Source organism: Podarcis vaucheri (assembly GCF_965113315.1).
Source record: "Podarcis vaucheri genome assembly, chromosome: 6".
NCBI classification, from domain to species: domain Eukaryota; kingdom Metazoa; phylum Chordata; class Lepidosauria; order Squamata; family Lacertidae; genus Podarcis; species Podarcis vaucheri.
Genome location: NC_138764.1, coordinates 12,729,578 through 12,869,095, shown reverse-complemented (window position 1 = coordinate 12,869,095; position 139,518 = coordinate 12,729,578).

The following is a 139,518-nucleotide window of genomic DNA, read 5'->3' as shown; positions in this document are numbered from 1 at the left end:
ATATTTTCTGCCGGTTAAGTTTTTGAGGGCTGATTTCTTGTCCTGTGATAAAAAGCCTTCTGTTTCGAGTGCCAAACCTTTCAGGGGAGCATTTTCAAGCTTTTGGCACCATTTTTGAGTGAATTGCCAAAAGTCAGATTTTTGCTGAAATTGTGACCCCGGGGGTTAGGGATTTTTTCAAAAAAATATTTTCTGCCGGTTAAGTTTTTGAGGGCTGATTTCTTGTCCTGTGATAACAAGCCTTCTGTTTCGAGTGCCAAACCTTTCAGGGGAGCATTTTCAAGCTTTTGGCACTATTTTTGAGTGAATTGCCAAAAGCCAGATTTTTGCTGAAATTGTGACCCCGGGGCTTAGGAATTTTTTCAAAAAAGTCTTTTCCGCCTTTTAGGTTTTTGAGGGCTGATTTCTTGTCCTGTGATAACAAGCCTTCTGTTTCGAGTGCCAAACCTTTCAGGGGAGCATTTTTAAGCTTTTGGCACCATTTTTGAGTGAATTGCCAAAAGCCAGATTTTTGCTGAAATTGTGACCCCGGGGCTTAGGAATTTTTTGAAAAAAAAGTCTTTTCTGCCGGTTAAGTTTTTGAGGGCTGATTTCTTGTTCTGTGATAAAAAGCCTTCTGTTTTGAGTGAAAAACCTTTCAGGGGAGCATTTTCAAGCTTTTGGCACCATTTTTGAGTGAATTGCCAAAAGTCAGATTTTTGCTGAAATTGTGACCCCGGGGCTTAGGAATTTTTTCAAAAAAGTCTTTTCCGCCGGTTAGGTTTTTGAGGGCTGATTTCTTGTCCTGTGATAACAAGCCTTCTGTTTCGATTGCCAAACCTTTCAGGGGAGCATTTTCAAGCTTTTGGCACTATTTTTGAGTGAATTGCCACAAGCCAGATTTTTGCTGAAATTGTGACCCCGGGGCTTAGGAATTTTTTCAAAAAAGTCTTTTCCGCCAGTTAGGTTTTGGAGGGCTGATTTCTTGTCCTGTGATAACAAGCCTTCTGTTTCGAGTGCCAAACATTTCAGGAGAACATTTTCAAGCTTTTGGCAACATTTTTGAGTGAATTGCCAAAAGTCAGATTTTTGCTGAAATTGTGACCCCGGGGGTTAGGGATTTTTTCAAAAAAATATTTTCTGCCGGTTAAGTTTTTGAGGGCTGATTTCTTGTCCTGTGATAACAAGCCTTCTGTTTCGAGTGCCAAACCTTTCAGGGGAGCATTTTCAAGCTTTTGGCACTATTTTTGAGTGAATTGCCAAAAGCCAGATTTTTGCTGAAATTGTGACCCCGGGGCTTAGGAATTTTTTCAAAAAAGTCTTTTCCGCCAGTTAGGTTTTTGAGGGCTGATTTCTTGTCCTGTGATAACAAGCCTTCTGTTTCGAGTGCCAAACATTTCAGGAGAACATTTTCAAGCTTTTGGAATCATTTTTGAGTGAATTGCCAAAAGTCAGATTTTTGCTGAAATTGTGACCCCGGGGGTTAGGGATTTTTTCAAAACAATATTTTCTGCCGGTTAAGTTTTTGAGGGCTGATTTCTTGTCCTGTGATAACAAGCCTTCTGTTTCGAGTGCCAAACCTTTCTGGGGAGCATTTTCAAGCTTTTGGCACCATTTTTGAGTGAATTGCCAAAAGCCAGATTTTTGCTGAAATTGTGACCCCGGGGCTTAGGAATTTTTTCAAAAAAGTCTTTTCCGCCGGTTAGGTTTTTGAGGGCTGATTTCTTGTCCTGTGATAACAAGCCTTCTGTTTCGAGTGCCAAACCTTTCAGGAGAGCATTTTCAAGCTTTTGGCACCATTTTTGAGTGAATTGCCAAAAGCCAGATTTTTGCTGAAATTGTGACCCCGGGGCTTAGGAATTTTTTCAAAAAAGTCTTTTCCGCCAGTTAGGTTTTTGAGGGCTGATTTCTTGTCCTGTGATAACAAGCCTTCTGTTTCGAGTGCCAAACCTTTCAGGAGAGCATTTTCAAGCTTTTGGCACCATTTTTGAGTGAATTGCCAAAAGTCAGATTTTTGCTGAAATTGTGACCCCGGGGGTTAGGGATTTTTTCAAAAAAATATTTTCTGCCGGTTAAGTTTTTGAGGGCTGATTTCTTGTCCTGTGATAAAAAGCCTTCTGTTTCGAGTGCCAAACCTTTCAGGGGAGCATTTTCAAGCTTTTGGCACCATTTTTGAGTGAATTGCCAAAAGTCAGATTTTTGCTGAAATTGTGACCCCGGGGGTTAGGGATTTTTCAAAAAAATATTTTCTGCCGGTTAAGTTTTTGAGGGCTGATTTCTTGTCTGTGATAACAAGCCTTCTGTTTCGAGTGCCAAACCTTTCAGGGGAGCATTTTCAAGCTTTTGGCACTATTTTTGAGTGAATTGCCAAAAGCCAGATTTTTGCTGAAATTGTGACCCCGGGGCTTAGGAATTTTTTCAAAAAAGTCTTTTCCGCCTTATAGGTTTTTGAGGGCTGATTTCTTGTCCTGTGATAACAAGCCTTCTGTTTCGAGTGCCAAACCTTTCAGGGGAGCATTTTCAAGCTTTTGGCACCATTTTTGAGTGAATTGCCAAATGCCAGATTTTTGCTGAAATTGTGACCCCGGGGCTTAGGAATTTTTTCAAAAAAGTGTTTTCCGCCGGTTAGATTTTTGAGGGCTGATTTCTTGTCCTGTGATAAAAAGCCTTCTGTTTCGAGTGCCAAACCTTTCAGGGGAGCATTTTCAAGCTTTTGGCACCATTTTTGAGTGAATTGCCAAAAGCCAGATTTTTGCTGAAATTGTGACCCCGGGGCTTAGGAATTTTTTGAAAAAAAGTCTTTTCTGCCGGTTAAGTTTTTGAGGGCTGATTTCTTGTTGTCTGTGATAAAAAGCCTTCTGTTTTGAGTGAAAAACCTTTCAGGGGAGCATTTTCAAGCTTTCGGCACCATTTTTGAGTGAATTGCCAAAAGTCAGATTTTTGCTGAAATTGTGACCCCGGGGCTTAGGAATTTTTTCAAAAAAGTCTTTTCCGCCGGTTAGGTTTTTGAGGGCTGATTTCTTGTCCTGTGATAACAATCCTTCTGTTTCGAGTGCCAAACATTTCAGGAGAACATTTTCAAGCTTTTGGAACCATTTTTGAGTGAATTGCCAAAAGTTAGATTTTTGCTGAAATTGTGACCCCGGGGCTTAGGGATTTTTTCAAAAAAATATTTTCTGCCGGTTAAGTTTTTGAGGGCTGATTTCTTATCCTGTGACAAAAAGCCTTCTGTTTGAGTGAAAAACCTTTCAGGGGAGCATTTTCAAGCTTTTGGCACCATTTATGAGTGAATTGCCAAAAGTCAGATTTTTGCTGAAATTGTGACCCCGGGGGTTAGGGATTTTTTCAAAAAAATATTTTCTGCCGGTTAAGTTTTTGAGGGCTGATTTCTTGTCCTGTGATAACAAGCCTTCTGTTTCGAGTGCCAAACCTTTCAGGAGAGCATTTTCAAGCTTTTGGCACCATTTTTGAGTGAATTGCCAAAAGCCAGATTTTTGCTGAAATTGTGACCCCGGGGCTTAGGAATTTTTTCAAAAAGTCTTTTCCGCCAGTTAGGTTTTTGAGGGCTGATTTCTTGTCCTGTGATAACAAGCCTTCTGTTTCGAGTGCCAAACCTTTCAGGAGAGCATTTTCAAGCTTTTGGCACCATTTTTGAGTGAATTGCCAAAAGTCAGATTTTTGCTGAAATTGTGACCCCGGGGGTTAGGGATTTTTTCAAAAAAATATTTTCTGCCGGTTAAGTTTTTGAGGGCTGATTTCTTGTCCTGTGATAAAAAGCCTTCTGTTTCGAGTGCCAAACCTTTCAGGGGAGCATTTTCAAGCTTTTGGCACCATTTTTGAGTGAATTGCCAAAAGTCAGATTTTTGCTGAAATTGTGACCCCGGGGGTTAGGGATTTTTTCAAAAAAATATTTTCTGCCGGTTAAGTTTTTGAGGGCTGATTTCTTGTCCTGTGATAACAAGCCTTCTGTTTCGAGTGCCAAACCTTTCAGGGGAGCATTTTCAAGCTTTTGGCACTATTTTTGAGTGAATTGCCAAAAGCCAGATTTTTGCTGAAATTGTGACCCCGGGGCTTAGGAATTTTTTCAAAAAAGTCTTTTCCGCCTTTTAGGTTTTTGAGGGCTGATTTCTTGTCCTGTGATAACAAGCCTTCTGTTTCGAGTGCCAAACCTTTCAGGGGAGCATTTTCAAGCTTTTGGCACCATTTTTGAGTGAATTGCCAAATGCCAGATTTTTGCTGAAATTGTGACCCCGGGGCTTAGGAATTTTTCAAAAAAGTGTTTTCCGCCGGTTAGATTTTTGAGGGCTGATTTCTTGTCCTGTGATAAAAAGCCTTCTGTTTCGAGTGCCAAACCTTTCAGGGGAGCATTTTCAAGCTTTTGGCACCATTTTTGAGTGAATTGCCAAAAGCCAGATTTTTGCTGAAATTGTGACCCCGGGGCTTAGGAATTTTTTGAAAAAAAAGTCTTTTCTGCCGGTTAAGTTTTTGAGGGCTGATTTCTTGTCCTGTGATAAAAAGCCTTCTGTTTTGAGTGAAAAACCTTTCAGGGGAGCATTTTCAAGCTTTCGGCACCATTTTTGAGTGAATTGCCAAAAGTCAGATTTTTGCTGAAATTGTGACCCCGGGGGTTAGGGATTTTTTGAAAAAAAAGTCTTTTCCGCCGGTTAGGTTTTTGAGGGCTGATTTCTTGTCCTTTGATAACAAGCCTTCTGTTTCGAGTGCCAAACATTTCAGGAGAGCATTTTCAAGCTTTTGGCACTATTTTTGAGTGAATTGCCACAAGCCAGATTTTTGCTGAAATTGTGACCCCGGGGGTTAGGAATTTTTTCAAAAAAGTCTTTTCCGCCAGTTAGGTTTTTGAGGGCTGATTTCTTGTCCTGTGATAACAAGCCTTCTGTTTCGAGTGCCAAACATTTCAGGAGAACATTTTCAAGCTTTTGGCACTATTTTTGAGTGAATTGCCAAAAGTCAGATTTTTGCTGAAATTGTGACCCCGGGGGTTAGGGATTTTTTCTAAAAAATATTTTCTGCCGGTTAAGTTTTTGAGGGCTGATTTCTTGTCCTGTGATAACAAGCCTTCTGTTTCGAGTGCCAAACCTTTCAGGGGAGCATTTTCAAGCTTTTGGCACTATTTTTGAGTGAATTGCCAAAAGCCAGATTTTTGCTGAAATTGTGACCCCGGGGCTTAGGAATTTTTTCAAAAAAAGTCTTTTCCGCCAGTTAGGTTTTTGAGGGCTGATTTCTTGTCCTGTGATAACAAGCCTTCTGTTTCGAGTGCCAAACATTTCAGGAGAACATTTTCAAGCTTTTGGAATCATTTCTGAGTGAATTGCCAAAAGTCAGATTTTTGCTGAAATTGTGACCCCGGGGGTTAGGGATTTTTTCAAAAAAATATTTTCTGCCGGTTAGGTTTTTGAGGGCTGATTTCTTGTCCTGTGATAAAAAGCCTTCTGTTTTGAGTGCCAAACCTTTCAGGGGAGCATTTTCAAGCTTTTGGCACCATTTTTGAGTGAATTGCCAAAAGCCAGATTTTTGCTGAAATTGTGACCCCGGGGGTTAGGAATTTTTTCAAAAAAGTCTTTTCCGCCGGTTAGGTTTTTGAGGGCTGATTTCTTGTCCTGTGATAACAAGCCTTCTGTTTCGAGTGCCAAACATTTCAGGAGAGCATTTTCAAGCTTTTGGCACCATTTTTGAGTGAATTGCCAAAAGCCAGATTTTTGCTGAAATTGTGACCCCGGGGCTTAGGAATTTTTTGAAAAAAAAGTCTTTTCTGCCGGTTAAGTTTTTGAGGGCTGATGTCTTGTCCTGTGATAAAAACCCTTCTGTTTCGAGTGCCAAACCTTTCAGGGGAGCATTTTCAAGCTTTTGGCACCATTTTTGAGTGAATTGCCAAAAGTCAGATTTTTGCTGAAATTGTGACCCCGGGGGTTAGGGATTTTTTGAAAAAAAGTCTTTTCCGCCGGTTAGGTTTTTGAGGGCTGATTTCTTGTCCTGTGATAAAAGGCCTTCTGTTTCGAGTGCCAAACCTTTCAGGAGAGCATTTTCAAGCTTTTGGCACCATTTTTGAGTGAATTGCCAAAAGCCAGATTTTTGCTGAAATTGTGACCCCGGGGCTTAGGAATTTTTTCAAAAAAGTCTTTTCCGCCGGTTAGGTTTTTGAGGGCTGATTTCTTGTCCTGTGATAACAATCCTTCTGTTTCGAGTGCCAAACATTTCAGGAGAACATTTTCAAGCTTTTGGAACCATTTTTGAGTGAATTGCCAAAAGTTAGATTTTTGCTGAAATTGTGACCCCGGGGCTTAGGGATTTTTTCAAAAAAATATTTTCTGCCGGTTAAGTTTTTGAGGGCTGATTTCTTGTCCTGTGATAAAAAGCCTTCTGTTTTGAGTGAAAAACCTTTCAGGGGAGCATTTTCAAGCTTTTGGCACCATTTTTGAGTGAATTGCCAAAAGTCAGATTTTTGCTGAAATTGTGACCCCGGGGGTTAGGGATTTTTTGAAAAAAAAGTCTTTTCCGCCGGTTAGGTTTTTGAGGGCTGATTTCTTGTCCTTTGATAACAAGCCTTCTGTTTCGAGTGCCAAACATTTCAGGAGAGCATTTTCAAGCTTTTGGCACTATTTTTGAGTGAATTGCCACAAGCCAGATTTTTGCTGAAATTGTGACCCCGGGGCTTAGGAATTTTTTCAAAAAAGTCTTTTCCGCCGGTTAGGTTTTTGAGGGCTGATTTCTTGTCCTGTGATAACAATCCTTCTGTTTCGAGTGCCAAACATTTCAGGAGAACATTTTCAAGCTTTTGGCACCATTTTTGAGTGAATTGCCAAAAGTTAGATTTTTGCTGAAATTGTGACCCCGGGGCTTAGGGATTTTTTCAAAAAAATATTTTCTGCCGGTTAAGTTTTTGAGGGCTGATTTCTTGTCCTGTGATAAAAAGCCTTCTGTTTTGAGTGAAAAACCTTTCAGGGGAGCATTTTCAAGCTTTTGGCACCATTTTTGAGTGAATTGCCAAAAGTCAGATTTTTGCTGAAATTGTGACCCCGGGGGTTAGGGATTTTTTGAAAAAAAAGTCTTTTCCGCCGGTTAGGTTTTTGAGGGCTGATTTCTTGTCCTTTGATAACAAGCCTTCTGTTTCGAGTGCCAAACATTTCAGGAGAGCATTTTCAAGCTTTTGGCACTATTTTTGAGTGAATTGCCACAAGCCAGATTTTTGCTGAAATTGTGACCCCGGGGCTTAGGAATTTTTTCAAAAAAGTCTTTTCCGCCAGTTAGGTTTTTGAGGGCTGATTTCTTGTCCTGTGATAACAAGCCTTCTGTTTCGAGTGCCAAACATTTCAGGAGAACATTTTCAAGCTTTTGGCAACATTTTTGAGTGAATTGCCAAAAGTCAGATTTTTGCTGAAATTGTGACCCCGGGGGTTAGGGATTTTTTCAAAAAAATATTTTCTGCCGGTTAAGTTTTTGAGGGCTGATTTCTTGTCCTGTGATAACAAGCCTTCTGTTTCGAGTGCCAAACCTTTCAGGGGAGCATTTTCAAGCTTTTGGCACTATTTTTGAGTGAATTGCCAAAAGCCAGATTTTTGCTGAAATTGTGACCCCGGGGCTTAGGAATTTTTTCAAAAAAGTCTTTTCCGCCAGTTAGGTTTTTGAGGGCTGATTTCTTGTCCTGTGATAACAAGCCTTCTGTTTCGAGTGCCAAACATTTCAGGAGAACATTTTCAAGCTTTTGGAATCATTTCTGAGTGAATTGCCAAAAGTCAGATTTTTGCTGAAATTGTGACCCCGGGGGTTAGGGATTTTTTCAAAAAAATATTTTCTGCCGGTTAAGTTTTTGAGGGCTGATTTCTTGTCCTGTGATAAAAAGCCTTCTGTTTCGAGTGCGAAACCTTTCAGGGGAGCATTTTCAAGCTTTTGGCACCATTTTTGAGTGAATTGCCAAAAGCCAGATTTTTGCTGAAATTGTGAACCAGGGGGTTAGGAATTTTTTCAAAAAAGTCTTTTCCGCCGGTTAGGTTTTTGAGGGCTGATTTCTTGTCCTGTGATAACAAGCCTTCTGTTTCGAGTGCCAAACATTTCAGGAGAGCATTTTCAAGCTTTTGGCACCATTTTTGAGTGAATTGCCAAAAGCCAGATTTTTGCTGAAATTGTGACCCCGGGGCTTAGGAATTTTTTGAAAAAAAAGTCTTTTCTGCCGGTTAAGTTTTTGAGGGCTGATGTCTTGTCCTGTGATAAAAAGCCTTCTGTTTCGAGTGCCAAACCTTTCAGGGGAGCATTCTCAAGCTTTTGGCACCATTTTTGAGTGAATTGCCAAAAGCCAGATTTTTGCTGAAATTGTGACCCCGGGGCTTAGGAATTTTTTCAAAAAAATATTTTCTGCCGGTTAAGTTTTTGAGGGCTGATTTCTTGTCCTGTGATAAAAAGCCTTCTGTTTCGAGTGCCAAACCTTTCAGGGGAGCATTTTCAAGCTTTTGGCACCATTTTTGAGTGAATTGCCAAAAGTCAGATTTTTGCTGAAATTGTGACCCCGGGGGTTAGGAATTTTTTCAAAAAAGTCTTTTCCGCCGGTTAGGTTTTTGAGGGCTGATTTCTTGTCCTGTGATAACAAGCCTTCTGTTTCAAGTGCCAAACCTTTCAGGGGAGCATTTTCAAGCTTTTGGCACCATTTTTGAGTGAATTGCCAAAAGCCAGATTTTTGCTGAAATTGTGACCCCGGGGCTTAGGGATTTTTTGAAAAAAAAGTCTTTTCTGCCGGTTAAGTTTTTGAGGGCTGATGTCTTGTCCTGTGATAAAAAGCCTTCTGTTTCGAGTGCCAAACCTTTCAGGGGAGCATTTTCAAGCTTTTGGCACCATTTTTGAGTGAATTGCCAAAAGTCAGATTTTTGCTGAAATTGTGACCCCGGGGGTTAGGGATTTTTTCAAAAAAATATTTTCTGCCGGTTAAGTTTTTGAGGGCTGATTTCTTGTCCTGTGATAAAAAGCCTTCTGTTTCAAGTGCCAAACCTTTCAGGGGAGCATTTTCAAGCTTTTGGCACCATGTTTGAGCGAATTGCCAAAAGTCAGATTTTTGCTGAAATTGTGACCCCGGGGCTTTGAAATTTTTTCAAAAAAGGCTTTTCCGCCGGTTAGGTTTTTGAGGGCTGATTTCTTGTCCTGTGATAACAAGCCTTCTGTTTCGAGTGCCAAACATTTCAGGAGAACATTTTCAAGCTTTTGGCACCATTTTTGAGTGAATTGCCGAAAGTCAGATTTTTGCTGAAATTGTGACCCCGGGGGTTAGGGATTTTTTCAAAAAAATATTTTCTGCCGGTTAAGTTTTTGAGGGCTGATTTCTTGTCCTGTGATAAAAAGCCTTCTGTTTCGAGTGCCAAACCTTTCAGGGGAGCATTTTCACGCTTTTGGCACCATTTTTGAGTGAATTGCCGAAAGCCAGATTTTTGCTGAAATTGTGACCCCGGGGGTTAGGGATTTTTTGAAAAAAATGTCTTTTCCGCCGGTTAGGTTTTTGAGGGCTGATTTCTTGTCCTGTGATAAAAGGCCTTCTGTTTCGAGTGCCAAACCTTTCAGGAGAGCATTTTCAAGCTTCTGGCACCATTTTTGAGTGAATTGCCAAAAGTCAGATTTTTGCTGAAATTGTGACCCCGGGGCTTAGGAATTTTTCCAAAAAAGTCTTTTCCGCCGGTTAGGTTTTTGAGGGCTGATTTCTTGTCCTGTGATAACAAGCCTTCTGTTTCGAGTGCCAAACATTTCAGGAGAACATTTTCAAGCTTTTGGCACCATTTTTGAGTGAATTGCCAAAAGTCAGATTTTTGCTGAAATTGTGACCCCGGGGGTTAGGGATTTTTTCAAAAAAAATATTTTCTGCCGGTTAAGTTTTTGAGGGCTGATTTCTTGTCCTGTGATAAAAAGCCTTCTGTTTCGAGTGCCAAACCTTTCAGGGGAGCATTTTCAGGCTTTTGGCACCATTTTTGAGTGAATTGCCGAAAGCCAGATTTTTGCTGAAATTGTGACCCCGGGGCTTAGGAATTTTTGAAAAAAAGTCTTTTCCGCCGGTTAGGTTTTTGAGGGCTGATTTCTTGTCCTGTGATAAAAAGCCTTCTGTTTCGAGTGCCAAACCTTTCAGGGGAGCATTTTCACGCTTTTGGCACCATTTTTGAGTGAATTGCCGAAAGCCAGATTTTTGCTGAAATTGTGACCCCGGGGCTTAGGAATTTTTTCAAAAAAGTCTTTTCCGCCGGTTAGGTTTTTGAGGGCTGATTTCTTGACCTGTGATAAAATGCCTTCTGTTTCGAGTGCCAAACCTTTCAGGGGAGCATTTTCAAGCTTTTGGCACCATTTTTGAGTGAATTGCCAAAAGCCAGATTTTTGCTGAAATTGTGACCCCGGGGCTTAGGAATTTTTTCAAAAAAGTCTTTTCCGCCAGTTAGGTTTTTGAGGGCTGATTTCTTGTCCTGTGATAACAAGCCTTCTGTTTCGAGTGCCAAACATTTCAGGAGAACATTTTCAAGCTTTTGGCACCATTTTTGAGTGAATTGCCAAAAGTCAGATTTTTGCTGAAATGGTGACCCTGGGGGTTAGGGATTTTTTCAAAAAAATATTTTCTGCCGGTTAAGTTTTTGAGGGCTGATTTCTTGTCCTGTGATAAAAAGCCTTCTGTTTCGAGTGCCAAACCTTTCAGGGGAGCATTTTCAAGCTTTTGGCACCATTTTTGAGTGAATTGCCAAAAGTCAGATTTTTGCTGAAATTGTGACCCCAGGGCTTAGGAATTTTTTCAAAAAAGTCTTTTCCGCCGGTTAGGTTTTTGAGGGCTGATTTCTTGTCCTGTGATAACAAGCCTTCTGTTTCGAGTGCCAAACATTTCAGGAGAACATTTTCAAGCTTTTGGCACCATTTTTGAGTGAATTGCCAAAAGTCAGATTTTTGCTGAAATTGTGACCCCGGGGGTTAGGGATTTTTTCAAAAAAATATTTTCTGCCGGTTAAGTTTTTGAGGGCTGATTTCTTGTCCTGTGATAAAAAGCCTTCTGTTTCAAGTGCCAAACCTTTCAGGGGAGCATTTTCAAGCTTTTGGCACCATTTTTGAGTGAATTGCCAAAAGTCAGATTTTTGCTGAAATTGTGACCCCGGGGCTTAGGAATTTTTCCCAAAAAGTCTTTTCCGCCGGTTAGGTTTTTGAGGGCTGATTTCTTGTCCTGTGATAACAAGCCTTCTGTTTCGAGTGCCAAACATTTCAGGAGAACATTTTCAAGCTTTTGGAACCATTTTTGAGTGAATTGCCAAAAGTTAGATTTTTGCTGAAATTGTGACCCCGGGGCTTAGGGATTTTTTCAAAAAAAAATTTCTGCCGGTTAAGTTTTTGAGGGCTGATTTCTTGTCCTGTGATAAAAAGCCTTCTGTTTCGAGTGCCAAACCTTTCAGGGGAGCATTTTCACGCTTTTGGCACCATTTTTGAGTGAATTGCCGAAAGCCAGATTTTTGCTGAAATTGTGACCCCGGGGCTTAGGAATTTTTGAAAAAAAGTCTTTTCCGCCGGTTAGGTTTTTGAGGGCCGATTTCTTGACCTGTGATAAAAGGCCTTCTGTTTCGAGTGCCAAACCTTTCAGGGGAGCATTTTCAAGCTTTTGGCACCATTTTTGAGTGAATTGCCAAAAGTCAGATTTTTGCTGAAATTGTGACCCCGGGGCTTAGGAATTTTTTCAAAAAAGGCTTTTGCGCCGGTTAGGTTTTTGAGGGCTGATTTCTTGACCTGTGATAAAAGGCCTTCTGTTTCGAGTGCCAAACCTTTCAGGGGAGCATTTTCAAGCTTTTGGCACCATTTTTGAGTGAATTGCCAAAAGCCAGATTTTTGCTGAAATTGTGACCCCGGGGCTTAGGAATTTTTTCAAAAAAGTCTTTTCCGCCAGTTAGGTTTTTGAGGGCTGATTTCTCGTCCTGTGATAACAAGCCTTCTGTTTCGAGTGCCAAACATTTCAGGAGAACATTTTCAAGCTTTTGGCACCATTTTTGAGTGAATTGCCAAAAGTCAGATTTTTGCTGAAATGGTGACCCTGGGGGTTAGGGATTTTTTCAAAAAAATATTTTCTGCCGGTTAAGTTTTTGAGGGCTGATTTCTTGTCCTGTGATAAAAAGCCTTCTGTTTCGAGTGCCAAACCTTTCAGGGGAGCATTTTCAAGCTTTTGGCACCATTTTTGAGTGAATTGCCAAAAGTCAGATTTTTGCTGAAATTGTGACCCCAGGGCTTAGGAATTTTTTCAAAAAAGTCTTTTCCGCCGGTTAGGTTTTTGAGGGCTGATTTCTTGTCCTGTGATAACAAGCCTTCTGTTTGAGTGCCAAACATTTCAGGAGAACATTTTCAAGCTTTTGGCACCATTTTTGAGTGAATTGCCAAAAGTCAGATTTTTGCTGAAATTGTGACCCCGGGGGTTAGGGATTTTTTCAAAAAAATATTTTCTGCCGGTTAAGTTTTTGAGGGCTGATTTCTTGTCCTGTGATAAAAAGCCTTCTGTTTCAAGTGCCAAACCTTTCAGGGGAGCATTTTCAAGCTTTTGGCACCATTTTTGAGTGAATTGCCAAAAGTCAGATTTTTGCTGAAATTGTGACCCCGGGGCTTAGGAATTTTTCCCAAAAAGTCTTTTCCGCCGGTTAGGTTTTTGAGGGCTGATTTCTTGTCCTGTGATAACAAGCCTCCTGTTTCGAGTGCCAAACATTTCAGGAGAACATTTTCAAGCTTTTGGAACCATTTTTGAGTGAATTGCCAAAAGTTAGATTTTTGCTGAAATTGTGACCCCGGGGCTTAGGGATTTTTTCAAAAAAAAATTTCTGCCGGTTAAGTTTTTGAGGGCTGATTTCTTGTCCTGTGATAAAAAGCCTTCTGTTTCGAGTGCCAAACCTTTCAGGGGAGCATTTTCACGCTTTTGGCACCATTTTTGAGTGAATTGCCGAAAGCCAGATTTTTGCTGAAATTGTGACCCCGGGGCTTAGGAATTTTTGAAAAAAAGTCTTTTCCGCCGGTTAGGTTTTTGAGGGCTGATTTCTTGACCTGTGATAAAAGGCCTTCTGTTTCGAGTGCCAAACCTTTCAGGGGAGCATTTTCAAGCTTTTGGCACCATTTTTGAGTGAATTGCCAAAAGTCAGATTTTTGCTGAAATTGTGACCCCGGGGCTTAGGAATTTTTTCAAAAAAGGCTTTTGCGCCGGTTAGGTTTTTGAGGGCTGATTTCTTGACCTGTGATAAAAGGCCTTCTGTTTCGAGTGCCAAACATTTCAGGAGAACATTTTCAAGCTTTTGGCACCATTTTTGAGTGAATTGCCAAAAGTCAGATTTTTGCTGAAATGGTGACCCTGGGGGTTAGGGATTTTTTCAAAAAAATATTTTCTGCCGGTTAAGTTTTTGAGGGCTGATTTCTTGTCCTGTGATAAAAAGCCTTCTGTTTCGAGTGCCAAACCTTTCAGGGGAGCATTTTCAAGCTTTTGGCACCATTTTTGAGTGAATTGCCAAAAGTCAGATTTTTGCTGAAATTGTGACCCCAGGGCTTAGGAATTTTTTCAAAAAAGTCTTTTCCGCCGGTTAGGTTTTTGAGGGCTGATTTCTTGTCCTGTGATAACAAGCCTTCTGTTTGAGTGCCAAACATTTCAGGAGAACATTTTCAAGCTTTTGGCACCATTTTTGAGTGAATTGCCAAAAGTCAGATTTTTGCTGAAATTGTGACCCCGGGGGTTAGGGATTTTTTCAAAAAAATATTTTCTGCCGGTTAAGTTTTTGAGGGCTGATTTCTTGTCCTGTGATAAAAAGCCTTCTGTTTCAAGTGCCAAACCTTTCAGGGGAGCATTTTCAAGCTTTTGGCACCATTTTTGAGTGAATTGCCAAAAGTCAGATTTTTGCTGAAATTGTGACCCCGGGGCTTAGGAATTTTTCCCAAAAAGTCTTTTCCGCCGGTTAGGTTTTTGAGGGCTGATTTCTTGTCCTGTGATAACAAGCCTCCTGTTTCGAGTGCCAAACATTTCAGGAGAACATTTTCAAGCTTTTGGAACCATTTTTGAGTGAATTGCCAAAAGTTAGATTTTTGCTGAAATTGTGACCCCGGGGCTTAGGGATTTTTTCAAAAAAAAATTTCTGCCGGTTAAGTTTTTGAGGGCTGATTTCTTGTCCTGTGATAAAAAGCCTTCTGTTTCGAGTGCCAAACCTTTCAGGGGAGCATTTTCACGCTTTTGGCACCATTTTTGAGTGAATTGCCGAAAGCCAGATTTTTGCTGAAATTGTGACCCCGGGGCTTAGGAATTTTTTCAAAAAAGTCTTTTCCGCCGGTTAGGTTTTTGAGGGCTGATTTCTTGACCTGTGATAAAAGGCCTTCTGTTTCGAGTGCCAAACCTTTCAGGGGAGCATTTTCAAGCTTTTGGCACCATTTTTGAGTGAATTGCCAAAAGTCAGATTTTTGCTGAAATTGTGACCCCGGGGCTTAGGAATTTTTTCAAAAAAGGCTTTTCCGCCGGTTAGGTTTTTGAGGGCTTATTTCTTGACCTGTGATAAAAGGCCTTCTGTTTCGAGTGCCAAACCTTTCAGGGGAGCATTTTCAAGCTTTTGGCACCATTTTTGAGTGAATTGCCAAAAGTCAGATTTTTGCTGAAATTGTGACCCCGGGGCTTAGGAATTTTTTCAAAAAAGTCTTTTCCGCCAGTTAGGTTTTTGAGGGCTGATTTCTCGTCCTGTGATAACAAGCCTTCTGTTTCGAGTGCCAAACATTTCAGGGGAGCATTTTCAAGCTTTTGGCACCATTTTTGAGTAAATTGCCAAAAGTCAGATTTTTGCTGAAATTGTGACCCCGGGGGTTAGGGATTTTTTCAAAAAAATATGTTCTGCCGGTTAAGTTTTTGAGGGCTGATTTCTTGTCCTATGATAAAATGCCTTCTGTTTCGACTGCCAAACCTTTCAGGGGAGCATTTTCAAGCTTTTGGCACCATTTTTGAGTGAATTGCCAAAAGTCAGATTTTTGCTGAAATTGTGTCCCCGGGGCTTAGGAATTTTTTCAAAAAAGTCTTTCCGCCGGTTAGGTTTTTGAGGGCTGATTTCTCGTCCTGTCATAAAAAGCCTTCTGTTTCGAGTGCCAAACCTTTCAGGGGAGCATTTTCAAGCCTTCTGTTTCGAGTGAAAAACCTTTCAGGGGAGCATTTTAAAGCTTTTGGCACCATTTTTGAGTGAATTGCCAAAAGTCAGATTTTTGCTGAAATTGTGACCCCGGGGCTTAGGAATTTTTCCAAAAAAGTCTTTTCCGCCGGTTAGGTTTTTGAGGGCTGATTTCTTGTCCTGTGATAACAAGCCTTCTGTTTCGAGTGCCAAACATTTCAGGAGAACATTTTCAAGCTTTTGGCACCATTTTTGAGTGAACTGCCAAAAGTCAGATTTTTGCTGAAATTGTGACCCCGGGGGTGAGGGATTTTTTCAAAAAAATATGTTCTGCCGGTTAAGTTTTTGAGGGCTGATTTCTTGTCCTATGATAAAATGCCTTCTGTATCGACTGCCAAACATTTCCGGAGAACATTTTCAAGCTTTTGGCACCATTTTTGAGTGAATTGCCAAAAGTCAAATTTTTGCTGAAATTGTGACCCCGGGGGTGAGGGATTTTTTCAAAAAAATATTTTCTGCCGGTTAAGTTTTTGAGGGCTGATTTCTTGTCCTGTGATAAAATGCCTTCTGTTTCGAGTGCCAAACCTTTCAGGGGAGCATTTTCAAGCTTTTGGCACCATTTTTGAGTGAATTGCCAAAAGTCAGATTTTTGCTGAAATTGTGACCCCGGGGGTTAGGGATTTTTTCAAAAAAATATGTTCCGCCGGTTAGGTTTTTGAGGGCTGATTTCTTGTCCTGTGATAACAAGCCTTCTGTTTCGATTGCCAAACCTTTCAGGGGAGCATTTTCAAGCTTTTGGCACCATTTTTGAGTGAATTGCCAAAAGCCAGATTTTTGCTGAAATTGTGACCCCGGGGCTTAGGAATTTTTTCAAAAAAGTCTTTTCCGCCAGTTAGGTTTTTGAGGGCTGATTTCCCGTCCTGTGATAACAAGCCTTCTGTTTCGAGTGCCAAACATTTCAGGGGAGCATTTTCAAGCTTTTGGCACCATTTTTGAGTGAATTGCCAAAAGTCAGATTTTTGCTGAAATTGTGACCCCGGGGGTTAGGGATTTTTTCAAAAAAATATGTTCTGCCGGTTAAGTTTTTGAGGGCTGATTTCTTGTCCTATGATAAAATGCCTTCTGTTTCGACTGCCAAACCTTTCAGGGGAGCATTTTCAAGCTTTTGGCACCATTTTTGAGTGAATTGCCAAAAGTCAGATTTTTGCTGAAATTGTGTCCCCGGGGCTTAGGAATTTTTTCAAAAAAGTCTTTCCGCCGGTTAGGTTTTTGAGGGCTGATTTCTCGTCCTGTCATAAAAAGCCTTCTGTTTCGAGTGCCAAACCTTTCAGGGGAGCATTTTCAAGCCTTCTGTTTAGAGTGAAAAACCTTTCAGGGGAGCATTTTAAAGCTTTTGGCACCATTTTTGAGTGAATTGCCAAAAGTCAGATTTTTGCTGAAATTGTGACCCCGGGGCTTAGGAATTTTTCCAAAAAAGTCTTTTCCGCCGGTTAGGTTTTTGAGGGCTGATTTCTTGTCCTGTGATAACAAGCCTTCTGTTTCGAGTGCCAAACATTTCAGGAGAACATTTTCAAGCTTTTGGAACCATTTTTGAGGGAATTGCCAAAAGTTAGATTTTTGCTGAAATTGTGACCCCGGGGCTTAGGGATTTTTTCAAAAAAATATTTTCTGCCGGTTAAGATTTTGAGGGCTGATTTCTTGTCCTGTGATAAAAAGCCTTCTGTTTCGAGTGCCAAACCTTTCAGGGGAGCATTTTCAAGCTTTTGGCACCATTTTTGAGTGAATTGCCGAAAGCCAGATTTTTGCTGAAATTGTGACCCCGAGGCTTAGGAATTTTTTCAAAAAAGGCTTTTCCGGCGGTTAGGTTTTTGAGGGCTGATTTCTTGTCCTGTGATAACAAGCCTTTTGTTTCGAGTGCCAAACATTTCAGGAGAACATTTTCAAGCTTTTGGCACCATTTTTGAGTGAATTGCCAAAAGTCAGATTTTTGCTGAAATTGTGACCCCGGGGGTGAGGGATTTTTTCAAAAAAATATTTTCTGCTGGTTAAGTTTTTGAGGGCTGATTTCTTGTCCTGTGATAAAATGCCTTCTGTTTCGAGTGCCAAACCTTTCAGGGGAGCATTTTCAAGCTTTTGGCACCATTTTTGAGTGAATTGCAAAAAGTCAGATTTTTGCTGAAATTGTGACCCCGGGGCTTAGGAATTTTTTGAAAAAAAGTCTTTTCTCCCGGTTAAGTTTTTGAGGGCTGATTTCTTGTCCTGTGATAAAAAGCCTTCTGTTTCGAGTGCCAAACATTTCAGGAGAACATTTTCAAGCTTTTGGCACCATTTTTGATTGAATTGCCAAAAGTCAGATTTTTGCTGAAATTGTGACCCCGGGGGTGAGGGATTTTTTTAAAAAAATATTTTCTGCCGGATAAGTTTTTGAGGGCTGATTTCTTGTCCTGTGATAAAATGCCTTCTGTTTCGAGTGCCAAACCTTTCAGGGGAGCATTTTCAAGCTTTTGGCACCATTTTTGAGTGAATTGCCAAAAGTCAGATTTTTGCTGAAATTGTGACCCCGGGGCTTAGGAATTTTTTCAAAAAAGTCTTTTCTCCCGGTTAAGTTTTTGAGGGCTGATTTCTTGTCCTGTGATAAAAAGCCTTCTGTTTCGAGTGCCAAACATTTCAGGAGAGCATTTTCAAGCTTTAGCCACCATTTTTGAGTGAATTGCCAAAAGTCAGATTTTTGCTGAAATTGTGACCCCGGGGGTGAGGGATTTTTTCAAAAAAATATTTTCTGCCGGTTAAGTTTTTGAGGGCTGATTTCTTGTCCTGTGATAACAAGCCTTCTGTTTCGAGTGCCAAACCTTTCAGGGGAGCATTTTCAAGCTTTTGGCACCATTTTTGAGTGAATTGCCAAAAGCCAGATTTTTGCCGAAATTGTGACCCCGGGGGTTAGGGATTTCTTCAAAAAAGTCTTTTCCGCCGGTTAGGTTTTTGAGGGCTGATTTCTCGTCCTGTGATAACAAGCCCTCTGTTTCGAGTGCCAAACATTTCAGGGGAGCATTTTCAAGCTTTTGGCACCATTTTTGAGTGAATTGCCAAAAGTCAGATTTTTGCTGAAATTGTGACCCCGGGGGTGAGGGATTTTTTCAAAAAAATATGTTCTGCCGGTTAAGTTTTTGAGGGCTGATTTCTTGTCCTGTGATAAAATGCCTTCTGTTTCGAGTGCCAAACCTTTCAGGGGAGCATTTTCAAGCTTTTGGCACCATTTTTGAGTGAATTGCAAAAAGTCAGATTTTTGCTGAAATTGTGACCCCGGGGCTTAGGAATTTTTTGAAAAAAAGTCTTTTCTCCCGGTTAAGTTTTTGAGGGCTGATTTCTTGTCCTGTGATAAAAAGCCTTCTGTTTCGAGTGCCAAACATTTCAGGAGAACATTTTCAAGCTTTTGGCACCATTTTTGATTGAATTGCCAAAAGTCAGATTTTTGCTGAAATTGTGACCCCGGGGGTGAGGGATTTTTTTAAAAAAATATTTTCTGCCGGATAAGTTTTTGAGGGCTGATTTCTTGTCCTGTGATAAAATGCCTTCTGTTTCGAGTGCCAAACCTTTCAGGGGAGCATTTTCAAGCTTTTGGCACCATTTTTGAGTGAATTGCCAAAAGTCAGATTTTTGCTGAAATTGTGACCCCGGGGCTTAGGAATTTTTTCAAAAAAGTCTTTTCTCCCGGTTAAGTTTTTGAGGGCTGATTTCTTGTCCTGTGATAAAAAGCCTTCTGTTTCGAGTGCCAAACATTTCAGGAGAGCATTTTCAAGCTTTAGCCACCATTTTTGAGTGAATTGCCAAAAGTCAGATTTTTGCTGAAATTGTGACCCCGGGGGTGAGGGATTTTTTCAAAAAAATATTTTCTGCCGGTTAAGTTTTTGAGGGCTGATTTCTTGTCCTGTGATAACAAGCCTTCTGTTTCGAGTGCCAAACCTTTCAGGGGAGCATTTTCAAGCTTTTGGCACCATTTTTGAGTGAATTGCCAAAAGCCAGATTTTTGCCGAAATTGTGACCCCGGGGGTTAGGGATTTCTTCAAAAAAGTCTTTTCCGCCGGTTAGGTTTTTGAGGGCTGATTTCTCGTCCTGTGATAACAAGCCCTCTGTTTCGAGTGCCAAACATTTCAGGGGAGCATTTTCAAGCTTTTGGCACCATTTTTGAGTGAATTGCCAAAAGTCAGATTTTTGCTGAAATTGTGACCCCGGGGGTGAGGGATTTTTTCAAAAAAATATGTTCTGCCGGTTAAGTTTTTGAGGGCTGATTTCTTGTCCTGTGATAACAAGCCTTCTGTTTCGAGTGCCAAACCTTTCAGGGGAGCATTTTCAAGCTTTTGGCACCATTTTTGAGTGAATTGCCAAAAGCCAGATTTTTGCCGAAATTGTGACCCCGGGGGTTAGGGATTTCTTCAAAAAAGTCTTTTCCGCCGGTTAGGTTTTTGAGGGCTGATTTCTCGTCCTGTGATAACAAGCCTTCTGTTTCGACTGCCAAACATTTCCGGAGAACATTTTCAAGCTTTTGGCACCATTTTTGAGTGAATTGCCAAAAGTCAGATTTTTGCTGAAATTGTGTCCCCGGGGCTTAGGAATTTTTTCAAAAAAGTCTTTCCGCCGGTTAGGATTTTGAGGGTTGATTTCTCGTCCTGTCATAAAAAGCCTTCTGTTTCGAGTGAAAAACCTTTCAGGGGAGCATTTTAAAGCTTTTGGCACCATTTTTGAGTGAATTGCCAAAAGTCAGATTTTTGCTGAAATTGTGACCCCGGGGCTTAGGAATTTTTCCAAAAAAGTCTTTTCCGCCGGTTAGGTTTTTGAGGGCTGATTTCTTGTCCTGTGATAAAAAGCCTTCTGTTTCGAGTGCCAAACCTTTCAGGGGAGCATTTTCAAGCTTTTGGCACCATTTTTGAGTGAATTGCCGAAAGCCAGATTTTTGCTGAAATTGTGACCCCGGGGCTTAGGAATTTTTTCAAAAAAGTCTTTTCTCCCGGTTAAGTTTTTGAGGGCTGATTTCTTGTCCTGTGATAACAAGCCTTCTGTTTCGAGTGCCAAACCTTTCAGGGGAGCATTTTCAAGCTTTTGGCACCATTTTTGAGTGAATTGCCAAAAGCCAGATTTTTGCCGAAATTGTGACCCTGGGGGTTAGGGATTTCTTCAAAAAAGTCTTTTCCGCCGGTTAGGTTTTTGAGGGCTGATTTCTCGTCCTGTGATAACAAGCCTTCTGTTTCGAGTGCCAAACATTTCAGGGGAGCATTTTCAAGCTTTTGGCACCATTTTTGAGTAAATTGCCAAAAGTCAGATTTTTGCTGAAATTGTGACCCCGGGGGTGAGGGATTTTTTCAAAAAAATATGTTCTGCCGGTTAAGTTTTTGAGGGCTGATTTCTTGTCCTGTGATAAAATGCCTTCTGTTTCGAGTGCCAAACCTTTCAGGGGAGCATTTTCAAGCTTTTGGCACCATTTTTGAGTGAATTGCAAAAAGTCAGATTTTTGCTGAAATTGTGACCCCGGGGCTTAGGAATTTTTTGAAAAAAAGTCTTTTCTCCCGGTTAAGTTTTTGAGGGCTGATTTCTTGTCCTGTGATAAAAAGCCTTCTGTTTCGAGTGCCAAACATTTCAGGAGAACATTTTCAAGCTTTTGGCACCATTTTTGATTGAATTGCCAAAAGTCAGATTTTTGCTGAAATTGTGACCCCGGGGGTGAGGGATTTTTTTAAAAAAATATTTTCTGCCGGATAAGTTTTTGAGGGCTGATTTCTTGTCCTGTGATAAAATGCCTTCTGTTTCGAGTGCCAAACCTTTCAGGGGAGCATTTTCAAGCTTTTGGCACCATTTTTGAGTGAATTGCCAAAAGTCAGATTTTTGCTGAAATTGTGACCCCGGGGCTTAGGAATTTTTTCAAAAAAGTCTTTTCTCCCGGTTAAGTTTTTGAGGGCTGATTTCTTGTCCTGTGATAAAAAGCCTTCTGTTTCGAGTGCCAAACATTTCAGGAGAGCATTTTCAAGCTTTAGCCACCATTTTTGAGTGAATTGCCAAAAGTCAGATTTTTGCTGAAATTGTGACCCCGGGGGTGAGGGATTTTTTCAAAAAAATATTTTCTGCCGGTTAAGTTTTTGAGGGCTGATTTCTTGTCCTGTGATAACAAGCCTTCTGTTTCGAGTGCCAAACCTTTCAGGGGAGCATTTTCAAGCTTTTGGCACCATTTTTGAGTGAATTGCCAAAAGCCAGATTTTTGCCGAAATTGTGACCCCGGGGGTTAGGGATTTCTTCAAAAAAGTCTTTTCCGCCGGTTAGGTTTTTGAGGGCTGATTTCTCGTCCTGTGATAACAAGCCCTCTGTTTCGAGTGCCAAACATTTCAGGGGAGCATTTTCAAGCTTTTGGCACCATTTTTGAGTGAATTGCCAAAAGTCAGATTTTTGCTGAAATTGTGACCCCGGGGGTGAGGGATTTTTTCAAAAAAATATGTTCTGCCGGTTAAGTTTTTGAGGGCTGATTTCTTGTCCTGTGATAACAAGCCTTCTGTTTCGAGTGCCAAACCTTTCAGGGGAGCATTTTCAAGCTTTTGGCACCATTTTTGAGTGAATTGCCAAAAGCCAGATTTTTGCCGAAATTGTGACCCCGGGGGTTAGGGATTTCTTCAAAAAAGTCTTTTCCGCCGGTTAGGTTTTTGAGGGCTGATTTCTCGTCCTGTGATAACAAGCCTTCTGTTTCGACTGCCAAACATTTCCGGAGAACATTTTCAAGCTTTTGGCACCATTTTTGAGTGAATTGCCAAAAGTCAGATTTTTGCTGAAATTGTGTCCCCGGGGCTTAGGAATTTTTTCAAAAAAGTCTTTCCGCCGGTTAGGATTTTGAGGGTTGATTTCTCGTCCTGTCATAAAAAGCCTTCTGTTTCGAGTGAAAAACCTTTCAGGGGAGCATTTTAAAGCTTTTGGCACCATTTTTGAGTGAATTGCCAAAAGTCAGATTTTTGCTGAAATTGTGACCCCGGGGCTTAGGAATTTTTCCAAAAAAGTCTTTTCCGCCGGTTAGGTTTTTGAGGGCTGATTTCTTGTCCTGTGATAAAAAGCCTTCTGTTTCGAGTGCCAAACCTTTCAGGGGAGCATTTTCAAGCTTTTGGCACCATTTTTGAGTGAATTGCCGAAAGCCAGATTTTTGCTGAAATTGTGACCCCGGGGCTTAGGAATTTTTTCAAAAAAGTCTTTTCTCCCGGTTAAGTTTTTGAGGGCTGATTTCTTGTCCTGTGATAACAAGCCTTCTGTTTCGAGTGCCAAACCTTTCAGGGGAGCATTTTCAAGCTTTTGGCACCATTTTTGAGTGAATTGCCAAAAGCCAGATTTTTGCCGAAATTGTGACCCTGGGGGTTAGGGATTTCTTCAAAAAAGTCTTTTCCGCCGGTTAGGTTTTTGAGGGCTGATTTCTCGTCCTGTGATAACAAGCCTTCTGTTTCGAGTGCCAAACATTTCAGGGGAGCATTTTCAAGCTTTTGGCACCATTTTTGAGTAAATTGCCAAAAGTCAGATTTTTGCTGAAATTGTGACCCCGGGGGTGAGGGATTTTTTCAAAAAAATATGTTCTGCCGGTTAAGTTTTTGAGGGCTGATTTCTTGTCCTATGATAAAATGCCTTCTGTTTCAACTGCCAAACATTTCCGGAGAACATTTTCAAGCTTTTGGCACCATTTTTGAGTGAATTGCCAAAAGTCAGATTTTTGCTGAAATTGTGTCCCCGGGGCTTAGGATTTTTTTCAAAAAAGTCTTTCCGCCGGTTAGGATTTTGAGGGTTGATTTCTCGTCCTGTCATAAAAAGCCTTCTGTTTCGAGTGCCAAACCTTTCAGGGGAGCATTTTCAAGCCTTCTGTTTCGAGTGAAAAACCTTTCAGGGGAGCATTTTAAAGCTTTTGGCACCATTTTTGAGTGAATTGCCAAAAGTCAGATTTTTGCTGAAATTGTGACCCCGGGGCTTAGGAATTTTTCCAAAAAAGTCTTTTCCGCCGGTTAGGTTTTTGAGGGCTGATTTCTTGTCCTGTGATAAAAAGCCTTCTGTTTCGAGTGCCAAACCTTTCAGGGGAGCATTTTCAAGCTTTTGGCACCATTTTTGAGTGAATTGCCGAAAGCCAGATTTTTGCTGAAATTGTGACCCCGGGGCTTAGGAATTTTTCCAAAAAAGTCTTTTCCGCCGGTTAGGTTTTTGAGGGCTGATTTCTTGTCCTGTGATAAAAAGCCTTCTGTTTCGAGTGCCAAACCTTTCAGGGGAGCATTTTCAAGCTTTTGGCACCATTTTTGAGTGAATTGCCGAAAGCCAGATTTTGCTGAAATTGTGACCCCGGGGCTTAGGAATTTTTTCAAAAAAGTCTTTTCTCCCGGTTAAGTTTTTGAGGGCTGATTTCTTGTCCTGTGATAAAAAGCCTTCTGTTTCGAGTGCCAAACATTTCAGGAGAACATTTTCAAGCTTTTGGCACCATTTTTGAGTGAATTGCCAAAAGTCAGATTTTTGCTGAAATTGTGACCCCGGGGGTGAGGGATTTTTTCAAAAAAATATTTTCTGCTGGTTAAGTTTTTGAGGGCTGATTTCTTGTCCTGTGATAAAATGCCTTCTGTTTCGAGTGCCAAACCTTTCAGGGGAGCATTTTCAAGCTTTTGGCACCATTTTTGAGTGAATTGCAAAAAGTCAGATTTTTGCTGAAATTGTGACCCCGGGGCTTAGGAATTTTTTGAAAAAAAGTCTTTTCTCCCGGTTAAGTTTTTGAGGGCTGATTTCTTGTCCTGTGATAAAAAGCCTTCTGTTTCGAGTGCCAAACATTTCAGGAGAACATTTTCAAGCTTTTGGCACCATTTTTGATTGAATTGCCAAAAGTCAGATTTTTGCTGAAATTGTGACCCCGGGGGTGAGGGATTTTTTTAAAAAAATATTTTCTGCCGGATAAGTTTTTGAGGGCTGATTTCTTGTCCTGTGATAAAATGCCTTCTGTTTCGAGTGCCAAACCTTTCAGGGGAGCATTTTCAAGCTTTTGGCACCATTTTTGAGTGAATTGCCAAAAGTCAGATTTTTGCTGAAATTGTGACCCCGGGGCTTAGGAATTTTTTCAAAAAAGTCTTTTCTCCCGGTTAAGTTTTTGAGGGCTGATTTCTTGTCCTGTGATAAAAAGCCTTCTGTTTCGAGTGCCAAACATTTCAGGAGAGCATTTTCAAGCTTTAGCCACCATTTTTGAGTGAATTGCCAAAAGTCAGATTTTTGCTGAAATTGTGACCCCGGGGGTGAGGGATTTTTTCAAAAAAATATTTTCTGCCGGTTAAGTTTTTGAGGGCTGATTTCTTGTCCTGTGATAACAAGCCTTCTGTTTCGAGTGCCAAACCTTTCAGGGGAGCATTTTCAAGCTTTTGGCACCATTTTTGAGTGAATTGCCAAAAGCCAGATTTTTGCCGAAATTGTGACCCCGGGGGTTAGGGATTTCTTCAAAAAAGTCTTTTCCGCCGGTTAGGTTTTTGAGGGCTGATTTCTCGTCCTGTGATAACAAGCCCTCTGTTTCGAGTGCCAAACATTTCAGGGGAGCATTTTCAAGCTTTTGGCACCATTTTTGAGTGAATTGCCAAAAGTCAGATTTTTGCTGAAATTGTGACCCCGGGGGTGAGGGATTTTTTCAAAAAAATATGTTCTGCCGGTTAAGTTTTTGAGGGCTGATTTCTTGTCCTGTGATAAAATGCCTTCTGTTTCGAGTGCCAAACCTTTCAGGGGAGCATTTTCAAGCTTTTGGCACCATTTTTGAGTGAATTGCAAAAAGTCAGATTTTTGCTGAAATTGTGACCCCGGGGCTTAGGAATTTTTTGAAAAAAAGTCTTTTCTCCCGGTTAAGTTTTTGAGGGCTGATTTCTTGTCCTGTGATAAAAAGCCTTCTGTTTCGAGTGCCAAACATTTCAGGAGAACATTTTCAAGCTTTTGGCACCATTTTTGATTGAATTGCCAAAAGTCAGATTTTTGCTGAAATTGTGACCCCGGGGGTGAGGGATTTTTTTAAAAAAATATTTTCTGCCGGATAAGTTTTTGAGGGCTGATTTCTTGTCCTGTGATAAAATGCCTTCTGTTTCGAGTGCCAAACCTTTCAGGGGAGCATTTTCAAGCTTTTGGCACCATTTTTGAGTGAATTGCCAAAAGTCAGATTTTTGCTGAAATTGTGACCCCGGGGCTTAGGAATTTTTTCAAAAAAGTCTTTTCTCCCGGTTAAGTTTTTGAGGGCTGATTTCTTGTCCTGTGATAAAAAGCCTTCTGTTTCGAGTGCCAAACATTTCAGGAGAGCATTTTCAAGCTTTAGCCACCATTTTTGAGTGAATTGCCAAAAGTCAGATTTTTGCTGAAATTGTGACCCCGGGGGTGAGGGATTTTTTCAAAAAAATATTTTCTGCCGGTTAAGTTTTTGAGGGCTGATTTCTTGTCCTGTGATAACAAGCCTTCTGTTTCGAGTGCCAAACCTTTCAGGGGAGCATTTTCAAGCTTTTGGCACCATTTTTGAGTGAATTGCCAAAAGCCAGATTTTTGCCGAAATTGTGACCCCGGGGGTTAGGGATTTCTTCAAAAAAGTCTTTTCCGCCGGTTAGGTTTTTGAGGGCTGATTTCTCGTCCTGTGATAACAAGCCCTCTGTTTCGAGTGCCAAACATTTCAGGGGAGCATTTTCAAGCTTTTGGCACCATTTTTGAGTGAATTGCCAAAAGTCAGATTTTTGCTGAAATTGTGACCCCGGGGGTGAGGGATTTTTTCAAAAAAATATGTTCTGCCGGTTAAGTTTTTGAGGGCTGATTTCTTGTCCTGTGATAACAAGCCTTCTGTTTCGAGTGCCAAACCTTTCAGGGGAGCATTTTCAAGCTTTTGGCACCATTTTTGAGTGAATTGCCAAAAGCCAGATTTTTGCCGAAATTGTGACCCCGGGGGTTAGGGATTTCTTCAAAAAAGTCTTTTCCGCCGGTTAGGTTTTTGAGGGCTGATTTCTCGTCCTGTGATAACAAGCCTTCTGTTTCGACTGCCAAACATTTCCGGAGAACATTTTCAAGCTTTTGGCACCATTTTTGAGTGAATTGCCAAAAGTCAGATTTTTGCTGAAATTGTGTCCCCGGGGCTTAGGAATTTTTTCAAAAAAGTCTTTCCGCCGGTTAGGATTTTGAGGGTTGATTTCTCGTCCTGTCATAAAAAGCCTTCTGTTTCGAGTGAAAAACCTTTCAGGGGAGCATTTTAAAGCTTTTGGCACCATTTTTGAGTGAATTGCCAAAAGTCAGATTTTTGCTGAAATTGTGACCCCGGGGCTTAGGAATTTTTCCAAAAAAGTCTTTTCCGCCGGTTAGGTTTTTGAGGGCTGATTTCTTGTCCTGTGATAAAAAGCCTTCTGTTTCGAGTGCCAAACCTTTCAGGGGAGCATTTTCAAGCTTTTGGCACCATTTTTGAGTGAATTGCCGAAAGCCAGATTTTTGCTGAAATTGTGACCCCGGGGCTTAGGAATTTTTTCAAAAAAGTCTTTTCTCCCGGTTAAGTTTTTGAGGGCTGATTTCTTGTCCTGTGATAACAAGCCTTCTGTTTCGAGTGCCAAACCTTTCAGGGGAGCATTTTCAAGCTTTTGGCACCATTTTTGAGTGAATTGCCAAAAGCCAGATTTTTGCCGAAATTGTGACCCTGGGGGTTAGGGATTTCTTCAAAAAAGTCTTTTCCGCCGGTTAGGTTTTTGAGGGCTGATTTCTCGTCCTGTGATAACAAGCCTTCTGTTTCGAGTGCCAAACATTTCAGGGGAGCATTTTCAAGCTTTTGGCACCATTTTTGAGTAAATTGCCAAAAGTCAGATTTTTGCTGAAATTGTGACCCCGGGGGTGAGGGATTTTTTCAAAAAAATATGTTCTGCCGGTTAAGTTTTTGAGGGCTGATTTCTTGTCCTATGATAAAATGCCTTCTGTTTCAACTGCCAAACATTTCCGGAGAACATTTTCAAGCTTTTGGCACCATTTTTGAGTGAATTGCCAAAAGTCAGATTTTTGCTGAAATTGTGTCCCCGGGGCTTAGGATTTTTTTCAAAAAAGTCTTTCCGCCGGTTAGGATTTTGAGGGTTGATTTCTCGTCCTGTCATAAAAAGCCTTCTGTTTCGAGTGCCAAACCTTTCAGGGGAGCATTTTCAAGCCTTCTGTTTCGAGTGAAAAACCTTTCAGGGGAGCATTTTAAAGCTTTTGGCACCATTTTTGAGTGAATTGCCAAAAGTCAGATTTTTGCTGAAATTGTGACCCCGGGGCTTAGGAATTTTTCCAAAAAAGTCTTTTCCGCCGGTTAGGTTTTTGAGGGCTGATTTCTTGTCCTGTGATAAAAAGCCTTCTGTTTCGAGTGCCAAACCTTTCAGGGGAGCATTTTCAAGCTTTTGGCACCATTTTTGAGTGAATTGCCGAAAGCCAGATTTTTGCTGAAATTGTGACCCCGGGGCTTAGGAATTTTTCCAAAAAAGTCTTTTCCGCCGGTTAGGTTTTTGAGGGCTGATTTCTTGTCCTGTGATAAAAAGCCTTCTGTTTCGAGTGCCAAACCTTTCAGGGGAGCATTTTCAAGCTTTTGGCACCATTTTTGAGTGAATTGCCGAAAGCCAGATTTTTGCTGAAATTGTGACCCCGGGGCTTAGGAATTTTTTCAAAAAAGTCTTTTCTCCCGGTTAAGTTTTTGAGGGCTGATTTCTTGTCCTGTGATAACAAGCCTTCTGTTTCGAGTGCCAAACCTTTCAGGGGAGCATTTTCAAGCTTTTGGCACCATTTTTGAGTGAATTGCCAAAAGCCAGATTGTTGCCGAAATTGTGACCCCGGGGGTTAGGGATTTCTTCAAAAAAGTCTTTTCCGCCGGTTAGGTTTTTGAGGGCTGATTTCTCGTCCTGTGATAACAAGCCTTCTGTTTCGAGTGCCAAACATTTCAGGGGAGCATTTTCAAGCTTTTGGCACCATTTTTGAGTAAATTGCCAAAAGTCAGATTTTTGCTGAAATTGTGACCCCGGGGGTGAGGGATTTTTTCAAAAAAATATGTTCTGCCGGTTAAGTTTTTGAGGGCTGATTTCTTGTCCTATGATAAAATGCCTTCTGTTTCGACTGCCAAACATTTCCGGAGAACATTTTCAAGCTTTTGGCACCATTTTTGAGTGAATTGCCAAAAGTCAGATTTTTGCTGAAATTGTGTCCCCGGGGCTTAGGAATTTTTTCAAAAAAGTCTTTCCGCCAGTTAGGATTTTGAGGGTTGATTTCTCGTCCTGTCATAAAAAGCCTTCTGTTTCGAGTGCCAAACCTTTCAGGGGAGCATTTTCAAGCCTTCTGTTTCGAGTGAAAAACCTTTCAGGGGAGCATTTTAAAGCTTTTGGCACCATTGTTGAGTGAATTGCCAAAAGTCAGATTTTTGCTGAAATTGTGACCCCGGGGCTTAGGAATTTTTCCAAAAAAGTCTTTTCCGCCGGTTAGGTTTTTGAGGGCTGATTTCTTGTCCTGTGATAAAAAGCCTTCTGTTTCGAGTGCCAAACCTTTCAGGGGAGCATTTTCAAGCTTTTGGCACCATTTTTGAGTGAATTGCCGAAAGCCAGATTTTTGCTGAAATTGTGACCCCGGGGCTTAGGAATTTTTTCAAAAAAGTCTTTTCTCCCGGTTAAGTTTTTGAGGGCTGATTTCTTGTCCTGTGATAAAAAGCCTTCTGTTTCGAGTGCCAAACATTTCAGCGGAGCATTTTCAAGCTTTTGGCACCATTTTTGAGTGAATTGCCAAAAGTCAGATTTTTGCTGAAATTGTGACCCCGGGGGTGAGGGATTTTTTCAAAAAAATATTTTCTGCCGGTCAAGTTTTTGAGGGCTGATTTCTTGTCCTGTGATAAAATGCCTTCTGTTTCGAAATCCAAACCTTTCAGGGGAGCATTTTCAAGCTTTTGGCACCATTTTTGAGTGAATTGCCAAAAGCCAGATTTTTGCTGAAATTGTGACCTCGGGGCTTTGAAATTTTTTCAAAAAAGGCTTTTCCGCCGGTTAGGTTTTTGAGGGCTGATTTCTTGTCCTGTGATAACAAGCCTTCTGTTTCGAGTGCCAAACATTTCAGGAGAACATTTTCAAGCTTTTGGCACCATTTTTGAGTGAATTGCCAAAAGTCAGATTTTTGCTGAAATTGTGACCCCGGGGGTTAGGGATTTTTTCAAAAAAATATGTTCTGCCGGTTAAGTTTTTGAGGGCTGATTTCTTGTCCTATGATAAAATGCCTTCTGTTTCGAGTGCCAAACCTTTCAGGGGAGCATTTTCAAGCTTTTGGCACCATTTTTGAGTGAATTGCCAAAAGTCAGATTTTTGCTGAAATTGTGTCCCCGGGGCTTAGGAATTTTTTCAAAAAAGTCTTTCCGCCGGTTAGGTTTTTGAGGGCTGATTTCTCGTCCTGTCATAAAAAGCCTTCTGTTTCGAGTGAAAAACCTTTCAGGGGAGCATTTTAAAGCTTTTGGCACCATTTTTGAGTGAATTGCCAAAAGTCAGATTTTTGCTGAAATTGTGACCCCGGGGCTTAGGAATTTTTCCAAAAAAGTCTTTTCCGCCGGTTAGGTTTTTGAGGGCTGATTTCTTGTCCTGTGATAACAAGCCTTCTGTTTCGAGTGCCAAACATTTCAGGAGAACATTTTCAAGCTTTTGGAACCATTTTTGAGGGAATTGCCAAAAGTTAGATTTTTGCTGAAATTGTGACCCCGGGGCTTAGGGATTTTTTCAAAAAAATATTTTCTGCCGGTTAAGATTTTGAGGGCTGATTTCTTGTCCTGTGATAAAAAGCCTTCTGTTTCGAGTGCCAAACCTTTCAGGGGAGCATTTTCAAGCTTTTGGCACCATATTTGAGTGAATTGCCGAAAGCCAGATTTTTGCTGAAATTGTGACCCCGGGGCTTAGGAATTTTTTCAAAAAAGGCTTTTCCGCCGGTTAGGTTTTTGAGGGCTGATTTCTTGTCCTGTGATAAAATGCCTTCTGTTTCGAGTGCCAAACCTTTCAGGGGAGCATTTTCAAGCTTTTGGCACCATTTTTGAGTGAATTGCAAAAAGTCAGATTTTTGCTGAAATTGTGACCCCGGGGCTTAGGAATTTTTTGAAAAAAAGTCTTTTCTCCCGGTTAAGTTTTTGAGGGCTGATTTCTTGTCCTGTGATAAAAAGCCTTCTGTTTCGAGTGCCAAACATTTCAGGAGAACATTTTCAAGCTTTTGGCACCATTTTTGATTGAATTGCCAAAAGTCAGATTTTTGCTGAAATTGTGACCCCGGGGGTGAGGGATTTTTTCAAAAAAATATTTTCTGCCGGATAAGTTTTTGAGGGCTGATTTCTTGTCCTGTGATAAAATGCCTTCTGTTTCGAGTGCCAAACCTTTCAGGGGAGCATTTTCAAGCTTTTGGCACCATTTTTGAGTGAATTGCCAAAAGTCAGATTTTTGCTGAAATTGTGACCCCGGGGCTTAGGAATTTTTTCAAAAAAGTCTTTTCTCCCGGTTAAGTTTTTGAGGGCTGATTTCTTGTCCTGTGATAAAAAGCCTTCTGTTTCGAGTGCCAAACATTTCAGGGGAGCATTTTCAAGCTTTTGGCACCATTTTTGAGTAAATTGCCAAAAGTCAGATTTTTGCTGAAATTGTGACCCCGGGGGTGAGGGATTTTTTCAAAAAAATATGTTCTGCCGGTTAAGTTTTTGAGGGCTGATTTCTTGTCCTATGATAAAATGCCTTCTGTTTCGACTGCCAAACATTTCCGGAGAACATTTTCAAGCTTTTGGCACCATTTTTGAGTGAATTGCCAAAAGTCAGATTTTTGCTGAAATTGTGTCCCCGGGGCTTAGGAATTTTTTCAAAAAAGTCTTTCCGCCAGTTAGGATTTTGAGGGTTGATTTCTCGTCCTGTCATAAAAAGCCTTCTGTTTCGAGTGCCAAACCTTTCAGGGGAGCATTTTCAAGCCTTCTGTTTCGAGTGAAAAACCTTTCAGGGGAGCATTTTAAAGCTTTTGGCACCATTGTTGAGTGAATTGCCAAAAGTCAGATTTTTGCTGAAATTGTGACCCCGGGGCTTAGGAATTTTTCCAAAAAAGTCTTTTCCGCCGGTTAGGTTTTTGAGGGCTGATTTCTTGTCCTGTGATAAAAAGCCTTCTGTTTCGAGTGCCAAACCTTTCAGGGGAGCATTTTCAAGCTTTTGGCACCATTTTTGAGTGAATTGCCGAAAGCCAGATTTTTGCTGAAATTGTGACCCCGGGGCTTAGGAATTTTTTCAAAAAAGTCTTTTCTCCCGGTTAAGTTTTTGAGGGCTGATTTCTTGTCCTGTGATAAAAAGCCTTCTGTTTCGAGTGCCAAACATTTCAGCGGAGCATTTTCAAGCTTTTGGCACCATTTTTGAGTGAATTGCCAAAAGTCAGATTTTTGCTGAAATTGTGACCCCGGGGGTGAGGGATTTTTTCAAAAAAATATTTTCTGCCGGTCAAGTTTTTGAGGGCTGATTTCTTGTCCTGTGATAAAAAGCCTTCTGTTTCGAGTGCCAAACCTTTCAGGGGAGCATTTTCAAGCTTTTGGCACCATTTTTGAGTGAATTGCCGAAAGCCAGATTTTTGCTGAAATTGTGACCCCGGGGCTTAGGAATTTTTTCAAAAAAGGCTTTTCCGCCGGTTAGGTTTTTGAGGGCTGATTTCTTGTCCTGTGATAACAAGCCTTCTGTTTCGAGTGCCAAACATTTCAGGAGAACATTTTCAAGCTTTTGGCACCATTTTTGAGTGAATTGCCAAAAGTCAGATTTTTGCTGAAATTGTGACCCCGGGGGTGAGGGATTTTTTCAAAAAAATATTTTCTGCTGGTTAAGTTTTTGAGGGCTGATTTCTTGTCCTGTGATAAAATGCCTTCTGTTTCGAGTGCCAAACCTTTCAGGGGAGCATTTTCAAGCTTTTGGCACCATTTTTGAGTGAATTGCAAAAAGTCAGATTTTTGCTGAAATTGTGACCCCGGGGCTTAGGAATTTTTTGAAAAAAAGTCTTTTCTCCCGGTTAAGTTTTTGAGGGCTGATTTCTTGTCCTGTGATAAAAAGCCTTCTGTTTCGAGTGCCAAACATTTCAGGAGAACATTTTCAAGCTTTTGGCACCATTTTTGATTGAATTGCCAAAAGTCAGATTTTTGCTGAAATTGTGACCCCGGGGGTGAGGGATTTTTTCAAAAAAATATTTTCTGCCGGATAAGTTTTTGAGGGCTGATTTCTTGTCCTGTGATAAAATGCCTTCTGTTTCGAGTGCCAAACCTTTCAGGGGAGCATTTTCAAGCTTTTGGCACCATTTTTGAGTGAATTGCCAAAAGTCAGATTTTTGCTGAAATTGTGACCCCGGGGCTTAGGAATTTTTTCAAAAAAGTCTTTTCTCCCGGTTAAGTTTTTGAGGGCTGATTTCTTGTCCTGTGATAAAAAGCCTTCTGTTTCGAGTGCCAAACATTTCAGGGGAGCATTTTCAAGCTTTTGGCACCATTTTTGAGTGAATTGCCAAAAGTCAGATTTTTGCTGAAATTGTGACCCCGGGGGTGAGGGATTTTTTCAAAAAAATATGTTCTGCCGGTTAAGTTTTTGAGGGCTGATTTCTTGTCCTGTGATAACAAGCCTTCTGTTTCGAGTGCCAAACCTTTCAGGGGAGCATTTTCAAGCTTTTGGCACCATTTTTGAGTGAATTGCCAAAAGCCAGATTTTTGCCGAAATTGTGACCCCGGGGGTTAGGGATTTCTTCAAAAAAGTCTTTTCCGCCGGTTAGGTTTTTGAGGGCTGATTTCTCGTCCTGTGATAACAAGCCTTCTGTTTCGACTGCCAAACATTTCCGGAGAACATTTTCAAGCTTTTGGCACCATTTTTGAGTGAATTGCCAAAAGTCAGATTTTTGCTGAAATTGTGTCCCCGGGGCTTAGGAATTTTTTCAAAAAAGTCTTTCCGCCGGTTAGGATTTTGAGGGTTGATTTCTCATCCTGTCATAAAAAGCCTTCTGTTTCGAGTGCCAAACCTTTCAGGGGAGCATTTTCAAGCCTTCTGTTTCGAGTGAAAAACCTTTCAGGGGAGCATTTTAAAGCTTTTGGCACCATTTTTGAGTGAATTGCCAAAAGTCAGATTTTTGCTGAAATTGTGACCCCGGGGCTTAGGAATTTTTCCAAAAAAGTCTTTTCCGCCGGTTAGGTTTTTGAGGGCTGATTTCTTGTCCTGTGATAAAAAGCCTTCTGTTTCGAGTGCCAAACCTTTCAGGGGAGCATTTTCAAGCTTTTGGCACCATTTTTGAGTGAATTGCCGAAAGCCAGATTTTTGCTGAAATTGTGACCCCGGGGCTTAGGAATTTTTTCAAAAAAGTCTTTTCTCCCGGTTAAGTTTTTGAGGGCTGATTTCTTGTCCTGTGATAACAAGCCTTCTGTTTCGAGTGCCAAACCTTTCAGGGGAGCATTTTCAAGCTTTTGGCACCATTTTTGAGTGAATTGCCAAAAGCCAGATTTTTGCCGAAATTGTGACCCCGGGGGTTAGGGATTTCTTCAAAAAAGTCTTTTCCGCCGGTTAGGTTTTTGAGGGCTGATTTCTCGTCCTGTGATAACAAGCCTTCTGTTTCGAGTGCCAAACATTTCAGGGGAGCATTTTCAAGCTTTTGGCACCATTTTTGAGTAAATTGCCAAAAGTCAGATTTTTGCTGAAATTGTGACCCCGGGGGTGAGGGATTTTTTCAAAAAAATATGTTCTGCCGGTTAAGTTTTTGAGGGCTGATTTCTTGTCCTATGATAAAATGCCTTCTGTTTCAACTGCCAAACATTTCCGGAGAACATTTTCAAGCTTTTGGCACCATTTTTGAGTGAATTGCCAAAAGTCAGATTTTTGCTGAAATTGTGTCCCCGGGGCTTAGGAATTTTTTCAAAAAAGTCTTTCCGCCGGTTAGGATTTTGAGGGTTGATTTCTCGTCCTGTCATAAAAAGCCTTCTGTTTCGAGTGCCAAACCTTTCAGGGGAGCATTTTCAAGCCTTCTGTTTCGAGTGAAAAACCTTTCAGGGGAGCATTTTAAAGCTTTTGGCACCATTTTTGAGTGAATTGCCAAAAGCCAGATTTTTGCTGAAATTGTGACCCCGGGGCTTAGGAATTTTTTCAAAAAAGGCTTTTCCGCCGGTTAGGTTTTTGAGGGCTGATTTCTTGTCCTGTGATAACAAGCCTTCTGTTTCGAGTGCCAAACATTTCAGGAGAACATTTTCAAGCTTTTGGCACCATTTTTGAGTGAATTGCCAAAAGTCAGATTTTTGCTGAAATTGTGACCCCGGGGGTGAGGGATTTTTTCAAAAAAATATTTTCTGCTGGTTAAGTTTTTGAGGGCTGATTTCTTGTCCTGTGATAAAATGCCTTCTGTTTCGAGTGCCAAACCTTTCAGGGGAGCATTTTCAAGCTTTTGGCACCATTTTTGAGTGAATTGCAAAAAGTCAGATTTTTGCTGAAATTGTGACCCCGGGGCTTAGGAATTTTTTGAAAAAAAGTCTTTTCTCCCGGTTAAGTTTTTGAGGGCTGATTTCTTGTCCTGTGATAAAAAGCCTTCTGTTTCGAGTGCCAAACATTTCAGGAGAACATTTTCAAGCTTTTGGCACCATTTTTGATTGAATTGCCAAAAGTCAGATTTTTGCTGAAATTGTGACCCCGGGGGTGAGGGATTTTTTCAAAAAAATATTTTCTGCCGGATAAGTTTTTGAGGGCTGATTTCTTGTCCTGTGATAAAATGCCTTCTGTTTCGAGTGCCAAACCTTTCAGGGGAGCATTTTCAAGCTTTTGGCACCATTTTTGAGTGAATTGCCAAAAGTCAGATTTTTGCTGAAATTGTGACCCCGGGGCTTAGGAATTTTTTCAAAAAAGTCTTTTCTCCCGGTTAAGTTTTTGAGGGCTGATTTCTTGTCCTGTGATAAAAAGCCTTCTGTTTCGAGTGCCAAACATTTCAGGAGAGCATTTTCAAGCTTTAGCCACCATTTTTGAGTGAATTGCCAAAAGTCAGATTTTTGCTGAAATTGTGACCCCGGGGGTGAGGGATTTTTTCAAAAAAATATTTTCTGCCGGTTAAGTTTTTGAGGGCTGATTTCTTGTCCTGTGATAACAAGCCTTCTGTTTCGAGTGCCAAACCTTTCAGGGGAGCATTTTCAAGCTTTTGGCACCATTTTTGAGTGAATTGCCAAAAGCCAGATTTTTGCCGAAATTGTGACCCCGGGGGTTAGGGATTTCTTCAAAAAAGTCTTTTCCGCCGGTTAGGTTTTTGAGGGCTGATTTCTCGTCCTGTGATAACAAGCCTTCTGTTTCGAGTGCCAAACATTTCAGGGGAGCATTTTCAAGCTTTTGGCACCATTTTTGAGTGAATTGCCAAAAGTCAGATTTTTGCTGAAATTGTGACCCCGGGGGTGAGGGATTTTTTCAAAAAAATATGTTCTGCCGGTTAAGTTTTTGAGGGCTGATTTCTTGTCCTGTGATAACAAGCCTTCTGTTTCGAGTGCCAAACCTTTCAGGGGAGCATTTTCAAGCTTTTGGCACCATTTTTGAGTGAATTGCCAAAAGCCAGATTTTTGCCGAAATTGTGACCCCGGGGGTTAGGGATTTCTTCAAAAAAGTCTTTTCCGCCGGTTAGGTTTTTGAGGGCTGATTTCTCGTCCTGTGATAACAAGCCTTCTGTTTCGACTGCCAAACATTTCCGGAGAACATTTTCAAGCTTTTGGCACCATTTTTGAGTGAATTGCCAAAAGTCAGATTTTTGCTGAAATTGTGTCCCCGGGGCTTAGGAATTTTTTCAAAAAAGTCTTTCCGCCGGTTAGGATTTTGAGGGTTGATTTCTCGTCCTGTCATAAAAAGCCTTCTGTTTCGAGTGCCAAACCTTTCAGGGGAGCATTTTCAAGCCTTCTGTTTCGAGTGAAAAACCTTTCAGGGGAGCATTTTAAAGCTTTTGGCACCATTTTTGAGTGAATTGCCAAAAGTCAGATTTTTGCTGAAATTGTGACCCCGGGGCTTAGGAATTTTTCCAAAAAAGTCTTTTCCGCCGGTTAGGTTTTTGAGGGCTGATTTCTTGTCCTGTGATAAAAAGCCTTCTGTTTCGAGTGCCAAACCTTTCAGGGGAGCATTTTCAAGCTTTTGGCACCATTTTTGAGTGAATTGCCGAAAGCCAGATTTTTGCTGAAATTGTGACCCCGGGGCTTAGGAATTTTTTCAAAAAAGTCTTTTCTCCCGGTTAAGTTTTTGAGGGCTGATTTCTTGTCCTGTGATAACAAGCCTTCTGTTTCGAGTGCCAAACCTTTCAGGGGAGCATTTTCAACCTTTTGGCACCATTTTTGAGTGAATTGCCAAAAGCCAGATTTTTGCCGAAATTGTGACCCCGGGGGTTAGGGATTTCTTCAAAAAAGTCTTTTCCGCCGGTTAGGTTTTTGAGGGCTGATTTCTCGTCCTGTGATAACAAGCCTTCTGTTTCGAGTGCCAAACATTTCAGGGGAGCATTTTCAAGCTTTTGGCACCATTTTTGAGTGAATTGCCAAAAGTCAGATTTTTGCTGAAATTGTGACCCCGGGGGTGAGGGATTTTTTCAAAAAAATATGTTCTGCCGGTTAAGTTTTTGAGGGCTGATTTCTTGTCCTGTGATAACAAGCCTTCTGTTTCGAGTGCCAAACCTTTCAGGGGAGCATTTTCAAGCTTTTGGCACCATTTTTGAGTGAATTGCCAAAAGCCAGATTTTTGCCGAAATTGTGACCCCGGGGGTTAGGGATTTCTTCAAAAAAGTCTTTTCCGCCGGTTAGGTTTTTGAGGGCTGATTTCTCGTCCTGTGATAACAAGCCTTCTGTTTCGACTGCCAAACATTTCCGGAGAACATTTTCAAGCTTTTGGCACCATTTTTGAGTGAATTGCCAAAAGTCAGATTTTTGCTGAAATTGTGACCCCGGGGGTGAGGGATTTTTTCAAAAAAATATGTTCTGCCGGTTAAGTTTTTGAGGGCTGATTTCTTGTCCTGTGATAACAAGCCTTCTGTTTCGAGTGCCAAACCTTTCAGGGGAGCATTTTCAAGCTTTTGGCACCATTTTTGAGTGAATTGCCAAAAGCCAGATTTTTGCCGAAATTGTGACCCCGGGGGTTAGGGATTTCTTCAAAAAAGTCTTTTCCGCCGGTTAGGTTTTTGAGGGCTGATTTCTCGTCCTGTGATAACAAGCCTTCTGTTTCGACTGCCAAACATTTCCGGAGAACATTTTCAAGCTTTTGGCACCATTTTTGAGTGAATTGCCAAAAGTCAGATTTTTGCTGAAATTGTGTCCCCGGGGCTTAGGAATTTTTTCAAAAAAGTCTTTCCGCCGGTTAGGATTTTGAGGGTTGATTTCTCGTCCTGTCATAAAAAGCCTTCTGTTTCGAGTGCCAAACCTTTCAGGGGAGCATTTTCAAGCCTTCTGTTTCGAGTGAAAAACCTTTCAGGGGAGCATTTTAAAGCTTTTGGCACCATTTTTGAGTGAATTGCCAAAAGTCAGATTTTTGCTGAAATTGTGACCCCGGGGCTTAGGAATTTTTCCAAAAAAGTCTTTTCCGCCGGTTAGGTTTTTGAGGGCTGATTTCTTGTCCTGTGATAAAAAGCCTTCTGTTTCGAGTGCCAAACCTTTCAGGGGAGCATTTTCAAGCTTTTGGCACCATTTTTGAGTGAATTGCCGAAAGCCAGATTTTTGCTGAAATTGTGACCCCGGGGCTTAGGAATTTTTTCAAAAAAGTCTTTTCTCCCGGTTAAGTTTTTGAGGGCTGATTTCTTGTCCTGTGATAACAAGCCTTCTGTTTCGAGTGCCAAACCTTTCAGGGGAGCATTTTCAACCTTTTGGCACCATTTTTGAGTGAATTGCCAAAAGCCAGATTTTTGCCGAAATTGTGACCCCGGGGGTTAGGGATTTCTTCAAAAAAGTCTTTTCCGCCGGTTAGGTTTTTGAGGGCTGATTTCTCGTCCTGTGATAACAAGCCTTCTGTTTCGAGTGCCAAACATTTCAGGGGAGCATTTTCAAGCTTTTGGCACCATTTTTGAGTAAATTGCCAAAAGTCAGATTTTTGCTGAAATTGTGACCCCGGGGGTGAGGGATTTTTTCAAAAAAATATGTTCTGCCGGTTAAGTTTTTGAGGGCTGATTTCTTGTCCTATGATAAAATGCCTTCTGTTTCAACTGCCAAACATTTCCGGAGAACATTTTCAAGCTTTTGGCACCATTTTTGAGTGAATTGCCAAAAGTCAGATTTTTGCTGAAATTGTGTCCCCGGGGCTTAGGAATTTTTTCAAAAAAGTCTTTCCGCCGGTTAGGATTTTGAGGGTTGATTTCTCGTCCTGTCATAAAAAGCCTTCTGTTTCGAGTGCCAAACCTTTCAGGGGAGCATTTTCAAGCCTTCTGTTTCGAGTGAAAAACCTTTCAGGGGAGCATTTTAAAGCTTTTGGCACCATTTTTGAGTGAATTGCCAAAAGTCAGATTTTTGCTGAAATTGTGACCCCGGGGCTTAGGAATTTTTCCAAAAAAGTCTTTTCCGCCGGTTAGGTTTTTGAGGGCTGATTTCTTGTCCTGTGATAAAAAGCCTTCTGTTTCGAGTGCCAAACCTTTCAGGGGAGCATTTTCAAGCTTTTGGCACCATTTTTGAGTGAATTGCCGAAAGCCAGATTTTTGCTGAAATTGTGACCCCGGGGCTTAGGAATTTTTCCAAAAAAGTCTTTTCCGCCGGTTAGGTTTTTGAGGGCTGATTTCTTGTCCTGTGATAAAAAGCCTTCTGTTTCGAGTGCCAAACCTTTCAGGGGAGCATTTTCAAGCTTTTGGCACCATTTTTGAGTGAATTGCCGAAAGCCAGATTTTTGCAGAAATTGTGACCCCGGGGCTTAGGAATTTTTTCAAAAAAGTCTTTTCTCCCGGTTAAGTTTTTGAGGGCTGATTTCTTGTCCTGTGATAACAAGCCTTCTGTTTCGAGTGCCAAACCTTTCAGGGGAGCATTTTCAAGCTTTTGGCACCATTTTTGAGTGAATTGCCAAAAGCCAGATTGTTGCCGAAATTGTGACCCCGGGGGTTAGGGATTTCTTCAAAAAGTCTTTTCCGTCGGTTAGGTTTTTGAGGGCTGATTTCTCGTCCTGTGATAACAAGCCTTCTGTTTCGAGTGCCAAACATTTCAGGGGAGCATTTTCAAGCTTTTGGCACCATTTTTGAGTAAATTGCCAAAAGTCAGATTTTTGCTGAAATTGTGACCCCGGGGGTGAGGGATTTTTTCAAAAAAATATGTTCTGCCGGTTAAGTTTTTGAGGGCTGATTTCTTGTCCTATGATAAAATGCCTTCTGTTTCGACTGCCAAACATTTCCGGAGAACATTTTCAAGCTTTTGGCACCATTTTTGAGTGAATTGCCAAAAGTCAGATTTTTGCTGAAATTGTGTCCCCGGGGCTTAGGAATTTTTTCAAAAAAGTCTTTCCGCCGGTTAGGATTTTGAGGGTTGATTTCTCGTCCTGTCATAAAAAGCCTTCTGTTTCGAGTGCCAAACCTTTCAGGGGAGCATTTTCAAGCCTTCTGTTTCGAGTGAAAAACCTTTCAGGGGAGCATTTTAAAGCTTTTGGCACCATTTTTGAGTGAATTGCCAAAAGTCAGATTTTTGCTGAAATTGTGACCCCGGGGCTTAGGAATTTTTCCAAAAAAGTCTTTTCCGCCGGTTAGGTTTTTGAGGGCTGATTTCTTGTCCTGTGATAAAAAGCCTTCTGTTTCGAGTGCCAAACCTTTCAGGGGAGCATTTTCAAGCTTTTGGCACCATTTTTGAGTGAATTGCCGAAAGCCAGATTTTTGCTGAAATTGTGACCCCGGGGCTTAGGAATTTTTTCAAAAAAGTCTTTTCTCCCGGTTAAGTTTTTGAGGGCTGATTTCTTGTCCTGTGATAAAAAGCCTTCTGTTTCGAGTGCCAAACATTTCAGCGGAGCATTTTCAAGCTTTTGGCACCATTTTTGAGTGAATTGCCAAAAGTCAGATTTTTGCTGAAATTGTGACCCCGGGGGTGAGGGATTTTTTCAAAAAAATATTTTCTGCCGGTTAAGTTTTTGAGGGCTGATTTCTTGTCCTGTGATAACATGCCTTCTGTTTCGAGTGCCAAAACCTTTCAGGGGAGCATTTTCAAGCTTTTGGCACCATTTTTGAGTGAATTGCCAAAAGCCAGATTTTTGCTGAAATTGTGACCCTGGGGCTTAGGAATTTTTTGAAAAAAAGTCTTTTCTCCCGGTTAAGTTTTTGAGGGCTGATTTCTTGTCCTGTGATAAAAAGCCTTCTGTTTCGAGTGCCAAACCTTTCAGGGGAGCATTTTCAAGCTTTTGGCACCATTTTTGAGTGAATTGCCAAAAGCCAGATTTTTGCTGAAATTGTGACCCCGGGGCTTAGGAATTTTTTGAAAAAAAAGTCTTTTCTGCCGGTTAAGTTTTTGAGGGCTGATTTCATGTCCTGTGATAAAAAGCCTTCTGTTTCGAGTGCCAAAACTTTCAGGGGAGCATTTTCAAGCTTTTGGCACCATTTTTGAGTGAATTGCCAAAAGCCAGATTTTTGCTGAAATTGTGACCCCGGGGCTTAGGAATTTTTTCAAAAAAGTCTTTTCCGCCAGTTAGGTTTTTGAGGGCTGATTTCCCGTCCTGTGATAACAAGCCTTCTGTTTCGAGTGCCAAACATTTCAGGGGAGCATTTTCAAGCTTTTGGCACCATTTTTGAGTGAATTGCCAAAAGTCAGATTTTTGCTGAAATTGTGACCCCGGGGGTTAGGGATTTTTTCAAAAAAATATGTTCTGCCGGTTAAGTTTTTGAGGGCTGATTTCTTGTCCTATGATAAAATGCCTTCTGTTTCGATTGCCAAACCTTTCAGGGGAGCATTTTCAAGCTTTTGGCACCATTTTTGAGTGAATTGCCAAAAGTCAGATTTTTGCTGAAATTGTGTCCCCGGGGCTTAGGAATTTTTTCAAAAAAGTCTTTCCGCCAGTTAGGTTTTTGAGGGCTGATTTCTCGTCCTGTCATAAAAAGCCTTCTGTTTCGAGTGCCAAACCTTTCAGGGGAGCATTTTCAAGCCTTCTGTTTAGAGTGAAAAACCTTTCAGGGGAGCATTTTAAAGCTTTTGGCACCATTTTTGAGTGAATTGCCAAAAGTCAGATTTTTGCTGAAATTGTGACCCCGGGGCTTAGGAATTTTTTCAAAAAAGGCTTAGGGATTTTTTCAAAAAAATATTTTCTGCCGGTTAAGATTTTGAGGGCTGATTTCTTGTCCTGTGATAAAAAGCCTTCTGTTTCGAGTGCCAAACCTTTCAGGGGAGCATTTTCAAGCTTTTGGCACCATTTTTGAGTGAATTGCCGAAAGCCAGATTTTTGCTGAAATTGTGACCCCGGGGCTTAGGAATTTTTTCAAAAAAGGCTTTTCCGCCGGTTAGGTTTTTGAGGGCTGATTTCTTGTCCTGTGATAACAAGCCTTCTGTTTCGAGTGCCAAACATTTCAGGAGAACATTTTCAAGCTTTTGGCACCATTTTTGAGTGAATTGCCAAAAGTCAGATTTTTGCTGAAATTGTGACCCCGGGGGTGAGGGATTTTTTCAAAAAAATATTTTCTGCTGGTTAAGTTTTTGAGGGCTGATTTCTTGTCCTGTGATAAAATGCCTTCTGTTTCGAGTGCCAAACCTTTCAGGGGAGCATTTTCAAGCTTTTGGCACCATTTTTGAGTGAATTGCAAAAAGTCAGATTTTTGCTGAAATTGTGACCCCGGGGCTTAGGAATTTTTTGAAAAAAAGTCTTTTCTCCCGGTTAAGTTTTTGAGGGCTGATTTCTTGTCCTGTGATAAAAAGCCTTCTGTTTCGAGTGCCAAACATTTCAGGAGAACATTTTCAAGCTTTTGGCACCATTTTTGATTGAATTGCCAAAAGTCAGATTTTTGCTGAAATTGTGACCCCGGGGGTGAGGGATTTTTTCAAAAAAATATTTTCTGCCGGATAAGTTTTTGAGGGCTGATTTCTTGTCCTGTGTTAAAATGCCTTCTGTTTCGAGTGCCAAACCTTTCAGGGGAGCATTTTCAAGCTTTTGGCACCATTTTTGAGTGAATTGCATAAAGTCAGATTATTGCTGAAATTGTGACCCCGGGGCTTAGGAATTTTTTCAAAAAAGTCTTTTCTCCCGGTTAAGTTTTTGAGGGCTGATTTCTTGTCCTGTGATAAAAAGCCTTCTGTTTCGAGTGCCAAACATTTCAGGAGAGCATTTTCAAGCTTTAGCCACCATTTTTGAGTGAATTGCCAAAAGTCAGATTTTTGCTGAAATTGTGACCCCGGGGGTGAGGGATTTTTTCAAAAAAATATTTTCTGCCGGTTAAGTTTTTGAGGGCTGATTTCTTGTCCTGTGATAAAATGACTTCTGTTTCAACTGCCAAACCTTTCAGGGGAGCATTTTCAAGCTTTTGGCACCATTTTTGAGTGAATTGCCAAAAGTCAGATTTTTGCTGAAATTGTGAACCCGGGGGTTAGGGATTTTTTCAAAAAAATATTTTCTGCCGGTTAAGTTTTTGAGGGCTGATTTCTTGTCCTGTGATAAAAAGCCTTCTGTTTCGAGTGAAAAACCTTTCAGGGGAGCATTTGCAAGCTTTTGGCACCATTTTTGAGTGAATTGCCAAAAGTCAGATTTTTGCTGAAATTGTGACCCCGGGGGTGAGGGATTTTTTCAAAAAAATATTTTCTGCCGGTTAAGGTGTTGAGGGCTGATTTCTTGTCCTGTGATAAAATGCCTTCTGTTTCGAGTGCCAAACATTTCCGGAGAACATTTTCAAGCTTTTGGCACCATTTTTGAGTGAATTGCCAAAAGTCAGATTTTTGCTGAAATTGTGACCCCGGGGCTTAGGGATTTTTTCAAAAAAATATTTTCTGTCGGTTAAGTTTTTGAGGGCTGATTTCTTGTCCTGTGATAAAAAGCCTTCTGTTTCGAGTGAAAAACCTTTCAGGGGAGCATTTTCAAGCTTTTGGCACCATTTTTGAGTGTATTGCCAAAAGCCAGATTTTTGCTGAAATTGTAACCCCGGGGCTTAGGAATTTTTTCAAAAAAGTCTTTTCCGCCAGTTAGGTTTTTGAGGGCTGATTTCTTGTCCTGTGATAACAAGCCTTCTATTTCGACTGCCAAACATTTCAGGAGAACATTTTCAAGCTTTTGGCACCATTTTTGAGTGAATTGCCAAAAGTCAGATTTTTGCTGAAATTGTGACCCCGGGGGTTAGGGATTTCTTCAAAAAAATATTTTCTGCCGGTTAGGTTTCTGAGGGCTGATTTCTTGTCCTGTGATAAAAAGCCTTCTGTTTCGAGTGCCAAACCTTTCAGGAGAGCATTTTCAAGCTTTTGGCACTATTTTTGAGTGAATTGCCAAAAGTCAGATTTTTGCTGAAATTGTGACCCCGGGGGTTAGGGAGTTCTTCAAAAAAATATTTTCTGCCGGTTAAGTTTTTGAGGGCTGATTTCTTGTCCTGTGATAAAAAGCCTTCTGTTTCGAGTGCCAAACCTTTCAGGGGAGCATTTTCAAGCTTTTGGCACCATTTTTCAGTGAATTGCCGAAAGCCAGATTTTTCCTGAAATTGTGACCCCGTGGGTGAGGGATTTTTTCAAAAAAATATTTTCTGCCCGTTAAGTTTTTGAGGGCTGATTTCTTGTCCTGTGATAAAAGGCCTTCTGTTTCGAGTGCCAAACCTTTCAGGAGAGCATTTTCAAGCTTTTGGCACCATTTTTGAGTGAATTGCCAAAAGCCAGATTTTTGCTGAAATTGTGACCCCGGGGCTTAGGGATTTTTTCAAAAAAGTATTTTCTGCCGGTTAAGTTTTTGAGGGCTGATTTCCTGTCCTGTGATAACAAGCCTTCTGTTTTGACTGCCAAACCTTTCAGGGGAGCATTTTCAAGCTTTTGGCACCATTTTTGAGTGAATTGCCAAAAGCCAGATTTTTGCTGAAATTGTGACCCCGGGGCTTAGGAATTTTTTCAAAAAAATATTTTCTGCCGGTTAGGTTTCTGAGGGCTGATTTCTTGTCCTGTGATAAAAAGCCTTCTGTTTCGAGTGCCAAACCTTTCAGGAGAGCATTTTCAAGCTTTTGGCACTATTTTTGAGTGAATTGCCAAAAGTCAGATTTTTGCTGAAATTGTGACCCCGGGGGTGAGGGAGTTCTTCAAAAAAATATTTTCTGCCGGTTAAGTTTTTGAGGGCTGATTTCTTGTCCTGTGATAAAAAGCCTTCTGTTTCGAGTGAAAAACCTTTCAGGGGAGCATTTGCAAGCTTTTGGCACCATTTTTGAGTGAATTGCCAAAAGTCAGATTTTTGCTGAAATTGTGACCCCGGGGGTGAGGGATTTTTTCAAAAAAATATTTTCTGCCGGTTAAGGTGTTGAGGGCTGATTTCTTGTCCTGTGATAAAATGCCTTCTGTTTCGAGTGCCAAACATTTCCGGAGAACATTTTCAAGCTTTTGGCACCATTTTTGAGTGAATTGCCAAAAGTCAGATTTTTGCTGAAATTGTGACCCCGGGGCTTAGGGATTTTTTCAAAAAAATATTTTCTGTCGGTTAAGTTTTTGAGGGCTGATTTCTTGTCCTGTGATAAAAAGCCTTCTGTTTCGAGTGAAAAACCTTTCAGGGGAGCATTTTCAAGCTTTTGGCACCATTTTTGAGTGTATTGCCAAAAGCCAGATTTTTGCTGAAATTGTAACCCCGGGGCTTAGGAATTTTTTCAAAAAAGTCTTTTCCGCCGGTTAGGTTTTTGAGGGCTGATTTCTTGTCCTGTGATAACAAGCCTTCTATTTCGACTGCCAAACATTTCAGGAGAACATTTTCAAGCTTTTGGCACCATTTTTGAGTGAATTGCCAAAAGTCAGATTTTTGCTGAAATTGTGACCCCGGGGGTTAGGGATTTCTTCAAAAAAATATTTTCTGCCGGTTAGGTTTCTGAGGGCTGATTTCTTGTCCTGTGATAAAAAGCCTTCTGTTTCGAGTGCCAAACCTTTCAGGAGAGCATTTTCAAGCTTTTGGCACTATTTTTGATTGAATTGCCAAAAGTCAGATTTTTGCTGAAATTGTGACCCCGGGGGTTAGGGAGTTCTTCAAAAAAATATTTTCTGCCGGTTAAGTTTTTGAGGGCTGATTTCTTGTCCTGTGATAAAAAGCCTTCTGTTTCGAGTGCCAAACCTTTCAGGGGAGCATTTTCAAGCTTTTGGCACCATTTTTCAGTGAATTGCCGAAAGCCAGATTTTTCCTGAAATTGTGACCCCGTGGGTGAGGGATTTTTTCAAAAAAATATTTTCTGCCCGTTAAGTTTTTGAGGGCTGATTTCTTGTCCTGTGATAAAAGGCCTTCTGTTTCGAGTGCCAAACCTTTCAGGAGAGCATTTTCAAGCTTTTGGCACCATTTTTGAGTGAATTGCCAAAAGCCAGATTTTTGCTGAAATTTTGACCCCGGGGCTTAGGGATTTTTTCAAAAAAGTATTTTCTGCCGGTTAAGTTTTTGAGGGCTGATTTCCTGTCCTGTGATAACAAGCCTTCTGTTTTGACTGCCAAACCTTTCAGGGGAGCATTTTCAAGCTTTTGGCACCATTTTTGAGTGAATTGCCAAAAGCCAGATTTTTGCTGAAATTGTGACCCCGGGGCTTAGGAATTTTTTCAAAAAAATATTTTCTGCCGGTTAGGTTTCTGAGGGCTGATTTCTTGTCCTGTGATAAAAAGCCTTCTGTTTCGAGTGCCAAACCTTTCAGGAGAGCATTTTCAAGCTTTTGGCACTATTTTTGAGTGAATTGCCAAAAGTCAGATTTTTGCTGAAATTGTGACCCCGGGGGTTAGGGAGTTCTTCAAAAAAATATTTTCTGCCGGTTAAGTTTTTGAGGGCTGATTTCTTGTCCTGTGATAAAAAGCCTTCTGTTTCGAGTGCCAAACCTTTCAGGGGAGCATTTTCAAGCTTTTGGCACCATTTTTCAGTGAATTGCCGAAAGCCAGATTTTTCCTGAAATTGTGACCCCGGGGGTGAGGGATTTTTTCAAAAAAATATTTTCTGCCCGTTAAGTTTTTGAGGGCTGATTTCTTGTCCTGTGATTAAAGGCCTTCTGTTTCGAGTGCCAAACCTTTCAGGAGAGCATTTTCAAGCTTTTGGCACCATTTTTGAGTGAATTGCCAAAAGCCAGATTTTTGCTGAAATTGTGACCCCGGGGCTTAGGGATTTTTTCAAAAAAGTATTTTCTGCCGGTTAAGTTTTTGAGGGCTGATTTCCTGTCCTGTGATAACAAGCCTTCTGTTTTGACTGCCAAACCTTTCAGGGGAGCATTTTCAAGCTTTTGGCACCATTTTTGAGTGAATTGCCAAAAGCCAGATTTTTGCTGAAATTGTGACCCCGGGGCTTAGGAATTTTTTCAAAAAAATATTTTCTGCCGGTTAGGTTTCTGAGGGCTGATTTCTTGTCCTGTGATAAAAAGCCTTCTGTTTCGAGTGCCAAACCTTTCAGGAGAGCATTTTCAAGCTTTTGGCACTATTTTTGAGTGAATTGCCAAAAGTCAGATTTTTGCTGAAATTGTGACCCCGGGGGTGAGGGAGTTCTTCAAAAAAATATTTTCTGCCGGTTAAGTTTTTGAGGGCTGATTTCTTGTCCTGTGATTAAAGGCCTTCTGTTTCGAGTGCCAAACCTTTCAGGAGAGCATTTTCAAGCTTTTGGCACCATTTTTGAGTGAATTGCCAAAAGCCAGATTTTTGCTGAAATTGTGACCCCGGGGCTTAGGGATTTTTTCAAAAAAGTATTTTCTGCCGGTTAAGTTTTTGAGGGCTGATTTCCTGTCCTGTGATAACAAGCCTTCTGTTTTGACTGCCAAACCTTTCAGGGGAGCATTTTCAAGCTTTTGGCACCATTTTTGAGTGAATTGCCAAAAGCCAGATTTTTGCTGAAATTGTGACCCCGGGGCTTAGGAATTTTTTCAAAAAAATATTTTCTGCCGGTTAGGTTTCTGAGGGCTGATTTCTTGTCCTGTGATAAAAAGCCTTCTGTTTCGAGTGCCAAACCTTTCAGGAGAGCATTTTCAAGCTTTTGGCACTATTTTTGAGTGAATTGCCAAAAGTCAGATTTTTGCTGAAATTGTGACCCCGGGGGTTAGGGAGTTCTTCAAAAAAATATTTTCTGCCGGTTAAGTTTTTGAGGGCTGATTTCTTGTCCTGTGATAAAAAGCCTTCTGTTTCGAGTGCCAAACCTTTCAGGGGAGCATTTTCAAGCTTTTGGCACCATTTTTGAGTGAATTGCCGAAAGCCAGATTTTTCCTGAAATTGTGACCCCGGGGGTGAGGGATTTTTTCAAAAAAATATTTTCTGCCCGTTAAGTTTTTGAGGGCTGATTTCTTGTCCTGTGATTAAAGGCCTTCTGTTTCGAGTGCCAAACCTTTCAGGAGAGCATTTTCAAGCTTTTGGCACCATTTTTGAGTGAATTGCCAAAAGCCAGATTTTTGCTGAAATTGTGACCCCGGGGCTTAGGGATTTTTTCAAAAAAGTATTTTCTGCCGGTTAAGTTTTTGAGGGCTGATTTCCTGTCCTGTGATAACAAGCCTTCTGTTTTGACTGCCAAACCTTTCAGGGGAGCATTTTCAAGCTTTTGGCACCATTTTTGAGTGAATTGCCAAAAGCCAGATTTTTGCTGAAATTGTGACCCCGGGGCTTAGGAATTTTTTCAAAAAAATATTTTCTGCCGGTTAGGTTTCTGAGGGCTGATTTCTTGTCCTGTGATAAAAAGCCTTCTGTTTCGAGTGCCAAACCTTTCAGGAGAGCATTTTCAAGCTTTTGGCACTATTTTTGAGTGAATTGCCAAAAGTCAGATTTTTGCTGAAATTGTGACCCCGGGGGTGAGGGAGTTCTTCAAAAAAATATTTTCTGCCGGTTAAGTTTTTGAGGGCTGATTTCTTGTCCTGTGATTAAAGGCCTTCTGTTTCGAGTGCCAAACCTTTCAGGAGAGCATTTTCAAGCTTTTGGCACCATTTTTGAGTGAATTGCCAAAAGCCAGATTTTTGCTGAAATTGTGACCCCGGGGCTTAGGGATTTTTTCAAAAAAGTATTTTCTGCCGGTTAAGTTTTTGAGGGCTGATTTCCTGTCCTGTGATAACAAGCCTTCTGTTTTGACTGCCAAACCTTTCAGGGGAGCATTTTCAAGCTTTTGGCACCATTTTTGAGTGAATTGCCAAAAGCCAGATTTTTGCTGAAATTGTGACCCCGGGGCTTAGGAATTTTTTCAAAAAAATATTTTCTGCCGGTTAGGTTTCTGAGGGCTGATTTCTTGTCCTGTGATAAAAAGCCTTCTGTTTCGAGTGCCAAACCTTTCAGGAGAGCATTTTCAAGCTTTTGGCACTATTTTTGAGTGAATTGCCAAAAGTCAGATTTTTGCTGAAATTGTGACCCCGGGGGTTAGGGAGTTCTTCAAAAAAATATTTTCTGCCGGTTAAGTTTTTGAGGGCTGATTTCTTGTCCTGTGATAAAAAGCCTTCTGTTTCGAGTGCCAAACCTTTCAGGGGAGCATTTTCAAGCTTTTGGCACCATTTTTGAGTGAATTGCCGAAAGCCAGATTTTTCCTGAAATTGTGACCCCGGGGGTGAGGGATTTTTTCAAAAAAATATTTTCTGCCCGTTAAGTTTTTGAGGGCTGATTTCTTGTCCTGTGATTAAAGGCCTTCTGTTTCGAGTGCCAAACCTTTCAGGAGAGCATTTTCAAGCTTTTGGCACCATTTTTGAGTGAATTGCCAAAAGCCACATTTTTGCTGAAATTGTGACCCCGGGGCTTAGGGATTTTTTCAAAAAAGTATTTTCTGCCGGTTAAGTTTTTGAGGGCTGATTTCCTGTCCTGTGATAACAAGCCTTCTGTTTTGACTGCCAAACCTTTAAGGGGAGCATTTTCAAGCTTTTGGCACCATTTTTGAGTGAATTGCCAAAAGCCAGATTTTTGCTGAAATTGTGACCCCGGGGCTTAGGAATTTTTTCAAAAAAGTCTTATCCGCCGGTTAGGTTTTTGAGGGCTGATTTCCTGTCCTGTGATAAAAAGCCTTCTGTTTCGAGTGCCAAACGTTTCAGGAGAGCATTTTCAAGCTTTTGGCACCATTTTTGAGTGAATTGCCAAAAGTCAGATTTTTGCTGAAATTGTGACCCCGGGGGTTAGGGATTTCTTCAAAAAAATATTTTCTATCGGTTAAGTTTTTGAGGGCTGATTTCTTGTCCTGTGATAAAAAGCCTTCTGTTTCGAGTGCCAAACCTTTCAGGGGAGCATTTTCAAGCTTTTGGCACCATTTTTGAGTGAACTGCCAAAAGCCAGATTTTTGCTGAAATTGTGACCCCGGGGTTTAGGGATTTTTTCAAAAAAATATTTTCTGCCGGTCAAGTTTTTGAGGTCTGATTTCTTGTCCTGTGATAAAAAGCCTTCTGTTTCGAGTGCCAAACCTTTCAGGGGAGCATTTTCAAGCTTTTGGCACCATTTTTGAGTGAATTGCCAAAATTCAGATTTTTGCTGAAATTGTGATCCCGGGGGTGAGGGATTTTTTCGAAAAAATATTTTCTGCCGGTTAAGTTTTTGATGGCTGATTTCCTGTCCTGTGATAAAATGCCTTCTGTTTCGAGTGAAAAACCTTTCAGGGGAGCATTTTCAAGCTTTTGGCACCATTTTTGAGTGAATTGCCAAAAGCCAGATTTTTGCTGAAATTGTGACCCCGGGGGTTAGGGATTTCTTCAAAAAAATATTTTCTGCCGGTTAGGTTTCTGAGGGCTGATTTCTTGTCCTGTGATAAAAAGCCTTCTGTTTCGAGTGCCAAACCTTTCAGGAGAGCATTTTCAAGCTTTTGGCACTATTTTTGAGTGAATTGCCAAAAGTCAGATTTTTGCTGAAATTGTGACCCCGGGGGTTAGGGAGTTCTTCAAAAAAATATTTTCTGCCGGTTAAGTTTTTGAGGGCTGATTTCTTGTCCTGTGATAAAAAGCCTGCTGTTTCGAGTGCCAAACCTTTCAGGGGAGCATTTTCAAGCTTTTGGCACCATTTTTGAGTGAATTGCCGAAAGCCAGATTTTTCCTGAAATTGTGACCCCGGGGGTGAGGGATTTCTTCAAAAAAATATTTTCTGCCCATTAAGTTTTTGAGGGCTGATTTCTTGTCCTGTGATAAAAGGCCTTCTGTTTCGAGTGCCAAACCTTTCAGGAGAGCATTTTCAAGCTTTTGGCACCATTTTTGAGTGAATTGCCAAAAGTCAGATTTTTGCTGAAATTGTGACCCCGGGGGTTAGGGTTTTCTTCAAAAAAATATTTTCTGCCGGTTAAGTTTTTGAGGGCTGATTTCTTGTCCTCTGATAAAAAGCCTTCTGTTTCGACTGCCAAACCTTTCAGGGGAGCATTTTCAAGCTTTTGGCACCATTTTTGAGTGAAATGCCAAAAGCCAGATTTTTGCTGAAATTGTGACCCCGGGGCTTAGGGATTTTTTCAAAAAAGTCTTTTCCGCCGGTTAGGTTTTTGAGGGCTGATTTCCTGTCCTGTGATAACAAGCCTTCTGTTTCGAGTGCCAAACCTTTCAGGAGAGCATTTTCAAGCTTTTGGCACCATTTTTGAGTGAATTGCCAAAAGTCAGATTTTTGCTGAAATTGTGACCCCGGGGGTGAGGGATTTTTTCAAAAAAATATTTTATGCCGGTTAAGTTTTTGAGGGCTGATTTCTTGTCCTGTGATAAAATGCCTTCTGTTTCGAGTGCCAAACCTTTCAGGGGAGTATTTTCAAGCTTTTGGCACCATTTTTGAGTGAATTGCCAAAAGCCAGATTTTTGCTGAAATTATGACCCCGGGGCTTAGGAATTTTTTTGAAAAAAAAGTCTTTTCTGCCGGTTAAGTTTTTGAGGGCTGATTTCATGACCTGTGATAAAAAGCCTTCTGTTTCGAGTGAAAAACCTTTCAGGGGAGCATTTTCAAGCTTTTGGCACCATTTTTGAGTGAATTGCCAAAAGTCAGATTTTTGCTGAAATTGTGACCCCGGGGCTTAGGAATTTTTTCAAAAAAGTCTTTTCCACCGGTTAGGTTTTTGAGGGCTGATTTCTCGTCCTGTGATAACAAGCCTTCTGTTTCGAGTGCCAAACCTTTCAGGAGAGCATTTTCAAGCTTTTGGCACCATTTTTGAGTGAATTGCCAAAAGTCAGATTTTTGCTGAAATTGTGACCCCGGGGGTTAGGGATTTCTTCAAAAAAATATTTTCTGCCGGTTAAGTTTTTGAGGGCTGATTTCTTGTCCTGTGATAAAAAGCCTTCTGTTTCGACTGCCAAACCTTTCAGGGGAGCATTTTCAAGCTTTTGGCACCATTTTTGAGTGAATTGCCAAAAGCCAGATTTTTGCTGAAATTGTGACCCCGGGGCTTAGGGATTTTTTCAAAAAAGTCTTTTCCGCCGGTTAGGTTTTTGAGGGCTGATTTCCTGTCCTGTGATAACAAGCCTTCTGTTTCGAGTGCCAAACCTTTCAGGAGAGCATTTTCAAGCTTTTGGCACCATTTTTGAGTGAATTGCCAAAAGTCAGATTTTTGCTGAAATTGTGACCCCGGGGGTGAGGGATTTTTTCAAAAAAATATTTTATGCCGGTTAAGTTTTTGAGGGCTGATTTCTTGTCCTGTGATAAAATGCCTTCTGTTTCGAGTGCCAAACCTTTCAGGGGAGTATTTTCAAGCTTTTGGCACCATTTTTGAGTGAATTGCCAAAAGCCAGATTTTTGCTGAAATTATGACCCCGGGGCTTAGGAATTTTTTTGAAAAAAAAGTCTTTTCTGCCGGTTAAGTTTTTGAGGGCTGATTTCATGACCTGTGATAAAAAGCCTTCTGTTTCGAGTGAAAAACCTTTCAGGGGAGCATTTTCAAGCTTTTGGCACCATTTTTGAGTGAATTGCCAAAAGTCAGATTTTTGCTGAAATTGTGACCCCGGGGCTTAGGAATTTTTTCAAAAAAGTCTTTTCCACCGGTTAGGTTTTTGAGGGCTGATTTCTCGTCCTGTGATAACAAGCCTTCTGTTTCGAGTGCCAAACCTTTCAGGAGAGCATTTTCAAGCTTTTGGCACCATTTTTGAGTGAATTGCCAAAAGTCAGATTTTTGCTGAAATTGTGACCCCGGGGGTTAGGGATTTCTTCAAAAAAATATTTTCTGCCGGTTAAGTTTTTGAGGGCTGATTTCTTGTCCTGTGATAAAAAGCCTTCTGTTTTGACTGCCAAACCTTTCAGGGGAGCATTTTCAAGCTTTTGGCACCATTTTTGAGTGAATTGCCAAAAGCCAGATTTTTGCTGAAATTGTGACCCCGGGGCTTAGGGATTTTTTCAAAAAAGTCTTTTCCGCCGGTTAGGTTTTTGAGGGCTGATTTCCTGTCCTGTGATAACAAGCCTTCTGTTTCGAGTGCCAAACCTTTCAGGAGAGCATTTTCAAGCTTTTGGCACCATTTTTGAGTGAATTGCCAAAAGTCAGATTTTTGCTGAAATTGTGACCCCGGGGGTGAGGGATTTTTTCAAAAAAATATTTTATGCCGGTTAAGTTTTTGAGGGCTGATTTCTTGTCCTGTGATAAAATGCCTTCTGTTTCGAGTGCCAAACCTTTCAGGGGAGTATTTTCAAGCTTTTGGCACCATTTTTGAGTGAATTGCCAAAAGCCAGATTTTTGCTGAAATTATGACCCCGGGGCTTAGGAATTTTTTTGAAAAAAAAGTCTTTTCTGCCGGTTAAGTTTTTGAGGGCTGATTTCATGACCTGTGATAAAAAGCCTTCTGTTTCGAGTGAAAAACCTTTCAGGGGAGCATTTTCAAGCTTTTGGCACCATTTTTGAGTGAATTGCCAAAAGTCAGATTTTTGCTGAAATTGTGACCCCGGGGCTTAGGAATTTTTTCAAAAAAGTCTTTTCCACCGGTTAGGTTTTTGAGGGCTGATTTCTCGTCCTGTGATAACAAGCCTTCTGTTTCGAGTGCCAAACATTTCAGGAGAACATTTTCAAGCTTTTGGCACCATTTTTGAGTGAACTGCCAAAAGCCAGATTTTTGCTGAAACTGTGACCCCGGGGTTTAGGGACTTTTTCAAAAAAATATTTTCTGCCGGTTAGGTTTTTGAGGGCTGATTTCTTGTCCTGTCATAAAAAGCCTTCTGTTTCGAGTGCCAAACCTTTCAGGAGAGCATTTTCACACTTTAGCCACCATTTTTGAGTGAATTGCCAAAAGTCAGATTTTTGCTGAAATTGTGACCCCGGGGGTTAGGGATTTTTTCAAAAAAATATTTTCTGCTGGTTAAGTTTTTGAGGGCTGATTTCTTGTCCTGTGATAAAAAGCCTTCTGTTTTCATCGCCAAAGCTTTCAGGGGAGCATTTTCAAGCTTTTGGCACCATTTTTGAGTGAATTGCCAAAAGTCAGATTTTTGCTGAAATTGTGACCCCGGGGGTGAGGGATTTTTTCAAAAAAAATATTTTATGCCGGTTAAGTTTTTGAGGGCTGATTTCTTGTCCTGTGATAAAATGCCTTCTGTTTCGAGTGCCAAACCTTTCAGGGGAGTATTTTCAAGCTTTTGGCACCATTTTTGAGTGAATTGCCAAAAGCCAGATTTTTGCTGAAATTATGACCCCGGGGCTTAGGAATTTTTTTGAAAAAAAAGTCTTTTCTGCCGGTTAAGTTTTTGAGGGCTGATTTCATGACCTGTGATAAAAAGCCTTCTGTTTCGAGTGAAAAACCTTTCAGGGGAGCATTTTCAAGCTTTTGGCACCATTTTTGAGTGAATTGCCAAAAGTCAGATTTTTGCTGAAATTGTGACCCCGGGGCTTAGGAATTTTTTCAAAAAAGTCTTTTCCACCAGTTAGGTTTTTGAGGGCTGATTTCTCGTCCTGTGATAACAAGCCTTCTGTTTTTCGAGTGCCAAACATTTCAGGAGAACATTTTCAAGCTTTTGGCACCATTTTGAGTGAACTGCCAAAAGCCAGATTTTTGCTGAAATTGTGACCCCGGGGTTTAGGGACTTTTTCAAAAAATATTTTCTGCCGGTTAGGTTTTTGAGGGCTGATTTCTTGTCCTGTCATAAAAAGCCTTCTGTTTCGAGTGCCAAACCTTTCAGGAGAGCATTTTCAAACTATAGCCACCATTTTTGAGTGAATTGCCAAAAGTCAGATTTTTGCTGAAATTGTGACCCCGGGGGTTAGGGATTTTTTCAAAAAAATATTTTCTGCTGGTTAAGTTTTTGAGGGCTGATTTCTTGTCCTGTGATAAAAAGCCTTCTGTTTTCATCGCCAAAGCTTTCAGGGGAGCATTTTCAAGCTTTTGGCACCATTTTTGAGTGAATTGCCAAAAGTCAGATTTTTGCTGAAATTGTGACCCCGGGGCTTAGGAATTTTTTCAAAAAAGTCTTTTCCGCCGGTTAGGTTTTTGAGGGCTGATTTCTTGTCCTGTGATAACAAGCCTTCTGTTTCGAGTACCAAACATTTCAGGAGAACATTTTCAAGCTTTTGGCACCATTTTTGAGTGAATTGCCAAAAGTCAGATTTTTGCTGAAATTGTGACCCCGGGGCTTAGGAATTGCCAAAAGTCAGATATTTCCTTAACTTGTGACCCCGGGGGTTAGGGATTTCTTCAAGAAAATATTTTCTGCCGGTTAAGTTTTTGAGGGCTGATTTCTTGTCCTGTGATAAAAAGCCTTCTGTTTCGAGTGCCAAACCTTTCAGGGGAGCATTTTCAAGCTTTTGGCACCATTTTTGAGTGAATTGCCAAAAGTCAGATTTTTGCTGAAATTGTGACCCCGGGGCTTAGGAATTTTTTCAAAAAAGTCTTTTCTGCCGGTTAAGTTTTTGAGGGCTGATTTCTTGTCCTGTGATAAAATGCCTTCTGTTTCGAGTGCCAAACCTTTCAGGGGAGCATTTTCAAGCTTTTGGCACCATTTTTGAGTGAATTGCAAAAAGTCAGATTTTTGCTGAAATTGTGACCCCGGGGCTTAGGGATTTTTCAAAAAAATATTTTCTGCCGGTTAAGTTTTTGAGGGCTGATTTCTTGTCCTGTGATAAAAAGCCTTCTGTTTCGAGTGCCAAACCTTTCAGGGGAGCATTTTCAAGCTTTTGGCACCATTTTTGAGTGAATGGCCAAAAGTCAGATTTTTGCTGAAATTGTGACCCCGGGGCTTAGGAATTTTTTCAAAAAAGTCTTTTCCGCCGGTTAGGTTTTTGAGGGCTGATTTCTTGTCCTGTGATAACAAGCCTTCTGTTTCGAGTGCCAAACATTTCAGGAGAACATTTTCAAGCTTTTGGCACCATTTTTGAGTGACTTGCCAAAAGTCAGATTTTTCCTTAACTTGTGACCCCGGGGGTTAGGGACTTTTTCAAAAAAATATTTTCTGCCGGTTAAGTTTTTGAGGGCTGATTTCTTGTCCTGTGATAAAAAGCCTTCTGTTTCGAGTGCCAAACCTTTCAGGGGAGCATTTTCAAGCTTTTGGCACCATTTTTGAGTGAATTGCCAAAAGTCAGATTTTTGCTGAAATTGTGACCCCGGGGCTTAGGGATTTCTTCAAAAAATATTTTCTGCCGGTTAAGTTTTTGAGGGCTGATTTCTTGTCCTGTGATAAAATGCCTTCTGTTTCAAGTGCCAAACCTTTCAGGAGAGCATTTTCAAGCTTTTGGCACCATTTTTGATTGATTTGCCAAAAGTCAGGTTTTTGCTGAAATTGTGACCCCGGGGGTTAGGGATTTCTTCAAAAAAATATTTTCTGCCGGTTAAGTTTTTTAGGGCTGATTTCTTGTCCTGTGATAAAAAGCCTTCTGTTTCGAGTGCCAAACCTTTCAGGGGAGCATTTTCAAGCTTTTGGCACCATTTTTGAGTGAATTGCCAAAAGTCAGATTTTTGCTGAAATTGTGACCCCGGGGCTTAGGAATTTTTTGAAAAAAAAGTCTTTTCTGCCGGTTAAGTTTTTGAGGGCTGATTTCTTGTCCTGTGATAAAAAGCCTTCTGTTTTGAGTGAAAAACCTTTCAGGGGAGCATTTTCAAGCTTTTGGCACCATTTTTGAGTGAATTGCCAAAAGTCAGATTTTTGCTGAAATTGTGACCCCGGGGGTTAGGGATTTCTTCAAAAAAATATTTTCTGCCGATTAAGTTTTTGAGGGATGATTTCTTGTCCTGTGATAAAATACCTTCTGTTTCGAGTGCCAAACCTTTCAGGAGAGCATTTTCCAGCTTTTGGCACCATTTTTGAATGAATTGCCAAAAGTCAGATTTTTGCTTAACTTGTGACCCCGGGGGTTAGGAATTTTTTCAAAAAAGGCTTTCCCGCCGGTTAGGTTTTTGAGGGCTGATTTCTTGTCCTGTGTTAACAAGCCTTCTGTTTCGAGTGCCAAACATTTCAGGAGAACATTTTCAAGCTTTTGGCACCATTTTTGAGTGAATTGCCAAAAGCCAGATTTTTGCTGAAATTGTGACCCCAGGGCTTAGGAATTTTTTCAAAAAAGTATTTTCCGCCGGTTAGGTTTTTGAGGGTGATTTCTTGTCCTGTGATAACAAGCCTTCTGTTTCAAGTGCCAAACATTTCAGGAGAACATTTTCCAGCTTTTGGCACCATTTTTGAGTGAATTACCAAAAGTCAGATTTTTGCTTAACTTGTGACCCCGGGGCTTAGGAATTTTTTCAAAAAAATATTTTCTGCAGGTTAAGTTTTTGAGGGCTGATTTCTTGTCCTGTGATAAAAGGCCTTCTGTTTCGAGTGCCAAACCTTTCAGGAGAGCATTTTCAAGCTTTTGGCACCATTTTTGAGTGAATTGCCAAAAGCCAGATTTTTGCTGAAATTGTGACCCCGGGGCTTAGGGATTTTTTCAAAAAAATATTTTCTGCCGGTTAAGTTTTTGAGGGCTGATTTCTTGTCCTGTGATAAAAAGCCTTCTGTTTTGACTGCCAAACCTTTCAGGGGAGCATTTTCAAGCTTTTGGCACCATTTTTGAGTGAATTGCCAAAAGCCAGATTTTTGCTGAAATTGTGACCCCGGGGCTTAGGAATTTTTTCAAAAAAGTCTTTTCCGCCGGTTAGGTTTTTGAGGGCTGATTTCTTGTCCTGTGATAACAAGCCTTCTGTTTTGAGTGCCAAACATTTCAGGAGAACATTTTCAAGCTTTTTGCACCATTTTTGAGTGAATTGCCAAAAGTCAGATTTTTGCTGAAATTGTGACCCCGGGGCTTAGGAATTGCCAAAAGTCAGATATTTCCTTAACTTGTGACCCCGGGGGTTAGGGATTTCTTCAAAAAAATATTTTCTGCCGGTTAAGTTTTTGAGGGCTGATTTCTTGTCCTGTGATAAAAAGCCTTCTGTTTCGAGTGCCAAACCTTTCAGGGGAGCATTTTCAAGCTTTTGGCACCATTTTTGAGTGAATTGCCAAAAGTCAGATATTTCCTTAACTTGTGACCCCGGGGGTTAGGGATTTCTTCAAGAAAATATTTTCTGCCGGTTAAGTTTTTGAGGGCTGATTTCTTGTCCTGTGATAAAAAGCCTTCTGTTTCGAGTGCCAAACCTTTCAGGGGAGCATTTTCAAGCTTTTGGCACCATTTTTGAGTGAATGGCCAAAAGTCAGATTTTTGCTGAAATTGTGACCCCGGGGCTTAGGAATTTTTTCAAAAAAGTCTTTTCCGCCGGTTAGGTTTTTGAGGGCTGATTTCTTGTCCTGTGATAACAAGCCTTCTGTTTCGAGTGCCAAACATTTCAGGAGAACATTTTCAAGCTTTTGGCACCATTTTTGAGTGACTTGCCAAAAGTCAGATTTTTGCTGAAATTGTGACCCCGGGGGTTAGGGACTTTTTCAAAAAAATATTTTCTGCCGGTTAAGTTTTTGAGGGCTGATTTCTTGTCCTGTGATAAAATGCCTTCTGTTTCGAGTGCCAAACCTTTCAGGGGAGCATTTTCAAGCTTTTGGCACCATTTTTGAGTGAATTGCAAAAAGTCAGATTTTTGCTGAAATTGTGACCCCGGGGCTTAGGGATTTCTTCAAAAAAATATTTTCTGCCGGTTAAGTTTTTGAGGGCTGATTTCTTGTCCTGTGATAAAATGCCTTCTGTTTCAAGTACCAAACCTTTCAGGAGAGCATTTTCAAGCTTTTGGCACCATTTTTGAGTGATTTGCCAAAAGTCAGGTTTTTGCTGAAATTGTGACCCCGGGGGTTAGGGATTTCTTCAAAAAAATATTTTCTGCCGGTTAAGTTTTTTAGGGCTGATTTCTTGTCCTGTGATAAAAAGCCTTCTGTTTCGAGTGCCAAACCTTTCAGGGGAGCATTTTCAAGCTTTTGGCACCATTTTTGAGTGAATTGCCAAAAGCCAGATTTTTGGTGAAATTGTGACCCCGGGGCTTAGGATTTTTTTTCAAAAAAGTCTTTTCCGCCGGTTAGGTTTTTGAGGGCTGATTTCTTGTCCTGTGATAACAAGCCTTCTGTTTTGAGTGCCAAACATTTCAGGAGAACATTTTCAAGCTTTTTGCACCATTTTTGAGTGAATTGCCAAAAGTCAGATTTTTGCTTAAATTGTTACCCCGGGGGTTAGGGATTTCTTCAAAAAAATATTTTCTGCCGGTTAAGTTTTTGAGGGATGATTTCTTGTCCTGTGATAAAATGCCTTCTGTTTCGAGTGCCAAACCTTTCAGGAGAGCATTTTCCAGCTTTTGGCACCATTTTTGAATGAATTGCCAAAAGTCAGATTTTTGCTTAACTTGTGACCCCGGGGGTTAGGAATTTTTTCAAAAAAGGCTTTCCCGCCGGTTAGGTTTTTGAGGGCTGATTTCTTGTCCTGTGTTAACAAGCCTTCTGTTTCGAGTGCCAAACATTTCAGGAGAACATTTTCAAGCTTTTGGCACCATTTTTGAGTGAATTGCCAAAAGCCAGATTTTTGCTGAAATTGTGACCCCAGGGCTTAGGAATTTTTTCAAAAAAATATTTTCTGCCGTTTAAGTTTTTGAGGGTGATTTCTTGTCCTGTGATAACAAGCCTTCTGTTTCAAGTGCCAAACATTTCAGGAGAACATTTTCCAGCTTTTGGCACCATTTTTGAGTGAATTGCCAAAAGTCAGATTTTTGCTTAACTTGTGACCCCGGGGGTTAGGGATTTCTTCAGAAAAATATTTTCTGCCGGTTAAGTTTTTGAGGGCTGATTTCTTGTCCTGTGATAAAAAGCCTTCTGTTTCGAGTGCCAAACCTTTCAGGGGAGCATTTTCAAGCTTTTGGCATCATTTTTGAGTGAATTGTCAAAAGTCAGATTTTTGCTGAAATTGTGACCCCGGGGGTTACGGATTTTTTCAAAAAAATATTTTCTGCCGGTTAAGTTTTTGAGGGCTGATTTCTTGTCCTGTGATAAAAAGCCTTCTGTTTCGAGTGCCAAACCTTTCAGGGGAGCATTTTCAAGCTTTTGGCACCATTTTTGAGTGAATTGCCAAAAGCCAGATTTTTGCTGAAATTGTGACCCCCGGGGTTAGGGATTTCTTCAAAAAAATATTTTCTGCCGTTTAAGTTTTTGAGGGCTGATTTCTTGTCCTGTGATAAAAAGCCTTCTGTTTCGAGTGCCAAACCTTTCAGGGGAGCATTTTCAAGCTTTTGGCACCATTTTTGTGTGAATTGCAAAAAGTCAGATTTTTGCTGAAATTGTGACCCCGGGGTTAGGGATTTTTTCAAAAAAATATTTTCTGCCGGTTAAGTTTTTCAGGGCTGATTTCTTGTCCTGTGATAAAATGCCTTCTGTTTCGAGTGCCAAACCTTTCAGGAGAGCATTTTCAAGCTTTTGGCACCATTTTTGAGTGAATTGCCAAAAGCCAGATTTTTGCTGAAATTGTGACCCCGGGGGTTAGGGATTTCTTCAAAAAAAATTTTCTGCCGGTTAAGTTTTTGAGGGCTGATTTCTTGTCCTGTGATAAAAAGCCTTCTGTTTCGAGTGCCAAACCTTTCAGGGGAGCATTTTCAAGCTTTTGGCACCATTTTTGAGTGAATTGCCAAAAGTCAGATTTTTGCTGAAATTGTGACCCCGGGGCTTAGGAATTTTTTCAAAAAAGTCTTTTCCACCGGTTAGGTTTTTGAGGGCTGATTTCTTGTCCTGTGATAAAATGCCTTCTGTTTCGAGTGCCAAACCTTTCAGGAGAGCATTTTCAAGCTTTTGGCACCATTTTTGAGTGAATTGCCAAAAGCCAGATTTTTGCTGAAATTGTGACCCCGGGGCTTAGGAATTTTTTCAAAAAAGTCTTTTCCGCCGGTTAGGTTTTTGAGGGCTGATTTCTTGTCCTGTGATAACAAGCCTTCTGTTTCAAGTGCCAAACATTTCAGGAGAACATTTTCAAGCTTTTGGCACCATTTTTGAGTGAATTGCCAAAAGTCAGATATTTCCTTAACTTGTGACCCCGGGGGTTAGGGACTTTTTCAAAAAAATATTTTCTGCCGGTTAAGTTTTTGAGGGCTGATTTCTTGTCCTGTGATAAAAAGCCTTCTGTTTCGAGTGCCAAACCTTTCAGGGGAGCATTTTCAAGCTTTTGGCACCATTTTTGAGTGGATTGCCAAAAGTCAGATTTTTGCTGAAATTGTGACCCCGGGGCTTAGGGATTTCTTCAAAAAAATATTTTCTGCCGGTTAAGTTTTTGAGGGCTGATTTCTTGTCCTGTGATAAAATGCCTTCTGTTTCGAGTGCCAAACCTTTCAGGAGAGCATTTTCAAGCTTTTGGCACCATTTTTGAGTGAATTGCCAAAAGCCAGATTTTTGCTGAAATTGTGACCCCGGGGCTTAGGGATTTTTTCAAAAAAATATTTTCTGCCGGTTAAGTTTTTTAGGGCTGATTTCTTGTCCTGTGATAAAAAGCCTTCTGTTTCGAGTGCCAAACCTTTCAGGGGAGCATTTTCAAGCTTTTGGCACCATTTTTGAGTGAATTGCCAAAAGTCAGATTTTTGCTGAAATTGTGACCCCGGGGTTTAGGAATTTTTTCAAAAAAGTCTTTTCTGCCGGTTAAGTTTTTGAGGGCTGATTTCTTGTCCTGTGATAAAAAACCTTCTGTTTCGAGTGCCAAAAATTTCAGGGGAACATTTTCAAGCTTTTGGAACCATTTTTGAGTGGATTGCCAAAAGCCAGATTTTTGCTGAAATTGTGACCCCGGGGGTTAGGGATTTCTTCAAAAAAATATTTTCTGCCGGTTAAGTTTTTGAGGGCTGATTTCTTGTCCTGTGATAACAAGCCTTCTGTTTCGAGTGCCAAACATTTCAGGAGAACATTTTTAAGCTTTTGGCACCATTTTTGAGTGAATTGCCAAAAGTCAGATATTTCCTTAACTTGTGACCCCGGGGGTTAGGGACTTTTTCAAAAAAATATTTTCTGCCGGTTAAGTTTTTGAGGGCTGATTTCTTGTCCTGTGATAAAAAGCCTTCTGTTTCGAGTGCCAAACCTTTCAGGGGAGCATTTTCAAGCTTTTGGCACCATTTTTGAGTGGATTGCCAAAAGTCAGATTTTTGCTGAAATTGTGACCCCGGGGCTTAGGGATTTCTTCAAAAAAATATTTTCTGCCGGTTAAGTTTTTGAGGGCTGATTTCTTGTCCTGTGATAAAATGCCTTCTGTTTCGAGTGCCAAACCTTTCAGGAGAGCATTTTCAAGCTTTTGGCACCATTTTTGAGTGAATTGCCAAAAGCCAGATTTTTGCTGAAATTGTGACCCCGGGGGTTAGGGATTTCTTCAAAAAAATATTTTCTGCCGGTTAAGTTTTTTAGGGCTGATTTCTTGTCCTGTGATAAAAAGCCTTCTGTTTCGAGTGCCAAACCTTTCAGGGGAGCATTTTCAAGCTTTTGGCACCATTTTTGAGTGAATTGCCAAAAGTCAGATTTTTGCTGAAATTGTGACCCCGGGGCTTAGGAATTTTTTCAAAAAAGTCTTTTCTGCCGGTTAAGTTTTTGAGGGCTGATTTCTTGTCCTGTGATAAAATGCCTTCTGTTTCGAGTGCCAAACCTTTCAGGGGAGCATTTTCAAGCTTTTGGCACCATTTTTGAGTGAATTGCAAAAAGTCAGATTTTTGCTGAAATTGTGACCCCGGGGCTTAGGGATTTTTTCAAAAAAATATTTTCTGCCGGTTAAGTTTTTCAGGGCTGATTTCTTGTCCTGTGATAAAAAGCCTTCTGTTTTCATCGCCAAACCTTTCAGGAGAGCATTTTCAAACTTTAGCCACCATTTTTGAGTGAATTGCCAAAAGTCAGATTTTTGCTGAAATTGTGACCCCGGGGCTTAGGAATTTTTTCAAAAAAGTCTTTTCTGCCGGTTAAGTTTTTGAGGGCTGATTTCTTGTCCTGTGATAAAATGCCTTCTGTTTCGAGTGCCAAACCTTTCAGGGGAGCATTTTCAAGCTTTTGGCACCATTTTTGAGTGAATTGCAAAAAGTCAGATTTTTGCTGAAATTGTGACCCCGGGGCTTAGGGATTTTTTCAAAAAAATATTTTCTGCCGGTTAAGTTTTTCAGGGCTGATTTCTTGTCCTGTGATAAAAAGCCTTCTGTTTTCATCGCCAAACCTTTCAGGAGAGCATTTTCAAACTTTAGCCACCATTTTTGAGTGAATTGCCAAAAGTCAGATTTTTGCTGAAATTGTGACCCCGGGGGTTAGGGATTTTTTCAAAAAAATATTTTCTGCTGGTTAAGTTTTTGAGGGCTGATTTCTTGTCCTGTGATAAAAAGCCTTCTGTTTTCATCGCCAAAGCTTTCAGGGGAGCATTTTCAAGCTTTTGGCACCATTTTTGAGTGAATTGCCAAAAGTCAGATTTTTGCTGAAATTGTGACCCCGGGGCTTAGGAATTTTTTCAAAAAAGTCTTTTCCGCCGGTTAGGTTTTTGAGGGCTGATTTCTTGTCCTGTGATAACAAGCCTTCTGTTTCGAGTACCAAACATTTCAGGAGAACATTTTCAAGCTTTTGGCACCATTTTTGAGTGAATTGCCAAAAGTCAGATTTTTGCTGAAATTGTGACCCCGGGGCTTAGGAATTGCCAAAAGTCAGATATTTCCTTAACTTGTGACCCCGGGGGTTAGGGATTTCTTCAAAAAAATATTTTCTGCCGGTTAAGTTTTTGAGGGCTGATTTCTTGTCCTGTGATAAAAAGCCTTCTGTTTCGAGTGCCAAACCTTTCAGGGGAGCATTTTCAAGCTTTTGGCACCATTTTTGAGTGAATTGCCAAAAGTCAGATTTTTGCTGAAATTGTGACCCCGGGGCTTAGGAATTTTTTCAAAAAAGTCTTTTCTGCCGGTTAAGTTTTTGAGGGCTGATTTCTTGTCCTGTGATAAAATGCCTTCTGTTTCGAGTGCCAAACCTTTCAGGGGAGCATTTTCAAGCTTTTGGCACCATTTTTGAGTGAATTGCAAAAAGTCAGATTTTTGCTGAAATTGTGACCCCGGGGCTTAGGGATTTTTTCAAAAAAGTCTTTTCCGCCGGTTAGGTTTTTGAGGGCTGATTTCTTGTCCTGTGATAACAAGCCTTCTGTTTCGAGTGCCAAACATTTCAGGAGAACATTTTCAAGCTTTTGGCACCATTTTTGAGTGACTTGCCAAAAGTCAGATTTTTCCTTAACTTGTGACCCCGGGGGTTAGGGACTTTTTCAAAAAAATATTTTCTGCCGGTTAAGTTTTTGAGGGCTGATTTCTTGTCCTGTGATAAAATGCCTTCTGTTTCAAGTGCCAAACCTTTCAGGAGAGCATTTTCAAGCTTTTGGCACCATTTTTGAGTGATTTGCCAAAAGTCAGGTTTTTGCTGAAATTGTGACCCCGGGGGTTAGGGATTTCTTCAAAAAAATATTTTCTGCCGGTTAAGTTTTTTAGGGCTGATTTCTTGTCCTGTGATAAAAAGCCTTCTGTTTCGAGTGCCAAACCTTTCAGGGGAGCATTTTCAAGCTTTTGGCACCATTTTTGAGTGAATTGCCAAAAGCCAGATTTTTGGTGAAATTGTGACCCCGGGGCTTAGGATTTTTTTTCAAAAAAGTCTTTTCCGCCGGTTAGGTTTTTGAGGGCTGATTTCTTGTCCTGTGATAACAAGCCTTCTGTTTCGTGTGCCAAACATTTCAGGGGAGCATTTTCAAGCTTTTGGCACCATTTTTGAGTGAATTGCCAAAATTCAGATTTTTGCTGAAATTGTGACCCCGGGGCTTAGGAATTTTTTCAAAAAAGTCTTTTCCGCCGGTTAGGTTTTTGAGGGCTGATTTCTTGTCCTGTGATAATAAGCCTTCTGTTTTGAGTGCCAAACATTTCAGGAGAACATTTTCAAGCTTTTTGCACCATTTTTGAGTGAATTGCCAAAAGTCAGATTTTTGCTTAAATTGTGACCCCGGGGGTTAGGGATTTCTTCAAAAAAATATTTTCTGCCGGTTAAGTTTTTGAGGGATGATTTCTTGTCCTGTGATAAAATGCCTTCTGTTTCGAGTGCCAAACCTTTCAGGAGAGCATTTTCCAGCTTTTGGCACCATTTTTGAATGAATTGCCAAAAGTCAGATTTTTGCTTAACTTGTGACCCCGGGGGTTAGGAATTTTTTCAAAAAAGGCTTTCCCGCCGGTTAGGTTTTTGAGGGCTGATTTCTTGTCCTGTGTTAACAAGCCTTCTGTTTCGAGTGCCAAACATTTCAGGAGAACATTTTCAAGCTTTTGGCACCATTTTTGAGTGAATTGCCAAAAGCCAGATTTTTGCTGAAATTGTGACCCCAGGGCTTAGGAATTTTTTCAAAAAAATATTTTCTGCCGGTTAAGTTTTTGAGGGTGATTTCTTGTCCTGTGATAACAAGCCTTCTGTTTCAAGTGCCAAACATTTCAGGAGAACATTTTCCAGCTTTTGGCACCATTTTTGAGTGAACTGCCAAAAGTCAGATTTTTGCTTAACTTGTGACCCCGGGGGTTAGGGATTTCTTCAGAAAAATATTTTCTGCAGGTTAAGTTTTTGAGGGCTGATTTCTTGTCCTGTGATAAAAAGCCTTCTGTTTCGAGTGCCAAACCTTTCAGGGGAGCATTTTCAAGCTTTTGGCATCATTTTTGAGTGAATTGTCAAAAGTCAGATTTTTGCTGAAATTGTGACCCCGGGGGTTACGGATTTCTTCAAAAAAATATTTTCTGCCGTTTAAGTTTTTGAGGGCTGATTTCTTGCCCTGTGATAAAAAGCCTTCTGTTTCGAGTGCCAAACCTTTCAGGGGAGCATTTTCAAGCTTTTGGCACCATTTTTGTGTGAATTGCAAAAAGTCAGATTTTTGCTGAAATTGTGACCCCGGGGTTAGGGATTTTTTCAAAAAAATATTTTCTGCCGGTTAAGTTTTTCAGGGCTGATTTCTTGTCCTGTGATAAAATGCCTTCTGTTTCGAGTGCCAAACCTTTCAGGAGAGCATTTTCAAGCTTTTAGCACCATTTTTGAGTGAATTGCCAAAAGCCAGATTTTTGCTGAAATTGTGACCCCGGGGGTTAGGGATTTCTTCAAAAAAAATTTTCTGCCGGTTAAGTTTTTGAGGGCTGATTTCTTGTCCTGTGATAAAAAGCCTTCTGTTTCGAGTGCCAAACCTTTCAGGGGAGCATTTTCAAGCTTTTGGCACCATTTTTTAGTGAATTGCCAAAAGTCAGATTTTTGGTGAAATTGTGACCCCGGGGCTTAGGATTTTTTTTCAAAAAAGTCTTTTCCGCCGGTTAGGTTTTTGAGGGCTGATTTCTTGTCCTGTGATAACAAGCCTTCTGTTTCGTGTGCCAAACATTTCAGGGGAGCATTTTCAAGCTTTTGGCACCATTTTTGAGTGAATTGCCAAAAGTCAGATTTTTGCTGAAATTGTGACCCCGGGGCTTAGGAATTTTTTCAAAAAAGTCTTTTCCGCCGGTTAGGTTTTTGAGGGCTGATTTCTTGTCCTGTGATAATAAGCCTTCTGTTTTGAGTGCCAAACATTTCAGGAGAACATTTTCAAGCTTTTTGCACCATTTTTGAGTGAATTGCCAAAAGTCAGATTTTTGCTTAAATTGTGACCCCGGGGGTTAGGGATTTCTTCAAAAAAATATTTTCTGCCGGTTAAGTTTTTGAGGGATGATTTCTTGTCCTGTGATAAAATGCCTTCTGTTTCGAGTGCCAAACCTTTCAGGAGAGCATTTTCCAGCTTTTGGCACCATTTTTGAATGAATTGCCAAAAGTCAGATTTTTGCTTAACTTGTGACCCCGGGGGTTAGGAATTTTTTCAAAAAAGGCTTTCCCGCCGGTTAGGTTTTTGAGGGCTGATTTCTTGTCCTGTGTTAACAAGCCTTCTGTTTCGAGTGCCAAACATTTCAGGAGAACATTTTCAAGCTTTTGGCACCATTTTTGAGTGAATTGCCAAAAGCCAGATTTTTGCTGAAATTGTGACCCCAGGGCTTAGGAATTTTTTCAAAAAAATATTTTCTGCCGGTTAAGTTTTTGAGGGTGATTTCTTGTCCTGTGATAACAAGCCTTCTGTTTCAAGTGCCAAACATTTCAGGAGAACATTTTCCAGCTTTTGGCACCATTTTTGAGTGAACTGCCAAAAGTCAGATTTTTGCTTAACTTGTGACCCCGGGGGTTAGGGATTTCTTCAGAAAAATATTTTCTGCAGGTTAAGTTTTTGAGGGCTGATTTCTTGTCCTGTGATAAAAAGCCTTCTGTTTCGAGTGCCAAACCTTTCAGGGGAGCATTTTCAAGCTTTTGGCATCATTTTTGAGTGAATTGTCAAAAGTCAGATTTTTGCTGAAATTGTGACCCCGGGGGTTACGGATTTCTTCAAAAAAATATTTTCTGCCGTTTAAGTTTTTGAGGGCTGATTTCTTGTCCTGTGATAAAAAGCCTTCTGTTTCGAGTGCCAAACCTTTCAGGGGAGCATTTTCAAGCTTTTGGCACCATTTTTGTGTGAATTGCAAAAAGTCAGATTTTTGCTGAAATAAATTGTGACCCCGGGGTTAGGGATTTTTTCAAAAAAATATTTTCTGCCGGTTAAGTTTTCAGGGCTGATTTCTTGTCCTGTGATAAAATGCCTTCTGTTTCGAGTGCCAAACCTTTCAGGAGAGCATTTCAAGCTTTTGGCACCATTTTTGAGTGAATTGCCAAAAGCCAGATTTTTGCTGAAATTGTGACCCCGGGGGTTAGGGATTTCTTCAAAAAAAAATTTCTGCCGGTTAAGTTTTTGAGGGCTGATTTCTTGTCCTGTGATAAAAAGCCTTCTGTTTCGAGTGCCAAACCTTTCAGGGGAGCATTTTCAAGCTTTTGGCACCATTTTTTAGTGAATTGCCAAAAGTCAGATTTTTGGTGAAATTGTGACCCCGGGGCTTAGGATTTTTTTTCAAAAAAGTCTTTTCCGCCGGTTAGGTTTTTGAGGCTGATTTCTTGTCCTGTGATAACAAGCCTTCTGTTTCGTGTGCCAAACATTTCAGGGAGCATTTTCAAGCTTTTGGCACCATTTTTTGAGTGAATTGCCAAAAGTCAGATTTTTGCTGAAATTGTGACCCCGGGCTTAGGAATTTTTTTCAAAAAAGTCTTTTCCGCCGGTTAGGTTTTTGAGGGCTGATTTCTTGTCCTGTTATAATAAGCCTTCTGTTTTGAGTGCCAAACATTTCAGGAGAACATTTTCAAGCTTTTTGCACCATTTTTGAGTGAATTGCCAAAAGTCAGATTTTTGCTTAAATTGTGACCCCGGGGGTTAGGGATTTCTTCAAAAAAATATTTTCTGCCGGTTAAGTTTTTGAGGGATGATTTCTTGTCCTGTGATAAAATGCCTTCTGTTTCGAGTGCCAAACCTTTCAGGAGAGCATTTTCCAGCTTTTGGCACCATTTTTGAATGAATTGCCAAAAGTCAGATTTTTGCTTAACTTGTGACCCCGGGGGTTAGGAATTTTTTCAAAAAAGGCTTTCCCGCCGGTTAGGTTTTTGAGGGCTGATTTCTTGTCCTGTGTTAACAAGCCTTCTGTTTCGAGTGCCAAACATTTCAGGAGAACATTTTCAAGCTTTTGGCACCATTTTGAGTGAATTGCCAAAAGCCAGATTTTTGCTGAAATTGTGACCCCAGGGCTTAGGAATTTTTTCAAAAAAATATTTTCTGCCGGTTAAGTTTTTGAGGGTGATTTCTTGTCCTGTGATAACAAGCCTTCTGTTTCAAGTGCCAAACATTTCAGGAGAACATTTTCCAGCTTTTGGCACCATTTTTGAGTGAACTGCCAAAAGTCAGATTTTTGCTTAACTTGTGACCCCGGGGGTTAGGGATTTCTTCAGAAAAATATTTTCTGCAGGTTAAGTTTTGAGGGCTGATTTCTTGTCCTGTGATAAAAAGCCTTCTGTTTCGAGTGCCAAACCTTTCAGGGGAGCATTTTCAAGCTTTTGGCATCATTTTTGAGTGAATTGTCAAAAGTCAGATTTTTGCTGAAATTGTGACCCCGGGGGTTACGGATTTCTTCAAAAAAATATTTTCTGCCGTTTAAGTTTTTGAGGGCTGATTTCTTGTCCTGTGATAAAAAGCCTTCTGTTTCGAGTGCCAAACCTTTCAGGGGAGCATTTTCAAGCTTTTGGCACCATTTTTGTGTGAATTGCAAAAAGTCAGATTTTTGCTGAAATTGTGACCCCGGGGTTAGGGATTTTTTCAAAAAAATATTTTCTGCCGGTTAAGTTTTTCAGGGCTGATTTCTTGTCCTGTGATAAAATGCCTTCTGTTTCGAGTGCCAAACCTTTCAGGAGAGCATTTTCAAGCTTTTAGCACCATTTTTGAGTGAATTGCCAAAAGCCAGATTTTTGCTGAAATTGTGACCCCGGGGGTTAGGGATTTCTTCAAAAAAAATTTTCTGCCGGTTAAGTTTTTGAGGGCTGATTTCTTGTCCTGTGATAAAAAGCCTTCTGTTTCGAGTGCCAAACCTTTCAGGGGAGCATTTTCAAGCTTTTGGCACCATTTTTTAGTGAATTGCCAAAAGTCAGATTTTTGGTGAAATTGTGACCCCGGGGCTTAGGATTTTTTTTCAAAAAAGTCTTTTCCGCCGGTTAGGTTTTTGAGGGCTGATTTCTTGTCCTGTGATAACAAGCCTTCTGTTTCGTGTGCCAAACATTTCAGGGGAGCATTTTCAAGCTTTTGGCACCATTTTTGAGTGAATTGCCAAAAGTCAGATTTTTGCTGAAATTGTGACCCCGGGGCTTAGGAATTTTTTCAAAAAAGTCTTTTCCGCCGGTTAGGTTTTTGAGGGCTGATTTCTTGTCCTGTGATAATAAGCCTTCTGTTTTGAGTGCCAAACATTTCAGGAGAACATTTTCAAGCTTTTTGCACCATTTTTGAGTGAATTGCCAAAAGTCAGATTTTTGCTTAAATTGTGACCCCGGGGGTTAGGGATTTCTTCAAAAAAATATTTTCTGCCGGTTAAGTTTTTGAGGGATGATTTCTTGTCCTGTGATAAAATGCCTTCTGTTTCGAGTGCCAAACCTTTCAGGAGAGCATTTTCCAGCTTTTGGCACCATTTTTGAATGAATTGCCAAAAGTCAGATTTTTGCTTAACTTGTGACCCCGGGGGTTAGGAATTTTTTCAAAAAAGGCTTTCCCGCCGGTTAGGTTTTTGAGGGCTGATTTCTTGTCCTGTGTTAACAAGCCTTCTGTTTCGAGTGCCAAACATTTCAGGAGAACATTTTCAAGCTTTTGGCACCATTTTTGAGTGAATTGCCAAAAGCCAGATTTTTGCTGAAATTGTGACCCCAGGGCTTAGGAATTTTTTCAAAAAAATATTTTCTGCCGGTTAAGTTTTTGAGGGTGATTTCTTGTCCTGTGATAACAAGCCTTCTGTTTCAAGTGCCAAACATTTCAGGAGAACATTTTCCAGCTTTTGGCACCATTTTTGAGTGAACTGCCAAAAGTCAGATTTTTGCTTAACTTGTGACCCCGGGGGTTAGGGATTTCTTCAGAAAAATATTTTCTGCAGGTTAAGTTTTTGAGGGCTGATTTCTTGTCCTGTGATAAAAAGCCTTCTGTTTCGAGTGCCAAACCTTTCAGGGGAGCATTTTCAAGCTTTTGGCATCATTTTTGAGTGAATTGTCAAAAGTCAGATTTTTGCTGAAATTGTGACCCCGGGGGTTACGGATTTCTTCAAAAAAATATTTTCTGCCGTTTAAGTTTTTGAGGGCTGATTTCTTGTCCTGTGATAAAAAGCCTTCTGTTTCGAGTGCCAAACCTTTCAGGGGAGCATTTTCAAGCTTTTGGCACCATTTTTGTGTGAATTGCAAAAAGTCAGATTTTTGCTGAAATTGTGACCCCGGGGTTAGGGATTTTTTCAAAAAAATATTTTCTGCCGGTTAAGTTTTTCAGGGCTGATTTCTTGTCCTGTGATAAAATGCCTTCTGTTTCGAGTGCCAAACCTTTCAGGAGAGCATTTTCAAGCTTTTGGCACCATTTTTGAGTGAATTGCCAAAAGCCAGATTTTTGCTGAAATTGTGACCCCGGGGGTTAGGGATTTCTTCAAAAAAAATTTTCTGCCGGTTAAGTTTTTGAGGGCTGATTTCTTGTCCTGTGATAAAAAGCCTTCTGTTTCGAGTGCCAAACCTTTCAGGGGAGCATTTTCAAGCTTTTGGCACCATTTTTTAGTGAATTGCCAAAAGTCAGATTTTTGGTGAAATTGTGACCCCGGGGCTTAGGATTTTTTTTCAAAAAAGTCTTTTCCGCCGGTTAGGTTTTTGAGGGCTGATTTCTTGTCCTGTGATAACAAGCCTTCTGTTTCGTGTGCCAAACATTTCAGGGGAGCATTTTCAAGCTTTTGGCACCATTTTTGAGTGAATTGCCAAAAGTCAGATTTTTGCTGAAATTGTGACCCCGGGGCTTAGGAATTTTTTCAAAAAAGTCTTTTCCGCCGGTTAGGTTTTTGAGGGCTGATTTCTTGTCCTGTGATAATAAGCCTTCTGTTTTGAGTGCCAAACATTTCAGGAGAACATTTTCAAGCTTTTTGCACCATTTTTGAGTGAATTGCCAAAAGTCAGATTTTTGCTTAAATTGTGACCCCGGGGGTTAGGGATTTCTTCAAAAAAATATTTTCTGCCGGTTAAGTTTTTGAGGGATGATTTCTTGTCCTGTGATAAAATGCCTTCTGTTTCGAGTGCCAAACCTTTCAGGAGAGCATTTTCCAGCTTTTGGCACCATTTTTGAATGAATTGCCAAAAGTTAGATTTTTGCTTAACTTGTAACCCCGGGGGTAAGGAATTTTTTCAAAAAAGGCTTTCCCGCCGGTTAGGTTTTTGAGGGCTGATTTCTTGTCCTGTGTTAACAAGCCTTCTGTTTCGAGTGCCAAACATTTCAGGAGAACATTTTCAAGCTTTTGGCACCATTTTTGAGTGAATTGCCAAAAGCCAGATTTTTGCTGAAATTGTGACCCCAGGGCTTAGGAATTTTTTCAAAAAAATATTTTCTGCCGGTTAAGTTTTTGAGGGTGATTTCTTGTCCTGTGATAACAAGCCTTCTGTTTCAAGTGCCAAACATTTCAGGAGAACATTTTCCAGCTTTTGGCACCATTTTTGAGTGAACTGCCAAAAGTCAGATTTTTGCTTAACTTTATGACCCCGGGGGTTAGGGATTTCTTCAGAAAAATATTTTCTGCAGGTTAAGTTTTTGAGGGCTGATTTCTTGTCCTGTGATAAAAAGCCTTCTGTTTCAAGTGCCAAACATTTCAGGAGAACATTTTCCAGCTTTTGGCACCATTTTTGAGTGAACTGCCAAAAGTCAGATTTTTGCTGAAATTGTGACCCCCGGGGTTAGGGATTTCTTCAAAAAAATATTTTCTGCCGTTTAAGTTTTTGAGGGCTGATTTCTTGTCCTGTGATAAAAAGCCTTCTGTTTCGAGTGCCAAACCTTTCAGGGGAGCATTTTCAAGCTTTTGGCACCATTTTTGTGTGAATTGCAAAAAGTCAGATTTTTGCTGAAATTGTGACCCCGGGGTTAGGGATTTTTTCAAAAAAATATTTTCTGCCGGTTAAGTTTTTCAGGGCTGATTTCTTGTCCTGTGATAAAATGCCTTCTGTTTCGAGTGCCAAACCTTTCAGGAGAGCATTTTCAAGCTTTTGGCACCATTTTTGAGTGAATTGCCAAAAGCCAGATTTTTGCTGAAATTGTGACCCCGGGGGTTAGGGATTTCTTCAAAAAAAATTTTCTGCCGGTTAAGTTTTTGAGGGCTGATTTCTTGTCCTGTGATAAAAAGCCTTCTGTTTCGAGTGCCAAACCTTTCAGGGGAGCATTTTCAAGCTTTTGGCACCATTTTTGAGTGAATTGCCAAAAGTCAGATTTTTGCTGAAATTGTGACCCCGGGGCTTAGGAATTGCCAAAAGTCAGATATTTCCTTAACTTGTGACCCCGGGGGTTAGGGATTTCTTCAAAAAAATATTTTCTGCCGGTTAAGTTTTTGAGGGCTGATTTCTTGTCCTGTGATAAAAAGCCTTCTGTTTCGAGTGCCAAACCTTTCAGGGGAGCATTTTCAAGCTTTTGGCACCATTTTTGAGTGAATTGCCAAAAGTCAGATTTTTGCTGAAATTGGGACCCCGGGGCTTAGGAATTTTTTCAAAAAAGTCTTTTCTGCCGGTTAAGTTTTTGAGGGCTGATTTCTTGTCCTGTGATAAAATGCCTTCTGTTTCGAGTGCCAAACCTTTCAGGGGAGCATTTTCAAGCTTTTGGCACCATTTTTGAGTGAATTGCAAAAAGTCAGATTTTTGCTGAAATTGTTACCCCGGGGCTTAGGGATTTTTTCAAAAAAATATTTTCTGCCGGTTAAGTTTTTGAGGGCTGATTTCTTGTCCTGTGATAACAAGCCTTCTGTTTCGAGTGCCAAACCTTTCAGGAGAGCATTTTCAAGCTTTTGGCACCATTTTTGAGTGAATGGCCAAAAGTCAGATTTTTGCTGAAATTGTGACCCCGGGGCTTAGGAATTTTTTCAAAAAAGTCTTTTCCGCCGGTTAGGTTTTTGAGGGCTGATTTCTTGTCCTGTGATAACAAGCCTTCTGTTTCGAGTGCCAAACATTTCAGGAGAACATTTTCAAGCTTTTGGCACCATTTTTGAGTGACTTGCCAAAAGTCAGATTTTTCCTTAACTTGTGACCCCGGGGGTTAGGGACTTTTTCAAAAAAATATTTTCTGCCGGTTAAGTTTTTGAGGGCTGATTTCTTGTCCTGTGATAAAAAGCCTTCTGTTTCGAGTGCCAAACCTTTCAGGGGAGCATTTTCAAGCTTTTGGCACCATTTTTGAGTGAATTGCCAAAAGTCAGATTTTTGCTGAAATTGTGACCCCGGGGCTTAGGGATTTCTTCAAAAAAATATTTTCTGCCGGTTAAGTTTTTGAGGGCTGATTTCTTGTCCTGTGATAAAAAGCCTTCTGTTTCGAGTGCCAAACCTTTCAGGGGAGCATTTTCAAGCTTTTGGCACCATTTTTGAGTGAATTGCCAAAAGCCAGATTTTTGGTGTAATTGTGACCCCGGGGCTTAGGATTTTTTTTCAAAAAAGTCTTTTCCGCCGGTTAGGTTTTTGAGGGCTGATTTCTTGTCCTGTGATAACAAGCCTTCTGTTTCGTGTGCCAAACATTTCAGGGGAGCATTTTCAAGCTTTTGGCACCATTTTTGAGTGAATTGCCAAAAGTCAGATTTTTGCTGAAATTGTGACCCCGGGGCTTAGGAATTTTTTCAAAAAAGTCTTTTCCCCCGGTTAGGTTTTTGAGGGCTGATTTCTTGTCCTGTGATAATAAGCCTTCTGTTTTCATCGCCAAACCTTTCAGGAGAGCATTTTCAAGCTTTTTGCACCATTTTTGAGTGAATTGCCAAAAGTCAGATTTTTGCTGAAATTGTGACCCCGGGGGTTAGGGATTTTTTCAAAAAAATATTTTCTGCTGGTTAAGTTTTTGAGGGCTGATTTCTTGTCCTGTGATAAAAAGCCTTCTGTTTTCATCGCCAAAGCTTTCAGGGGAGCATTTTCAAGCTTTTGGCACCATTTTTGAGTGAATTACCAAAAGTCAGATTTTTGCTTAACTTGTGACCCCGGGGCTTAGGAATTTTTTCAAAAAAGTCTTTTCCGCCGGTTAGGTTTTTGAGGGCTGATTTCTTGTCCTGTGATAACAAGCCTTCTGTTTCGAGTACCAAACATTTCAGGAGAACATTTTCCAGCTTTTGGCACCATTTTTGAGTGAATTGCCAAAAGTCAGATTTTTGCTTAACTTGTGACCCCGGGGGTTAGGGATTTCTTCAGAAAAATATTTTCTGCCGGTTAAGTTTTTGAGGGCTGATTTCTTGTCCTGTGATAAAAAGCCTTCTGTTTCGAGTGCCAAACCTTTCAGGGGAGCATTTTCAAGCTTTTGGCACCATTTTTGAGTGAATTGCCAAAAGCCAGATTTTTGCTGAAATTGTGACCCCCGGGGTTAGGGATTTCTTCAAAAAAATATTTTCTGCCGTTTAAGTTTTTGAGGGCTGATTTCTTGTCCTGTGATAAAAAGCCTTCTGTTTCGAGTGCCAAACCTTTCAGGGGAGCATTTTCAAGCTTTTGGCACCATTTTTGTGTGAATTGCAAAAAGTCAGATTTTTGCTGAAATTGTGACCCCGGGGTTAGGGATTTTTTCAAAAAAATATTTTCTGCCGGTTAAGTTTTTCAGGGCTGATTTCTTGTCCTGTGATAAAATGCCTTCTGTTTCGAGTGCCAAACCTTTCAGGAGAGCATTTTCAAGCTTTTGGCACCATTTTTGAGTGAATTGCCAAAAGTCAGATTTTTGCTGAAATTGTGACCCCGGGGCTTAGGATTTTTTTTCAAAAAAGTCTTTTCCGCCGGTTAGGTTTTTGAGGGCTGATTTCTTGTCCTGTGATAACAAGCCTTCTGTTTCGTGTGCCAAACATTTCAGGAGAGCATTTTCAAGCTTTTGGCACCATTTTTGAGTGATTTGCCAAAAGTCAGGTTTTTGCTGAAATTGTGACCCCGGGGGTTAGGGATTTCTTCAAAAAAATATTTTCTGCCGGTTAAGTTTTTTAGGGCTGATTTCTTGTCCTGTGATAAAAAGCCTTCTGTTTCGAGTGCCAAACCTTTCAGGGGAGCATTTTCAAGCTTTTGGCACCATTTTTGAGTGAATTGCCAAAAGCCAGATTTTTGGTGTAATTGTGACCCCGGGGCTTAGGATTTTTTTTCAAAAAAGTCTTTTCCGCCGGTTAGGTTTTTGAGGGCTGATTTCTTGTCCTGTGATAACAAGCCTTCTGTTTCGTGTGCCAAACATTTCAGGGGAGCATTTTCAAGCTTTTGGCACCATTTTTGAGTGAATTGCCAAAAGTCAGATTTTTGCTGAAATTGTGACCCCGGGGCTTAGGAATTTTTTCAAAAAAGTCTTTTCCCCCGGTTAGGTTTTTGAGGGCTGATTTCTTGTCCTGTGATAATAAGCCTTCTGTTTTGAGTGCCAAACATTTCAGGAGAACATTTTCAAGCTTTTTGCACCATTTTGAGTGAATTGCCAAAAGTCAGATTTTTGCTTAAATTGTGACCCCGGGGGTTAGGGATTTCTTCAAAAAAATATTTTCTGCCGGTTAAGTTTTTGAGGGATGATTTCTTGTCCTGTGATAAAATGCCTTCTGTTTCGAGTGCCAAACCTTTCAGGAGAGCATTTTCCAGCTTTTGGCACCATTTTTGAATGAATTGCCAAAAGTCAGATTTTTGCTTAACTTGTGACCCCGGGGGTTAGGAATTTTTTCAAAAAAGGCTTTCCCGCCGGTTAGGTTTTTGAGGGCTGATTTCTTGTCCTGTGTTAACAAGCCTTCTGTTTCGAGTGCCAAACATTTCAGGAGAACATTTTCAAGCTTTTGGCACCATTTTTGAGTGAATTGCCAAAAGCCAGATTTTTGCTGAAATTGTGACCCCAGGGCTTAGGAATTTTTTCAAAAAAGTATTTTCCGCCGGTTAGGTTTTTGAGGGTGATTTCTTGTCCTGTGATAACAAGCCTTCTGTTTCAAGTGCCAAACATTTCAGGAGAACATTTTCCAGCTTTTGGCACCATTTTTGAGTGAATTGCCAAAAGTCAGATTTTTGCTTAACTTGTGACCCCGGGGGTTAGGGATTTCTTCAGAAAAATATTTTCTCCCGGTTAAGTTTTTGAGGGCTGATTTCTTCTCCTGTGATAAAAAGCCTTCTGTTTCGAGTGCCAAACCTTTCAGGGGAGCATTTTCAAGCTTTTGGCACCATTTTTGAGTGAATTGCCAAAAGCCAGATTTTTGCTGAAATTGTGACCCCCGGGGTTAGGGATTTCTTCAAAAAAATATTTTCTGCCGGTTAAGTTTTTGAGGGCTGATTTCTTGTCCTGTGATAAAAAGCCTTCTGTTTCGAGTGCCAAACCTTTCAGGGGAGCATTTTCAAGCTTTTGGCACCATTTTTGAGTGGATTGCCAAAAGTCAGATTTTTGCTGAAATTGTGACCCCGGGGCTTAGGGATTTCTTCAAAAAAATATTTTCTGCCGGTTAAGTTTTTGAGGGCTGATTTCTTGTCCTGTGATAAAATGCCTTCTGTTTCGAGTGCCAAACCTTTCAGGAGAGCATTTTCAAGCTTTTGGCACCATTTTTGAGTGAATTGCCAAAAGCCAGATTTTTGCTGAAATTGTGACCCCGGGGGTTAGGGATTTCTTCAAAAAAATATTTTCTGCCGGTTAAGTTTTTTAGGGCTGATTTCTTGTCCTGTGATAAAAAGCCTTCTGTTTCGAGTGCCAAACCTTTCAGGGGAGCATTTTCAAGCTTTTGGCACCATTTTTGAGTGAATTGCCAAAAGTCAGATTTTTGCTGAAATTGTGACCCCGGGGCTTAGGAATTTTTTCAAAAAAGTCTTTTCCACCGGTTAGGTTTTTGAGGGCTGATTTCTTGTCCTGTGATAAAATGCCTTCTGTTTCGAGTGCCAAACCTTTCAGGAGAGCATTTTCAAGCTTTTGGCACCATTTTTGAGTGAATTGCCAAAAGCCAGATTTTTGCTGAAATTGTGACCCCGGGGCTTAGGAATTTTTTCAAAAAAGTCTTTTCCGCCGGTTAGGTTTTTGAGGGCTGATTTCTTGTCCTGTGATAACAAGCCTTCTGTTTCGAGTGCCAAACATTTCAGGAGAACATTTTCAAGCTTTTGGCACCATTTTTGAGTGACTTGCCAAAAGTCAGATTTTTCCTTAACTTGTGACCCCGGGGGTTAGGGACTTTTTCAAAAAAATATTTTCTGCCGGTTAAGTTTTTGAGGGCTGATTTCTTGTCCTGTGATAAAAAGCCTTCTGTTTCGAGTGCCAAACCTTTCAGGGGAGCATTTTCAAGCTTTTGGCACCATTTTTGAGTGGATTGCCAAAAGTCAGATTTTTGCTGAAATTGTGACCCCGGGGCTTAGGGATTTCTTCAAAAAATATTTTCTGCCGGTTAAGTTTTTGAGGGCTGATTTCTTGTCCTGTGATAAAATGCCTTCTGTTTCGAGTGCCAAACCTTTCAGGAGAGCATTTTCAAGCTTTTGGCACCATTTTGAGTGAATTGCCAAAGCCAGATTTTGCTGAAATTGTGACCCCGGGGGTTAGGGATTTCTTCAAAAAAATATTTTCTGCCGGTTAAGTTTTTTAGGGCTGATTCTTGTCCTGTGATAAAAAGCCTTCTGTTTCGAGTGCCAAACCTTTCAGGGGAGCATTTTCAAGCTTTTGGCACCATTTTTGAGTGAATTGCCAAAAGTCAGATTTTTCCTGAAATTGTGACCCCGGGGCTTAGGAATTTTTTCAAAAAAGTCTTTTCTGCCGGTTAAGTTTTTTGAGGGCTGATTTCTTGTCCTGTGATAAAATGCCTTCTGTTTCGAGTGCCAAACCTTTCAGGGGAGCATTTTCAAGCTTTTTGCACCATTTTTGAGTGAATTGCCAAAAGTCAGATTTTTGCTTAAATTGTGACCCCGGGGTTAGGGATTTCTTCAAAAAAATATTTTCTGCCGGTTAAGTTTTTGAGGGATGATTTCTTGTCCTGTGATAAAATGCCTTCTGTTTCGAGTGCCAAACCTTTCAGGAGAGCATTTTCCAGCTTTTGGCACCATTTTTGAATGAATTGCCAAAAGTCAGATTTTTGCTTAACTTGTGACCCCGGGGGTTAGGAATTTTTCAAAAAAGGCTTTCCCGCCGGTTAGGTTTTTGAGGGCTGATTTCTTGTCCTGTGTTAACAAGCCTTCTGTTTCGAGTGCCAAACATTTCAGGAGAACATTTTCAAGCTTTTGGCACCATTTTTTAGTGAATTGCCAAAAGCCAGATTTTTGCTGAAATTGTGACCCCAGGGCTTAGGAATTTTTTCAAAAAAGTATTTTCCGCCGGTTAGGTTTTTGAGGGTGATTTCTTGTCCTGTGATAACAAGCCTTCTGTTTCAAGTGCCAAACATTTCAGGAGAACATTTTCCAGCTTTTGGCACCATTTTTGAGTGAATTGCCAAAAGTCAGATTTTTGCTTAACTTGTGACCCCGGGGGTTAGGGATTTCTTCAGAAAAATATTTTCTGCCGGTTAAGTTTTTGAGAGATGATTTCTTGTCCTGTGATAAAAAGCCTTCTGTTTCGAGTGCCAAACCTTTCAGGGGAGCATTTTCAAGCTTTTGGCATCATTTTTGAGTGAATTGTCAAAAGTCAGATTTTTGCTGAAATTGTGACCCCGGGGGTTACGGATTTTTTCAAAAAAATATTTTCTGCCGGTTAAGTTTTTGAGGGCTGATTTCTTGTCCTGTGATAAAAAGCCTTCTGTTTCGAGTGCCAAACCTTTCAGGGGAGCATTTTCAAGCTTTTGGCACCATTTTTGAGTGAATTGCCAAAAGCCAGATTTTTGCTGAAATTGTGACCCCCGGGGTTAGGGATTTCTTCAAAAAAATATTTTCTGCCGTTTAAGTTTTGAGGGCTGATTTCTTGTCCTGTGATAAAAAGCCTTCTGCTTCGAGTGCCAAACCTTTCAGGGGAGCATTTTCAAGCTTTTGGCACCATTTTTGTGTGAATTGCAAAAAGTCAGATTTTTGCTGAAATTGTGACCCCGGGGTTAGGGATTTTTTCAAAAAAATATTTTCTGCCGGTTAAGTTTTTCAGGGCTGATTTCTTGTCCTGTGATAAAATGCCTTCTGTTTCGAGTGCCAAACCTTTCAGGAGAGCATTTTCAAGCTTTTGGCACCATTTTTGAGTGAATTGCCAAAAGCCAGATTTTTGCTGAAATTGTGACCCCGGGGCTTAGGGATTTCTTCAAAAAAAAATTTCTGCCGGTTAAGTTTTTGAGGGCTGATTTCTTGTCCTGTGATAAAAAGCCTTCTGTTTCGAGTGCCAAACCTTTCAGGGGAGCATTTTCAAGCTTTTGGCACCATTTTTGAGTGAATTGCCAAAAGTCAGATTTTTGCTGAAATTGTGACCCCGGGGGCTTAGGAATTTTTTCAAAAAAGTCTTTTCCACCGGTTAGGTTTTGAGGGCTGATTTCTTGTCCTGTGATAAAATGCCTTCTGTTTCGAGTGCCCAAACCTTTCAGGAGAGCATTTTCAAGCTTTTGGCACCATTTTTGAGTGGATTGCCAAAAGTCAGATTTTTGCTGAAATTGTGACCCCGGGGCTTAGGGATTTCTTCAAAAAAATATTTTCTGCCGGTTAAGTTTTTGAGGGCTGATTTCTTGTCCTGTGATAAAATGCCTTCTGTTTCGAGTGCCAAACCTTTCAGGAGAGCATTTTCAAGCTTTTGGCACCATTTTTGAGTGAATTGCCAAAGCCAGATTTTTGCTGAAATTGTGACCCCGGGGGTTAGGGATTTCTTCAAAAAAATATTTTCTGCCGGTTAAGTTTTTTAGGGCTGATTTCTTGTCCTGTGATAAAAAGCCTTCTGTTTCGAGTGCCAAACCTTTCAGGGGAGCATTTTCAAGCTTTTGGCACCATTTTTGAGTGAATTGCCAAAAGTCAGATTTTTCCTGAAATTGTGACCCCGGGGCTTAGGAATTTTTTCAAAAAAGTCTTTTCTGCCGGTTAAGTTTTTGAGGGCTGATTTCTTGTCCTGTGATAAAATGCCTTCTGTTTCGAGTGCCAAACCTTTCAGGGGAGCATTTTCAAGCTTTTTGCACCATTTTTGAGTGAATTGCCAAAAGTCAGATTTTTGCTTAAATTGTGACCCCGGGGGTTAGGATTTCTTCAAAAAATATTTTCTGCCGGTTAAGTTTTTGAGGGCTGATTTCTTGTCCTGTGATAAAATGCCTTCTGTTTCGAGTGCCAAACCTTTCAGGAGAGCATTTTCCAGCTTTTGGCACCATTTTTGAATGAATTGCCAAAAGTCAGATTTTGCTTAAGTTGTGACCCCGGGGGTTAGGAATTTTTTCAAAAAAGGCTTTCCCGCCGGTTAGGTTTTTGAGGGCTGATTTCTTGTCCTGTGTTAACAAGCCTTCTGTTTCGAGTGCCAAACATTTCATGAGAACATTTTCAAGCTTTTGGCACCATTTTTGAGTGAATTGCCAAAAGCCAGATTTTTGCTGAAATTGTGACCCCAGGGCTTAGGAATTTTTTCAAAAAAGTATTTTCCGCCGGTTAGGTTTTGAGGGTGATTTCTTGTCCTGTGATAACAAGCCTTCTGTTTCAAGTGCCAAACATTTCAGGAGAACATTTTCCAGCTTTTGGCACCATTTTTGAGTGAATTGCCAAAAGTCAGATTTTTGCTTAACTTGTGACCCGGGGGTTAGGGATTTCTTCAGAAAAATATTTTCTGCCGGTTAAGTTTTTGAGAATGATTTCTTGTCCTGTGATAAAAAGCCTTCTGTTTCGAGTGCCAAACCTTTCAGGGGAGCATTTCAAGCTTTTGGCATCATTTTTGAGTGAATTGTCAAAAGTCAGATTTTTGCTGAAATTGTGACCCCGGGGGTTACGGATTTTTTCAAAAAAATATTTTCTGCCGGTTAAGTTTTTGAGGGCTGATTTCTTGTCCTGTGATAAAAAGCCTTCTGTTTCGAGTGCCAAACCTTTCAGGGGAGCATTTTCAAGCTTTTGGCACCATTTTTGAGTGAATTGCCAAAAGCCAGATTTTTGCTGAAATTGTGACCCCCGGGGTTAGGGATTTCTTCAAAAAAATATTTTCTGCCGTTTAAGTTTTTGAGGGCTGATTTCTTGTCCTGTGATAAAAAGCCTTCTGTTTCGAGTGCCAAACCTTTCAGGGGAGCATTTTCAAGCTTTTGGCACCATTTTTGTGTGAATTGCAAAAAGTCAGATTTTTGCTGAAATTGTGACCCCGGGGTTAGGGATTTTTTCAAAAAAATATTTTCTGCCGGTTAAGTTTTTCAGGGCTGATTTCTTGTCCTGTGATAAAATGCCTTCTGTTTCGAGTGCCAAAGCTTTCAGGAGAGCATTTTCAAGCTTTTGGCACCATTTTTGAGTGAATTGCCAAAAGCCAGATTTTTGCTGAAATTGTGACCCCGGGGCTTAGGAATTTTTTCAAAAAAGTCTTTTCTGCCTGTTAAGTTTTTGAGGGCTGATTTCTTGTCCTGTGATAAAATGCCTTCTGTTTCGAGTGCCAAACCTTTCAGGGGAGCATTTTCAAGCTTTTGGCACCATTTTTGAGTGAATTGCAAAAAGTCAGATTTTTGCTGAAATTGTGACCCCGGGGCTTAGGGATTTTTTCAAAAAAATATTTTCTGCCGGTTAAGTTTTTCAGGGCTGATTTCTTGTCCTGTGATAAAATGCCTTCTGTTTCGAGTGCCAAACCTTTCAGGGGAGCATTTTCAAGCTTTTGGCACCATTTTTGAGTGAATTGCCAAAAGCCAGATTTTTGCTGAAATTGTGACCCCGGGGGTTAGGGATTTCTTCAAAAAAATATTTTCTGCCGTTTAAGTTTTTGAGGGCTGATTTCTTGTCCTGTGATAAAAAGCCTTCTGTTTCGAGTGCCAAACCTTTCAGGGGAGCATTTTTAAGCTTTTGGCACCATTTTTGTGTGAATTGCAAAAAGTCAGATTTTTGCTGAAATTGTGACCCCGGGGTTAGGGATTTTTTCAAAAAAAATATTTTCTGCCGGTTAAGTTTTTCAGGGCTGATTTCTTGTCCTGTGATAAAATGCCTTCTGTTTCGAGTGCCAAACCTTTCAGGAGAGCATTTTCAAGCTTTTGGCACCATTTTTGAGTGAATTGCCAAAAGCCAGATTTTTGCTGAAATTGTGACCCCGGGGCTTAGGAATTGCCAAAAGTCAGATATTTCCTTAACTTGTGACCCCGGGGGTTAGGGATTTCTTCAAAAAAAAATTTCTGCCGGTTAAGTTTTTGAGGGCTGATTTCTTGTCCTGTGATAAAAAGCCTTCTGTTTCGAGTGCCAAACCTTTCAGGGGAGCATTTTCAAGCTTTTGGCACCATTTTTGAGTGAATTGCAAAAAGTCAGATTTTTGCTGAAATTGTGACCCCGGGGCTTAGGGATTTTTTCAAAAAAATATTTTCTGCCGGTTAAGTTTTTGAGGGCTGATTTCTTGTCCTGTGATAAAATGCCTTCTGTTTCGAGTGCCAAACCTTTCAGGAGAGCATTTTCAAGCTTTTGGCACCATTTTTGAGTGAATTGCCAAAAGCCAGATTTTTGCTGAAATTGTGACCCCGGGGGTTAGGGATTTCTTCAAAAAAATATTTTCTGCCGGTTAGGATTTTGAGGGCTGATTTCTTGTCCTGTGATAACAAGCCTTCTGTTTCGAGTGCCAAACATTTCAGGAGAACATTTTCAAGCTTTTGGCACCATTTTTGAGTGAATTGCAAAAAGCCAGATTTTTGCTGAAATTGTGACCCCGGGGGTTAGGGATTTCTTCAAAAAAATATTTTCTGCCGGTCAAGTTTTTGAGGGCTGATTTATTGTCCTGTGATAAAAAGCCTTCTGTTTTCATCGCCAAAGCTTTCAGGGGAGCATTACAACTGGTTGGCACCATTTTTGAGTGAACTGCCAAAAGTCAGGTTTTTGCTGAAATTGTGACCCCGGGGCTTAGGGATTTTTTCAAAAAAATATTTTCTGCCGGTTAAGTTTTTGAGGGCTGATTTCTTCTCCTGTGATAAAAAGCCTTCTGTTTCGAGTGCCAAACCTTTCAGGGGAGCATTTTCAAGCTTTTGGCACCATTTTTGAGTGAATTGCAAAAAGCCAGATTTTTGCTGAAATTGTGACCCCGGGGCTTAGGGGTTTTTTCAAAAAAATATTGTCTGCCGGTTAAGTTTTTGAGGGCTGATTTCTTGTCCTGTGATAACAAGTCTTCTGTTTCGAGTGCCAAACATTTCAGGAGAACATTTTCAAGCTTTTGGCACCATTTTTGAGTGAATTGCCAAAAGTCAGATTTTTGCTGAAATTGTGACCCTGGGGCTTAGGGATTTCTTCAAAAAAATATTTTCTGCCGGTTAAGTTTTTGAGGGCTGATTTCTTGTCCTGTGATAAAAAGCCTTCTGTTTCGAGTGCCAAAGCTTTCAGGGGAGCATTTTCAAGCTCTTGGCACCATTTTTGAGTGAATTGGCAAAAGTCAGATTTTTGCTGAAATTGTGACCCCGGGGCTTAGGGATTTCTTCAAAAAAATATTTTCTGCCGGTTAAGTTTTTGAGGGCTGATTTCTTGTCCTGTTATAAAAAGCCTTCTGTTTCGAGTGCCAAAACTTTCCGGGGAGCATTTTAAAGCTTTTGGCACCATTTTTGAGTGAATTGCCAAAAGCCAGATTTTTGCTGAAATTGTGACCCCGGGGCTTAGGATTTTTTTCAAAAAAGTCTTTTCCGCCGGTTAGGTTTTTGAGGGCTGATTTCTTGTCCTGTGATAACAAGCCTTCTGTTTCGTGTGCCAAACCTTTCAGGGGAGCATTTTCAAGCTTTTGGCACCATTTTTGAGTGAATTGCCAAAAGTCATATTTTTGCTGAAATTGTGACCCCGGGGCTTAGGAATTTTTTCAAAAAAGTCTTTTCTGCCGGTTAAGTTTTTGAGGGCTGATTTCTTGTCCTGTGATAAAATGCCTTCTGTTTCGAGTGCCAAACCTTTCAGGGGAGCATTTTCAAGCTTTTGGCAGCATTTTTGAGTGAATTGCCAAAACCCAGATTTTTGCTGAAATTGTGACCCCGGGGGTTAGGGATTTCTTCAAAAAAATATTTTCTGCCGGTTAAGTTTTTGAGGGCTGATTTCTTGTCCTGTGATAACAAGCCTTCTGTTTCGAGTGCCAAACATTTCAGGAGAACATTTTCAAGCTTTTGGCATCATTTTTTAGTGAATTGCCAAAAGCCAGATTTTTGCTGAAATTGTGACCCCGGGGCTTAGGGATTTTTTCAAAAAAATATTTTCTGCCGGTTAAGTTTTTTAGGGCTGATATCTTGTCCTGTGATAAAAAGCCTTCTGTTTCGAGTGCCAAACCTTTCAGGGGAGCATTTTCAAGTTTTTGGCACCATTTTTGAGTGAATTGCCAAAAGTCAGATTTTTGCTGAAATTGTGACCCCGGGGCTTAGGAATTTTTTCAAAAAAATATTTTCTGCCAGTTAAGTTTTTGAGGGCTGATTTCTTGTCCTGTGATAAAATGCCTTCTGTTTCGAGTGCCAAACCTTTCAGGGGAGCATTTTCAAGCTTTTGGCACCATTTTTGAGTGAATTGCAAAAAGTCAGATTTTTGCTGAAATTGTGACCCCGGGGCTTAGGGATTTCTTCAAAAAAATATTTTCTGCCCGTTAAGTTTTTGAGGGCTCATTTCTTGTCCTGTGATAAAAAGCCTTCTGTTTCGAGTGCCAAACCTTTCAGGGGAGCATTTTCAAGCTTTTGGCACCATTTTTGATTGAATTGCCAAAAGCCAGATTTTTGCTGAAATTGTGACCCCGGGGCTTAGGAATTTTTTCAAAAAAGTCTTTTCCGCCAGTTAGGTTTTTGAGGGCTGATTTCTTGTCCTGTGATAAAATGCCTTCTGTTTCGAGTGCCAAACCTTTCAGGAGAGCATTTTTAAGCTTTTGGCACCATTTTTGAGTGAATTGCCAAAAGTCAGATTTTTGCTTAACTTGTGACCCTGGGGGTTAGGGATTTCTTCAAAAAAATATTTTCTGCCGGTTAAGTTTTTGAGGGCTGATTTCTTGTCCTGTGATAAAAAGGCTTCTGATTCGAGTGCCAAACCTTTCAGGAGAACATTTTCAATCTTTTGGCACCATTTTTGAGTGAATTGCCAAAAGCCAGATTTTTGCTGAAATTGTGACCCCGGGGGTTAGGGATTTCTTCAAAAAAATATTTTCTGCCGGTTAAGTTTTTGAGGGCTGATTTCTTGTCCTGTGATAACAAGTCTTCTGTTTCGAGTGCCAAACATTTCAGGAGAACATTTTCAATCTTTTGGCACCATTTTTGAGTGAATTGCCACCAAAAGTCAGATTTTTGCTGAAATTGTGACCCTGGGGCTTAGGGATTTCTTCAAAAAAATATTTTTTGCCGGTTAAGTTTTTGAGGGCTGATTTCTTGTCCTGTGATAAACAGCCTTCTGTTTCGAGTGCCAAAGCTTTCAGGGAGCATTTTCAAGCTTTTGGCACCATTTTTGAGTGAATTGCCAAAAGCCAGATTTTTGCTGAAATTGTGACTCCGGGGGTTAGGGATTTTTTCAAAAAAATATTTTCTGCCGGTTAAGTTTTTAGGGCTGATTTCTTGTCCTGTGATAAAAAGCCTTCTGTTTCGAGTGCCAAACCTTTCAGGGGAGCATTTTCAAGCTTTTGGCATCATTTTTGATTGAATTGCCAAAAGCCAGATTTTTGCTGAAATTGTGACCCCGGGGCTTAGGGATTTTTTCAAAAAAATATTTTCTGCCGGTTAAGTTTTTTAGGGCTGATTTCTTGTCCTGTGATAAAAAGCCTTCTGTTTCCAGTGCCAAACCTTTCAGGGGAGCATTTTCAAGTTTTTGGCACCATTTTTGAGTGAATTGCCAAAAGTCAGATTTTTGCTGAAATTGTGACCCCGGGGCTTAGGAATTTTTTCAAAAAAATATTTTCTGCCAGTTAAGTTTTTGAGGGCTGATTTCTTGTCCTGTGATAAAATGCCTTCTGTTTCGAGTGCCAAACCTTTCAGGGGAGCATTTTCAAGCTTTTGGCACCATTTTTGAGTGAATTGCAAAAAGTCAGATTTTTGCTGAAATTGTGACCCCGGGGCTTAGGGATTTCTTCAAAAAAATATTTTCTGCCCGTTAAGTTTTTGAGGGCTCATTTCTTGTCCTGTGATAAAAAGCCTTCTGTTTCGAGTGCCAAACCTTTCAGGGGAGCATTTCAAGCTTTTGGCACCATTTTTGATTGAATTGCCAAAAGCCAGATTTTTGCTGAAATTGTGACCCCGGGGCTTAGGAATTTTTTCAAAAAAGTCTTTCCCGCCAGTTAGGTTTTTGAGGGCTGATTTCTTGTCCTGTGATAAAATGCCTTCTGTTTCGAGTGCCAAACCTTTCAGGAGAGCATTTTTAAGCTTTTGGCACCATTTTTGAGTGAATTGCCAAAAGTCAGATTTTTGCTTAACTTGTGACCCTGGGGGTTAGGGATTTCTTCAAAAAAATATTTTCTGCCGGTTAAGTTTTTGAGGGCTGATTTCTTGTCCTGTGATAAAAAGGCTTCTGATTCGAGTGCCAAACCTTTCAGGGGAGCATTTTCAAGCTTTTGGCACCATTTTTGAGTGAATTGCCAAAAGCCAGATTTTTGCTGAAATTGTGACCCCGGGGGTTAGGGATTTCTTCAAAAAAATATTTTCTGCCGGTTAAGTTTTTGAGGGCTGATTTCTTGTCCTGTGATAACAAGTCTTCTGTTTCGAGTGCCAAACATTTCAGGAGAACATTTTCAATCTTTTGGCACCATTTTTGAGTGAATTGCCAAAAGTCAGATTTTTGCTGAAATTGTGACCCTGGGGCTTAGGGATTTCTTCAAAAAAATATTTTTTGCCGGTTAAGTTTTTGAGGGCTGATTTCTTGTCCTGTGATAAAAAGCCTTCTGTTTCGAGTGCCAAAGCTTTCAGGGGAGCATTTTCAAGCTTTTGGCACCATTTTTGAGTGAATTGCCAAAAGCCAGATTTTTGCTGAAATTGTGACCCCGGGGGTTAGGGATTTTTTCAAAAAAATATTTTCTGCCGGTTAAGTTTTTTAGGGCTGTTTTCTTGTCCTGTGATAAAAAGCCTTCTGTTTCGAGTGCCAAACCTTTCAGGGGAGCATTTTCAAGCTTTTGGCACCATTTTTGAGTGAATTGCAAAAAGCCAGATTTTTGCTGAAATTGTGACCCCGGGGGTTAGGGATTTCTTCAAAAAAATATTTTCTGCCGGTCAAGTTTTTGAGGGCTGATTTATTGTCCTGTGATAAAAAGCCTTCTGTTTTCATCGCCAAAGCTTTCAGGGGAGCATTACAACTGGTTGGCACCATTTTTGAGTGAACTGCCAAAAGTCAGGTTTTTGCTGAAATTGTGACCCCGGGGCTTAGGGATTTTTTCAAAAAAATATTTTCTGCCGGTTAAGTTTTTGAGGGCTGATTTCTTCTCCTGTGATAAAAAGCCTTCTGTTTCGAGTGCCAAACCTTTCAGGGGAGCATTTTCAAGCTTTTGGCACCATTTTTGAGTGAATTGCAAAAAGCCAGATTTTTGCTGAAATTGTGACCCCGGGGCTTAGGGGTTTTTTCAAAAAAATATTGTCTGCCGGTTAAGTTTTTGAGGGCTGATTTCTTGTCCTGTGATAACAAGTCTTCTGTTTCGAGTGCCAAACATTTCAGGAGAACATTTTCAAGCTTTTGGCACCATTTTTGAGTGAATTGCCAAAAGTCAGATTTTTGCTGAAATTGTGACCCTGGGGCTTAGGGATTTCTTCAAAAAAATATTTTCTGCCGGTTAAGTTTTTGAGGGCTGATTTCTTGTCCTGTGATAAAAAGCCTTCTGTTTCGAGTGCCAAAGCTTTCAGGGGAGCATTTTCAAGCTCTTGGCACCATTTTTGAGTGAATTGGCAAAAGTCAGATTTTTGCTGAAATTGTGACCCCGGGGCTTAGGGATTTCTTCAAAAAAATATTTTCTGCCGGTTAAGTTTTTGAGGGCTGATTTCTTGTCCTGTCATAAAAAGCCTTCTGTTTCGAGTGCCAAAACTTTCCGGGGAGCATTTTAAAGCTTTTGGCACCATTTTTGAGTGAATTGCCAAAAGCCAGATTTTTGCTGAAATTGTGACCCCGGGGCTTAGGATTTTTTTCAAAAAAGTCTTTTCCGCCGGTTAGGTTTTTGAGGGCTGATTTCTTGTCCTGTGATAACAAGCCTTCTGTTTCGTGTGCCAAACCTTTCAGGGGAGCATTTTCAAGCTTTTGGCACCATTTTTGAGTGAATTGCCAAAAGTCAGATTTTTGCTGAAATTGTGACCCCGGGGCTTAGGAATTTTTTCAAAAAAGTCTTTTCCGCTGGTTAGGTTTTTGAGGGCTGATTTCTTGTCCTGTGATAAGAAGCCTTCTGTTTCGAGTGCCAAACATTTCAGGAGAACATTTTCAAGCTTTTGGCACCATTTTTGAGTGAATTGCCAAAAGTCATATTTTTGCTGAAATTGTGACCCCGGGGCTTAGGAATTTTTTCAAAAAAGTCTTTTCTGCCGGTTAAGTTTTTGAGGGCTGATTTCTTGTCCTGTGATAAAATGCCTTCTGTTTCGAGTGCCAAACCTTTCAGGGGAGCATTTTCAAGCTTTTGGCAGCATTTTTGAGTGAATTGCCAAAACCCAGATTTTTGCTGAAATTGTGACCCCGGGGGTTAGGGATTTCTTCAAAAAAATATTTTCTGCCGGTTAAGTTTTTGAGGGCTGATTTCTTGTCCTGTGATAACAAGCCTTCTGTTTCGAGTGCCAAACATTTCAGGAGAACATTTTCAAGCTTTTGGCATCATTTTTTAGTGAATTGCCAAAAGCCAGATTTTTGCTGAAATTGTGACCCCGGGGCTTAGGGATTTTTTCAAAAAAATATTTTCTGCCGGTTAAGTTTTTTAGGGCTGATATCTTGTCCTGTGATAAAAAGCCTTCTGTTTCGAGTGCCAAACCTTTCAGGGGAGCATTTTCAAGTTTTTGGCACCATTTTTGAGTGAATTGCCAAAAGTCAGATTTTTGCTGAAATTGTGACCCCGGGGCTTAGGAATTTTTTCAAAAAAATATTTTCTGCCAGTTAAGTTTTTGAGGGCTGATTTCTTGTCCTGTGATAAAATGCCTTCTGTTTCGAGTGCCAAACCTTTCAGGGGAGCATTTTCAAGCTTTTGGCACCATTTTTGAGTGAATTGCAAAAAGTCAGATTTTTGCTGAAATTGTGACCCCGGGGCTTAGGGATTTCTTCAAAAAAATATTTTCTGCCCGTTAAGTTTTTGAGGGCTCATTTCTTGTCCTGTGATAAAAAGCCTTCTGTTTCGAGTGCCAAACCTTTCAGGGGAGCATTTTCAAGCTTTTGGCACCATTTTTGATTGAATTGCCAAAAGCCAGATTTTTGCTGAAATTGTGACCCCGGGGCTTAGGAATTTTTTCAAAAAAGTCTTTTCCGCCAGTTAGGTTTTTGAGGGCTGATTTCTTGTCCTGTGATAAAATGCCTTCTGTTTCGAGTGCCAAACCTTTCAGGAGAGCATTTTTAAGCTTTTGGCACCATTTTTGAGTGAATTGCCAAAAGTCAGATTTTTGCTTAACTTGTGACCCTGGGGGTTAGGGATTTCTTCAAAAAAATATTTTCTGCCGGTTAAGTTTTTGAGGGCTGATTTCTTGTCCTGTGATAAAAAGGCTTCTGATTCGAGTGCCAAACCTTTCAGGAGAACATTTTCAATCTTTTGGCACCATTTTTGAGTGAATTGCCAAAAGCCAGATTTTTGCTGAAATTGTGACCCCGGGGGTTAGGGATTTCTTCAAAAAAATATTTTCTGCCGGTTAAGTTTTTGAGGGCTGATTTCTTGTCCTGTGATAACAAGTCTTCTGTTTCGAGTGCCAAACATTTCAGGAGAACATTTTCAATCTTTTGGCACCATTTTTGAGTGAATTGCCAAAAGTCAGATTTTTGCTGAAATTGTGACCCTGGGGCTTAGGGATTTCTTCAAAAAAATATTTTTTGCCGGTTAAGTTTTTGAGGGCTGATTTCTTGTCCTGTGATAAACAGCCTTCTGTTTCGAGTGCCAAAGCTTTCAGGGGAGCATTTTCAAGCTTTTGGCACCATTTTTGAGTGAATTGCCAAAAGCCAGATTTTTGCTGAAATTGTGACTCCGGGGGTTAGGGATTTTTTCAAAAAAATATTTTCTGCCGGTTAAGTTTTTTAGGGCTGATTTCTTGTCCTGTGATAAAAAGCCTTCTGTTTCGAGTGCCAAACCTTTCAGGGGAGCATTTTCAAGCTTTTGGCATCATTTTTGAGTGAATTGCCAAAAGCCAGATTTTTGCTGAAATTGTGACCCCGGGGCTTAGGGATTTTTTCAAAAAAATATTTTCTGCCGGTTAAGTTTTTTAGGGCTGATTTCTTGTCCTGTGATAAAAAGCCTTCTGTTTCGAGTGCCAAACCTTTCAGGGGAGCATTTTCAAGTTTTTGGCACCATTTTTGAGTGAATTGCCAAAAGTCAGATTTTTGCTGAAATTGTGACCCCGGGGCTTAGGAATTTTTTCAAAAAAATATTTTCTGCCAGTTAAGTTTTTGAGGGCTGATTTCTTGTCCTGTGATAAAATGCCTTCTGTTTCGAGTGCCAAACCTTTCAGGGGAGCATTTTCAAGCTTTTGGCACCATTTTTGAGTGAATTGCAAAAAGTCAGATTTTTGCTGAAATTGTGACCCCGGGGCTTAGGGATTTCTTCAAAAAAATATTTTCTGCCCGTTAAGTTTTTGAGGGCTCATTTCTTGTCCTGTGATAAAAAGCCTTCTGTTTCGAGTGCCAAACCTTTCAGGGGAGCATTTTCAAGCTTTTGGCACCATTTTTGATTGAATTGCCAAAAGCCAGATTTTTGCTGAAATTGTGACCCCGGGGCTTAGGAATTTTTTCAAAAAAGTCTTTCCCGCCAGTTAGGTTTTTGAGGGCTGATTTCTTGTCCTGTGATAAAATGCCTTCTGTTTCGAGTGCCAAACCTTTCAGGAGAGCATTTTTAAGCTTTTGGCACCATTTTTGAGTGAATTGCCAAAAGTCAGATTTTTGCTTAACTTGTGACCCTGGGGGTTAGGGATTTCTTCAAAAAAATATTTTCTGCCGGTTAAGTTTTTGAGGGCTGATTTCTTGTCCTGTGATAAAAAGGCTTCTGATTCGAGTGCCAAACCTTTCAGGGGAGCATTTTCAAGCTTTTGGCACCATTTTTGAGTGAATTGCCAAAAGCCAGATTTTTGCTGAAATTGTGACCCCGGGGGTTAGGGATTTCTTCAAAAAAATATTTTCTGCCGGTTAAGTTTTTGAGGGCTGATTTCTTGTCCTGTGATAACAAGTCTTCTGTTTCGAGTGCCAAACATTTCAGGAGAACATTTTCAATCTTTTGGCACCATTTTTGAGTGAATTGCCAAAAGTCAGATTTTTGCTGAAATTGTGACCCTGGGGCTTAGGGATTTCTTCAAAAAAATATTTTCTGCCGGTTAAGTTTTTTAGGGCTGATTTCTTGTCCTGTGATAAAAAGCCTTCTGTTTCGAGTGCCAAACCTTTCAGGGGAGCATTTTCAAGCTTTTGGCATCATTTTTGAGTGAATTGCCAAAAGCCAGATTTTTGCTGAAATTGTGACCCCGGGGCTTAGGGATTTTTTCAAAAAAATATTTTCTGCCGGTTAAGTTTTTTAGGGCTGATTTCTTGTCCTGTGATAAAAAGCCTTCTGTTTCGAGTGCCAAACCTTTCAGGGGAGCATTTTCAAGTTTTTGGCAGCATTTTTGAGTGAATTGCCAAAAGTCAGATTTTTGCTGAAATTGTGACCCCGGGGCTTAGGAATTTTTTCAAAAAAATATTTTCTGCCAGTTAAGTTTTTGAGGGCTGATTTCTTGTCCTGTGATAAAAAGCCTTCTGTTTCGAGTGCCAAAGCTTTCAGGGGAGCATTTTCAAGCTTTTGGCACCATTTTTGAGTGAATTGCCAAAAGCCAGATTTTTGCTGAAATTGTGACCCCGGGGCTTAGGAATTTTTTCAAAAAAGTCTTTTCTGCCGGTTAAGTTTTTGAGGGCTGATTTCTTGTCCTGTGATAAAATGTCTTCTGTTTCGAGTGCCAAACCTTTCAGGGGAGCATTTTCAAGCTTTTGGCACCATTTTTGAGTGAATTGCCAAAAGTCAGATTTTTGCTGAAATTGTGACCCCGGGGGTTAGGGATTTCTTCAAAAAAATATTTTTTGCCGGTTAAGTTTTTGAGGGCTGATTTCTTGTCCTGTGATAAAAAGCCTTCTGTTTCGATTGCCAAAGCTTTCAGGGGAGCATTTTCAAGCTTTTGGCACCATTTTTGAGTGAATTGCCAAAAGCCAGATTTTTGCTGAAATTGTGACCCCGGGGCTTAGGAATTTTTTCAAAAAAGTCTTTTCTGCCGGTTAAGTTTTTGAGGGCTGATTTCTTGTCCTGTGATAACAAGTCTTCTGTTTCGAGTGCCAAACATTTCAGGAGAACATTTTCAATCTTTTGGCACCATTTTTGAGTGAATTGCCAAAAGTCAGATTTTTGCTGAAATTGTGACCCTGGGGCTTAGGGATTTCTTCAAAAAAATATTTTTTGCCGGTTAAGTTTTTGAGGGCTGATTTCTTGTCCTGTGATAAAAAGCCTTCTGTTTCGAGTGCCAAAGCTTTCAGGGGAGCATTTTCAAGCTTTTGGCACCATTTTTGAGTGAATTGCCAAAAGCCAGATTTTTGCTGAAATTGTGACCCCGGGGGTTAGGGATTTTTTCAAAAAAATATTTTCTGCCGGTTAAGTTTTTTAGGGCTGATTTCTTGTCCTGTGATAAAAAGCCTTCTGTTTCGAGTGCCAAACCTTTCAGGGGAGCATTTTCAAGCTTTTGGCATCATTTTTGAGTGAATTGCCAAAAGCCAGATTTTTGCTGAAATTGTGACCCCGGGGCTTAGGGATTTTTTCAAAAAAATATTTTCTGCCGGTTAAGTTTTTTAGGGCTGATTTCTTGTCCTGTGATAAAAAGCCTTCTGTTTCGAGTGCCAAACCTTTCAGGGGAGCATTTTCAAGTTTTTGGCAGCATTTTTGAGTGAATTGCCAAAAGTCAGATTTTTGCTGAAATTGTGACCCCGGGGCTTAGGAATTTTTTCAAAAAAATATTTTCTGCCAGTTAAGTTTTTGAGGGCTGATTTCTTGTCCTGTGATAAAAAGCCTTCTGTTTCGAGTGCCAAAGCTTTCAGGGGAGCATTTTCAAGCTTTTGGCACCATTTTTGAGTGAATTGCCAAAAGCCAGATTTTTGCTGAAATTGTGACCCCGGGGCTTAGGAATTTTTTCAAAAAAGTCTTTTCTGCCGGTTAAGTTTTTGAGGGCTGATTTCTTGTCCTGTGATAAAATGTCTTCTGTTTCGAGTGCCAAACCTTTCAGGGGAGCATTTTCAAGCTTTTGGCACCATTTTTGAGTGAATTGCCAAAAGTCAGATTTTTGCTGAAATTGTGACCCCGGGGGTTAGGGATTTCTTCAAAAAAATATTTTTTGCCGGTTAAGTTTTTGAGGGCTGATTTCTTGTCCTGTGATAAAAAGCCTTCTGTTTCGATTGCCAAAGCTTTCAGGGGAGCATTTTCAAGCTTTTGGCACCATTTTTCAGTGAATTGCCAAAAGCCAGATTTTTGCTGAAATTGTGACCCCGGGGCTTAGGAATTTTTTCAAAAAAGTCTTTTCTGCCGGTTAAGTTTTTGAGGGCTGATTTCTTGTCCTGTGATAAAATGTCTTCTGTTTCGAGTGCCAAACCTTTCAGGGGAGCATTTTCAAGCTTTTGGCACCATTTTTGAGTGAATTGCCAAAAGTCAGATTTTTGCTGAAATTGTGACCCCGGGGCTTAGGGATTTTTTCAAAAAAGTCTTTTCCGCCAGTTAGGTTTTTGAGGGCTGATTTCTTGTCCTGTGATAACAAGCCTTCTGTTTCGAGTGCCAAACATTTCAGGAGAACATTTTCAAGCTTTTGGCACCATTTTTGAGTGAATTGCCAAAAGTCAGATTTTTGCTGAAATTGTGACCCCGGGGGTTACGGATTTCTGCAAAAAAATATTTTCTGCCGGTTAAGTTTTTGAGGGCTGATTTCTTGTCCTGTGATAAAAAGCCTTCTCTTTCGAGTGCCAAACCTTTCAGGGGAGCATTTTCAAGCTTTTGGCACCATTTTTGAGTGAATTGCCAAAAGTCAGATTTTTGCTGAAATTGTGACCCCGGGGGTTACGGATTTCTGCAAAAAAATATTTTCTGCCGGTTAAGTTTTTGAGGGCTGATTTCTTGTTCTGTGATAAAAGGCCTTCTGTTTCGAGTGCCAAACCTTTCAGGAGAGCATTTTCAAGCTTTTGGCACCATTTTTGAGTGAATTGCCAAAAGTCAGATTTTTGCTGAACTTGTGACCCCGGGGGTTAGGGATTTTTTCAAAAAAATATTTTCTGCCGGTTAAGTTTTTGAGGGCTGATTTCTTGTCCTGTGATAAAAAGCCTTCTGTTTCGAGTGCCAAACCTTTCAGGGGAGCATTTCCAAGCTTTTGGCACCATTTTTGAGTGAATTGCCAAAAGTCAGATTTTTGCTGAAATTGTGACCCCGGGGCTTAGGGATTTTTTCAAAAAAGTCTTTTCCGCCAGTTAGGTTTTTGAGGGCTGATTTCTTGTCCTGTGATAACAAGCCTTCTGTTTCGAGTGCCAAACATTTCAGGAGAACATTTTCAAGCTTTTGGCACCATTTTTGAGTGAATTGCCAAAAGTCAGATTTTTGCTGAAATTGTGACCCCGGGGCTTAGGAATTTTTTCAAAAAAGTCTTTTCCGCCGGTTAGGTTTTTGAGGGCTGATTTCTTGTCCTGTGATAACAAGCCTTCTGTTTCGAGTGCCAAACCTTTCAGGGGAGCATTTTCAAGCTTTTGGCACCATTTTTGAGTGAATTGCCAAAAGTCAGATTTTTGCTGAAATTGTGACCCCGGGGGTTACGGATTTCTGCAAAAAAATATTTTCTGCCGGTTAAGTTTTTGAGGGCTGATTTCTTGTCCTGTGATAACAAGCCTTCTGTTTCGAGTGCCAAACATTTCAGGAGAACATTTTCAAGCTTTTGGCATCATTTTTGAGTGAATTGCCAAAAGCCAGATTTTTGCTGAAATTGTGACCCCGGGGCTTAGGGATTTTTTCAAAAAAATATTTTCTGCCGGTTAAGTTTTTTAGGGCTGATTTCTTGTCCTGTGATAAAAAGCCTTCTGTTTCGAGTGCCAAACCTTTCAGGGGAGCATTTTCAAGTTTTTGGCACCATTTTTGAGTGAATTGCCAAAAGTCAGATTTTTGCTGAAATTGTGACCCCGGGGCTTAGGAATTTTTTCAAAAAAATATTTTCTGCCAGTTAAGTTTTTGAGGGCTGATTTCTTGTCCTGTGATAAAATGCCTTCTGTTTCGAGTGCCAAACCTTTCAGGGGAGCATTTTCAAGCTTTTGGCACCATTTTTGAGTGAATTGCAAAAAGTCAGATTTTTGCTGAAATTGTGACCCCGGGGCTTAGGAATTTTTTCAAAAAAGTCTTTTCCGCCAGTTAGGTTTTTGAGGGCTGATTTCTTGTCCTGTGATAAAATGCCTTCTGTTTCGAGTGCCAAACCTTTCAGGAGAGCATTTTTAAGCTTTTGGCACCATTTTTGAGTGAATTGCCAAAAGCCAGATTTTTGCTGAAATTGTGACCCTGGGGGTTAGGGATTTCTTCAAAAAAATATTTTCTGCCGGTTAAGTTTTTGAGGGCTGATTTCTTGTCCTGTGATAACAAGCCTTCTGTTTCGAGTGCCAAACATTTCAGGAGAACATTTTCAAGCTTTTGGCATCATTTTTGAGTGAATTGCCAAAAGCCAGATTTTTGCTGAAATTGTGACCCCGGGGCTTAGGGATTTTTTCAAAAAAATATTTTCTGCCGGTTAAGTTTTTTAGGGCTGATTTCTTGTCCTGTGATAAAAAGCCTTCTGTTTCGAGTGCCAAACCTTTCAGGGGAGCATTTTCAAGTTTTTGGCACCATTTTTGAGTGAATTGCCAAAAGTCAGATTTTTGCTGAAATTGTGACCCCGGGGCTTAGGAATTTTTTCAAAAAAATATTTTCTGCCAGTTAAGTTTTTGAGGGCTGATTTCTTGTCCTGTGATAAAATGCCTTCTGTTTCGAGTGCCAAACCTTTCAGGGGAGCATTTTCAAGCTTTTGGCACCATTTTTGAGTGAATTGCAAAAAGTCAGATTTTTGCTGAAATTGTGACCCCGGGGCTTAGGAATTTTTTCAAAAAAGTCTTTTCCGCCAGTTAGGTTTTTGAGGGCTGATTTCTTGTCCTGTGATAAAATGCCTTCTGTTTCGAGTGCCAAACCTTTCAGGAGAGCATTTTTAAGCTTTTGGCACCATTTTTGAGTGAATTGCCAAAAGTCAGATTTTTGCTTAACTTGTGACCCTGGGGGTTAGGGATTTCTTCAAAAAAATATTTTCTGCCGGTTAAGTTTTTGAGGGCTGATTTCTTGTCCTGTGATAAAAAGGCTTCTGATTCGAGTGCCAAACCTTTCAGGAGAACATTTTCAATCTTTTGGCACCATTTTTGAGTGAATTGCCAAAAGCCAGATTTTTGCTGAAATTGTGACCCCGGGGGTTAGGGATTTCTTCAAAAAAATATTTTCTGCCGGTTAAGTTTTTGAGGGCTGATTTCTTGTCCTGTGATAACAAGTCTTCTGTTTCGAGTGCCAAACATTTCAGGAGAACATTTTCAATCTTTTGGCACCATTTTTGAGTGAATTGCCAAAAGTCAGATTTTTGCTGAAATTGTGACCCTGGGGCTTAGGGATTTCTTCAAAAAAATATTTTTTGCCGGTTAAGTTTTTGAGGGCTGATTTCTTGTCCTGTGATAAAAAGCCTTCTGTTTCGAGTGCCAAAGCTTTGGCATTTTCAAGCTTTTGGCACCATTTTTGAGTGAATTGCTAAAAGCCAGATTTTTGCTGAAATTGTGACCCCGGGGGTTAGGGATTTTTTCAAAAAAATATTTTCTGCCGGTTAAGTTTTTTAGGGCTGATTTCTTGTCCTGTGATAAAAAGCCTTCTGTTTCGAGTGCCAAACCTTTCAGGGGAGCATTTTCAAGCCTTTGGCACCATTTTTGGGGTGAATTGCAAAAAGTCAGATTTTTGCTGAAATTGTGACCCCGGGGCTTAGGGATTTTTTCAAAAAAATATTTTCTGCCGGTTAAGTTTTTGAGGGCTGATTTCTTGTCCTGTGATAAAAAGCCTTCTGTTTCGAGTGCCAAAACTTTCCGGGGAGCATTTTCAAGCTTTTGGCACCATTTTTGAGTGAATTGCCAAAAGTCAGATTTTTGCTGAAATTGTGACCCCGGGGCTTAGGGATTTCTTCAAAAAAATATTTTCTGCCTGTTAAGTTTTTGAGGGCTCATTTCTTGTCCTGTGATAAAAAGCCTTCTGTTTCGAGTGCCAAACCTTTCAGGGGAGCATTTTCAAGCTTTTGGCACCATTTTTGATTGAATTGCCAAAAGCCAGATTTTTGCTGAAATTGTGACCCCGGGGCTTAGGAATTTTTTCAAAAAAGTCTTTCCCGCCAGTTAGGTTTTTGAGGGCTGATTTCTTGTCCTGTGATAAAATGCCTTCTGTTTCGAGTGCCAAACCTTTCAGGAGAGCATTTTCAAGCTTTTGGCACCATTTTTGAGTGAATTGCCAAAAGTCAGATTTTTGCTTAACTTGTGACCCTGGGGGTTAGGGATTTCTTCAAAAAAATATTTTCTGCCGGTTAAGTTTTTGAGGGCTGATTTCTTGTCCTGTGATAAAAAGGCTTCTGATTCGAGTGCCAAACCTTTCAGGGGAGCATTTTCAAGCTTTTGGCACCATTTTTGAGTGAATTGCCAAAAGCCAGATTTTTGCTGAAATTGTGACCCCGGGGGTTAGGGATTTTTTCAAAAAAATATTTTCTGCCGGTTAAGTTTTTGAGGGCTGATTTCTTGTCCTGTGATAACAAGCCTTCTGTTTCGAGTGCCAAAGCTTTCAGGGGAGCATTTTCAAGCTTTTGGCACCATTTTTGAGTGAATTGCCAAAAGCCAGATTTTTGCTGAAATTGTGACCCCGGGGCTTAGGGATTTTTTCAAAAAAATATTTTCTGCCGGTTAAGTTTTTTAGGGCTGATTTCTTGTCCTGTGATAAAAAGCCTTCTGTTTCGAGTGCCAAACCTTTCAGGGGAGCATTTTCAAGTTTTTGGCAGCATTTTTGAGTGAATTGCCAAAAGTCAGATTTTTGCTGAAATTGTGACCCCGGGGGTTAGGGATTTCTTCAAAAAAATATTTTTTGCCGGTTAAGTTTTTGAGGGCTGATTTCTTGTCCTGTGATAAAAAGCCTTCTGTTTCGAGTGCCAAACCTTTCAGGGGAGCATTTTCAAGCTTTTGGCACCATTTCTGAGTGAATTGCCAAAAGTCAGATTTTTGCTGAAATTGTGACCCCGGGGGTTAGGGATTTTTTCAAAAAAATATTTTCTGCCGGTTAAGTTTTTTAGGGCTGATTTCTTGTCCTGTGATAAAAAGCCTTCTGTTTCGAGTGCCAAACCTTTCAGGGGAGCATTTTCAAGCTTTTGGCACCATTTTTGAGTGAATTGCCAAAAGTCAGATTTTTGCTGAAATTGTGACCCCGGGGCTTAGGAAATTTTTCAAAAAAGTCTTTTCTGCCGGTTAAGTTTTTGAGGGCTGATTTCTTGTCCTGTGATAAAATGCCTTCTGTTTCGAGTGCCAAACCTTTCAGGGGAGCATTTTCAAGCTTTTGGCACCATTTTTGAGTGAATTGCCAAAAGTCAGATTTTTGCTGAAATTGTGACCCCAGGGCTTAGGGATTTTTTCAAAAAAGTCTTTTCCGCCGGTTAGGTTTTTAAGGGCTGATTTCTTGTCCTGTGTTAACAAGCCTTCTGTTTCGAGTGCCAAACATTTCAAAGAAAACATTTTCAAGCTTTTGGAACCATTTTTGAGTGAATTGCAAAAAGTCAGATTTTTGCTGAAATTGTGACCCCGGGGCTTAGGAATTTTTTCAAAAAAATATTTTCTGCCGGTTAAGTTTTTGAGGGCTGATTTCTTGTCCTGTGATAAAATGCCTTCTGTTTCGAGTGCCAAACCTTTCAGGGGAGCATTTTCAAGCCTTTGGCACCATTTTTGGGGTGAATTGCAAAAAGTCAGATTTTTGCTGAAATTGTGACCCCGGGGCTTAGGGATTTTTTCAAAAAAATATTTTCTGCCGGTTAAGTTTTTGAGGGCTGATTTCTTGTCCTGTGATAAAAAGCCTTCTGTTTCGAGTGCCAAAACTTTCCGGGGAGCATTTTCAAGCTTTTGGCACCATTTTTGAGTGAATTGCCAAAAGTCAGATTTTTGCTGAAATTGTGACCCCGGGGCTTAGGGATTTTTTCAAAAAAGACTTTTCCGCCGGTTAGGTTTTTGAGGGCTGATTTCTTGTCCTGCGATAACAAGCCTTCTGTTTCGTGTGCCAAACCTTTCAGGGGAGCATTTCCAAGCTTTTGGCACCATTTTTGAGTGAATTGCCAAAAGTCAGATTTTTGCTGAAATTGTGACCCCGGGGCTTAGGGATTTTTTCAAAAAAGTCTTTTCCGCCGGTTAGGTTTTTGAGGGCTGATTTCTTGTCCTGTGTTAAAAAGCCTTGTGTTTCGAGTGCCAAACATTTCAGGAGAACATTTTCAAGCTTTTGGCACCATTTTTGAGTGAATTGCCAAAAGTCAGATTTTTGCTGAAATTGTGACCCCGGGGGTTAGGGATTTTTATAAAAAAATATTTTCTGCCCGTTAAGTTTTTGAGGGCTCATTTCTTGTCCTGTGATAAAAAGCCTACTGTTTCGAGTGCCAAACCTTTCAGGGGAGCATTTTCAAGCTTTTGGCACCATTTTTGAGTGAATTGCCAAAAGCCAGATTTTTGCTGAAATTGTGACCCCGGGGCTTAGGAATTTTTTCAAAAAAGTCTTTTCCGCCAGTTAGGTTTTTGAGGGCTGATTTCTTGTCCTGTGATAACAAGCCTTCTGTTTCGAGTGCCAAACATTTCTGGAGAACATTTTCAAGCTTTTGGCACCATTTTTGAGTGAATTGCCAAAAGTCAGATTTTTGCTTAACTTGTGACCCCGGGGGTTAGGGACTTTTTCAAAAAAGTCTTTTCTGCCGGTTAAGTTTTTGAGGGCTGATTTCTTGTCCTGTGATAAAAAGGCTTCTGATTCGAGTGCCAAACCTTTCAGGGGAGCATTTTCAAGCTTTTGGCACCATTTTTGAGTGAATTGCCAAAAGTCAGATTTTTGCTGAAATTGTGACTTCGGGGCTTAGGAATTTTTTCACAAAAGTCTTTTCCGCCGGTTAGGTTTTTGAGGGCTGATTTCTTGTCCTGTGATAACAAGCCTTCTATGTCGAGTGCCAAACATTTCAGGAGAACATTTACAAGCTTTTGGCACCATTTTTGAGTGAATTGCCAAAAGTCAGATTTTTGCTGAAATTGTGACCCCGGGGCTTGGGGATTTTTTCAAAAAAATCTTTTCTGCCGGTTAAGTTTTTGAAGGCTGATTTCTTGTCCTGTGATAAAAAGCCTTCTGTTTCGAGTGCCAAACCTTTCAGGGGAGCATTTTCAAGCTTTTGGCACCATTTTTGAGTGAATTGCCAAACGTCAGATTTTTGCTGAAATTGTGACCCCGGGGCTTAGGAAGTTTTTCAAAAAAGTCTTTTCCGCCGGTTAGGTTTTTGAGGGCTGATTTCTTGTCCTGTGAAAACAAGCCTTCTGTTTTGAGTGCCAAACATTTCAGGAGAACATTTTCAAGCTTTTCTCACCATTTTTGAGTGAATTGCCAAAAGTCAGATTTTTGCTGAACTTGTGACCCCGGGGGTTAGGGATTTCTTCAAAAAAGTCTTTCCCGCCGGTTAGGTTTTTGAGGGCTGATTTCTTGTCCTGTGATAACAATTCTTCTGTTTCGAGTGCCAAACATTTCAGGAGAACATTTTCAAGCTTTTGGCACCATTTTTGAGTGAATTGCCAAAAGTCAGATTTTTGCTTAAATTGTGAAACCGGGGCTTAGGAATTTTTTCAAAAAAATATTTTCTGCCAGTTAAGTTTTTGAGGGCTGATTTCTTGTCCTGTGATAAAATGCCTTCTGTTTCGAGTGCCAAACCTTTCAGGGGAGCATTTTCAAGCTTTTGGCACCATTTTTGAGTGAATTGCAAAAAGTCAGATTTTTGCTGAAATTGTGACCCCGGGGCTTAGGGATTTTTTCAAAAAAATATTTTCTGCCGGTTAAGTTTTTGAGGGCTGATTTCTTGTCCTGTGATAAAAAGCCTTCTGTTTCGAGTGCCAAACCTTTCAGGGGAGCATTTCCAAGCTTTTGGCACCATTTTTGAGTGAATTGCCAAAAGTCAGATTTTTGCTGAAATTGTGACCCCGGGGCTTAGGGATTTTTTCAAAAAAGTCTTTTCCGCCAGTTAGGTTTTTGAGGGCTGATTTCTTGTCCTGTGATAACAAGCCTTCTGTTTCGAGTGCCAAACATTTCAGGAGAACATTTTCAAGCTTTTGGCACCATTTTTGAGTGAATTGCCAAAAGTCAGATTTTTGCTTAACTTGTGACCCCGGGGGTTAGGGACTTTTTCAAAAAAATATTTTCTGCCGGTTAAGTTTTTGAGGGCTGATTTCTTGTCCTGTGATAAAAAGCCTTCTGTTTCGAGTGCCAAACCTTTCAGGGGAACATTTTCAAGCTTTTGGCACCATTTTTGAGTGAATTGCCAAAAGTCAGATTTTTGCTGAAATTTTGACCCCGGGGCTTAGGGATTTTTTCAAAAAAGACTTTTCCGCCGTTTAGGTTTTTGAGGGCTGATTTCTTGTCCTGCGATAACAAGCCTTCTGTTTCGTGTGCCAAACCTTTCAGGGGAGCATTTTCAAGCTTTTGGCACCATTTTTGAGTGAATTGCCAAAAGTCAGATTTTTGCTGAAATTGTGACCCCGGGGCTTAGGAATTTTTTCAAAAAAGTCTTTTCCGCTGGTTAGGTTTTTGAGGGCTGATTTCTTGTCCTGTGATAACAAGCCTTCTGTTTCGAGTGCCAAACATTTCAGGAGAACATTTTCAAGCTTTTGGCACCATTTTTGAGTGAATTGCCAAAAGTCAGATTTTTGCTTAAATTTTGACCCCGGGGCTTAGGGATTTCTTCAAAAAAATATTTTCTGCCGGTTAAGTTTTTGAGGGCTGATTTCTTGTCCTGTGTTAACAAGCCTTCTATTTCGAGTGCCAAACCTTTCAGGAGAGCATTTTCAAGCTTTTGGCATCATTTTTGAGTGAATTGCCAAAAGCCAGATTTTTGCTGAAATTGTGACCCCGGGGCTTAGGGATTTTTTCAAAAAAATATTTTCTGCCGGTTAAGTTTTTTAGGGCTGATTTCTTGTCCTGTGATAAAAAGCCTTCTGTTTCGAGTGCCAAACCTTTCAGGGGAGCATTTTCAAGCTTTTGGCACCATTTTTGAGTGAATTGCCAAAAGTCAGATTTTTGCTGAAATTGTGACCCCGGGGCTTAGGAATTTTTTTCAAAAAAGTCTTTTCTGCCGGTTAAGTTTTTGAGGGCTGATTTCTTGTCCTGTGATAAAATGCCTTCTGTTTCGAGTGCCAAACCTTTCAGGGGAGCATTTTCAAGCTTTTGGCACCATTTTTGAGTGAATTGCCAAAAGTCAGATTTTTGCTGAAATTGTGACCCCGGGGGTTAGGGATTTCTTCAAAAAAATATTTTCTGCCGGTTACGTTTTTGAGGGCTGATTTCTTGTCCTGTGATAACAAGCCTTCTGTTTCGAGTGCCAAACCTTTCAGGGGAGCATTTTCAAGCTTTTGGCATCATTTTTGAGTGAATTGCCATAAGCCAGATTTTTGCTGAAATTGTGACCCCGGGGCTTAGGAATTTTTTCAAAAAAGTCTTTTCCGCCAGTTAGGTTTTTGAGGGCTGATTTCTTGTCCTGTGATAAAATGCCTTCTGTTTCGAGTGCCAAACCTTTCAGGAGAGCATTTTCAAGCTTTTGGCACCATTTTTGAGTGAATTGCCAAAAGTCAGATTTTTGCTTAACTTGTGACCCCGGGGGTTAGGGGTTTTTTCAAAAAAATATTTTCTGTCGGTTAAGTTTTTGAGGGCTGATTTCTTGTCCTGTGATAAAAAGCCTTCTGTTTCGAGTGCCAAACATTTCAGGAGAACATTTTCAAGCTTTTGTAACCATTTTTGAGTGAATTGCAAAAAGTCAGATTTTTGCTGAAATTGTGACCCCGGGGCTTAGGAATTTTTTCAAAAAAATATTTTCTGCCAGTTAAGTTTTTGAGGGCTGATTTCTTGTCCTGTGATAAAAAGCCTTCTGTTTCGAGTGCCAAACCTTTCAGGGGAGCATTTCCAAGCTTTTGGCACCATTTTTGAGTGAATTGCCAAAAGTCAGATTTTTGCTGAAATTGTGACCCCGGGGCTTAGGGATTTTTTCAAAAAAGTCTTTTCCGCCGGTTAGGTTTTTGAGGGCTGATTTCTTGTCCTGTGTTAAAAAGCCTTCTGTTTCGAGTGCCAAACATTTCAGGAGAACATTTTCAAGCTTTTGGCACCATTTTTGAGTGAATTGCCAAAAGTCAGATTTTTGCTGAAATTGTGACCCCGGGGGTTAGGAATTTTTTCAAAAAAGTCTTTTCCGCCAGTTAGGTTTTTGAGGGCTGATTTCTTGTCCTGTGATAACAAGCCTTCTGTTTCGAGTGCCAAACATTTCTGGAGAACATTTTCAAGCTTTTGGCACCATTTTTGAGTGAATTGCCAAAAGTCAGATTTTTGCTTAACTTGTGACCCCGGGGGTTAGGGACTTTTTCAAAAAAGTCTTTTCTGCCGGTTAAGTTTTTGAGGGCTGATTTCTTGTCCTGTGATAAAAAGGCTTCTGATTCGAGTGCCAAACCTTTCAGGGGAGCATTTTCAAGCTTTTGGCACCATTTTTGAGTGAATTGCCAAAAGTCAGATTTTTGCTGAAATTGTGACTTCGGGGCTTAGGAATTTTTTCACAAAAGTCTTTTCCGCCGGTTAGGTTTTTGAGGGCTGATTTCTTGTCCTGTGATAACAAGCCTTCTATGTCGAGTGCCAAACATTTCAGGAGAACATTTACAAGCTTTTGGCACCATTTTTGAGTGAATTGCCAAAAGTCAGATTTTTGCTGAAATTGTGACCCCGGGGGTTAGGGTTTTCTTCAAAAAAATATTTTCTGCCGGTTAAGTTTTTGAGGGCTGATTTCTTGTCCTGTGATAAAAAGCCTTCTGTTTCGAGTGCCAAACCTTTCAGGGGAGCATTTCCAAGCTTTTGGCACCATTTTTGAGTGAATTGCCAAAAGTCAGATTTTTGCTGAAATTGTGACCCCGGGGCTTAGGGATTTTTTCAAAAAAGTCTTTTCCGCCGGTTAGGTTTTTGAGGGCTGATTTCTTGTCCTGTGAAAACAAGCCTTCTGTTTTGAGTGCCAAACATTTCAGGAGAACATTTTCAAGCTTTTCTCACCATTTTTGAGTGAATTGCCAAAAGTCAGATTTTTGCTGAACTTGTGACCCCGGGGGTTAGGGATTTCTTCAAAAAAGTCTTTCCCGCCGGTTAGGTTTTTGAGGGCTGATTTCTTGTCCTGTGATAACAAGCCTTCTGTTTCGAGTGCCAAACATTTCAGGAGAACATTTTCAAGCTTTTGGCACCATTTTTGAGTGAATTGCCAAAAGTCAGATTTTTGCTTAAATTGTGACACCGGGGCTTAGGAATTTTTTCAAAAAAATATTTTCTGCCAGTTAAGTTTTTGAGGGCTGATTTCTTGTCCTGTGATAAAATGCCTTCTGTTTCGAGTGCCAAACCTTTCAGGGGAGCATTTTCAAGCTTTTGGCACCATTTTTGAGTGAATTGCAAAAAGTCAGATTTTTGCTGAAATTGTGACCCGGGGGCTTAGGGATTTTTTCAAAAAAATATTTTCTGCCGGTTAAGTTTTTGAGGGCTGATTTCTTGTCCTGTGATAAAAAGCCTTCTGTTTCGAGTGCCAAACCTTTCAGGGGAGCATTTCCAAGCTTTTGGCACCATTTTTGAGTGAATTGCCAAAAGTCAGATTTTTGCTGAAATTGTGACCCCGGGGCTTAGGGATTTTTTCAAAAAAGTCTTTTCCGCCAGTTAGGTTTTTGAGGGCTGATTTCTTGTCCTGTGTTAACAAGCCTTCTATTTCGAGTGCCAAACCTTTCAGGAGAGCATTTTCAAGCTTTTGGCATCATTTTTGAGTGAATTGCCAAAAGCCAGATTTTTGCTGAAATTGTGACCCCGGGGCTTAGGGATTTTTTCAAAAAAATATTTTCTGCCGGTTAAGTTTTTTAGGGCTGATTTCTTGTCCTGTGATAAAAAGCCTTCTGTTTCGAGTGCCAAACCTTTCAGGGGAGCATTTTCAAGCTTTTGGCACCATTTTTGAGTGAATTGCCAAAAGTCAGATTTTTGCTGAAATTGTGACCCCGGGGCTTAGGAATTTTTTTCAAAAAAGTCTTTTCTGCCGGTTAAGTTTTTGAGGGCTGATTTCTTGTCCTGTGATAAAATGCCTTCTGTTTCGAGTGCCAAACCTTTCAGGGGAGCATTTTCAAGCTTTTGGCACCATTTTTGAGTGAATTGCCAAGAGTCAGATTTTTGCTGAAATTGTGACCCCGGGGGTTAGGGATTTCTTCAAAAAAATATTTTCTGCCGGTTACGTTTTTGAGGGCTGATTTCTTGTCCTGTGATAACAAGCCTTCTGTTTCGAGTGCCAAACCTTTCAGGGGAGCATTTTCAAGCTTTTGGCATCATTTTTGAGTGAATTGCCATAAGCCAGATTTTTGCTGAAATTGTGACCCCGGGGCTTAGGAATTTTTTCAAAAAAGTCTTTTCCGCCAGTTAGGTTTTTGAGGGCTGATTTCTTGTCCTGTGATAAAATGCCTTCTGTTTCGAGTGCCAAACCTTTCAGGAGAGCATTTTCAAGCTTTTGGCACCATTTTTGAGTGAATTGCCAAAAGTCAGATTTTTGCTTAACTTGTGACCCCGGGGGTTAGGGGTTTTTTCAAAAAAATATTTTCTGTCGGTTAAGTTTTTGAGGGCTGATTTCTTGTCCTGTGATAAAAAGCCTTCTGTTTCGAGTGCCAAACATTTCAGGAGAACATTTTCAAGCTTTTGTAACCATTTTTGAGTGAATTGCAAAAAGTCAGATTTTTGCTGAAATTGTGACCCCGGGGCTTAGGAATTTTTTCAAAAAAATATTTTCTGCCAGTTAAGTTTTTGAGGGCTGATTTCTTGTCCTGTGATAAAAAGCCTTCTGTTTCGAGTGCCAAACCTTTCAGGGGAGCATTTCCAAGCTTTTGGCACCATTTTTGAGTGAATTGCCAAAAGTCAGATTTTTGCTGAAATTGTGACCCCGGGGCTTAGGGATTTTTTCAAAAAAGTCTTTTTCCGCCGGTTAGGTTTTTGAGGGCTGATTTCTTGTCCTGTGTTAAAAAGCCTTCTGTTTCGAGTGCCAAACATTTCAGGAGAACATTTTCAAGCTTTTGGCACCATTTTTGAGTGAATTGCCAAAAGTCAGATTTTTGCTGAAATTGTGACCCCGGGGGTTAGGAATTTTTTCAAAAAAGTCTTTTCCGCCAGTTAGGTTTTTGAGGGCTGATTTCTTGTCCTGTGATAACAAGCCTTCTGTTTCGAGTGCCAAACATTTCTGGAGAACATTTTCAAGCTTTTGGCACCATTTTTGAGTGAATTGCCAAAAGTCAGATTTTTGCTTAACTTGTGACCCCGGGGGTTAGGGACTTTTTCAAAAAAGTCTTTTCTGCCGGTTAAGTTTTTGAGGGCTGATTTCTTGTCCTGTGATAAAAAGGCTTCTGATTCGAGTGCCAAACCTTTCAGGGGAGCATTTTCAAGCTTTTGGCACCATTTTTGAGTGAATTGCCAAAAGTCAGATTTTTGCTGAAATTGTGACTTCGGGGCTTAGGAATTTTTTCACAAAAGTCTTTTCCGCCGGTTAGGTTTTTGAGGGCTGATTTCTTGTCCTGTGATAACAAGCCTTCTATGTCGAGGGCCAAACATTTCAGGAGAACATTTACAAGCTTTTGGCACCATTTTTGAGTGAATTGCCAAAAGTCAGATTTTTGCTGAAATTGTGACCCCGGGGGTTAGGGTTTTCTTCAAAAAAATATTTTCTGCCGGTTAAGTTTTTGAGGGCTGATTTCTTGTCCTGTGATAAAAAGCCTTCTGTTTCGAGTGCCAAACCTTTCAGGGGAGCATTTTCAAGCTTTTGGCACCATTTTTGAGTGAATTGCAAAAAGTCAGATTTTTGCTGAAATTGTGACCCCGGGGCTTAGGAAGTTTTTCAAAAAAGTCTTTTCCGCCGGTTAGGTTTTTGAGGGCTGATTTCTTGTCCTGTGAAAACAAGCCTTCTGTTTTGAGTGCCAAACATTTCAGGAGAACATTTTCAAGCTTTTCTCACCATTTTTGAGTGAATTGCCAAAAGTCAGATTTTTGCTGAACTTGTGACCCCGGGGGTTAGGGATTTCTTCAAAAAAGTCTTTCCCGCCGGTTAGGTTTTTGAGGGCTGATTTCTTGTCCTGTGATAACAAGCCTTCTGTTTCGAGTGCCAAACATTTCAGGAGAACATTTTCAAGCTTTTGGCACCATTTTTGAGTGAATTGCCAAAAGTCAGATTTTTGCTTAAATTGTGACACCGGGGCTTAGGAATTTTTTCAAAAAAATATTTTCTGCCAGTTAAGTTTTTGAGGGCTGATTTCTTGTCCTGTGATAAAATGCCTTCTGTTTCGAGTGCCAAACCTTTCAGGGGAGCATTTTCAAGCTTTTGGCACCATTTTTGAGTGAATTGCAAAAAGTCAGATTTTTGCTGAAATTGTGACCCGGGGGCTTAGGGATTTTTTCAAAAAAATATTTTCTGCCGGTTAAGTTTTTGAGGGCTGATTTCTTGTCCTGTGATAAAAAGCCTTCTGTTTCGAGTGCCAAACCTTTCAGGGGAGCATTTCCAAGCTTTTGGCACCATTTTTGAGTGAATTGCCAAAAGTCAGATTTTTGCTGAAATTGTGACCCCGGGGCTTAGGGATTTTTTCAAAAAAGTCTTTTCCGCCAGTTAGGTTTTTGAGGTCTGATTTCTTGTCCTGTGATAACAAGCCTTCTGTTTCGAGTGCCAAACATTTCAGGAGAACATTTTCAAGCTTTTGGCACCATTTTTGAGTGAATTGCCAAAAGTCAGATTTTTGCTTAACTTGTGACCCCGGGGGTTAGGGACTTTTTCAAAAAAATATTTTCTGCCGGTTAAGTTTTTGAGGGCTGATTTCTTGTCCTGTGATAAAAAGCCTTCTGTTTCGAGTGCCAAACCTTTCAGGGGAGCATTTCCAAGCTTTTGGCACCATTTTTGAGTGAATTGCCAAAAGTCAGATTTTTGCTGAAATTGTGACCCCGGGGCTTAGGGATTTTTTCAAAAAAGTCTTTTCCGCCGGTTAGGTTTTTGAGGGCTGATTTCTTGTCCTGTGTTAAAAAGCCTTCTGTTTCGAGTGCCAAACATTTCAGGAGAACATTTTCAAGCTTTTGGCACCATTTTTGAGTGAATTGCCAAAAGTCAGATTTTTGCTGAAATTGTGACCCCGGGGGTTAGGAATTTTTTCAAAAAAGTCTTTTCCGCCAGTTAGGTTTTTGAGGGCTGATTTCTTGTCCTGTGATAACAAGCCTTCTGTTTCGAGTGCCAAACATTTCTGGAGAACATTTTCAAGCTTTTGGCACCATTTTTGAGTGAATTGCCAAAAGTCAGATTTTTGCTTAACTTGTGACCCCGGGGGTTAGGGACTTTTTCAAAAAAGTCTTTTCTGCCGGTTAAGTTTTTGAGGGCTGATTTCTTGTCCTGTGATAAAAAGGCTTCTGATTCGAGTGCCAAACCTTTCAGGGGAGCATTTTCAAGCTTTTGGCACCATTTTTGAGTGAATTGCCAAAAGTCAGATTTTTGCTGAAATTGTGACTTCGGGGCTTAGGAATTTTTTCACAAAAGTCTTTTCCGCCGGTTAGGTTTTTGAGGGCTGATTTCTTGTCCTGTGATAACAAGCCTTCTGTTTCGAGTGCCAAACATTTCAGGGGAGCATTTTCAAGCTTTTGGCACCATTTTTGAGTGAATTGCCAAAAGTCAGATTTTTGCTGAAATTGTGACCCCGGGGCTTGGGGATTTTTTCAAAAAAATCTTTTCTGCCGGTTAAGTTTTTGAAGGCTGATTTCTTGTCCTGTGATAAAAAGCCTTCTGTTTCGAGTGCCAAACCTTTCAGGGGAGCATTTTCAAGCTTTTGGCACCATTTTTGAGTGAATTGCCAAACGTCAGATTTTTGCTGAAATTGTGACCCCGGGGCTTAGGAAGTTTTTCAAAAACGTCTTTTCCGCCGGTTAGGTTTTTGAGGGCTGATTTCTTGTCCTGTGAAAACAAGCCTTCTGTTTTGAGTGCCAAACATTTCAGGAGAACATTTTCAAGCTTTTCTCACCATTTTTGAGTGAATTGCCAAAAGTCAGATTTTTGCTGAACTTGTGACCCCGGGGGTTAGGGATTTCTTCAAAAAAGTCTTTCCCGCCGGTTAGGTTTTTGAGGGCTGATTTCTTGTCCTGTGATAACAAGCCTTCTGTTTCGAGTGCCAAACATTTCAGGAGAACATTTTCAAGCTTTTGGCACCATTTTTGAGTGAATTGCCAAAAGTCAGATTTTTGCTTAAATTGTGACACCGGGGCTTAGGAATTTTTTCAAAAAAATATTTTCTGCCAGTTAAGTTTTTGAGGGCTGATTTCTTGTCCTGTGATAAAATGCCTTCTGTTTCGAGTGCCAAACCTTTCAGGGGAGCATTTTCAAGCTTTTGGCACCATTTTTGAGTGAATTGCAAAAAGTCAGATTTTTGCTGAAATTGTGACCCCGGGGCTTAGGGATTTTTTCAAAAAAATATTTTCTGCCGGTTAAGTTTTTGAGGGCTGATTTCTTGTCCTGTGATAAAAAGCCTTCTGTTTCGAGTGCCAAACATTTCAGGAGAACATTTTCAAGCTTTTGGCACCATTTTTGAGTGAATTGCCAAAAGTCAGATTTTTGCTTAACTTGTGACCCCGGGGCTTAGGAATTTTTTCAAAAAAGTCTTTTCCGCCAGTTAGGTTTTTGAGGGCTGATTTCTTGTCCTGTGATAACAAGCCTTCTGTTTCGAGTGCCAAACATTTCAGGAGAACATTTTCAAGCTTTTGGCACCATTTTTGAGTGAATTGCCAAAAGTCAGATTTTTGCTGAAATTGTGACCCCGGGGGTTAGGGATTTCTTCAAAAAAATATTTTCTGCCGGTTAAGTTTTTGAGGGCTGATTTCTTGTCCTGTGATAAAAAGGCTTCTGATTCGAGTGCCAAACCTTTCAGGGGAGCATTTTCAAGCTTTTGGCACCATTTTTGAGTGAATTGCCAAAAGTCAGATTTTTCCTGAAATTGTGACTTCGGGGCTTAGGAATTTTTTCACAAAAGTCTTTTCCGCCGGTTAGGTTTTTGAGGGCTGATTTCTTGTCCTGTGATAACAAGCCTTCTGTTTCGAGTGCCAAACATTTCAGGGGAGCATTTTCAAGCTTTTGGCACCATTTTTGAGTGAATTGCCAAAAGTCAGATTTTTGCTGAAATTGTGACCCCGGGGCTTGGGGATTTTTTCAAAAAAATCTTTTCTGCCGGTTAAGTTTTTGAAGGCTGATTTCTTGTCCTGTGATAAAAAGCCTTCTGTTTCGAGTGCCAAACCTTTCAGGGGAGCATTTTCAAGCTTTTGGCACCATTTTTGAGTGAATTGCCAAACGTCAGATTTTTGCTGAAATTGTGACCCCGGGGCTTAGGAAGTTTTTCAAAAACGTCTTTTCCGCCGGTTAGGTTTTTGAGGGCTGATTTCTTGTCCTGTGAAAACAAGTCTTCTGTTTTGAGTGCCAAACATTTCAGGAGAACATTTTCAAGCTTTTCTCACCATTTTTGAGTGAATTGCCAAAAGTCAGATTTTTGCTGAACTTGTGACCCCGGGGATTAGGGATTTCTTCAAAAAAGTCTTTCCCGCCAGTTAGGTTTTTGAGGGCTGATTTCTTGTCCTGTGATAACAAGCCTTCTGTTTCGAGTGCCAAACATTTCAGGAGAACATTTTCAAGCTTTTGGCACCATTTTTGAGTGAATTGCCAAAAGTCAGATTTTTGCTTAAATTGTGACACCGGGGCTTAGGAATTTTTTCAAAAAAATATTTTCTGCCAGTTAAGTTTTTGAGGGCTGATTTCTTGTCCTGTGATAAAATGCCTTCTGTTTCGAGTGCCAAACCTTTCAGGGGAGCATTTTCAAGCTTTTGGCACCATTTTTGAGTGAATTGCAAAAAGTCAGATTTTTGCTGAAATTGTGACCCCGGGGCTTAGGGATTTTTTCAAAAAAATATTTTCTGCCGGTTAAGTTTTTGAGGGCTGATTTCTTGTCCTGTGATAAAAAGCCTTCTGTTTCGAGTGCCAAACATTTCAGGAGAACATTTTCAAGCTTTTGGCACCATTTTTGAGTGAATTGCCAAAAGTCAGATTTTTGCTTAACTTGTGACCCCGGGGCTTAGGAATTTTTTCAAAAAAGTCTTTTCCGCCAGTTAGGTTTTTGAGGGCTGATTTCTTGTCCTGTGATAACAAGCCTTCTGTTTCGAGTGCCAAACATTTCAGGAGAACATTTTCAAGCTTTTGGCACCATTTTTGAGTGAATTGCCAAAAGTCAGATTTTTGCTGAAATTGTGACCCCGGGGGTTAGGGATTTCTTCAAAAAAATATTTTCTGCCGGTTACGTTTTTGAGGGCTGATTTCTTGTCCTGTGATAACAAGCCTTCTGTTTCGAGTGCCAAACCTTTCAGGGGAGCATTTTCAAGCTTTTGGCATCATTTTTGAGTGAATTGCCATAAGCCAGATTTTTGCTGAAATTGTGACCCCGGGGCTTAGGAATTTTTTCAAAAAAGTCTTTTCCGCCAGGTAGGTTTTTGAGGGCTGATTTCTTGTCCTGTGATAAAATGCCTTCTGTTTCGAGTGCCAAACCTTTCAGGAGAGCATTTTCAAGCTTTTGGCACCATTTTTGAGTGAATTGCCAAAAGTCAGATTTTTGCTTAACTTGTGACCCCGGGGGTTAGGGGTTTTTTCAAAAAAATATTTTCTGTCGGTTAAGTTTTTGAGGGCTGATTTCTTGTCCTGTGATAAAAAGCCTTCTGTTTCGAGTGCCAAACATTTCAGGAGAACATTTTCAAGCTTTTGGCACCATTTTTGCGTGAATTGCCAAAAGTCAGATTTTTGCTGAAATTGTGACCCCGGGGCTTAGGAATTTTTTCAAAAAAATATTTTCTGCCAGTTAAGTTTTTGAGGGCTGATTTCTTGTCCTGTGATAAAAAGCCTTCTGTTTCGAGTGCCAAACCTTTCAGGGGAGCATTTCCAAGCTTTTGGCACCATTTTTGAGTGAATTGCCAAAAGTCAGATTTTTGCTTAACTTGTGACCCCGGGGGTTAGGGACTTTTTCAAAAAAGTCTTTTCTGCCGGTTAAGTTTTTGAGGGCTGATTTCTTGTCCTGTGATAAAAAGGCTTCTGATTCGAGTGCCAAACCTTTCAGGGGAGCATTTTCAAGCTTTTGGCACCATTTTTGAGTGAATTGCCAAACGTCAGATTTTTGCTGAAATTGTGACCCCGGGGGTTAGGAATTTTTTCAAAAAAGTCTTTTCCGCCAGTTAGGTTTTTGAGGGCTGATTTCTTGTCCTGTGAAAACAAGCCTTCTGTTTCGAGTGCCAAACATTTCTGGAGAACATTTTCAAGCTTTTGGCACCATTTTTGAGTGAATTGCCAAAAGTCAGATTTTTGCTGAACTTGTGACCCCGGGGGTTAGGGATTTCTTCAAAAAAGTCTTTCCCGCCGGTTAGGTTTTTGAGGGCTGATTTCTTGTCCTGTGATAAAAAGGCTTCTGATTCGAGTGCCAAACATTTCAGGAGAACATTTTCAAGCTTTTGGCACCATTTTTGAGTGAATTGCCAAAAGTCAGATTTTTGCTTAAATTGTGACACCGGGGCTTAGGAATTTTTTCAAAAAAATATTTTCTGCCAGTTAAGTTTTTGAGGGCTGATTTCTTGTCCTGTGATAAAATGCCTTCTGTTTCGAGTGCCAAACCTTTCAGGGGAGCATTTTCAAGCTTTTGGCACCATTTTTGAGTGAATTGCAAAAAGTCAGATTTTTGCTGAAATTGTTACCCCGGGGCTTAGGGATTTTTTCAAAAAAAATTTTCTGCCGGTTAAGTTTTTGAGGGCTGATTTCTTGTCCTGTGATAAAAAGCCTTCTGTTTCGAGTGCCAAACCTTTCAGGGGAGCATTTCCAAGCTTTTGGCATCATTTTTGAGTGAATTGCCAAAAGTCAGATTTTTGCTGAAATTGTGACCCCGGGGCTTAGGGATTTTTTCAAAAAAGTCTTTTCCGCCAGTTAGGTTTTTGAGGGCTGATTTCTTGTCCTGTGATAACAAGCCTTCTGTTTCGAGTGCCAAACATTTCAGGAGAACATTTTCAAGCTTTTGGCACCATTTTTGAGTGAATTGCCAAAAGTCAGATTTTTGCTTAACTTGTGACCCCGGGGGTTAGGGACTTTTTCAAAAAAATATTTTCTGCCGGTTAAGTTTTTGAGGGCTGATTTCTTGTCCTGTGATAAAAAGCCTTCTGTTTCGAGTGCCAAACCTTTCAGGGGAACATTTTCAAGCTTTTGGCACCATTTTTGAGTGAATTGCCAAAAGCCAGATTTTTGCTGAAATTGTGACCCCGGGGCTTAGGAATTTTTTCAAAAAAGTCTTTTCCGCCAGTTAGGTTTTTGAGGGCTGATTTCTTGTCCTGTGATAACAAGCCTTCTGTTTCGAGTGCCAAACATTTCAGGAGAACATTTTCAAGCTTTTGGCACCATTTTTGAGTGAATTGCCAAAAGTCAGATTTTTGCTTAACTTGTGACCCCGGGGGTTAGGGACTTTTTCAAAAAAATATTTTCTGCCGGTTAAGTTTTTGAGGGCTGATTTCTTGTCCTGTGATAAAAAGGCTTCTGATTCGAGTGCCAAACCTTTCAGGGGAGCATTTTCAAGCTTTTGGCACCATTTTTGAGTGAATTGTCAAAATTCAGATTTTTGCTGAAATTGTGACCCCGGGGCTTAGGGATTTTTTCAAAAAAGTCTTTTCCGCCAGTTAGGTTTTTGAGGGCTGATTTCTTGTCCTGTGATAACAAGCCTTCTGTTTCGAGTGCCAAACATTTCAGGAGAACATTTTCAAGCTTTTGGCACCATTTTTGAGTGAATTGCCAAAAGTCAGATTTTTGCTTAACTTGTGACCCCGGGGGTTAGGGACTTTTTCAAAAAAATACTTTCTGCCGGTTAAGTTTTTGAGGGCTGATTTCTTGTCCTGTGATAAAAAGGCTTCTGATTCGAGTGCCAAACCTTTCAGGGGAGCATTTTCAAGCTTTTGGCACCATTTTTGAGTGAATTGTCAAAATTCAGATTCTTGCTGAAATTGTGACCCCGGGGGTTAGGGATTTCTTCAAAAAAATATTTTCTGCCGGTTAAGTTTTTGAAGGCTGATTTCTTGTCCTGTGATAAAAAGCCTTCTGTTTCGAGTGCCAAACCTTTCAGGGGAGCATTTTCAAGCTTTTGGCACCATTTTTGAGTGAATTGCCAAAAGTCAGATTTTTGCTGAAATTGTGACCCCGGGGCTTAGGAAGTTTTTCAAAAAAGTCTTTTCCGCCGGTTGGGTTTTTGAGGGCTGATTTCTTGTCCTGTGATAACAAGCCTTCTGTTTTGAGTGCCAAACATTTCAGGAGAACATTTTCAAGCTTTTCTCACCATTTTTGAGTGAATTGCCAAAAGTCAGATTTTTGCTGAACTTGTGACCCCGGGGGTTAGGGATTTCTTCAAAAAAGTCTTTCCCGCCAGTTAGGTTTTTGAGGGCTGATTTCTTGTCCTGTGAAAACAAGCCTTCTGTTTTGAGTGCCAAACATTTCAGGAGAACATTTACAAGCTTTTGGCACCATTTTTGAGTGAATTGCCAAAAGTCAGATTTTTGCTGAAATTGTGACCCCGGGGCTTGGGGATTTTTTCAAAAAAATCTTTTCTGCCGGTTAAGTTTTTGAAGGCTGATTTCTTGTCCTGTGATAAAAAGCCTTCTGTTTCGAGTGCCAAACCTTTCAGGGGAGCATTTTCAAGCTTTTGGCACCATTTTTGAGTGAATTGCCAAACGTCAGATTTCTGCTGAAATTGTGACCCCGGGGCTTAGGAAGTTTTTCAAAAAAGTCTTTTCCGCCGGTTAGGTTTTTGAGGGCTGATTTCTTGTCCTGTGAAAACAAGCCTTCTGTTTTGAGTGCCAAACATTTCAGGAGAACATTTTCAAGCTTTTCTCACCATTTTTGAGTGAATTGCCAAAAGTCAGATTTTTGCTGAACTTGTGACCCCGGGGGTTAGGGATTTCTTCAAAAAAGTCTTTCCCGCCGGTTAGGTTTTTGAGGGCTGATTTCTTGTCCTGTGATAACAAGCCTTCTGTTTCGAGTGCCAAACATTTCAGGAGAACATTTTCAAGCTTTTGGCACCATTTTTGAGTGAATTGCCAAAAGTCAGATTTTTGCTTAAATTGTGACACCGGGGCTTAGGAATTTTTTCAAAAAAATATTTTCTGCCAGTTAAGTTTTTGAGGGCTGATTTCTTGTCCTGTGATAAAATGCCTTCTGTTTCGAGTGCCAAACCTTTCAGGGGAGCATTTTCAAGCTTTTGGCACCATTTTTGAGTGAATTGCAAAAAGTCAGATTTTTGCTGAAATTGTTACCCCGGGGCTTAGGGATTTTTTCAAAAAAAATTTTCTGCCAGTTAAGTTTTTGAGGGCTGATTTCTTGTCCTGTGATAACAAGCCTTCTGTTTCGAGTGCCAAACCTTTCAGGGGAGCATTTTCAAGCTTTTGGCATCATTTTTGAGTGAATTGCCAAAAGTCAGATTTTTGCTGAAATTGTGACCCCGGGGCTTAGGGATTTTTTCAAAAAAGTCTTTTCCGCCAGTTAGGTTTTTGAGGGCTGATTTCTTGTCCTGTGATAACAAGCCTTCTGTTTCGAGTGCCAAACATTTCAGGAGAACATTTTCAAGCTTTTGGCACCATTTTTGAGTGAATTGCCAAAAGTCAGATTTTTGCTTAACTAGTGACCCCGGGGGTTAGGGACTTTTTCAAAAAAATATTTTCTGCCGGTTAAGTTTTTGAGGGCTGATTTCTTGTCCTGTGATAAAAAGCCTTCTGTTTCGAGTGCCAAACCTTTCAGGGGAACATTTTCAAGCTTTTGGCACCATTTTTGAGTGAATTGCCAAAAGCCAGATTTTTGCTGAAATTGTGACCCCGGGGCTTAGGAATTTTTTCAAAAAAGTCTTTTCCGCCAGTTAGGTTTTTGAGGGCTGATTTCTTGTCCTGTGATAACAAGCCTTCTGTTTCGAGTGCCAAACATTTCAGGAGAACATTTTCAAGCTTTTGGCACCATTTTTGAGTGAATTGCCAAAAGTCAGATTTTTGCTTAACTTGTGACCCCGGGGGTTAGGGACTTTTTCAAAAAAATATTTTCTGCCGGTTAAGTTTTTGAGGGCTGATTTCTTGTCCTGTGATAAAAAGGCTTCTGATTCGAGTGCCAAACCTTTCAGGGGAGCATTTTCAAGCTTTTGGCACCATTTTTGAGTGAATTGTCAAAATTCAGATTTTTGCTGAAATTGTGACCCCGGGGCTTAGGGATTTTTTCAAAAAAGTCTTTTCCGCCAGTTAGGTTTTTGAGGGCTGATTTCTTGTCCTGTGATAACAAGCCTTCTGTTTCGAGTGCCAAACATTTCAGGAGAACATTTTCAAGCTTTTGGCACCATTTTTGAGTGAATTGCCAAAAGTCAGATTTTTGCTTAACTTGTGACCCCGGGGGTTAGGGACTTTTTCAAAAAAATACTTTCTGCCGGTTAAGTTTTTGAGGGCTGATTTCTTGTCCTGTGATAAAAAGGCTTCTGATTCGAGTGCCAAACCTTTCAGGGGAGCATTTTCAAGCTTTTGGCACCATTTTTGAGTGAATTGTCAAAATTCAGATTCTTGCTGAAATTGTGACCCCGGGGCTTAGGGATTTCTTCAAAAAAGTCTTTTCCGGCGGTTAGGTTTTTGAGGGCTGATTTCTTGTCCTGTGATAACAAGCCTTCTGTTTCGAGTGCCAAACATTTCAGGAGAACATTTTCAAGCTTTTGGCACCATTTTTGAGTGAATTGCCAAAAGTCAGATTTTTGCTGAAATTGTGACCCCGGGGCTTGGGGATTTTTTCAAAAAAATATTTTCTGCCGGTTAAGTTTTTGAAGGCTGATTTCTTGTCCTGTGATAAAAAGCCTTCTGTTTCGAGTGCCAAACCTTTCAGGGGAGCATTTTCAAGCTTTTGGCACCATTTTTGAGTGAATTGCCAAAAGTCAGATTTTTGCTGAAATTGTGACCCCGGGGCTTAGGAAGTTTTTCAAAAAAGTCTTTTCCGCCGGTTGGGTTTTTGAGGGCTGATTTCTTGTCCTGTGATAACAAGCCTTCTGTTTTGAGTGCCAAACATTTCAGGAGAACATTTTCAAGCTTTTCTCACCATTTTTGAGTGAATTGCCAAAAGTCAGATTTTTGCTGAACTTGTGACCCCGGGGGTTAGGGATTTCTTCAAAAAAGTCTTTCCCGCCAGTTAGGTTTTTGAGGGCTGATTTCTTGTCCTGTGATAACAAGCCTTCTGTTTCGAGTGCCAAACCTTTCAGGAGAGCATTTTCAAGCTTTTGGCATCATTTTTGAGTGAATTGCCAAAAGTCAGATTTTTGCTGAAATTTTGACCCCGGGGGTTAGGGATTTCTTCAAAAAAATATTTTCTGCCGGTTAAGTTTTTGAGGGCTGATTTCTTGTCCTGTGATAACAAGCCTTCTGTTTCGAGTGCCAAACCTTTCAGGAGAGCATTTTCAAGCTTTTGGCATCATTTTTGAGTGAATTGCCAAAAGTCAGATTTTTGCTGAAATTGTGACCCCGGGGGTTAGGGATTTCTTCAAAAAAATATTTTTTGCCGATTAAGTTTTTGAGGGCTGATTTCTTGTCCTGTGATAAAATGCCTTCTGTTTCGAGTGCCAAACCTTTCAGGGGAGCATTTTCAAGCTTTTGGCACCATTTTTGAGTGAATTGCCAAAAGCCAGATTTTTGCTGAAATTGTGACCCCGGGGCTTAGGAATTTTTTCAAAAAAGTCTTTTCCGCCAGTTAGGTTTTTGAGGGCTGATTTCTTGTCCTGTGATAACAAGCCTTCTGTTTCGAGTGCCAAACATTTCAGGAGAACATTTTCAAGCTATTGGCACCATTTTTGAGTGAATTGCCAAAAGTCAGATTTTTGCTGAACTTGTGACCCCGGGGGTTAGGGATTTCTTAAAAAAAATATTTCCTGCCGTTTAAGTTTTTGAGGGCTGATTTCTTGTTCTGTGATAACAAGCCTTCTGTTTCGAGTGCCAATGCTTTCAGGGGAGCATTAGCAACCGGTTGGCACCATTTTTGACTGAACTGCCAAAAGTCAGATTTTTGCTGAAATTGTGACCCCGGGGCTTGGGGATTTTTTCAAAAAAATATTTTCTGCTGGTTAAGTTTTTGAGGGCTGATTTCTTGTCCTGTGATAAAAAGCCTTCTGTTTCGAGTGCCAAACCTTTCAGGGGAGCATTTTCAAGCTTTTGGCACCATTTTTGAGTGAATTGCCAAAAGCCAGATTTTTGCTGAAATTGTGACCCCGGGGGTTAGGGATTTCTTCAAGAAAATATTTCCTGCCGGTTAAGTTATTGAGGGCTGATTTCTTGTCCTGTGATAAAAAGCCTTCTGTTTCAAGTGAAAAACCTTTCAGGGTAGCATTTTCAAGCTTTTGGCACCATTTTTGAGTGAATTGCCAAAAGCCAGATTTTTGCTGAAATTGTGACCCCGGGGCTTAGGAATTTTTTCAAAAAAGTCTTTTCCGCCGGTTAGGTTTTTGAGGGCTGATTTCTTGTCCTGTGATAAAAAGCCTTCTGTTTCGAGTGCCAAACATTTCAGGAGAACATTTTCAAGCTATTGGCACCATTTTTGAGTGAATTGCCAAAAGTCAGATTTTTGCTGAACTTGTGACCCCAGGGGTTAGGGATTTTTTCAAAAAAATATTTTCTGCCGGTTAAGTTTTTGAGGGCTGATTTCTTGTCCTGTGATAACAAGCCTTCTGTTTCGAGAGCCAAACATTTCAGGAGAACATTTTCAAGCTTTTGGCACCATTTTTGAGTGAATTGCCAAAAGTCAGATTTTTGCTGAACTTGTGACCCCGGGGGTTAGGGATTTCTTCAAAAAAATATTTTCTGCCGGTTAAGTTTTTGAGGGCTGATTTCTTGTCCTGTGATAAAATGCCTTCTGTTTCGAGTGACAAACCTTTCAGGAGAGCATTTTCAAGCTTTTGGCATCATTTTTGAGTGAATTGCCAAAAGTCAGATTTTTGCTGAAATTGTGACCCCGGGGGTTAGGGATTTCTTCAAAAAAATATTTTCTGCCGATTAAGTTTTTGAGGGCTGATTTCTTGTCCTGTGATAAAAAGCCTTCTGTTTCGAGTGCCAAACCTTTCAGGGGAGCATTTTCAAGCTTTTGGCACCATTTTTGAGTGAATTGCAAAAGCCAGATTTTTGCTGAAATTGTGACCCCGGGGCTTAGGAATTTTTTCAAAAAAGTCTTTTCCGCCGGTTAGGTTTTTGAGGGCTGATTTCTTGTCCTGTGATAACAAGCCTTCTGTTTTCATCGCCAATGCTTTCAGGAGAGCATTTTCAAGCTTTTGGCACCATTTTTGACTGAACTGCCAAAAGTCAGATTTTTGCTGAAATTGTGACCCCGGGGCTTAGGAATTTTTTCAAAAAAATATTTTCTACCGGTTAAGTTTTTGAGGGCTGATTTCTTGTCCTGTGATAAAAAGCCTTCTGTTTCGAGTGCCAAACCTTTCAGGGGAGCATTTTCAAGCTTTTGGCACCATTTTTGAGTGAATTGCCAAAAGTCAGATTTTTGCTGAAATTGTGACCCCGGGGCTTGGGGATTTTTTCAAAAAAATATTTTCTGCCGGTTAGGTTTTTGAGGGCTGATTTCTTCTCCTGTGATAAAAAGCCTTCTGTTTCGAGTGCCAAACCTTTCAGGGGAGCATTTTCAAGCTTTTGGCACCATTTTTGAGTGAATTGCCAAAAGTCAGATTTTTGCTGAAATTGTGACCCCGGGGATTAAGAATTTTTTCAAAAAAGTCTTTTCAGCCAGTTTGGTTTTTGAGGGCTGATTTCTTGTCCTGTGATAACAAGCCTTCTGTTTCGAGTGCCAAACATTTCAGGAGAACATTTTCAAGCTATTGGCACCATTTTTGAGTGAATTGCCAAAAGTCAGATTTTTGCTGAACTTGTGACCCCGGGGGTTAGGGATTTCTTAAAAAAAATATTTCCTGCCGGTTAAGTTTTTGAGGGCTGATTTCTTGTCCTGTGATAAAAAGCCTTCTGTTTCGAGTGCCAAACCTTTCAGGGGAGCATTTTCAAGCTTTTGGCACCATTTTTGAGTGAATTGCCAAAAGCCAGATTTTTGCTGAAATTGTGACCCCGGGGCTTAGGAATTTTTTCAAAAAAGTCTTTTCCGCCGGTTAGGTTTTTGAGGGCTGATTTCTTGTCCTGTGATAACAAGCCTTCTGTTTTCATCGCCAATGCTTTCAGGGGACCATTAGCAACCGGTTGGCACCATTTTTGACTGAACTGCCAAAAGTCAGATTTTTGCTGAAATTGTGACCCCGGGGGTGAGGGATTTCTTCAAGAAAATATTTCCTGCCGGTTAAGTTTATGAAGGCTGATTTCTTGTCCTGTGATAAAAAGCCTTCTGTTTCGAGTGCCAAACCTTTCAGGGGAGCATTTTCAAGCTTTTGGCACCATTTTTGAGTGAATTGCCAAAAGCCAGATTTTTGCTGAAATTGTGACCCCGGGGCTTAGGAATTTTTTCAAAAAAGTCTTTTCCGCCGGTTAGGTTTTTGAGGGCTGATTTCTTGTCCTGTGATAACAAGCCTTCTCTTTCGAGTGCCAAACATTTCAGGAGAACATTTTCAAGCTTTTGGCACCATTTTTGAGTGAATTGCCAAAAGTCAGATTTTTGCTGAACTTGTGACCCCGGGGGTTAGGGATTTTTTCAAAAAAATATTTCCTGCCGGTTAAGTTGTTGAGGGCTGATTTCTTGTCCTGTGATAAAAAGCCTTCTGTTTCGAGTGCCAAACCTTTCAGGGGAGCATTTTCAAGCTTTTGGCACCATTTTTGAGTGAATTGCCAAAAGTCAGATTTTTGCTGAAATTGTGACCCCGGGGGTTAGGGATTTCTTCAAAAAAATATTTTCTGCCGATTAAGTTTTTGAGGGCTGATTTCTTGTCCTATGATAACAAGCCTTCTCTTTCGAGTGCCAAACCTTTCAGGAGAACATTTTCAAGCTTTTGGCACCATTTTTGAGTGAATTGCCAAAAGTCAGATTTTTGCTGAAATTGTGACCCCGGGGCTTAGGGATTTCTTCAAAAAAATATTTTCTGCCGGTTAAGTTTTTGAGGGCTGATTTCTTGTACCGTGATAAAATGCCTTCTGTTTTCATCGCCAATGCTTTCAGGGGAGCATTAGCAACCGGTTGGCACCATTTTTGAGTGAATTGCCAAAAGTCAGATTTTTGCTGAAATTGTGACCCCGGGGCTTAGGAATTTTTTCAAAAAAGTCTTCTCCGCCGGTTAGGTTTTTGAGGGCTGATTTCTTGTCCTGTGATAACAAGCCTTCTGTTTCGAGTGCCAAACATTTCAGGAGAACATTTTCAAGCTTTTGGCACCATTTTTGAGCGAATTGCCAAAAGTCAGATTTTTGCTTAAATTGTGACCCCGGGGGTTAGGGATTTTTTCAAAAAAATATTTTCTGCAGGTTAAGTTTTTGAGGGCTGATTTCTTGTCCTGTGATAAAATGCCTTCTGTTTCGAGTGCCAAACCTTTCAGGAGAGCATTTTCAAGCTTTTGGCAGCATTTTTGAGTGAATTGCCAAAAGCCAGATTTTTGCTGAAATTGTGACCCCGGGGGTTAGGGATTTTTTCAAGAAAATATTTCCTGCCGGTTAAGTTTTTGAGGGCTGATTTCTTGTCCTGTGATAAAATGCCTTCTGTTTCGAGTGAAAAACCTTTCAGGGGAGCATTTTCAAGCTTTTGGCACCATTTTTGAGTGAATTGCCAAAAGCCAGATTTTTGCTGAAATTGTGACCCCGGGGCTTAGGGATTTCTTCAAAAAAATATTTTCTGCCGGTTAAGTTTTTGAGGGCTGATTTCTTGTCCTGTAATAAAAAGCCTTCTGTTTTTATCGCCAATGCTTTCAGGGGAGCATTAGCAACCGCTTGGCACCATTTTTGACTGAACTGCCAAAAGTTAGATTTTTGCTGAAATTGTGACCCCGGGGCTTAGGAATTTTTTTAAAAAAATATTTTCTGCCGGTTAAGTTTTTGAGGGCTGATTTCTTGTCCTGTGATAACAAGCCTTCTGTTTCGAGTGCCAAACATTTCAGGAGAACATTTTCAAGCTTTTGGAACCATTTTTCAGTGAATTGCCAAAAGTCAGATTTTTGCTTAAATTGTGACCCCGGGGCTTAGGGATTTCTTCAAAAAAATATTTTCTGCCGGTTAAGTTTTTGAGGGCTGATTTCTTGTCCTGTGATAAAATGCCTTCTGTTTCGAGTGCCAAACCTTTCAGGAGAGCATTTTCAAGCTTTTGGCACCATTTTTGAGTGAATTGCCAAAAGTCAGATTTTTGCTGAAATTGTGACCCCGGGGGTCAGGGATTTCTTCAAAAAAATATTTTCTGCCGATTAAGTTTTTGAGGGCTGATTTTTTGTCCTGTGATAAAAAGCCTTCTGTTTCGAGTGCCAAACCTTTCAGGGGAGCATTTTCAAGCTTTTGGAACCATTTTTGAGTGAATTGCCAAAAGCCAGATTTTTGCTGAAATTGTGACCCCGGGGGTTACGGATTTTTTCAAAAAAGTCTTTTCCGCCGGTTAGGTTTTTGAGGGCTGATTTCTTGTCCTGTGATAACAAGCCTTCTGTTTCGAGTGCCAAACATTTCAGGAGAACATTTTCAAGCTATTGGCACCATTTTTGAGTGAATTGCCAAAAGCCAGATTTTTGCTGAAATTGTGACCCCGGGGGTTAGGGATTTTTTCAAAAAAATATTTTCTGCCGGTTAACTTTTTGAGGGCTGATTTCTTGTCCTGTGATAAAAAGCCTTCTGTTTCGAGTGCCAAACCTTTCAGGGGAGCATTTTCAAGCTTTTGGCACCATTTTTGATTGAATTGCCAAAAGTCAGATTTTTGCTGAACTTGTGACCCCGAGGGTTAGGGACTTTTTCAAAAAAATATTTTCTGCCGGTTAAGTTTTTGACGGCTGATTTCTTGTCCTGTGATAAAAAGCCTTCTGTTTCGAGTGCCAAACCTTTCAGGGGAGCATTTTCAAGCTTTTGGCACCATTTTTGAGTGAATTGCCAAAAGCCAGATTTTTGCTGAAATTGTGACCCCGGGGCTTAGGAATTTTTTCAAAAAAGTCTTTTCCGCCGGTGAGGTTTTTGAGGGCTGATTTCTTGTACCGTGATAAAATGCCTTCTGTTTTCATCGCCAATGCTTTCAGGGGAGCATTAGCAACCGGTTGGCACCATTTTTGAGTGAATTGCCAAAAGTCAGATTTTTGCTGAAATTGTGACCCCGGGGCTTAGGAATTTTTTCAAAAAAGTCTTCTCCGCCGGTGAGGTTTTTGAGGGCTGATTTCTTGTCCTGTGATAACAAGCCTTCTGTTTCGAGTGCCAAACATTTCAGGAGAACATTTTCAAGCTTTTGGCACCATTTTTGAGCGAATTGCCAAAAGTCAGATTTTTGCTTAAATTGTGACCCCGGGGGTTAGGGATTTTTTCAAGAAAATATTTCCTGCCGGTTAAGTTTTTGAGGGCTGATTTCTTGTCCTGTGATAAAATGCCTTCTGTTTCGAGTGAAAAACCTTTCAGGGGAGCATTTTCAAGCTTTTGGCAGCATTTTTGAGTGAATTGCCAAAAGCCAGATTTTTGCTGAAATTGTGACCCCGGGGCTTAGGGATTTCTTCAAAAAAATATTTTCTGCCGGTTAAGTTTTTGAGGGCTGATTTCTTGTCCTGTAATAAAAAGCCTTCTGTTTTCATCGCCAATGCTTTCAGGGGAGCATTAGCAACCGCTTGGCACCATTTTTGACTGAACTGCCAAAAGTCAGATTTTTGCTGAAATTGTGACCCCGGGGCTTAGGAATTTCTTCAAAAAAATATTTTCTGCCGATTAAGTTTTTGAGGGCTGATTTTTTGTCCTGTGATAAAAAGCCTTCTGTTTCGAGTGCCAAACCTTTCAGGGGAGCATTTTCAAGCTTTTGGAACCATTTTTGAGTGAATTGCCAAAAGCCAGATTTTTGCTGAAATTGTGACCCCGGGGCTTAGGAATTTCTTCAAAAAAATATTTTCTGCCGGTTAAGTTTTTGAGGGCTGATTTCTTGTACCGTGATAAAATGCCTTCTGTTTTCATCGCCAATGCTTTCAGGGGAGCATTAGCAACCGGTTGGCACCATTTTTGAGTGAATTGCCAAAAGTCAGATTTTTGCTGAAATTGTGACCCCGGGGCTTAGGGATTTCTTCAAGAAAATATTTCCTGCCGGTTAAGTTTATGAGGGCTGATTTCTTGTCCTGTGATAAAATGCCTTCTGTTTCGAGTGAAAAACCTTTCAGGGGAGCATTTTCAAGCTTTTGGCAGCATTTTTGAGTGAATTGCCAAAAGCCAGATTTTTGCTGAAATTGTGACCCCGGGGCTTAGGGATTTCTTCAAAAAAATATTTTCTGCCGGTTAAGTTTTTGAGGGCTGATTTCTTGTCCTGTAATAAAAAGCCTTCTGTTTTCATCGCCAATGCTTTCAGGGGAGCATTAGCAACCGCTTGGCACCATTTTTGACTGAACTGCCAAAAGTCAGATTTTTGCTGAAATTGTGACCCCGGGGCTTAGGAATTTCTTCAAAAAAATATTTTCTGCCGATTAAGTTTTTGAGGGCTGATTTTTTGTCCTGTGATAAAAAGCCTTCTGTTTCGAGTGCCAAACCTTTCAGGGGAGCATTTTCAAGCTTTTGGAACCATTTTTGAGTGAATTGCCAAAAGCCAGATTTTTGCTGAAATTGTGACCCCGGGGCTTAGGAATTTCTTCAAAAAAATATTTTCTGCCGGTTAAGTTTTTGAGGGCTGATTTCTTGTACCGTGATAAAATGCCTTCTGTTTTCATCGCCAATGCTTTCAGGGGAGCATTAGCAACCGGTTGGCACCATTTTTGAGTGAATTGCCAAAAGTCAGATTTTTGCTGAAATTGTGACCCCGGGGCTTAGGGATTTCTTCAAGAAAATATTTCCTGCCGGTTAAGTTTATGAGGGCTGATTTTTTGTCCTGTGATAAAATGCCTTCTGTTTCGAGTGCCAAACCTTTCAGGGGAGCATTTTCAAGCTTTTGGCACCATTTCTGAGTGAAATGCCAAAAGTCAGATTTTTGCTGAAATTGTGACCCCGGGGATTAGGAATTTTTTCAAAAAGTCTTTTCCGCTGGTTAGGTTTTTGAGGGCTGATTTCTTGTCCTGTAATAACAAGCCTTCTGTTTCGAGTGCCACACATTTCAGCAGAACATTTTCAAGCTTTTGGCACCATTTTTGAGTGAATTGCCAAAAGTCAGATTTTTGCTGAAATTGTGACCCCGGGGGTTAGGGATTTTTTCAAAAAAATATTTTCTGCCGGTTAAGTTTTTGAGGGCTGATTTCTTGTCCTGTGATAAAATGCCTTCTGTTTCGAGTGCCAAACCTTTCAGGAGAGCATTTTCAAGCTTTTGGCACCATTTTTGAGTGAATTGCCAAAAGTCAGATTTTTGCTGAACTTGTGACCCCGGGGGTTAGGGATTTTTTCAAAAAAATATTTTCTGCCGGTTAAGTTTTTGAGGGCTGATTTCTTGTCCTGTGATAAAAAGCCTAAGTTTCGAGTGCCAAACCTTTCAGGAGAGCATTTTCAAGCTTTTGGCACCATTTTTGAGTGAATTGCAAAAAGTCAGATTTTTGCTGAAATTGTGACCCCGGGGGTTAGGGATTTTTTCAAAAAATATTTTCTGCCGGTTAAGTTTTTGAGGGCTGATTTCTTGTCCTGTGATAAAATGCCTTCTGTTTCGAGTGCCAAACCTTTCAGGAGAGCATTTTCAAGTTTTTGGCACCATTTTTGAGTGAATTGCCAAAAGTCAGATTTTTGCTGAAATTGTGACCCCGGGGGTTAGGGATTTTTTCAAAAAATATTTTCTGCCGGTTAAGTTTTTGAGGGCTGATTTCTTGTCCTGTAATAACAAGCCTTCTGTTTCGAGTGCCACACATTTCAGCAGAACATTTTCAAGCTTTTGGCACCATTTTTGAGTGAATTGCCAAAAGTCAGATTTTTGCTGAAATTGTGACCCCGGGGGTTAGGGATTTTTTCAAAAAAATATTTTCTGCCGGTTAAGTTTTTGAGGGCTGATTTCTTGTCCTGTGATAAAATGCCTTCTGTTTCGAGTGCCAAACCTTTCAGGAGAGCATTTTCAAGCTTTTGGCACCATTTTTGAGTGAATTGCCAAAAGCCAGATTTTTGCTGAAATTGTGACCCCGGGGGTTAGGGATTTTTTCAAAAAAATATTTTCTGCCAGTTAAGTTTTTGAGGGCTGATTTCTTGTCCTGTGATAAAAAGCCTTCTGTTTCGAGTGCCAAACCTTTCAGGGGAGCATTTTCAAGCTTTTGGCACCATTTTTGATTGAATTGCCAAAAGTCAGATTTTTGCTGAACTTGTGACCCCGGGGGTTAGGGATTTCTTCAAAAAATTTTTTTCTGCCGATTAAGTTTTTGAGGGCTGATTTCTTGTCCTGTGATAACAAGCCTTCTCTTTCGAGTGCCAAACCTTTCAGGAGAACATTTTCAAGCTTTTGGCACCATTTTTTGAGTGAATTTCCAAAAGTCAGATTTTTGCTGAAATTGTGACCCCGGGGCTTAGGAATTTCTTCAAAAAAATATTTTCTGCCGGTTAAGTTTTTGAGGGCTGATTTCTTGTCCTGTGATAAAAAGCCTAAGTTTCGAGTGCCAAACCTTTCAGGAGAGCATTTTCAAGCTTTTGGCACCATTTTTGAGTGAATTGCAAAAAGTCAGATTTTTGCTGAAATTGTGACCCCGGGGGTTAGGGATTTTTTCAAAAAATATTTTCTGCCGGTTAAGTTTTTGAGGGCTGATTTCTTGTCCTGTGATAAAATGCCTTCTGTTTCGAGTGCCAAACCTTTCAGGAGAGCATTTTCAAGTTTTTGGCACCATTTTTGAGTGAATTGCCAAAAGTCAGATTTTTGCTGAAATTGTGACCCCGGGGGTTAGGGATTTTTTCAAAAAATATTTTCTGCCGGTTAAGTTTTTGAGGGCTGATTTCTTGTCCTGTAATAACAAGCCTTCTGTTTCGAGTGCCACACATTTCAGCAGAACATTTTCAAGCTTTTGGCACCATTTTTGAGTGAATTGCCAAAAGTCAGATTTTTGCTGAAATTGTGACCCCGGGGGTTAGGGATTTTTTCAAAAAAATATTTTCTGCCGGTTAAGTTTTTGAGGGCTGATTTCTTGTCCTGTGATAAAATGCCTTCTGTTTCGAGTGCCAAACCTTTCAGGAGAGCATTTTCAAGCTTTTGGCACCATTTTTGAGTGAATTGCCAAAAGCCAGATTTTTGCTGAAATTGTGACCCCGGGGGTTAGGGATTTTTTCAAAAAAATATTTTCTGCCAGTTAAGTTTTTGAGGGCTGATTTCTTGTCCTGTGATAAAAAGCCTTCTGTTTCGAGTGCCAAACCTTTCAGGGGAGCATTTTCAAGCTTTTGGCACCATTTTTGATTGAATTGCCAAAAGTCAGATTTTTGCTGAACTTGTGACCCCGGGGGTTAGGGATTTCTTCAAAAAAATTTTTCTGCCGATTAAGTTTTTGAGGGCTGATTTCTTGTCCTGTGATAACAAGCCTTCTCTTTCGAGTGCCAAACCTTTCAGGAGAACATTTTCAAGCTTTTGGCACCATTTTTTGAGTGAATTGCCAAAAGTCAGATTTTTGCTGAAATTGTGACCCCGGGGCTTAGGAATTTCTTCAAAAAAATATTTTCTGCCGGTTAAGTTTTTGAGGGCTGATTTCTTGTCCTGTGATAAAATGCCTTCTGTTTCGAGTGCCAAACCTTTCAGGAGAGCATTTTCAAGCTTTTGGCACCATTTTTGAGTGAATTGCCAAAAGCCAGATTTTTGCTGAAATTGTGACCCCGGGGGTTAGGGATTTTTTCAAAAAAATATTTTCTGCCGGTTAAGTTTTTGAGGGCTGATTTCTTGTCCTGTGATAAAAAGCCTAAGTTTCGAGTGCCAAACCTTTCTGGAGAGCATTTTCAAGCTTTTGGCACCATTTTTGAGTGAATTGCAAAAAGTCAGATTTTTGCTGAAATTGTGACCCCGGGGCTTAGGAATTTTTTCAAAAAATATTTTCTGCCGGTTAAGTTTTTGAGGGCTGATTTCTTGTCCTGTGATAAAATGCCTTCTGTTTCGAGTGCCAAACCTTTCAGGAGAGCATTTTCAAGTTTTTGGCACCATTTTTGAGTGAATTGCCAAAAGTCAGATTTTTGCTGAAATTGTGACCCCGGGGGTTAGGGATTTTTTCAAAAAATATTTTCTGCCGGTTAAGTTTTTGAGGGCTGATTTCTTGTCCTGTAATAACAAGCCTTCTGTTTCGAGTGCCACACATTTCAGCAGAACATTTTCAAGCTTTTGGCACCATTTTTGAGTGAATTGCCAAAAGTCAGATTTTTGCTGAAATTGTGACCCCGGGGGTTAGGGATTTTTTCAAAAAAATATTTTCTGCCAGTTAAGTTTTTGAGGGCTGATTTCTTGTCCTGTGATAAAAAGCCTTCTGTTTCGAGTGCCAAACCTTTCAGGGGAGCATTTTCAAGCTTTTGGCACCATTTTTGATTGAATTGCCAAAAGTCAGATTTTTGCTGAAATTGTGACCCCGGGGGTTAGGGATTTTTTCAAAAAAATATTTTGTGCCAGTTAAGTTTTTGAGGGCTGATTTCTTGTCCTGTGATAAAAAGCCTTCTGTTTCGAGTGCCAAACCTTTCAGGGGAGCATTTTCAAGCTTTTGGCACCATTTTTGATTGAATTGCCAAAAGTCAGATTTTTGCTGAACTTGTGACCCCGGGGGTTAGGGATTTCTTCAAAAAATATTTTCTGCCGGTTAAGTTTTTGAGGGCTGATTTCTTGTCCTGTAATAACAAGCCTTCTGTTTCGAGTGCCACACATTTCAGCAGAACATTTTCAAGCTTTTGGCACCATTTTTGAGTGAATTGCCAAAAGCCAGATTTTTGCTGAAATTGTGACCCCGGGGGTTAGGGATTTTTTCAAAAAAATATTTTCTGCCGGTTAAGTTTTTGAGGGCTGATTTCTTGTCCTGTGATAAAATGCCTTCTGTTTCGAGTGCCAAACCTTTCAGGAGAGCATTTTCAAGTTTTTGGCACCATTTTTGAGTGAATTGACAAAAGTCAGATTTTTGCTGAAATTGTGACCCCGGGGGTTAGGGATTTTTTCAAAAAATATTTTCTGCCGGTTAAGTTTTTGAGGGCTGATTTCTTGTCCTGTAATAACAAGCCTTCTGTTTCGAGTGCCACACATTTCAGCAGAACATTTTCAAGCTTTTGGCACCATTTTTGAGTGAATTGCCAAAAGTCAGATTTTTGCTGAAATTGTGACCCCGGGGGTTAGGGATTTTTTCAAAAAAATATTTTCTGCCGGTTAAGTTTTTGAGGGCTGATTTCTTGTCCTGTGATAAAATGCCTTCTGTTTCGAGTGCCAAACCTTTCAGGAGAGCATTTTCAAGTTTTTGGCACCATTTTTGAGTGAATTGACAAAAGTCAGATTTTTGCTGAAATTGTGACCCCGGGGGTTAGGGATTTTTTCAAAAAATATTTTCTGCCGGTTAAGTTTTTGAGGGCTGATTTCTTGTCCTGTAATAACAAGCCTTCTGTTTCGAGTGCCACACATTTCAGCAGAACATTTTCAAGCTTTTGGCACCATTTTTGAGTGAATTGCCAAAAGTCAGATTTTTGCTGAAATTGTGATCCCGGGGGTTAGGGATTTCTTCAAAAAAATATTTTCTGCCGGTTAAGTTTTTGAGGGCTGATTTCTTGTCCTGTGATAAAATGCCTTCTGTTTCGAGTGCCAAACCTTTCAGGAGAGCATTTTCAAGCTTTTGGCACCATTTTTGAGTGAATTGCCAAAAGCCAGATTTTTGCTGAAATTGTGACCCCGGGGGTTAGGGATTTTTTCAAAAAAATATTTTCTGCCAGTTAAGTTTTTGAGGGCTGATTTCTTGTCCTGTGATAAAAAGCCTTCTGTTTCGAGTGCCAAACCTTTCAGGGGAGCATTTTCAAGCTTTTGGCACCATTTTTGATTGAATTGCCAAAAGTCAGATTTTTGCTGAACTTGTGACCCCGGGGGTTAGGGATTTCTTCAAAAAAAAAATTTCTGCCGATTAAGTTTTTGAGGGCTGATTTCTTGTCCTGTGATAACAAGCCTTCTCTTTCGAGTGCCAAACCTTTCAGGAGAACATTTTCAAGCTTTTGGCACCATTTTTTGAGTGAATTGCCAAAAGTCAGATTTTTGCTGAAATTGTGACCCCGGGGCTTAGGAATTTCTTCAAAAAAATATTTTCTGCCGGTTAAGTTTTTGAGGGCTGATTTCTTGTACCGTGATAAAATGCCTTCTGTTTTCATCGCCAATGCTTTCAGGGGAGCATTAGCAACCGGTTGGCACCATTTTTGATTGAATTGCCAAAAGTCAGATTTTTGCTGAAATTGTGACCCCGGGGGTTAGGGATTTCTTCAAAAAATATTTTCTGCCGGTTAAGTTTTTGAGGGCTGATTTCTTGTCCTGTAATAACAAGCCTTCTGTTTCGAGTGCCACACATTTCAGCAGAACATTTTCAAGCTTTTGGCACCATTTTTGAGTGAATTGCCAAAAGCCAGATTTTTGCTGAAATTGTGACCCCGGGGGTTAGGGATTTTTTCAAAAAAATATTTTCTGCCGGTTAAGTTTTTGAGGGCTGATTTCTTGTCCTGTGATAAAATGCCTTCTGTTTCGAGTGCCAAACCTTTCAGGAGAGCATTTTCAAGTTTTTGGCACCATTTTTGAGTGAATTGACAAAAGTCAGATTTTTGCTGAAATTGTGACCCCGGGGGTTAGGGATTTTTTCAAAAAATATTTTCTGCCGGTTAAGTTTTTGAGGGCTGATTTCTTGTCCTGTAATAACAAGCCTTCTGTTTCGAGTGCCACACATTTCAGCAGAACATTTTCAAGCTTTTGGCACCATTTTTGAGTGAATTGCCAAAAGTCAGATTTTTGCTGAAATTGTGACCCCGGGGGTTAGGGATTTTTTCAAAAAAATATTTTCTGCCGGTTAAGTTTTTGAGCGCTGATTTCTTGTCCTGTAATAACAAGCCTTCTGTTTCGAGTGCCACACATTTCAGCAGAACATTTTCAAGCTTTTGGCACCATTTTTGAGTGAATTGCCAAAAGTCAGATTTTTGCTGAAATTGTGACCCCGGGGGTTAGGGATTTTTTCAAAAAAATATTTTCTGCCAGTTAAGTTTTTGAGGGCTGATTTCTTGTCCTGTGATAAAAAGCCTTCTGTTTCGAGTGCCAAACCTTTCAGGGGAGCATTTTCAAGCTTTTGGCACCATTTTTGATTGAATTGCCAAAAGTCAGATTTTTGCTGAACTTGTGACCCCGGGGGTTAGGGATTTCTTCAAAAAAAAAAATTCTGCCGATTAAGTTTTTGAGGGCTGATTTCTTGTCCTGTGATAACAAGCCTTCTCTTTCGAGTGCCAAACCTTTCAGGAGAACATTTTCAAGCTTTTGGCACCATTTTTTGAGTGAATTGCCAAAAGTCAGATTTTTGCTGAAATTGTGACCCCGGGGCTTAGGAATTTCTTCAAAAAAATATTTTCTGCCGGTTAAGTTTTTGAGGGCTGATTTCTTGTACCGTGATAAAATGCCTTCTGTTTTCATCGCCAATGCTTTCAGGGGAGCATTAGCAACCGGTTGGCACCATTTTTGATTGAATTGCCAAAAGTCAGATTTTTGCTGAAATTGTGACCCCGGGGGTTAGGGATTTCTTCAAAAAATATTTTCTGCCGGTTAAGTTTTTGAGGGCTGATTTCTTGTCCTGTAATAACAAGCCTTCTGTTTCGAGTGCCACACATTTCAGCAGAACATTTTCAAGCTTTTGGCACCATTTTTGAGTGAATTGCCAAAAGCCAGATTTTTGATGAAATTGTGACCCCGGGGGTTAGGGATTTTTTCAAAAAAATATTTTCTGCCGGTTAAGTTTTTGAGGGCTGATTTCTTGTCCTGTGATAAAATGCCTTCTGTTTCGAGTGCCAAACCTTTCAGGAGAGCATTTTCAAGTTTTTGGCACCATTTTTGAGTGAATTGACAAAAGTCAGATTTTTGCTGAAATTGTGACCCCGGGGGTTAGGGATTTTTTCAAAAAATATTTTCTGCCGGTTAAGTTTTTGAGGGCTGATTTCTTGTCCTGTAATAACAAGCCTTCTGTTTCGAGTGCCACACATTTCAGCAGAACATTTTCAAGCTTTTGGCACCATTTTTGAGTGAATTGCCAAAAGCCAGATTTTTGATGAAATTGTGACCCCGGGGGTTAGGGATTTTTTCAAAAAAATATTTTCTGCCGGTTAAGTTTTTGAGGGCTGATTTCTTGTCCTGTGATAAAATGCCTTCTGTTTCGAGTGCCAAACCTTTCAGGAGAGCATTTTCAAGTTTTTGGCACCATTTTTGAGTGAATTGACAAAAGTCAGATTTTTGCTGAAATTGTGACCCCGGGGGTTAGGGATTTTTTCAAAAAATATTTTCTGCCGGTTAAGTTTTTGAGGGCTGATTTCTTGTCCTGTAATAACAAGCCTTCTGTTTCGAGTGCCACACATTTCAGCAGAACATTTTCAAGCTTTTGGCACCATTTTTGAGTGAATTGCCAAAAGTCAGATTTTTGCTGAAATTGTGACCCCGGGGGTTAGGGATTTCTTCAAAAAAATATTTTCTGCCGGTTAAGTTTTTGAGGGCTGATTTCTTGTCCTGTGATAAAATGCCTTCTGTTTCGAGTGCCAAACCTTTCAGGAGAGCATTTTCAAGCTTTTGGCACCATTTTTGAGTGAATTGCCAAAAGCCAGATTTTTGCTGAAATTGTGACCCCGGGGGTTAGGGATTTTTTCAAAAAAATATTTTCTGCCAGTTAAGTTTTTGAGGGCTGATTTCTTGTCCTGTGATAAAAAGCCTTCTGTTTCGAGTGCCAAACCTTTCAGGGGAGCATTTTCAAGCTTTTGGCACCATTTTTGATTGAATTGCCAAAAGTCAGATTTTTGCTGAACTTGTGACCCCGGGGGTTAGGGATTTCTTCAAAAAAAAAATTTCTGCCGATTAAGTTTTTGAGGGCTGATTTCTTGTCCTGTGATAACAAGCCTTCTCTTTCGAGTGCCAAACCTTTCAGGAGAACATTTTCAAGCTTTTGGCACCATTTTTTGAGTGAATTGCCAAAAGTCAGATTTTTGCTGAAATTGTGACCCCGGGGCTTAGGAATTTCTTCAAAAAAATATTTTCTGCCGGTTAAGTTTTTGAGGGCTGATTTCTTGTACCGTGATAAAATGCCTTCTGTTTTCATCGCCAATGCTTTCAGGGGAGCATTAGCAACCGGTTGGCACCATTTTTGATTGAATTGCCAAAAGTCAGATTTTTGCTGAAATTGTGACCCCGGGGCTTAGGAATTTTTTCAAAAAAGTCTTCTCCGCCGGTTAGGTTTTTGAGGGCTGATTTCTTGTCCTGTGATAACAAGCCTTCTGTTTCGAGTGCCAAACATTTCAGGAGAACATTTTCAAGCTTTTGGCACCATTTTTGAGCGAATTGCCAAAAGTCAGATTTTTGCTTAAATTGTGACCCCGGGGCTTAGGGATTTCTTCAAAAAAATATTTTCTGCAGGTTAAGTTTTTGAGGGCTGATTTCTTGTCCTGTGATAAAATGCCTTCTGTTTCGAGTGCCAAACCTTTCAGGAGAGCATTTTCAAGCTTTTGGCAGCATTTTTGAGTGAATTGCCAAAAGCCAGATTTTTGCTGAAATTGTGACCCCGGGGGTTAGGGATTTTTTCAAGAAAATATTTCCTGCCGGTTAAGTTTTTGAGGGCTGATTTCATGTCCTGTGATAAAATGCCTTCTGTTTCGAGTGAAAAACCTTTCAGGGGAGCATTTTCAAGCTTTTGGCACCATTTTTGAGTGAATTGCCAAAAGCCAGATTTTTGCTGAAATTGTGACCCCGGGGCTTAGGGATTTCTTCAAAAAAATATTTTCTGCCGGTTAAGTTTTTGAGGGCTGATTTCTTGTCCTGTGATAAAATGCCTTCTGTTTCGAGTGCCAAACCTTTCAGGAGAGCATTTTGAAACTTTTGGCACCATTTTTGAATGAATTGCCAAAAGTCAGATTTTTGCTGAAATTGTGACCCCGGGGGTCGGGATTTCTTCAAAAAAATATTTTCTGCCGATTAAGTTTTTGAGGGCTGATTTTTTGTCCTGTGATAAAAAGCCTTCTGTTTCGAGTGTCAAACCTTTCAGGGGAGCATTTTCAAGCTTTTGGAACCATTTTTGAGTGAATTGCCAAAAGCCAGATTTTTGCTGAAATTGTGACCCCGGGGCTTAGGGATTTCTTCAAAAAAATATTTTCTGCCGGTTAAGTTTTTGAGGGCTGATTTCTTGTCCTGTGATAACAAGCCTTCTGTTTCGACTGCCAAACATTTCAGGAGAACATTTTCAAGCTTTTGGAACCATTTTTGAGTGAATTGCCAAAAGTCAGATTTTTGCTTAAATTGTGACCCCGGGGCTTAGGGATTTCTTCAAAAAAATATTTTCTGCCGGTTAAGTTTTTGAGGGCTGATTTCTTGTACCGTGATAAAATGCCTTCTGTTTTCATCGCCAATGCTTTCAGGGGAGCATTAGCAACCGGTTGGCACCATTTTTGAGTGAATTGCCAAAAGTCAGATTTTTGCTGAAATTGTGACCCCGGGGCTTAGGGATTTCTTCAAGAAAATATTTCCTGCCGGTTAAGTTTATGAGGGCTGATTTCTTGTCCTGTGATAAAAAGCCTTCTGTTTCGAGTGCCAAACCTTTCAGGGGAGCATTTTCAAGCTTTTGGCACCATTTTTGAGTGAATTGCCAAAAGTCAGATTATTGCTGAAATTGTGACCCCGGGGGTTAGGGATTTTTTCAAAAAAATATTTTCTGCCGGTTAAGTTTTTGAGGGCTGATTTCTTGTCCTGTGATAAAATGCCTTCTGTTTCGAGTGCCAAACCTTTCAGGGGAGCATTTTCAAGCTTTTGGCACCATTTTTGAGTGAATTGCCAAAAGCCAGATTTTTGCTGAAATTGTGACCCCGGGGCTTAGGGATTTCTTCAAAAAAATATTTTCTGCCGGTTAAGTTTTTGAGGGCTGATTTCTTGTCCTGTAATAACAAGCCTTCTGTTTCGACTGCCAAACATTTCAGGAGAACATTTTCAAGCTTTTGGAACCATTTTTGAGTGAATTGCCAAAAGTCAGATTTTTGCTTAAATTGTGACCCCGGGGCTTAGGGATTTCTTCAAAAAAATATTTTCTGCCGGTTAAGTTTTTGAGGGCTGATTTCTTGTACCGTGATAAAATGCCTTCTGTTTTCATCGCCAATGCTTTCAGGGGAGCATTAGCAACCGGTTGGCACCATTTTTGAGTGAATTGCCAAAAGTCAGATTTTTGCTGAAATTGTGACCCCGGGGCCTTGGGATTTTCTTCAAGAAAATATTTCCTGCCGGTTAAGTTTATGAGGGCTGATTTCTTGTCCTGTGATAAAAAGCCTTCTGTTTCGAGTGCCAAACCTTTCAGGGGAGCATTTTCAAGCTTTTGGCACCATTTTTGAGTGAATTGCCAAAAGCCAGATTTTTGCTGAAATTGTGACCCCGGGGGTTAGGGATTTTTTCAAAAAAATATTTTCTGCCGGTTAAGTTTTTGAGGGCTGATTTCTTGTCCTGTGATAAAAAGCCTTCTGTTTCGAGTGCCAAACCTTTCAGGAGAGCATTTTCAAGCTTTTGGCACCATTTTTGAGTGAATTTCAAAAAGTCAGATTTTTGCTGAAATTGTGACCCCGGGGGTTAGGGATTTTTTCAAAAAAATATTTTCTGCCGGTTAAGTTTTTGAGGGCTGATTTCTTGTCCTGTGATAAAAAGCCTTCTGTTTCGAGTGCCAAACATTTCAGGAGAGCATTTTCAAGCTTTTGGCACCATTTTTGAGTGAATTGCCAAAAGCCAGATTTTTGCTGAAATTGTGACCCCGGGGCTTAGGGATTTTTTCAAAAAAATATTTTCTGCCGGTTAAGTTTTTGAGGGCTGATTTCTTGTCCTGTGATAAAAAGCCTTCTGTTTCGAGTGCCAAACCTTTCAGGAGAGCATTTTCAAGCTTTTGGCACCATTTTTGAGTGAATTGCCAAAAGTCAGATTTTTGCTGAACTTGTGACCCCGGGGGTTAGGGATTTCTTCAAAAAAATATTTTCTGCCGATTAAGTTTTTGAGGGCTGATTTCTTGTCCTGTGATAAAAAGCCTTCTGTTTCAAGTGCCAAACCTTTCAGGAGAGCATTTTCAAGCTTTTGGCACCATTTTTGAGTGAATTGCCAAAGTCAGTTTTTTCCTGAAATTGTGACCCTGGGGGTTAGGGATTTCTTCAAAAAAATATTTTCTGCCGATTAAGTTTTTGAGGGCTGATTTCTTGTCCTGTGATAAAAAGCCTTCTGTTTCGAGTGCCAAACCTTTCAGGGGAGCATTTTCAAGCTTTTGGAACCATTTTTGAGTGAATTGCCAAAAGCCAGATTTTTGCTGAAATTGTGACCCCGGGGCTTAGGAATTTTTTCAAAAAAGTCTTTTCCGCCGGTTAGGTTTTTGAGGGCTGATTTCTTGTCCTGTGATAACAAGCCTTCTGTTTCGAGTGCCAAACATTTCAGGAGAACATTTTCAAGCTTTTGGCACCATTTTTGAGTGAATTGCCAAAAGTCAGATTTTTGCTGAAATTGTGACCCCGGGGGTTCGGGAATTTTTTCAAAAAAATATTTTCTGCCGGTTAAGTTTTTGAGGGCTGATTTCTTGTACCGTGATAAAATGCCTTCTGTTTTCATCGCCAATGCTTTCAGGGGAGCATTTTCAAGCTTTTGGCACCATTTCTGAGTGAATTGCCAAAAGCCAGATTTTTGCTGAAATTGTGACCCCGGGGCTTGGGGATTTTTTCAAAAAAATATTTTCTGCCGGTTAAGTTTTTGAGGGCTGATTTCTTTTCCTGTGATAAAAAGCCTTCTGTTTCGAGTGCCAAACCTTTCAGGAGAGCATTTTCAAGCTTTTGGCACCATTTTTGAGTGAATTGCCAAAAGTCAGATTTTTGCTGAAATTGTGACCCCGGGGGTTAGGGATTTTTTCAAAAAAATATTTTCTGCCGGTTAAGTTTTTGAGGGCTGATTTCTTGTCCTGTGATAAAATGCCTTCTGTTTCGAGTGCCAAACCTTTCAGGAGAGCATTTTCAAGCTTTTGGCACCATTTTTGAGTGAATTGCCAAAAGTCAGATTTTTGCTGAAATTGTGACCCTGGGGGTTAGGGATTTCTTCAAAAAAATATTTTCTGCCGATTAAGTTTTTGAGGGCTGATTTCTTGTCCTGTGATAAAAAGCCTTCTGTTTCGAGTGCCAAACCTTTCAGGGGAGCATTTTCAAGCTTTTGGAACCATTTTTGAGTGAATTGCCAAAAGCCAGATTTTTGCTGAAATTGTAACCCCGCGGCTTAGGAATTTTTTCAAAAAAATATTTTCTGCCGGATAGGTTTTTGAGGGCTGATTTCTTGTCCTCTGATAACAAGCCTTCTCTTTCGAGTGCCAAACATTTCAGGAGAACATTTTCAAGCTTTTGGCACCATTTTTGAGTGAATTGCCAAAAGTCAGATTTTTGCTGAACATGTGACCCCGGGGGTTAGGGATTTTTTCAAAAAAATATTTCCTGCCGGTTAAGTTTTTGAGGGCTGATTTCTTGTCCTGTGATAAAAAGCCTTCTGTTTCGAGTGAAAAACCTTTCAGGGGAGCATTTTCAAGCTTTTGGCACCATTTTTGAGTGAATTGCCAAAAGCCAGATTTTTGCTGAAATTGTGACCCCGGGGCTTAGGGATTTTTTCAAAAAAATATTTTCTGCCGGTTAAGTTTTTGAGGGCTGATTTCTTGTCCTGTGATAAAATGCCTTCTGTTTCGAGTGCCAAACCTTTCAGGAGAGCATTTTCAAGCTTTTGGCACCATTTCTGAGTGAATTGCCAAAAGTCAGATTTTTTGCTGAAATTGTGACCCCGGGGCTTAGGGATTTCTTCAAAAAAATATTTTCTGCCGGTTAAGTTTTTGAGGGCTGATTTCTTGTACCGTGATAAAATGCCTTCTGTTTTCATCGCCAATGCTTTCAGGGGAGCATTAGCAACCGGTTGGCACCATTTTTGAGTGAATTGCCAAAAGTCAGATTTTTGCTGAAATTGTGACCCCGGGGCTTAGGAATTTTTTCAAAAAAGTCTTCTCCGCCGGTTAGGTTTTTGAGGGCTGATTTCTTGTCCTATGATAACAAGCCTTCTGTTTCGAGTGCCAAACATTTCAGGAGAACATTTTCAAGCTTTTGGCACCATTTTTGAGCGAATTGCCAAAAGTCAGATTTTTGCTTAAATTGTGACCCCGGGGCTTAGGGATTTCTTCAAAAAAATATTTTCTGCCGGTTAAGTTTTTGAGGGCTGATTTCCTGTCCTGTGATAAAAAGCCTTCTGTTTCGAGTGCCAAAACTTTCAGGGGAGCATTTTCAAGCTTTTGGCACCATTTTTGAGTGAATTGCAAAAAGTCAGATTTTTGCTGAAATTGTTACCCCGGGGCTTAGGGATTTTTTCAAAAAAATATTTTCTGCCGGTTAAGTTTTTGAGGGCTGATTTCTTGTCCTGTGATAAAAACCCTTCTGTTTCGAGTGAAAAACCTTTCAGGGGAGCATTTTCAAGCTTTTGGCACCATTTTTGAGTGAATTGCCAGAAGTCAGATTTCTGCTGAACTTGTGACCCCGGGGGTTAGGGATTTTTTCAAAAAAATATTTTCTGCCGGTAAAGTTTTTGAGGGCTTATTTCTTGTCCTGTGATAAAAAGCCTTCTGTTTCGAGTGCCATACCTTTCAGGGGAGCATTTTCAAGCTTTTGGCACCATTTTTGAGTGAATTGCCAAAAGTCAGATTTTT